Source organism: Syngnathus floridae, chromosome 9, assembly GCF_059516105.1.
Source record: "Syngnathus floridae isolate MCC-2025c chromosome 9, RoL_Sflo_1.0, whole genome shotgun sequence".
NCBI lineage: Eukaryota > Metazoa > Chordata > Actinopteri > Syngnathiformes > Syngnathidae > Syngnathus > Syngnathus floridae.
Window position 1 is genome coordinate 7,194,728 of NC_142421.1, and position 121,896 is coordinate 7,316,623.

Sequence of the window (121,896 nt, forward strand, 5' to 3'; positions counted from 1 at the left end):
TAATACGTGCGGTAGGTAAAGAGTAACTTCCATATTTTAAAGACCAACTTTCTGTGTCACAACATTGCAGCGAGGGATTTTAGCATGGATTATGCAAATTTTGCGGTCACTGAATGGCTAAAATCTTCCCTTCAAAAGCAGTTACCATTTCCTGGATTTGCCCATTTTTACAATTGTGCCCCAGCCCCTCTTTCCAGCATTACACTCACTGGCCATCCTCCGGCTTTTACCTGGCCTTCTGAGACTCCAAGATTTTTTTCTTCTATTTCAGCTTCACCCTGACCCAACAAGACAATTTAATGTTGCTGTGGCTATATCGGAGGTGGACGTTGGTGAAGTGCTGTCCCAGGAGTACACTAACATTGCACCCTTCCCTTCATGCAGACTCTCTCCAACTGATCTACAGCAATGGAGACAGAGAATTATTGAAAATGGAATGTTGGTGGGGCATTGTGTGAACTGATCATTAAAAAATCTGGAATACGTTTGCTTGCCAAACATTTGACTTCCTGACAGGCCAGGTGAGTGCCATTTTTCTTTATTGGTTCACACTTGTGAGTTCTGATCGTCCTGGCTCTCAAAATGTTAAACCGGATGCCCCGTCTCATCATTTCTCACCAGAGGGCGTTAAGTCAGACGCTGACCTCATTCTGCCTCCTGTCTGTTTTGTGGCCTCCATTACCTGGAAAACAAGTCAGTGGTCAAGAGAGCTCAGGAGGAGCAGTCTGACCCTGGTGATGGCATTGTGATTGTTTGTGTGCCTGACTCGAGAGAGAAGAAAACAATGGGGCCACTTTCTAGGGCCCCAGATATTTTGGGGGCCCCTGTGATGCCACCCACTAGCTCCAGTCAACATAGTAAAAATCATTCCCTCCCATTGTCACCCCCTGAAATTATGTTGGCCCAGATTTTGGTGCGACACCTTCCCTGGCCAAAACCTTCAACCACAACACTTCTTAAATAATATCCAGACAGTTACCAGCAACTAAAGCTGTTGACTGTTTAACTTTGAGGATTGAACACATCTCTATGAAGCAACAAAAAGTTTTATATTTACTCTATGATGCCACTGACTGTATTATTTCTATAAAAGCTCGAGTGTGAAATCCACAAACCAACTTCTTGAATTGAAAGTTTGTAGAAAAGCTTTTAGCAGGACTGATTTATCCTGTTCACACAATTGGGTCTATTTGTGGTTACCGCATTAAAGTCTCTATTTCCCCCCATCTATTGTATTGTGGGATTTATGCTAACCCATATTTTCATTTTAGAATAGTTACAGCTTTAAAGCTTCTTCGGAGCTGCAGTTTTCTCAAAATACAAACACCTTGCTAGAACTTTGTTTTGTATTCACTGGATTCGGTGTGAATTTCAGAATAAATCGATAAGCTTTGCATTTATTCTGAAAAAAAAAAGATTCCCTCCCGCATCCATTTAAATACTCTAAATATATATAACTTTTTTGAGCTTCTCAAATGTGAAATCTGCACTATTGCACTGTCGTGCCAACATAATCTTTATCGCGTTGTCATGGAAACTGGGAATTAAAAATAAGTAAAAAGTATTACTTTGTCCTAGTGGAGATGTGCCGTGTTGGCATGAAAAAAGATATGTGCACATCCTGGGGATATATACTGCTTTTTAGGATGTATGATATGCAGGGACTTGCCATTGTTTTGTTTTGTGTTTTTGTCATTCCAGAATTCGTCTTCGTTTGATTGTTATGCAGCAACAATAGTTATGTGTAGTGTTTCCTCTCTTTTATTTAAAAATCATTTTTCAGCAGTTTTTAATATGTACCTTTCTTTTTAACATGTTCTTTAACATCTGCTTTAAAGCAGAGTTGTAATTGCAATGAATGGCTGCACTGCATGTCAATACAGTCAAATACAAAAGAATGATGCTTTAATAATAAATAAGCAGCAGAGCTGAAAGGGGTCACTCATAGTTTTGGTTCTTTGTAGCGTAGGGAAACTTAAAATAGCTTCTTGACATTCAGCTTCTGCATGAGTAAGACACAGCCCGCTGTTGCTGTGTTGCATAGAGATCATGATGGTTAAGTCACAAATAGTAATGAGTATAAGCGAAACTATAAGTAGATTTTTTTAATCATAGATAGATAGATAGATAGATAGATAGATAGATAGATAGATAGATAGATAGATAGATAGATAGATAGATAGATAGATAGATAGATAGATAGATAGACATTTGAGACGTTCTTTCAAAATCGAGATTCGAAAGGAAGGTAAACAAGATTTGTTTTTCATCAGAACTTTAAAGCCAAATAACTAAATCCAAGCATACTTCTAAGGAGAAATAATGAACCAATTCTCCATGGAGATATACTTGATGTCCTTTCAATCATTTTGGTCGTAAACACCTTTATTTTGGGGTTGAAATCACAATAATAAGTGACACAGCAGGTGCTCTCGAGTGCAGTTAAAAACAGAATATCATTGCTTAAGGCAAGGTGACGGGTCTAATAATCTGCCATCCTTTATGTTTAATATTTAAATCCCAAGGGTGAAGTGAAAAGGGCGGGGCGTCCTTGTTTCTAGCGTCCTCCATATTCTAGTATGAATCCAATGCATTGTAATCATGCAGCCCGTGTTTTCCATGTGAGTGTGATTGATTGGGGTTCAAAGAAATTGAAATTTAGATGACAATGATATACGATTTTAGCATTGCAGTATGCATCATTTCAGTTGTTATTTGTGTGTTTATTTGCCATATTTCACATCATTGAGACCGTTGTCTTATTTACTTAATCAATGAAGGGAATCTCAGCAATTCTCCCTAATATCTAAATTCGGTCAGCTTATTGTGAGGAATTGTAGTTGAAAACTCCTTGATATGTTGAACAGATGGTATGTTCGTATTTTCTGTCAAAAATGCAGCATCTCTCCTTTAAATTTGGAGGGAGTTTTCGAGGGAGTGGGGCTGCGGCACGGAAAGCTCTGTCACTAAATGCTTGCAGTTTGCAGTTTGGGATGAAGAGCGAGCCAGAAGAGAAGTTAAAGACTGAGCGGCACTTGATTGCGAGCCAGTGACCTGCATGGGGGCGGGGATAATGCGCTGCCAGGGCTTTGAATGGGTGAGAGCGCTGGCAGCAGAATTCTGGACAGACTGGAGTCTGGCCAGGGCCTTGACAGGCACCCTGGTCAGTTGCAGTTGTCCAGACGGCAAGTTATTAGGGCATGGATGACATGTCTCAGTGACAGTCAGTCAGTGATTGACATCGTCTGGAAATTATTTTAAGGGGCGAAGCTTGACTTGGTTTTAAATGATACTGTGGAGTGAGGAATGACCACCAGTTTGTTAAGAAATATATCGCCAATCTTCTAGAACAGCACCTTGTAGGCTAAAACACAGGAACTCTGCCTTGGTGCCCAATGATCCAATAACTTTTTAGTTAATCAATGTTTTCCCTACAATGGTAGTAATTTCTTTCTGTCACACCTTTCAGGACAGAATTTCATACATGAATTGTCTCTCTTTCAGTATAGTTTTAGTACCTAAGGGATGGTGTAGTGCAAAAACAACAACATTCGTATCGATTTATATCATCAGTTATATATGTGCAGTGTCTGCACTGTGATTGTCATTCTCCAATTATGTTGTTTGGAATGCACGCTCACTGCTTTATGTTTAGTGAACACAAACGTGAGCTTGAGTTCATTATTCAGCCGCTGAGCACTTGTGCAACAACTCATTATATTTATATTCAAGAGGGATCCTGGTATTTCTCAGCGGGCTCTATGCAGCTGACTTTGTGTGCATAACTGCGGGCTTGATTAACAAGATGATGAGTCAGCATATTCTAGTACAAAGAGCCTCAAGCCCACAGACTTTTTAACCTGCGGCAATGTCTTGCAAAGGACTACAAATAACTACTTATCATTGGATAAGGACTTAAGAATTTCCCAGTTATAATACATACAATTTGACTAAAATGAATCATTAAGTAAATTTGCATAAAATCAAGGTTAGCTAACATTCTGTGTGTCAGTTTTATGCTTGTGTTGCACTGTTTTTTTTTTTCTTGATTTAAGACTTTGGACTGACTGTCTTCAGCGAATATTGTTGCACGCACTGCATAATTGAAAACAAAACGGTCACAACGGTGAAAGTTATGTCTTGAAGTGGTAATGTAGGAAAATGTAACACCTGGATGACTATGATTGCAAATACTGCTCAAAAAATAAGATGAAATGATTGAAGTGAAGATGTATGGCATGACAATATACAATTGTGAGAGCACATTTTTTAGATAACAAAGTCATAGGATTTGGCGATACGATGCAAATATTTTCCACTGCTATACAGATAAATGCTTGCTTTTGTGGGTTATTCATTTTCATAAGGAAAAAAACAGCAAAGGTCAATATTTCTACACCTAATGAAGAGGCCTTAAGCTGCAGGAAATATTGCCAACGTTACAAGCCAAAGGGCAACTCATTAATCTAACCACAGTGGGGGATGCAAACTGAATTCACCAGTTTAAATGTCTTTGACCAGGATAAGCATTGGAGATAAAATATATCAAATGCTAAGGTCACATGTTTTATATTCATGAATTTTGATGAGAAGGGCTTCCCCAAAAATGATTTTTAAATTATTGTTAGTGTTCAGTCATCAAACATAAATCATACAGACTCATAAAATACAAAAATAACAATTTATCTAAATGAAGAATTTGAATACAAACTCACTGGATAAAAATTCACATTTTTTAAATTTTTAACTCTGTCCATGTGGAGTAATTTAGTCTAGACATGTGAAATGAGCAGGTTGCACCTCAACAATCCCTCGACACTAGATTGTCCTGTAGTAAGGCCCTTAACCCTCTACTCATACGTACTGTTGCTCAGCAACACTTGGTAGAAAAGTGATTGCAGTGGCGCGGTGGGGGATGTGCATGTAACTTTTCATTTAAAGTAATATAGGTCATTGTAGAAAACCCTCATACACCAGCTGTCAAAGCAGCCTCAGAAAAACTGAATGTGAACTTCATATGAGCACGTTAGAAGCTTGCTCTGTGACAGCAAGAGTTGGATTTCAAACTTACATGACCTATAAATAATTTATATTAATCTCTTTAGGTCAACTGCATATATTTCTAAAAATAACCAGGCATCTTGGATGGGATGTCTGTTCACTAATAATCAGTAGTAGAAGATCCTTATAGGATTACAAATATTAAATGTAGATCTACACAAATACTGGCTTTGCACAGATATGCAGTGACAGCATTTCCCAAGCTCCCTAATTAGTACGTTACAGTTGCGTTTGTCAAACGTTCCTGCTAATTAAACAAAAAATATATATACATGGTTGTTCTTTAATGAGCTTTGTGGTTTTTGATGAGTTGACTAAAAACAGTGTTCCTCAGAATTCAGTGACACAAAATTGGAATGTTGTCAAAGTGTTGTTTAAAGTTTTGAAGCAGTACCAGTATTTGTTGAGTTTATGAATGTAGTACCATTGGTAGGCCTGCAACGACAATTACTACAAAGGTGTACAGCTTCGTTTTATCAGTATATTATTTTGGATTACAGTACATGCCAGCAGGATAATTGTGTTGTGGTATTTTGATATCATGTGTTTGTTTGCTTGTTTGTTTGTTTGTTTGTTTGTTTGTTTGTTTGTTTGTTTGTTTGTTTGCTTGTTTGTTTGTTTGTTTAAATTCTGGAAAACTATATTGTACTGAAAGATTTGTGACATAACATGTAAGGTAGACCAGCAATTTTACATAAAAATCTTTGTTTTGCTGCAGGGGTCATTTTTCTTCCTGCCTTCAGAAACCTGCCAAACAGCTGAGCAATAAAATGTATATCCTTTTTATTTTTTGTTAGCTTTGCTTAGACTTTACTCTTCCACATTTCATTAATCTATTTATTTAATCCTAGACATTGTTTCATTACTGCCAATCGAATACTATAAAAGTGTGATTATACTAACTAGTTGAATCTTTCGGACAGAACAATACATTTGTATAGTACACCCAATGCATGTACCATGCATGAAATGTAATGTGTTTACTTCCAAGAGTGTATCATATAGAAAGCAATAAGGCCAATCAACTGATTAAATCAAATCATAACCATATCAGCAACAATCATCTGGTTTATTTTTATGGTCCACGATTTGTATTTGTTTTGAACACCAATCCCTCCATATATGCCAAAAACAAATTTTCATTTACTTAGATGTTGCATAAGATAATGGCTTGGCTTGCCTGCTGAATAATTGGTTAAGCATTATTGAATAATCAATCAGGCAGGCTGTATCTCCGCCCTGTTGCGCCCCATAGGGTCTCTCCCCTACAAGCAGGCACGCCTCCAGTCCTCAGCGTCTGATCACATCTCCTAGCAACAGTTTGATCCTGAGCTCTCCTAAATGGCTCAGCTGTCCAATTCCCTGGGGAGTGACACATCTCAGCTCTGAATAAGAAACTCCACAAAATGATGCTGCAGGTTGGCCGGGGAGGTCGAAGATCTTTTTGGACCTAATGGTGAGCATGCTTCCCACCTGTAAAGATTTCATCTAAATGACAATAAGCAGACGAGTGCTCTGCATATACTAGCAGATGGCCCTACAAGTCAGATTACCCAGACATGCTAAATCCTAGGCCTAGCATTTGTAAAATAAGAGGCCAGACAGACATTTTGGCTGGGTTTATTGCTAATCTGTTGTTTAAAGAACACCTTATTTTTATTACCAAGAGCCTTCTCCAGATTAGTTCAATAGAAGTAGCTCCCAAACGCTCAGTTCCTTTCAAATCAAACTGATACAAACATTGTTGGAATGTGTCTCCTCCACCATCAGTAACAGTTTTAACGTGTTTCGATCATGATGCAGATAGCCGTAGAATGGTAAAATGTTCAAAATTGACAGAGCACTAACCATATCAGGAAAATGAGAGTATCCGCTTATTTATTTCTACTGTTAATTGCCCCCTTTTTCCTTTCAAATGTCAATAAACAGCACAAGAAGATGTTTGAGTTGTGATAAAAATGTAACTGCTGTGAATTATTTTAGACATAGGCCAAAGGAACACCAACAGAATTGCTCAGACTCTCATTTCCGGTTACCTCACTATTTCGTGCAGCAAAAGCCCAAATGAAATTATTAGTGTATCCCAGCTATACCCAGTAGACTGACTGCATGGCAAATTATGGCTTACAGTGCTGGACACCTGGATAGACAGCTGAAAAACATTATTCAGCTAGATAGATGTTATAGAAATGTGGGCTAATGTTTTAAACGTATAATTTTCCATTAACCCAGAAGAGTTTATATAAATATGAAAACAAAATGAAGATTACAGATTTTCTTTAGTTTTTTTGTTGTTGTTTTTTAATAATAGTAGCAATTTTACTGGTTTTGATTTCTGGACAGTTTGCTCTTACCCAACTGAGCCATATCATAATTTCAGTTGCATTATGCAATTAAATGTTATGTATGATGATGAACTGTGCCACTTCTGAACATTCCCTACCCAATGGTAGTACAAAGTTGGCAAAAACACTGAAGATTGTACTGTGACTGTAATTGATGCAATAATGTGCCCAGAGTCGTTTGAAAGTCACAAAGCAATTTTCTGGTGTACAACCTTAAAAACTAGATCATGATTATGTGAGTGTACAGCCTCAAAGACTGCTTATTTTTCATGCTGGGATTTAAAAGTTGTATGCGTTTGAAAAAAACAGATGTATAATATATTTAACCCAAAGGAAAAAAACAAAACTCTAAATTGTAATGACTCTTTGCCCAGAGTCCCAAATTCACCCGAAAGCACAGTAGGTGACAACAAGGGGACTACTGAAAATATAATGTCGCGAACAAAAATGAACTGCTGTTAAAGACAAAGTCAATGTGGTGAATTCAGAGCTTCGGGTGAAATTATGTCGCTCGGGGTCTAAGCTTAAATCAGTCAAATGTTCAAAAAGTCTTTTGGACAGCCTTGGAAACCTGCAGCTCTTTGAATTTTTTCATGCAGTTGAGAAAGGTTTGAAAAAGAAACAAACAAGAAAGTACAGCTGGAAGTCAAAGACCTAATCATGTTATTGTGACTCATAGAACGAAATTCCACACAAGCATAGTTTGATTTTTGCACTTTTGTTTCACTCCATGGACTAAACACATTTTATTATTTAGACATTTGCCGCTCCAGCTTTAAAAAGCTATCCTAATTATTTGGAATGATGGGAATTATTCACCTTTGTAGGCGCAAGAACCTCTCTGATTTGAATGCCACATATTTGCTGGTCAAGTCACATTATGGAATGTCAGTCCTGACCTTTGCCAGTCACACTTTTCAATTGATTTTCAAACTTAAAACAACAAATGTATCTTTGCCAGTGACAGAAAGCAAAGTTCACTGAAGTTGAATAGTGTCGCCTGCAATCATTTTTGTCACAGCTTGTTGTAACTGTTCTCTCTTGTTCCATTACTCTCTGCCATATTTCAAACTGATCCACTGTCAAAATGTCTTTTTTTTTTATAGATGCTTTTCGGAAGAGCAATGGCACTATTTACTCACTGTGAAATGTTGTTTCCTGTGACTAATGTGTCACTCACCTTTAATGTGACTCAGCAGTAGAATGTATTGACAATAACTTTGGTGTCACTGTGTGATCTTCAGTGTGACACAGGCTGCAGCCTCATGATGCTTAGCTCACCAAATGTATTGTTCTAGTTTGTCCATATTAGCGATACTCAGAGTATTTATTTTAATAACTGTTCTAATAAATTGAGACTTGTGTACTTATGCACTCATCTTAAATCTAGATTTACAAAAATGTTCAAATTCAAATTTGAGGTTTTACACAAATCACTTAAATATCAATTTGAATCGATTGCCGTCTTTTGTCAAAGCCTAACAACAAGACAACAAGTGATTTGTTATCTGTCTAATTAAATGTGATAATGTGTCTTCCTTACGGTGTCATCGGTCAGGAGAGGATTTACGCTGCCTCCCTTGATCAGTTGCTCTCTGTGCACCTATGTGTTAGGCATCCTGGGATGCTGGAGTCCTAATGAAAGCATCAAACTGAGAGGAGACAATTACTTGACTCTCACATTCCTGACCTTGCTTCTGACCCCCATGGCCCTTATTACTAGAGCTATTCCTCTATGTGGACCAGTTTAATCTCGATCAATACCAATATCTTTAAGACATCATGGTATTGACCTTCGGTCTCTTTGTTTAGATACTATCCAACAGTATGATTTCATGGATTGACATCTTACATAATTAATGCATTTAGGGCTATTGATTGTGGTTATTAGAGTCCCAGTCGAATTTATCTTTGATTACCATTTTCTTTGATTCTTTGTCCTTATTTTGCTAGATATTGAAAAAAAAAATCATTTTTGTTCTGGTCACAGTCTCTCTTTTCTGGCATTCATCGATTACTCATACTGCTTGTCAGTTTGATGTCACTGTGCATGGGGTTATAAAAGTGACTTCTTTGCGTCCCAGCTCACGCTCGTTTGTTGGAGTCGTTGGATTGCTGCCATGGTCAGCTTGTGGATATGTGCAGTAGATTTGCTCCTGCTATATTCTGTTGTATGATTTGTAAATATTGTTTTTAAAGCCACTTTTGTTTGCCTCAACGGGATTTCTTGAATTAATATTGTTAAAAAAATATAATGGTTTTAAAAACCCATCATACGTTTTAGGATTCAATTAATCTACAAATGTACTAAATTTAATATTAAATTCATCATTTACTCCCGTTAACAGGGAAAAGAGTACTGGTGCAAATAATTAATAAGCACCTGAGGGGCCCTTGGATTTAATTTGCTCCATCAGATATTAAAATTTCACTTATGCTATATGTAATCTTAAAAATATGTATATATATCTTAAAAAAAATCTTAAATCTTAAAAAAAAAATGCACCCAATGGATGCAGCTCGGACACATCATCAATTATACTGTAAACCGAGGGTCTCAGAGCCTCATCTGTGCAATGCAGTGGTGGATTGATCAGACCCTAACATATGTCCAAGCAGCTTGCTCCATCGTGCTCTTCAGCACAACCACCTGCTGGCATTTTTCTGTTGCTTCACTGATGTTTTGGGCAGCTTTGTTCTCAAGCAAACATCTTAAGTCATTGAGAATAATGCTGGGTGACATCATGAGCACGGTTGGCCTAAAACGTAGTTTTTTCTCTCTGCAATAAATTATTCACAATTTTTTTTCATGATTTGTCATGGTATCCATTGTTGGCCTTTGGCAGAAGGGGCTAATGAGTAGTGGAGGCTCAAAGGGCTACGAGGGTTCAGCCCCTGGTCGACCATAAATGCCATTACATTCCATCTCGGCATGTCATGTTTTGGTTTCCTTTTCGTTTTAGAGTTCAAGAATGCTCAAATCCTATCATTTCGTCTCGATTGTGAAACTTTGTTTTTTATTCTAATAAAAAGTTATGTATGCTATTCACAATGATCGTTTGATCCTCCAAAATTTGAAATCTGTGAAACTAAAATTTAACTGTTCTCATTCCTTTTGACTAGTTTGTAAATTTAAATTACAAATGAAGCGGAGAACTATATTTAACACGAGCAAAGCCAACCCGAGACAAAAATTACCCGTTGGCACAGGTTGCGCTCCTGCGTGATGACTACAGGTGTTTAATTGAGTACACAGAATCATACTGCCTAGTCTGGTGAAATAGTCTAATCAACCTGGCCTTTTCACAAACACACTCATTTTTGGGTAGAGTGCTGAAAAAGTGGGGCAGAAAAACACGTTGAAATCTTGGAAAATTGCATTAAAACTTTCTGAGTTCTTGCATTGCCAAGAACTAAAATCCAAACATGTGAGTAAGGCTTTCACAGCCTTATTATATCGTGTTATAGTTTAACAAAAATCGATCAATTCCTTTGATTAAAAAATAGCGTGCTCCTTACACGTGGCACACATGATTCACAGCCTTTTTGACAATGCTCTTTATTTTATTCTTCACTTTTCTGCAGTTCCACTGTCAGCATTTTTTAAGGAGTCATTGACACTTTTTGTTATATGTTGAGCGCATATGAAAATGGCCTGAGGGGTAAAACACTGTGTAGTCTGCGTTAACTCATCTTCCAGCCAGAGACTGCGGTTCAGGCACAGATGGTGCAGAGAAGGAATATTTTATCTGGCATTGTCACTCTTTGCAGAAATGTTAGATCAGCTGAAGCTGCTAAGACACGCTTGGTGGTCAGCGGCACTATATTGAATGCACTCGGATAACAACTCCGCATGAAAAGCTGAAGAAACCACCCTATGAATCCTCAGAAAGGCACTATTCCTGTTATTCATGTATTTTCGTGTTGGTCTTACAAAAAAAATAGAGCCTTTATATAACAGTTGCCTTGTTTTGAATTAGGGTTACGGTTAGGGATCTTTTTCACTGTGATCCACTTGATAGCTTTGATCCAAGATTACTGCTCAATTTTTGTTTAGTGCTTCTACAAACAAGTGTGTGGCAAACACTCGATAGAGCATCATTATTAATTTAATGACCCCATTTGCAGCAAGCATTGCACTGATACCAGTCAGCTGAAAAATGGTGATCTGAAATAAATGAGGGCCAATGGTGATCATATCAGGACAACCCTATAGTTTGTTCACTTCAGAGATTAGGCTGAAATGACAAAATAATAACATTTCAACTTGTGAACTTTGACCTTGGGTGAACTCTTGAAGTTAAGGTCAGTTGACATGAAAAAATCATTCACTGAATGATCTATTTACTTGCTATACAGTATTTGATTTTTCATTTGTTTGATTTTGCTGTGATCTCAAACTGAAACACAGACCCTAACATGTTTAATCTATGCAAAGCTCTCATATTAAACAAACAATATGGCCAACACTGTGTCCTATTGGTCTGATTTGCTTGGTTGTGCGAATGAGAGCGAGAATAGCAAGTGTTGCAAACAAGAACCCACTTGCACTTAAGAAAGATAATGACAACAGTCAGAGAAGGCCTGCAAAATCACAGTGAATCAGTCTAAGGTGTGGTTGATAATCTTCCACTTCAGGAAATCAGTTTTTCTGTAACCCCACTCAAATAAATTGCACCAATGCTCAAATAAAGCTCTTGCTTTTATGGGCCAACAATGCAGAGATGTTAAATTGTGACTAAGCATCAAAACTCTAATTTTGGGGAAATTCCACCAAATAACAGAAATTCTAAGATTAAACGCACACACACACACACACACACACACACACACACACACACGCACACACACACACGCACACGAACACACACACACGATCAAAAATGCAGCAAATGATTCCTCTATCAATGGATATTGCCATTGTGTTTTTGAATTAGCCTCAACATTGACAGAAAAGAAAATCCACATGCCTGCCAATTTGAAATGAGGATTGATTTTTAACATTAGGTGATACTGGTTGCGTTTAGATACTCGTATGTCAAGATATAGTACCTGTGTCTGACCTCTAGTTCCACTGGAGGAAGATTGTTTTTGTTCTGAGGCTGGTTGTGAGACAGTTCCTCCAGCAATCTTGCCTGTGGTCTTATCCCAGTTGCAGATGCCTGGATGCTGTCCAAGAGGCACCAAATTGATTTCTGAGTCACCTCTACTGGCTGCTCTTAAACTCAAGGAGCAGCCACTCTAATTTGAGGCTGCCGTGGATGGCCATCTCTAGAAGTGAGCCTGGGCGTGCATGATAGTTTATTTGACGCCAAATAACCCTTAGGTGTGAATAAGAGTGTCAATATTTGGATGAATAATTGCAAGAGGTGTCATCTACACATGATTAATTCAAAGCTGTGTCATTGTCCCCCAGGTATTCCTTGGCGCCACTTCTTTCCTAGAATCGGAGAAAAGAAGCAACATGAAGACTTCAACATTTTCCTTGACTTCCATCTATGTGAGCTGCTTGCTCCACATGAGCTTCTGCCTAACCACTTGCAAAAAAAATGTTGCACTTGAGTGGCACCAGGACCAAATCATCATTCAAATGAACTGGACTCTCATGGAGAATATGTGTGGTAGTATTAAAGAATGTTGGGGTTCTGGTAGAGATGATTTGAATGCACCAGTTAACCTCCCGCAGATTTGCCCACTTCAGTTGCAGCTAGGGGACAAACTGTTGCTCGTCCCCGATGAGACACTGATGTCATACGGTGTCAGGCTTCTCAACGTGTCTAAGGACAATTTTGAGAGTTGTTCCACGAGCGGGCTCGCAAGGGACCAGTTGATTTTCCCTCAACACATAAATAGAAGTGAAGAAGTGGATAGCAAGTGGCTCGAGCCGGGTCACCGCTACTTCATTGGTCTGCATGACGATGATACCCAGCTGTGTAAGCACGGTTTGAGGCTCAACGTACTGGTCAAGACGCAACTTTGCCAAGCCTCCCCTCTGCTTCCTCTTTGTTCTGGAAAGGGTATTTGTCAAACGGACAATTTGGAAGACACATACTCATGCCGATGTCATCGCCACTACTCCGGGAGGTTTTGTGAAAAATTTGACCCTTGTTTGGATAATCCTTGTAAAAACAAAGGAGTGTGTTTGAGCAACGGCTCTGCAGAACTGAACCACAGAACGTACAAATGTCTGTGTCCTCCGCATTTTACAGGTAAAGCAGCTGGCTTTGAAAAAACATTTAATTCATTAACAGCTTTAATTAAACCTACGTAAATTGGCAATCATTACTATACAATTTATGTCCATTTCATTCTGCCTGCATTTATCCAACTGATGCTTTTTGATCACCTTGTTGTTTTGTTTTATTCTGTTGGCTTTCAAATTTATGCAACAACATTAAACAGTGAATGTGGGAATGAAACAGGTTTTGAGGATAATCTCACCAAATTGGATGAAAAGTCAGCAACTGGCTGCTAACAAAAATAAAAGGCCTTGGCTCAAGCAAAGTTTTCTTATGGGGTGGTGAAAATGTCTATTTAGAGAACAGCTTCTGTTGCACCTAATTTGCTCTTTTCTTTTTCATCATCGACAAACTGCAACCGTTTGCCGTACAGCTCCAGTTGCAGCTACTGTATGTCATGATTTTGGTTTTAAATTCAGACTACAGATATCTACATATGAATATGTTTCAAAAAATCTTGCTTGACGAGCAGAATTAGAACAGAATAATAGGGGAAGCAGTAGCACAACGCGTATGAACTTTTGGAGTTAAGAGTAGCAGGTTCAAGACCCAATGCACTTGATAGATGAACTGCAGAGAAGGCTTTGAGCAAGAATCTGAACTTCCAAATACTCAGGGTCATGACACGGTTGTGCAGCCCCCTCATTCTGATGTCTCTTCTCAGTGCAAGAGAATTTACCTTCAGGGATCAATAAAATATAATAACAATAGAAAAATCAACTTAAATATGCACAAGGAAGTTAGTGAGACAATTTTTCACTTAAATTCTAGTGTATGCCTTCCTCCAGTCCACTGATTTATTTATCAGTTTAATCAGCGTTGAGCTCTTATCAGATCAATTGTCAAATGCAAAGCAAACAAAACTAATGATAAATAACTTGCTTTTAAAATAACATATTTGTATTTATTGCCAATGTGTACTCTTTGAGTCTGCATAATCACTAGCGCTGACATTTTGTATAAAGATTTGTATATGGAGGAATATATTAATATCTCCAGCTCCTGTTTTCTCGTCCTTTTAGGAACAACCTGCTCAGAAGTTATCGGCAAGGAAAACTGCGACAGAGTATGTACAAAAGGGACGTGCGTTCAAGTGTCGTCAAACTCCTATGCGTGCACCTGTGGTGCAGAATTGTCAGGTAGGCATTTTAGCAAATATTACACCATGTCACTCACCTCAAAAGCCTCTCTCTCTGGAAAAGGTCAAATCTGAAAACCTTCTGTCCAAGACCAGCGTTTCCTTCCAGGCTTTAAACTTGAACCTACTTAGTACTGTATTTGTCATCATAATTGCAGCAGCCACTTTAAATCAAACACTTCAGAAGTCAGCGTTACGACTGCTCATATATGGCTGTAAAAAAGCCATGAATAGCTGCTGGCTAACGGAGCGTGACGTAGTTTATAAAACACGGGTTTACAGCTACTAATTAAAATGTCATTTATATTACATTGTTCCTGCTGATGGTATTATATCACAAGTTTGATATTAATCTGAGTTTTTAAATATTGGCTGGCTCGTGTAAATTCAGTTATGATTTAACTCCCCAATATGATGAACCTATGCAAGGTCTTACATCAATGCGGCTTAACACTCCTTTAAAATTCTTTATGAGTTCTTCATTTTCTTGATTCAAATGAATGGGAGTGAAATGTAATGTAAATATGTCTATAATATTTTTACCAGGTAGTTAAGCGGGGCGGACGAACAGGGAGTTTTTTTTTACTGCAATTGAAACTGAGGCAGATGCCTACACATTTCGTACAGAGTCAAATGACATTTACTATCATAAAATAATTTAAACAATGATTATCATTCAGGGCCACCTCTTTGAAAAGAGGAATCAAAATATTGGAAATACTTCTATACGATGCAACTATTAAAATGCACTGAAGGTGAAAATTTTCTTAACACAAGGGTATTTTCTAAATGTTTAAATGTACATCCAACGGTTTAATGTTTTTGTACCACATGGTGTTATGTTATCACTCCTGACTGTAAGAAAAACATTTTTACGTCCAGCATGTTTGTTCGGCTAGGGGGAAAAAAAAATATCATTCTCCCCTTTTGAATTGCTGCTTATCGAGTAAATGGCGTGCATTTTATCACATGCGTAAACCTCCAAATAAATCAATGCTTGGGAAATTGTGACTACCCTGTAAATATTGGCAGATCAACTAAACATGATACAAAACCTTTGTGTACGTAGCATTGTATGTTTTCCTTTTAATATTCTCTGCTTTTGTGGGATAGCAAACTATTTAGGGGGGCGTACTTGCTAATGTCTCTAGCGTGTCGACTCCTCAGGGTGCTTTTCCATAGTCATGTGTCCCTGCTGTCCCATCAGCTTCTAGGGAGTACTTTGGAGCATTTGCTTCCTCCTCCTCCCCCTTTCTGCTGCAGTTTCTTCATTAATCAAGCAAGAAGCTGGATGTTGCCTTCTCCATTGGCGGTTGCCCTCGTAGGCCAAAGTCTATGTGCACAGAATAATGAGCCAAGCTCGTGGGATGTGTGAGATGAGATTTCTTTTTGTTTTGACTGTCCTCTGCTTTACATCTGGACTATCTGATTTAAATATTACCTATCATCCCTATTAGTCCATTTTTATTTTACTGAGATGTTGATTGTCTTTATCTCAGTTTCATTTTGTTGGCAGCAAAATATAATTAGTATCAAGTATGCAGTCATCACCCCTGTTAACCAATTTAATTATACTAAACAGAGATGCTTTTATAGTGAATTTCCACAGTTAAACACTGCATTCATGAGGGTATGTAATATGCCCTTTAAAAGGCAACAAACATAGTTGGTCATGTATTTCAATGAATGACCTCTCCCAAAATGAAATCCGAAGAAGAAAAAAAAATGACACCTTCGAGCAAGTACTATATACTAAAATTTATGTCAAGTTATTTATTGTAGAAGAGGCTATGTGTGAAGACTGTAAAGGAAACTCAGTTTATGGAGTGCAAAATGATCTGTGGCTCAAGCAAGACCTGAAGATAAATACAAGAAGATTGATTGCCACAGAGGTTACCATGAGTTGCCTCTGGGACAGGGGCACTTGTATGGCAGCGGATGGATTTTAGGAAATGTGCATGGAAAGATTCCCTGCAAAGATAAGTGTCTAGAAAGAGAAACATGAAAAGTCTCAGCATGGACATCAAAATTAAATTAGTCTCACCTTGAAACTAAGTTTGTCCTTTGTATGCCACTGTGCACACATGTCTATTTTCTATACTGCTTGTCCTCATTGGGGTAGTGGCTGACTTGGAGCCTATTCAATCTGACTTTTGGCACAATCATCATTTAGAATGATAAATAAAACATCACAATGTCTTAAAACTAAAACTATAAAATTTTAAGGAAAGAAAAATGCTTGTTGGTGTTTAGCGGTGCAGTGAATTACAACACAGGACGGCTCACGTTGACGCTGACCCAAATGCTCACTTGTTCACCTGACTTTATCGCATGCAGTCACAGATCAACAATCCCAGACAAATGCATTTGTCGTGCTTTTCACGTCATCATCATTTTCCATGTTTTTCTATCCAGCTTAAAAAAATAAAAATACAAAAACAGCACAAATAGCTGACGTGACAACATCGTAAACATCATGTGTTCTGTTTTGCAGACCTGCCTTGTGAAAGAAAATCTAGTTGTGATCCAAATCCATGCAGAAATGGAGGCACATGTGAAGAGACTCCCACAGGTCTGGTCTGCCATTGTCCTGAAAGCTTCAGGGGCCTCTACTGCGACTCTGCAGCCGCCGTTGATTGCTTGTCAAATGCTTGTCAGCAGAATCAAATTTGCAGTGCAGAGCATGTGAGGACCCAATTTCCTTTATTTGTTTTCTATAGCACATGAAAATGAATATAGTCTCTTGAAATAGGATCAAAAGGCTTTATTCTAAAGACATGAGCAGCAATTAATACTTGCTACTGAAGATGAACAAAGGGAAAGAATGGTTGCAGCAATTTGATTCAATGATAGCACATATTTCAAATGTGCTCTATTTATTTTATTTTTTTTCAATAGGAAATATAGACGTGCAAAGACAGAGGTGGTTTGGGGTTTCTGGCTCCTGTTCCTATTCCCAGTGATGCACTTTTTTTTCAGCACACTTACCTTTTGTTTGTTTTTTGCTTCTGTTTGAAAGTCGGTATGTGGCCTTGGTATTAATAAAGTTAGCAGCATTTGAGTTGGGGAGTGTTTGAATAGGCAAAAGAAGTTAAATTATTAGCTTCCACTTAATCCCATTTGAAAGAACAAAGACCAATTTTGGAATTCACTCTAAGAATAACAGTACAATTTCACCATTTGAGAAAAAGCTAGCTTTCAGTCATGTGTGAAATCCAGCCGTTTTCACATGACCTGGTTTGTTCTGGCCCTATGTGCAGGCCTCTGAATGTGTGTGTGCAGATGGTGAAGTGGTCCCAGCATGCACGAGAGGGCAGCGTAATGTGTGCAACCCATCACCGTGCCTCAATAATGCCACCTGTGTGTCCAGGGGACATGATTATGTGTGCAGGTAAAAAACATAAAACACACACAAGGATCTCAAGCTGACTGTTCTTTCTTTTTGACTGACTGGAAATATACACAGGCTAGATACAGTTTGATCACATTTCGTCACCACCCTTCAACGTGAACACACTTTTTCACTTGAATTGTCAAATTAGCCTCCTGTGGTGATATTCAAAATATGTTTTAAAATAAAGCTATAACACTTGCTTGCTAAAAAAAATGTCCTGCCTGTGTCCTTAAAGTCATTCTGATTTTATTTATCTGCCCTGTTATTTTCCATTATTTCCCCAAGTGAACTAAATATCACTAAGTGTGCCATTTCACAAGTTAATATCGTTCTTTTTAACGACAAACATGGCACTGTTGTTTATTTTGACATTCAACTGAGCATCAAATTGTTTAATCAATAGCTACAAAATGTGCATCCTCTGGCAATTTTGGAAGAACTAAAGCTGTAGCCAGGGGTGGATGGAGCAAAAAAAAAAATCTGCCCTGACATTTTTGGCATAGAGCAGCTCCTCATACTCTTACTATTTTCTAATAATGATTGGAAAAGGCTAATTACGTTATTACTCAGTTTTTATAACGTATACATTCTCTTATAAAAACTCGTACATTTTTGGGGAAGGACTGGAATGAATTACAGTTATGGCATTTTCATTCATTTCAGAGGGGAAAGATGGTGTGAGATACAAGTGTGTTGAATTAAGACTATGGGCACATAACACATTTACTCAAATCTCAAGACAACACTGAATAATCGTTTTCTGAATTCATATCAGGAAATGAGAAGGCCACACAAAATAGTGTTATAATTATTTTAAAGTGGATAAAGAATGTGTTCTAAAATTATCACTTTCTGAACAAAATTGAGTGTTTAACTTTTTTTAACAACTAATAAATGTAAAGCTCTTTCAATACTCAATCTTTTGAGAACAATATAATAGTAACTGACATAATGTGGTTTTGAAAAGTGTCTTTCACCTCGTAACACATTGTTCTTTAAGATTATAATGTTCTTGTAGATAAGATTCTTCTTCTGTATTACATTCGTCTTGTAGATTATATTATTTCATTCTCCTCACCAGTGCTTGGTAGATACTTATCGAACTGAAACCTTATTGTTCCACCGGCAGCATATTCAGTTTAGTGATTAATACTTCTTTGCAGTGCCATTGGATAATACTGTACATTTTCAAGCAAAATGGATAACTTTATGAGGAGGGAACACGTCTTGTAAAATTAGTAAAGTAGGAGCTGATTTTACTAAAAGGGAACGAACGCAAATGTAGAAAAAAATACAGTCATTATTTTAATCCGGGTCACTGATAGTGTCGTGGTGGATTCAAATGACTTCAGTGCACGCAGTTCATTCAGATTATGAGAGTATTTTTCTCTTGGTGTGTGTAGTGTTTACATGCCAGATTACATTACACATTAATTTTAATAACATGGAATTGAAGATATACACACAATGACCACTTCAGCACTTATATGATCTGAATCCATCTGGATTTCATACCATGAAGTTGTACGTACATATAGAAATGTGCAATATTATCTTTTTAGAGGCAGACTGACAAATTCTTTCATCTGTACAACAAAATAGAAAAAAAATATGAGTCCAGACATGGTGTAGAAATAAAGCATGTTAGCGCCTGAGGCTTAGGGTGAAATGATTTTCTGACACACGCTTCCTTTCAACAGATGTCTGCGGGGCTTTGCGGGGAAGAATTGTGGAGAAGTAATTGACTACTGCCGCCTGCTCAATATCAACTGTCTAAATGAGGGATTGTGTTTGAGTATAATTGCCGGATATCAGGTGAGTAATTCAATGTCTCGGTCATAATCAAATACTCTGAGGCCTCGGAAATATGTCTCATGTTGCACCTGGAAGGATCATGTGAGAATCTCTAATACGACATTGATTAGTTTGATTGTGACAGATGCTTCAAATTAGCTTTGCACATTCGTGACATTTCTCAGATGAATATGGGAAGTTAATAAAAACAGTCTTTAGTGTCTCTGGCTTTTAACACCCACACACAACATCCGTATGTCACATATTTGTTCAAAAGTCGTTCCATATCTGGCTCATACACTGTATGATTGCTCACAAAAAGATATCATTAATTGGAGCGAGCAAGCAGAATAGTACATGATACTCATAATTCTACAGCAATAAATCATTAAATGTGAATTCATTGCTTGACAGGAAACGTTCCGCTTTAATTTGCCTTTCTTTGCGCACTTGTCACAAACATCTGTATTTTCATGACACCCAAGACTCATTTGTGATGACCCCAAATCTTCTAATTATTATCGGTCTTGTTTCATTAGACATTAGAGAGAATGAACTACGACGTCCATGTTGATGTCTCGTTCGCACACACTGATCCCCAAAATTGATAATGTGAGGTGTGTTTAAAGTTAGTACATACAAAATGTAGTATCTTCAAGTTTTTCTATTTTGAATCACATTGATATAGTAAAATGTAACTTGCAAAAACTGCATTGTGATGTCATCGTTATGGTTGCTTATTGTTCAAAAATTCCCACCCCACCTCCAGACTCATAAGTGTCAAGTTCCTACTGGAGATGAAGTACTTTACTGTCACCAGTGTGCTCAAATCCAGTGTGGTAAAATGGAACGAGATTGATGAGTAGCACACCGTGTCAAATTGACCTACGCTGCGGTTTTGCTGCAGTGTATCTGTACCCCAGGATGGATGGGAGAGTTTTGTCAATACGTGAGCGATGCCTGCCTGATAAAACCCAACAGATGCTTGAATGGAGCCACATGTATTACAACGAGCCAGATGTCGTCTCCTCCACAGTACATGTGCAAATGCCCAGAAGGATTCACAGGTGAGATAACTTCCAAAGTCAAGAAAAGTGTGTTTTTATTTGGTATTTTGTTTTCAATATATATCTTTGTATATAAACTTTATAGAATCTTGATACAATTCTCACTGGAAGCCCAACAAGGGCAATGGTGTCTTACTATGACTTGTATAAAGCTAAAGGTTGAGATGAAACATGTGGAGGACACATCTACCTATTTAGGAAGTGTCTGTGACCTCTAGTAGTGTAAATATATCACATTGAGGTCAACATTGTTGTGGAGGTTTAGCTTCCTGCTGTCACGTTTGCAGCAAACGGTGATGAAGTACCTGAAATGATGGGCCGCTACCAGCTCAAGGTCTATTCTCTCAGTGACTTCTCACCTCTAACCTCACTAAGCAGGGGGAAAATACACCTAAAATAAAATAAAAAATGAACTTCAGAAATACCCCTTAATGTACCTGCCTGCTGTTTGAAGCATTGCTGTTAATATGTTTAATCTGCTTAATTGGCTAGCATCTTGAAAAAGATAATAAAATAAAGTAAATACCATAAAAATAAATATTATAGCCTAAATGGAAATGGCATGCTGTAGTTTCAAAATATCTTGTATTTGGTCATAGCTATGCTGTCATACCCCATTATGCAGAATCATGTATAAGGAGCAGTTCAAGACAAACTTTGCCAAGAAAAATGCTTTCAGATGAACTCATTTGTCATTTTACATAACTCCAAAAGCCCATTCTGATGTTTTTACATGATTCATTTCTACCCCCTGTGTCTCCACTGTGCTATTCAATATCCTGCCATCTTAGGTTTGGCTCTGCTTTTTTCACTTTATATGGTTATATTTGACCATCCTAGGCAGTAAGGGGCAATAAATTGTGTAGATTCCTATAGGAGTATTCATGCATTCATACTGCATTTGTATATTTGTATGTAGTGTATGTATACATATGTATATATATACTTTGTATATGTATGTATACTATGTAATACGATCCACTCAACCCCCAATTGGATTCCATTGTCAATTTTCAGTTCCCAATTTTGATTCATATAAAAAATAACAAAATGAATGAGTCATTATCTAACACACAGTAACTTTTCGTAATGTAACAAAAACTATAAATATATCATTTTAATCATTCAGTGATTTGATTCTTTTATTTTTTACATCGATGCATATTATACACACAAACACACATGGGATATGCATTTTATTCATATTGAATTTCCCTTATTCTCTCCTGCATAATACTGCAGTGCATTTCCCTGATCTAGCGTTAAGCCCTGACACACTCACCTGTCAGTCAGATTAGCCCTCACATAGCACTACATGAACAAGATTTTCCACTTCTTTTCCCTTGCTAAAATCTGCTCCCATTCCAGTCATAGAAAATTGTCTCTTGCACTACGGGAAGACTTAGTGCCGAATGAAATTCATTATTTTCTATCATCTTGTGATATTTTTTCCCCTCTTGAATTTTTGAGCCATGCGGCATAAAAAGACCAATTTAATTTCAAGCATTGCCATGAAAACCTCCACTGTACTCTATCATAGATCATAACTCTGAATACACTGCTCAAAACCAAATATGGAGGTTTTATTTAGCAAGGATTTATTTTTCACAGGAGAGCACTTGTAAGCATAAATGATGGCGGCACATAACCACCTTTCCTCTCTACTGTTGAGAGTTGTAATTTAATTTTAAGTTTATTTGGATGTAAATCAAAAACATTTAATGATTTTATGAAACTGTATACACAAAACAAGTAAAGGCTATGGCTATGTGGGGTAAACCCTATCGCATATTGCATAAGGTTTTGCGATAAACATTGTCTGATTAATTTAGTTTGCAGAAAAGATGAATACTAAACAAACATAACAATACAAGCTAAAAAAAAAAAAAAAAAAACACGCACACATTGCGCTAATGCAACATAAGAGGTGTCCTGACTGGTCCATCAACTCCTATTTTATATATTTTTCTGAGTAATCATTATTGGGAGCAGGCAAACTGAGATAGCCGCTGCTGTCCCAGCAAAATTTTAAAACCCACACTAGCACTGGGTGTTCATGCCAACTGGATGCCAACAAAGACAATATATAAAAATGCCAACATCATTATACAAGTGATGCATTTCCAGTCACGCTCTTCCCAGATGTGTAAGACGAAACCAAACCCGGCATAAATTGTATATAATAAACTGTAGCATCTACACTGCTGATGACATCAATCTTTGCTATTCTGCTGTTTCATGAAAGCACGTCTGCCGTGGCAGGAATTTTTTTGTCCCTTCTCTTATTGATGATAGGACATTTTGAATTAATAGCCTGCATTGGAAGCACACCATCTTCCTGCTGACAAAGCGTGAGAACACGTCTCTTTCTGACATAGCAGCGTAGCAAACAAATATCAATCAAGGCACCTGACCTCCCCCACTCCCATCATCTGTAGTTTCTCTCTCTATTCCCCCTTTCCCTTAAAATGTATTCAAACAAATTCAATAACATTTGCAAAGTAGTAATGACAAAACAAGGCAATTGTATTATTGTTTGAAAGTACATTAATATGAATGTGTCCAGTGCTACTGATAATATTAGAGTACCGATTTACTTGGCATAACCAAACAAATAATTTCTTTGGAACTTCCAATTCAGTCATTTCTGGGTAATTATGATTACATCCATTCATCCATTCATTTTCTGAACCTCTCAATCCTCACAAGGTATTTTTAATCACTTATGAACAGATCCGTTTTAGTTGCAAATTTGTAATCTTTTCTCTCTCAGGAACACACTGTGAGACGGAGATCAACAAGCGTCACTCCAATCCCTGCCGGCACAATGGCACATGCTTTGACTTGGTAGGACACTATGAATGCCAGTGTCCCACAGGTTTGTACTGTTGTGTTTACCCAAAAGACCTTTGTGCATAGATATCACTATTAGCTATCATGGCAAGCCATAATACAGACCTTTTACACTTGTGTGCAGTGAATATAGTCTCTGAGTCATAGCCAGGGACCCTCTGGCCTTTTCGGTGTTCGCATAGTGATTACCCTTTGCCAGTGGCATCCCTCAGCAGAAACACAATTTGCCCCAGGATATTAAGCTGGGGAAATTGACATGATTACATTTTGCATGTTTTAAAGATTTTTTGGAATCATATAAACAGTTAGTTCTTATTCCACCATCCCTGTGCATGATTATGCGGGATCATGAATTGATCTCTCTGACCCAGAAGACAGATCGTCAGTCTTTTTCAACCATTCACATTCATAGACTACTCGCAATTCAGTTAAGTTGACTTTGGCTTGGTTAAAACAAACTGTTTTGCCAACTGGTTTGCCACATATTCCATGTGTTTTATTTGGCGGGTTTTGATAAATGATCTCGTATGAAATGATTTATGTAAAATGCACAATGTTTTTTAAACGTAATTATCAACTAAGAACTGTTACACTCTTCAGTTTACTTTCTTATGTGATTTTGGACTATGACAGTAGAGAAACTAGGTTGAACTTTACTTAGAAAGGCCTGGAATTGCAGAGATTCAAAGGTGGAAGGTAGCATGGTCCCCATGTGAGCATTGATGGCTTCTGAAATTTTTTTCTCTTTCTGGGCTAAAAGGTGGCCTTGGCTGATAAAAAGGGGAGGCTAAAAGATATGATTTATGAATACATTTTATAATACACAAATACAATGCTGGTGGGAGAGCTCCGCAGATTTCTGATTGGGCTATATCCCCTGTAGCGCCATCCCTGGTGAGAAAGGAGCGCAAGCCCCTATTCTATTGGACTGGCTCCTTACAAAAATAATTAAAATGCCTTCATTTGTGCATTCGAGGCAGCAATAAAAATCCTGGAGTGCTCCAAATAACATGTCTGTTTAACAATTTTGGCCCATGATTGACAGCAGAAAGAAATCACAAAGCTCATTAACGGACTCCAATATTCAATTGGAATTGTGCTAATATATCTTGAAACTCCCATCAAAATAATTTTCCATTAATTGCTTATTTTGCCTCACCGGCTGAGACCTGAATTTACATTCACAAAATGCAAAGTGATGAAGCCCTCGTGAGGGCTCTGTGTTGTTGCCAGGGCACAGGACATGTCTGGCAGCTGCTTGGACCCCTTTAATGTGGCATTTTATTGCATGTAGAAAGACACTTTGAGTTGCGCAAAACACACACCTTTTCTCTTTTCCGCCAGAACCACCAGAAGCCCCCTTACTGCTACCTTTGTAGCCTGACTTAATCCTCAATCGGGAATTCCTAACTCTCTAAGTAAACTAGTGCAAGATGTGTTCACATGTCCATGGAAACAAATTTCCAGGGCAAACCCTCTCCAGCCTAAATCTCATCTGTTATCTATAAGTAAACGTAAGCCTCTTACACTCTCACACTTCATCTGCTGCATCTCCTCATGGTGAAGTTCCACAAAGCGAGTTTCAGTTATGAAGAAATAGACCTCTGGGTTTTGGACACTACTGCAGAGGAGAGTCTTACGACATGACTGGATTTACAAGTGGCTGGTTTTGAGGATGGATTGAAGCCAAAGTAATGCATTTTTTTCCTAAATGTATTTGAACCCTCAGTTTTGTCATTTGGTAATAAGACTGAAACTTTTAGATCCACTGCAGTTAAAGAAAGAGTTTCTGTTTCCCTCATTATGTCGACTCTCGCCATACATCATGTCTGCGAGTATCCCCAAAAACCTTGATGGTAGTAAATCAATGCACTCTCACGGTAGTTCCACAAAAGGTTATGCCCTATATCATGTTTGGATTGACATTGATGAATACTCAAGTGCTGTGCATGCAAAAACATACGCACTTGAAGATGACAAACTAGTCACCATTTCTGTGACTGGATATTGCATTAAATACAGTGTGTAGTAATTAATCTCCTCTTGCAGGTTTTCTTGGCAAGAACTGTGAAGTGGACGTAGACGCTTGTGCGCTCAACAGCACATGTCCACCAAAGACTCAGTGTTTGGATATTGCTGATGGTTTAAAATATACTTGCCGTGTGCCCTGCCCCACAAGCCTTCAGGTGGGTCAAAGTTCTTAGGTGGGCCTCATATGACATTTGGACATGAATGAATCTTTGGTGAGGATTTGCAACATTGTTTTCTTTAACGAATGAATGAATCCTTGGTGAGGATTTGTAACATTGTTATGTTTAAGAGTCTAACTAATGCATTAAAAAACATGAGAACAGCGCGGGCTACTTCTACGCATGACAGATTTGGAATTTGTATTCCACGGCATGTGTTGGATGGATTGTATGTAAACCTTCTAGCCCATATAAAAAGTAATACGCTATGGTGGGGAGCTCTTCTTTTTCCCTCTTTTTGTTAGAGAGCTCTCGGGAGCTTTTACCCTCCGTGGTCATTGATCTTGTCTTGTAAGACATGATTCAGTTGCAACATGAAATAGCAAGTGAATACACTATAAAGCACAGATCAGTATTCATGAGTATCGTGTCCCAGTAATGAGGCTCATTCTCAGCCTGCCAGGAGGAGGAAATTATTAGGAGCTGTATTGTGAAATAATGACAGGATACCTGACTTGAGCTGTGTAAGATATTATACAAGATAAAGTTACTTCATGTTTTCTGATGCCATATCTATCTACTCTTTTTGTTTAATTGTTTATCAGCAGCCATGTGCTAACGGAGGGCGCTGCGTGTTGAACAACGCCAACAGCTACACATGCATCTGCAGCCCCGGATGGTCAGGCCATAATTGTCGCACAAATGTCAATGATTGTGTTCAACATTGGTGTCAAAATGGTGCGACTTGTGTGGATGAAATTGATGGTTATAGGTGAGTGGTTGCATTCACCATTGCCTTGGTGCTGCCCCGGTACTGCAATATCAAAACTAAAACAACCTTTTCTGTCTCAGTAAAAGTGGTTAATCATATCCCGTACTGCACAATGGATTCTTCTCATCTGTTTCCAGCTGCCTTTGTCCTGTCGGTTTCTCTGGCTCCTTCTGTGAAAAGGACATTGATTACTGTGAGGACCATAGCTGCTCTGAACATGGGGTTTGCGTGGATCAGCAGTTAAAATTCACCTGCCGTTGTTCTCTCGGGTATGAAGGAGCTCTATGTGAAAAAGAAACTAATGAATGTGACACTATCCCCTGTGCAAACGGGGCCACGTGTGAGGATCTCTTCAGTGATTATCGATGCCACTGTTCCTCAGGGTTTGAGGGTAAGACATTTACTAATAATGATTGGTTGAATATTGTTGGAATTTTATTGGATATAAAACGCATCACTTCAGTGTGTTTAACTATAAAGTCTTTACTGTGTGTGATATGTGGAATTTTTTTTTAATGTGTCCCATTCATAATACTCAATATAAATATGCCAATCATCACAACACACATCTGTCACTTCACTCTTATATATGTTTAAAGTTTGGACATGTTTTTGCATACTTCAGAATGTCTGTGTCTGAGAGGGGAATTACAGGACTGTGCATGTACATGTAAAATTACACTATGCAAATGTCTCAATTGTGGGACTAATGAAGGTCATTATACAAATGTACTGGTTGGATTTCCATCAAGTTCACAATGCCATCAAGTCATTGAATTTATAGATTGCATTAAAATCTACATAATGTAATTTGTACTCCATCCATTCTCTACCACTTGGCTTGTTCAGGGTCACAGGACGCTAGAGCCACAGAAAACCCACACTACCGGCACAAAAGTCAAGGGAGTAAACTTTTACACCATTCGTGACTCCTCAATCTATACATAATGTAAACTCCCAGTTTTCACCTACTATTTGTCAATTGGATCAAAATTAGGCCCTCATCATTGAGCTTTCCTTTTCTTCATAGGATCTCCTCATGAATGTGGGAGGTGTGGAGTGAAGCGGAAGTATGCACTAGAAAGAGTGAATGGAGACGGTCACTAATCAAAGTTAGGGTCACAAACTATGCAATGAATATTGTGCTTTTGAACCTGACCTGATTTACACTCAGCAGCTGCCTCAGTTCAGTGAATAACATGCAGCACAATGAGGAACAGCCTGACGAGCCCCCACCTGACCATGCATGCGGCCATGATGGCCAAAATATAATTACCTTTGGTAGACAAGAAGAGCATAGCCTGAGGATGTGTCAATGACCTCCCCTTCTCAGGAGTCTGAAATATAAGCAGAGGCTAAAGTGAGAGAGTCTTTCAATTTGGCAGTAATAACTTTATTTAATTCCAATCCTAAATCTCACCTGGAGGTGAGTAGTTTTGAAATTACCCACTTTATGCAACGTCTGTGTATAAGATGTTGCATGCTGAATACATTACAAAACATATTTCCAGTCAGTGGGAGATGAGGTTATCAGCCACTTGGTTCACAGGATGGAGCAGATAATCAATCATTATGAAAAAAAATAACATCAGAACGCATGTGATGTTGATGTTATGGTTTAAATCTTATACTATATTACAGTTATACAACCTAATTTTGACTATAATTTCATGTGCTTACTATCATGGTTGCATTGAAGTATGTTGTTACCATTACCATGTGCAAATAAATGCCATTTTTGTCTTTATAATGGCAGAATTTTAATGGTTGGTAAATGTTTACAATATTGAATAGCAGCAATGTGAGTTGAATTCTTTCAAGATTGGATTTTAATTTCAATGTATCTATCTTTATCCCACAGGAAGGAGATGTGACGAGAATGTGAATGATTGCTGGTCACAGCCTTGTCTCAATGGTGGCTCATGTATGGATCTGATAAATGACTACATTTGTCATTGTCCTCTTGGTAAGTGCCAACTAGATGTGTATTGTTATTGATCGTGTTTACAAAAATACAATGGTGTTAATTGTGCCTCCACAGCATTGCCTGCCATAAATGAATGTTTTATGTTTGGGGGCTTTATTTCCCATCTGCACTCATTTCTTCAATGGTCATATAATCACTGTCAAATTGCAAGATGCATGTGTTTTGCAAAATTGTTTTATGTGGAAATTATGAGTTATGTACATAGGGAAATAACATGGACAACAAAATGAATATGAAATATGTTGCTGTGATTAAAATGCATTGGCCGATTACAAAGATCAAGGTCACTGTCACTGTTAACATGTGAATCACCTTCCTTCCTTCATAGCTTGAATGGTTAAATTAAGCTTGACAAAAAAATACATATCTAAAACCACCCAGAACCGCATGTTGGCTGTACAAAATTTGTTGGAAGAATTCATCCACATATAGTTTTTCTTTGACAATATGAAGTCAGAATTAGTAATTGTCCAAATTATTTAGTGTAAACCTTGTTTTTGTACTCATTTTTATGAGCCGAACTCAAAGCGCTAAACTTTTTTCTGTCCATACAAAATGCCCATTTCTTGCAAATGTTATTCACATATCAATCTAAAGGCAAGACAAGAAAGCTTTATTTATGTGACACATTTCATACACAAGGGGAACTCCATGTGCGTCAGTCACACAAAGCAAAGTAACAAAGAATTTACAAACAGAAGCGTTAAAAATAAATACATTGGAAAAAATGGTTTCTGAAATGATAATCAAAGGTACAGATGTATTATTGAGGCAAGAGAAATGCTGTCTAACATATTTTGGGGAAAAAAGTTTTAAGTTCAAGTTTTAAAAAAGAGTAAGTAAAGTAATTTTAAGAATATGTTTGCTTGAGACCATATTTGGAGATCAATCATGTGAATAATTCCTCTTCTGTAACATCAAATGTAAGCTTTCCTGCACCTGGTTTTTTTTCAATACTTATCAATCACACCTTGCTTTAAACATGATTACTGTGTAGGCTAATATCTTCCATAACAAGTGTTCTAGAAAGTGTCTGTAATCAGCCCATAGCAGAAGGCTGTTTTGCATTCTTCGGTAAGCAGCTAATTTGACGACTCCTTCTGGCAATAAAATATTTAATCACCACTTGATTGCACAAGTCACATTTCTGCTTCCAGCCCTGTTTGGCATTTTGAGTCCAATGTCACGTTCAGCTATAATCAGTAGAAGTCAAAATATCGCAACATAAACCACCGCCTGACATGTTAGACACATTTAATGTTTATATGTATGATTTCTTTATTAATGTGATGTTCTTACTGGGTTGTTGTCATTTGTTCCCGTAAATACATGTTACTGGACGGTAAATGCATAACCAGCTTGAACCCTACATGGTGCCTTTTACGTCGCGTTTATGACATTAGAGACAGAGCAAATCCATCACTGTGTATTATCTGCTCATACTAATTTCCTGCATTTTCCCAGAAATTAGATTTAGACAGAAAACAGACCACCAATGTGTGAGTAAAGCTTCCATTAGTGGTTTATTACATGGACAGATTTATAGACAGGTGTTTTTAATGCGCTTATCTTTTCTTAGAAACCCAATAAAGGACGAAGAGTGGTGTTGGATCCTGTCCGGCTTGTTTGTGACTTGTCAGACCGTGTGGTCATCGTTTCCTGAGTGGTTTCAGTACATGAATTAACAAGACTGATGCTTGAATTTCTTCCTTTTATTCTTTACTACTTTTACTGTCGAGCGAAATATTTAAATGCATGCTTAAAATAAACTCACAAATTCATATTACCACCACTATTTTAATTATGTGCTAGGTAGGGTAATAAGAAGATCCTCTCATTCTAAATTTTGTCTGTTGCCCATCCAAAAAAAAATTGTATTTCAAATTGCTAAAATTCTTGTTCATAAAATACACCCCAAACGTCCAAGATTGCGTAAAAGGATCTTGATTTATTGCTTTCACATTCAATATATTTGATGCTAACACACAGGGAGATAAACAAGTCCAAAATCTCTTTAAGTGGAGGCAATAAATAACAACAGTAGCCTCAGTGGTAACATGGAGACTGATATACAGCCATCAGTGTTAATCTTCCCCACCAGCAGATGTATAGTGAGCCCCGTGGATGGTATTAAAATAGCTATTAAAATATGCTGACTTGAAGCAAGAGAGACACTAAAAGTGGAATCTCAGTGCATGTTGACCTTTAATGGACACAACCCAATGACAGCATGTCGTTTTTGTCAGGTTTAAATTTTGAGAGAGAAATTGATCGAATTGGGTGCCTACAATCGAGTTGAACTGCTTGTCAGAATGAACAGCGTGTTCCATTTGATGATCGTGACACTGGAAATGTGACATTCCTTCATGCAACATTACCTGCTTAGTGAATTTCATGCACAATTGGTTATTAATCACGTGAGTAACACTGTTGGGGGCAATAGTTGGCCATTACCTCGTCCGTTAATATATAATGTCGGGAATAAGGCTGGATAGAAGGTCAAATTATTTTGTTACAGACACCTACACAAACATGCATAGTGATTATAATGTCAGAAAAGTGAACAATCTGTTCTTTGTATATAGAGATACCAATTTATTTGGTCAAATGATTATCTCAGATTTTGTTGTTTGGAATTTAAGAAGTGTAGTGACTTTGTCTGAAACGGATAGATATTTGCTTTGGTTTCTATCAGTAGCATGCAGATGTCCATTTGGTGCTATAGATGAATGTGATCTCGATCAGTTTGGGGAGTTGGGTCACTGTCAATGAGGCGCTCAATTAACATACTGCATACACAGCAGCGAGATTGCAAAGGAAGAATCAATAATGCATGAATGTGCTAAAAGGTGTCTTTACCTTATAAAACACAGAGCCACAAACACATTGATGTGTTGCACATTTTTTTTTCCCTGTGTGCTTTGAATTTTAATTGTCAGTGCTATTATCATTGCAGGGTTCAAGGGCAAAGACTGCTCCATAGATATTGACCTCTGCTCATTTGGGATGTGCAGTGAACATACAGTATTATGCACAGAAACAAAGGATGGGCAAAATGTGTCTTGCTTATGTGAAACAGGTATGTATAGACCTTGGATTGAAATAATGCACTTTGAATATTCGTGAAAAAATTTGTTATTAAGAAAATGGCAATTTTGGACTAAAAAAATGTATTTCATCGTTTCATCGTCATTGATATTTTTTTATGTTGTACGAACATTATATGCAAATTACCACTGTCATTGTTTTATGGCTAAGTTCTCATGCCACCTGCAAATTGATTTAGTTGTTGTCTGATGAAGGGGATCACTTGTGAACTTATTTTACTCTTTCTCAACACGTGCATGTTCAGTGATCCAGCTGTATAGTTAATCAGAATACTCTTCATTTTGATAAAGTCAGATTCTTCAGGCACAACATCTCCTGAGCAATGCGGTCGAACCTGACTGAACATCCAAGCAATGTGCAGGGTTCAGCATCAAGTTTTCATGATTTGTTGCGATTCAAAATTTTAATTGCCAATGAAATAGACTTGCAACGCTGCAGTTGTATAATTTCAGTGCCAATTAGCGCAAATTAATGCTTATAGTGTTTCTGTGTGGATGTGGTAAGACAGAAAACCATTAACATACAGTGCATACATCCCTATTTATTCAAAGCTAGGAATGAAGTATGTTGCCTATCAAAAGCTCGTATTTGAGCCTTTTCTATTTGGTAGAAGTTAATGCAACCAAATCAATAACTGAGCGACTTCATTACTTCTGTTTCACGTATGCTGGGCATATGTCAAAATGAAGGAGTGTGATTGATTTCCTATGTAAATGAAAGCAACTTGCCGTGAGCTGCTGTCCCACATTTCTTCTCAAGGGCACATTCTAAAATCTTGCCTTGCCTCAGATGTTTCAGGTGGGCGAGCTTGGCATCCGTATTATCTGCTGCTTGCCATCTTAATTTGTTGCAAAAAGTGTTGCTCATATCCTCCGCTATAGACTTATGGTTTTGACTCACGCGCTTAGACTAAATAATGTTAATGCGAGGGATGTTAAAAGATGAATGAAATGAATGTTGTAACGATGTCAGCATCAGCCTGAAACATTTGAGGCTCTTGAATAACATTGCCAAATGAGGAGGTTGAACATTGTGAACATATTGCGCCACAGTATATTTATTTTCTTTTCGCATAGCAATGATAAATCACACAGAGTAAAACCTTACTATAGAATTATGACTAAGACTACTGAGTAAATGCACACTGGCATGCGTTCTCTCTCCTGTGAAATTTGTTCGCACACACACACTTGCCAAACTCTGACATGCTTCTCTTCTCTTCTCTTTGGCTGCATATAGTACTTATGTGTGTGCGCTTCTAAGAGTTTATATACGTGCTGTCATGCATAATATTCGTGTAATATGTTCCCCTTCTGAATAGACCGACTTTGATCTTCAAATGACTGGATCAGCCTCATTTAGGACGAGAAGTAACTTGCACTTATTTGACATGATTTAATAAACCAGTGACCCGGATGCGTGCAGACGTGTGTGCACATGGCAATCTTTTGGAATCAAATTCATGACTTAAGAGTCAAACGAAAATTTTTTTTTTTTTAATATTATCAGTGAAATAGGATTCCAATAACCTTTTTTTGTTGTTGTTGTTGTTGTTGACACGTTGCAGGGTTTGGAGGGTCACTGTGTGAAGTCGATCTCAACGAGTGTGAGTCAAAGCCATGCCAAAATAATGGCGTTTGTGTGGATGGCGCCAACCAGTATCACTGCTTCTGCTTAGAGGGTAACATGCAAGTAGAAGAATATGATTGTAGACGAACCCAATGTACCACTGCAGACATCCTTGAACAGTTTATATAATCTACACTGCCTGCAGATGCACAATATAACAATATACTCACGTAAATACTGCGTACAGGAAGCTCATTTAACTCTGCATAAGTGTTTTAAAATGATTTCCATGAAAATAAACATACACAATATAAACCCCAAACTTACGGAAGGAAACCAGATCTTGATTTATTCCCAAAAACAATTGTATGAATTGTTTTCACTGACATGTTTTGCATTTTGTTCGGGTCTGGTATGCAATTGACTACCTGCAACGTTAACAAACATTTGGTTTACGATTCACTAATCATCTCATCATATTCACTCATTCATTTCAAAATTGCCACTTGCACCATTACGAATAGCGTTATAAATCTCAGGTATTTTCTCAATCATTTCCAGTCCAGATGGTCTAATCTTAGAGTCATAGTTCTGATTAAACCTCCATTGCAGGTTGAGCCTGTTATGCATTTTTAATGAAGTCAGGATAATTGTCAAATTTTATGACTCGGAGAGAGGTGAAAATTCGTTCCATGGTCAGTTTGAGAAACGATGAAATGATGAGTATTTGACCTGCACCAATAGTGCTGATGGCCCAGCATTCGTCATGGCCCTCCTGTAGTTGCTGTGTGTGACAGTGCTAATGATAGTCATTTGGTAGCGTGACCATGCACTCCCGTATATATATATATATGAGGGGGATAATATCTCAGAATTGGCAGCACTCTTTTTCACATCATGCCATTAGCCATTCAGTTAAAAATTTGAAATCTGCAGAAATATTAATCATGTAGATCCATGCATAAAATAACCATCACATATGTATTTGTGTCAGTCATAAAGTAGCAATAAATATCATACTATATATATATATATATATATATATATATATATATATATATATATATATATATGTGTGTGTGTGTGTGTGTGTGTGTGTGTGTGTGTGTGTGTGTGTACATGTATCCTAAAAGAGTGGTATTTAGTGACATTTACACACAATCTTTTATATGATTTTTTTTTTCTCTTTCTCTTCATTCCAGGGTTCAAGGGGTCGAACTGCGAAATCAATCATGATGAATGTGTCCATGAGTCTTGTGGCAATAATTCCACATGTATTGACTCGGTTGCAGACTATGAGTGCCTCTGTTCGTTAGGCTTTGCCGGTGAGTTATCTTTGTCATCTTTTCAATCATTTAGGAATTCAAGAATATGATGACTGCAAAACTCCCAATCATCAGGGTGGTTGCATTATAATGCACAGAAAAATCCTTACTATTTTGAATACTATAGCACTGATTGTTTCTTGTTCAATATTTACCCTACCATAATTTATTGATTATGATAGGTCTGGTTTGGATGAATACAATAAAGTACATACAACAAAGTATTTAATATTGTATCATGGTCCAAAAAAGATAGAGTAGGCATAATCTATCATCTTTAATTGTACTCATAGTGACATTTTTTAAGGTGACTTTATTGGCATTGTTTAGACTGAAATCGAATTCATTTTTAGGTAAAAATTGCTCAGTTGCTCTCTCAGAATGTATGGATGATGTTGACTACTGCAAAAACGGAGGAACCTGTTTCCACGACAGAACTGGGGAATTACAATGCATTTGCCCACCAGGTATTTAAAATAGTATACTCAAAGGTATTTTTTGTTAAATGAACTGAGCATAATTTTTACCATAATGCAATGCACACATATCATACATTCATGTATCTGCTCTTAGTATTGCATATCTAATCTTAGTATGCATAAAAAATAAAAATAAAAAATAAAACACTGTTGCTGCATTTTCCTCCTACCAGGACACCATGGCCGTGACTGCTCCTCATCTGTAAACCAATGTGTGTCCAATCCCTGTGACCCTTATGGAACTCTCCGCTGTGAAGGTCTTGCAAATACCTACACCTGTGTTTGTCAACATGGCTTCAGCGGACCACGCTGCGAAACAGCTATCAACCACTGTGTTGATGGCCTGTGTCAATACGGATCAACGTGCTTGGACCTTTGGAGAGGCTTCAAGTGTGATTGTTTACCAGGTAGCTCCAGTACCCAGTAGGAACTTGCTTTCAAATCAACCTTCACTGTGATCAGAGCAGACCTAAAGGGGTTCATTATTTCACCGGATGTGTAATTTTATTAATGAGCAACAGCACAAAACATATTTTTGACAAGTATATGTCATTTATTAGGAGTGCTTACTACACTTGCTTACTACACTATAAATGTAAAACGTACAATATCTCAAGGTACATAGTGAGTTATACATTTGTTTCTGAGAGAGTATACCGTCTTCTCAAATTGAGATTTCCAGACACTTTTTCCTCTCTCTGCAGGTTTGACCGGTCGTTATTGTGAGCTGAACATGAATGATTGTGAGGGACAGCCATGTGGTGCCTTGGGTATTTGTAAAGACAATCTCGGTGGCTACTCTTGTTTCTGTGCACCGGGGTTTATTGGTATGTAAAGCTATTCTTTGTCACTTTGTCTGACATTTCTTGATTGACTACAGCAATTTGTCCTCGTTGTTCCCTTTTATGTTTCATAGGCAATAACTGTGAGATAGAAGTAAATGAATGCGTCAGCCAGCCTTGTAGAAATGGTGGTTCCTGCATTGATGGTGTCACATCTTTCAGCTGCCTGTGCCCTCTTGGTTTCAGAGGTAGTGCACTTTGGAATTTTCTCTAGGCGGGGTGATGTGATCTTTGTGTGTGTCATTATTCTTATTATTATCGTGAGGATAAGAAATTTGTAAAATTGATTATTATTATTATTGCTATAACTAGTATCATTAATATTATGGTTGTAATAGAATTTATGAAAAGCATTTCTTTTACATTTTTGATTTACACTTGTTGACACTTTTACAAAGCTTTTGTAGCGTTTAAATATACATTACAGCAAAAAATACAAGTGCAATAATAGAATGCACTGGGTCTCCAGATGATAGTTTAAACATTGCTCTTTATTAACTTATTCACTAGCAACCGTTGTTTAAACACAACTCAACACAAAGTCGCATCTAATTTTTATTGATCTTTCAAGACCCACAAAATTTTGCGTTCAAAAGAAAGCATAGACATAGCTGTTACAACAGAAAAAGTTTGTTTCCAGCGTTCTCCATTCTTCAGGAATAAGTTTCAGCAAAAAGGAAGCAAAAAAAAAACGAAAGACCCTTGACACTATATGCCGATTCCCAGTCCTGATAAAAATGTGTGGGTTGTATCGGGAAGTGAATCGCAAGTGACTCACTGTAGTGACTCTGAAATAGACAAATAGAAAGTCACTTTTTTTCTATTTATAGCTATTGGACGTCTACTCTGAAAGAATTATGGGAAAAATCCATCTTATTTTCCAAATACCATGCTATTTTGTTTCATAAAAAGGGGCCATATGAGTGAATGTCAAGGTGGCTCGAAGGTCACGTCAGTCATGGTATGCACTCACAGTAAATTCGGCAATACCTGATTCCATTAGTATTCAATCTCAGTTTGACAAGTTGACCTACACAAACTGTTAAAAAGGTTCTCTATTAAATCACCTGTAAATTAACCAGTAAATCTAATTGCCGCCCGATGATGCCAACGTAGGAAAGTCACAGCGCACTAATTGTCCTTATGGTTTCACATTTCATGCAACTGAAGTCTGCAGTGAGATTTCCTGCTGGACCAAAATGAGTCGATCAACCATTTAAATGATGGCATACTCCCTGTCGCTAATGGGCCACATAATCTCTTAATGGGATGAAGAAGAGCTAGGTCACTTAGTGGGCTTTTGGACAAGAAGTGTTTTGACATGTAAACTATGAAGTTGTAATTCCTTATTGGTTGTTAAGACTGGCATGCCATCATTCTGTTCAATGTGACCTTAAGACTGTGCCACAGTCATAAAACTAAGTCAATGTTTGACGAGTCGTGAATAGGATAAGTGAACAAATATTTCTTGTATTGACCACAACTTTTTGCATGCATCACATCAGCAGACATGGATATGGAAGTTGATATTAAGAGAGCAGGAGGTTTATGGGGTTTTGTGTGTGCCCAAATTATTTTAAAACATTTAGTGATTTCGACATCCAATGACTTTGGCAAATGTCCCAAAAAATGTTTTTCATTTATTTCACAAAAATGTCTTGAGGAAATAATCAGTATAATCTATTACTTGAAACCAATTACTGTGAAGAGGGGATTCAAGGTTCAACCAGCCTTCACATTTAATATTCTACGCTGCATTCTAGAGCTTAGCTATGCTTAACGCCAACTTACATTCATCGGAGATAAAGGACAGTGAAAACGAGTGTGGAACTTAAAAAAAGACCCCGTTTCAATTCTCATAAATGTTATTTTTTCAGGCAGCTACTGTGAAGTCAATGTAGATGAGTGTGCATCGTCACCCTGCCTGAACAACGCCACTTGTGTTAACCGCATGCATGGTTATGGATGCGTGTGTGCATCTGGCTTTACAGGTTAGTCGTTACAGTTGTAGTTTTTTTTTTGACAGGGAATTTTTCTTCAAGATAAACACTTATTCTATACTTAACAAATGAAATTAATTTAGCACTTATCAATCTTGAAGCAGAATAAACATCAAGCAAGCAAGCAAAGTTGGTGAGTAATTATTTTCCAACATGTGGTGCTGTGATACCCTCTGCGAAAAAGAACAGAAATGAATAACGAATCACTGAAATAGTTTTTATTGTGAAAAATCAAACACAGCATCTGTATTTGAACTATTTTCCTCTAATAAATCCCACAGAGGACGATTTACTGTTCACTTTGAACAATGGAATATTGGGATCAAAGCCAAGTTGGGAATAATAGCTGCAACAAAATTTGTTGAGAAGAACTTTTCATTTAGAAATAGTTAAGTTATATATTGAAATCCTTGTCTTTACTGTGGGGGGTTTATTTGTTAGTTCATACCCTACCATGCTGGAGAATTTTGTAGAAACTCTGTGAGCTATTATTAATGTATTATTAATGGTTGACTTCCAACTTATTCAACATAAACACAGTGTTGTTTTTTTGTGGAAATCAATGTCAATCTTGTAAACAATACAAGCTTACATAATGAATAACAGCAATTAATCCTAAACTGCTGCATGTTGTGCTTTCTTGTTCTAGTTGGCTCGTATTCACTGACTTTATGGATTTGTCCATGTCTCTATCAAACAGTTTCTAGTTATAATGATTATAATAATTACATATACTATATAATCAATAGGTTTGATTTATTCAGCACCTGGCATTGCATTTTTCAAAGTTATGTACAGTATATACATGTGATTTTTTTATTATGTATTTTTTTGAAGGGACACTTTGTGAACTTCACATTGATGAGTGTATTTCATCACCCTGTAAGAATGGAGCCACATGCATTGACCAGCCCGGTAATTACTTCTGCCAGTGTCTGTCTCCTTTTAAAGGTAATGAACACTAGGGAAATGGGGACACCCCCCCCCACCCCTCAAAAAAAAAAAAAATCTAATTAAATTCACATACTATTGTTTTCACCTGTGTGACCTCGCTTCATATCATACACAATCCACAAAATGCATACATCTTTATTTCTTAACAGACGTCAAAGCATAAACACATGATTTATGGCGTCTTACATTTGCTCATCAACTAAATGTGATGTTCAAGTGTCATTGTATAGTGATATGATTGCATAAACAATCCTGGTGCTGTAGGCTAATGTATGATGATAAAAGTAGGTCAAGCATTAAATAGATTATAAAGAGCAATGAGGCTAAACTGTTACTACAAAATCAGTGATACTCAGCATTATTGCAACTGTTAGTTCTGTTTTATTTTGTTATTTGCGGTAGCAATAGTAAAAGATAAATCAATTTCTTAGTTTCCCCTATGTTGTTAATTACCTACCAAAGGTCAAACTGGCTGTTTTGGTCCTAAATATTAGATTAAATTAGACATATGGTGACAGCTATATTGACTGCTTGATGATTTTCATTTAAGAATCCATCCATCTCTTTTCTGAACCGCTTCTTGATCAAATTAGATTGTCACCACAATTGGTCCTACGCTTGGGTCATATTTAAATTACTTATCTTCATCAAGCAATTCACCGTTAGTTCCTTACGGTTAAGGTACTATAATTAAAGGAGGGCATTTCATTAATGCACATTAATATCCTGGAGTCTAATTCCAACCACATCTCTTCCATTACAGCCTCATAAATCTTTAATTGCTTCCATTTGACCATCAACTGAGCAAGGAAACACAAACAAAAAGCAACATTATTCAGAGATGTGGGTGAATTTAAATACTTAGAAAAAGTAGATTACTGCAGTTTTAGTGGAATGGTGACAGACCTTTGGTCATTGTCTGTCTTCAGCCATTTACTTTCTCTGAAGGCACTTGAGTTCAAGGGATCAGACAATATGGGTTGATTCCTTTCAATTCCCAGTCCTGCTATTTGATTCTATTTTCAAGAAGGTTGGATGCTCCTGTGTATTCACCCTAGGTCCGAATTGTGACTTGTTACCCTGTGAGGCCAGCAATCCCTGTGAGAATGGAGCCTTGTGTGTGGAAGAGTTGGATGAGGACCATTACCCTTTGGGCTTCCGGTGCCGCTGTCGCAGAGGATTCACGGGCCCTCGCTGTGAAATCAACATGGATGAGTGCAGCTCAAACCCCTGTGTCAATGGGTTTTGCTACGATGGTAAAAAAAAAAAAAAGTTAATTAACATATAATGTGTGACATTTTACAGTTGTGTCACTGAAGCTAGTAAGGATGTAATGGCAATGGGATGATGCCATCTGATAGAATAATCTAGGACAATCTGCAAGCCTTATTTGCCTCTCATAAAATGAAATCAGTGTTGCTTGAATTTGTATAATTGAGTATAAATGTTGAGCAATTTAGAGTATGTATTCAAAGATGTCACATTATCTATGACTTCATGCTTAGCCCTAGGATGTACATGTCAAATGTACATCACAACAATTTATTGCAGCAAGGAAGCAATTCTGGACCACATGAAGCAATTGTGGACTTATATTTGTACACTTCTACAGAGATCCAACTTGAGACTTTCTCAAATAATTGCATTTCCAATTCTGATTTTCTTAATGGATTTTCTATTTAATACAGTGCTTGAAGTGATTGAGTGAGGTTTAAGGATTATAGGAAATTATAAGGAAATTACACATTCATCAAGCTTTAAACAAGATCTAGTGGTCCCTGTTGAATTCCCACCTATTGTGATAAACGTGTTTAACAAGAAATTAGTGTGCTGTAATCATTTTATTATGGGCAGCAAGGTGGCATCACACAGTCAAGAGTTCTGGGTATGAAGCCTGTGATGCAATGACTCACTTCATTGTGTTACCGTCCGCATCAGCCAGATGTCTGGACTAATCTTGATTGCGGTCAGCTAGTTCACTGCAGGTCAGTTACGCTGAGCCTCGTGGACCCACTGGCCCGGCGCTCAACACCAGCCAACCCCATCCCTGGGGAGTGCAACGTAGAGCCATATTGGCTAAGATGAGTAATGCTGCTGCCACCCAAGACCAAAAGCATTTAATGAGAGTAATAGTGGCTACGCACACCAAGACAGAGTGACAGCATAGATTACGTGGTAAATCTTTGGGATAATGAAGAATCCTGGGACCCCGACTGGGGAAGTAATAAATTCACTCGTGAAAGAAGCTCAATTACCTCTGTCACTGGCTAACTGTGCATCAATGTTGGGCCGCAGAGACAGAGTGATGCATCCCTTGTCATTAGTGAGTAAAGAAGTGGAAACACATTCTAAACTATGGAATATTTCACAAAGTGGTGTAAGAAATTGGCACATTTTGTAATGTGAAAAAAAAGTGTTCTCCTCTTTTGCTTGGCTTCACCTGAACTGGGAACTCTGATAGTGAGAAAACAAATGACAAGCCTTCAGGACATTTATTGAACAAAAGGAGGTATAAGTGAAAAGAGGGATAAGGGTAAAAAAAGAAAGGCCAGTGGCCAGACAGATTAATTTAAAGATGCTTACCGTGTCGGAGGACCCTGTCAGACTGATACATTGATTGCTGATGTGTCATCGTAGATCCAGCAAGCTGCACTGGTAGGACAATCCATTCATTTTAACAGTCATTAAAAGAATGGCTCCGCACTGAGAAATTGTTGGTGATGTTAACAATTAGCTGCATAGAAATGGAGTGCTACCTACTGAGAGCGGTGACTAGTAATTGATGATGCAAGGAGATGTAAGTAAACTGCTGATTTTGTTTCAGTTGTAGATGGATTTTACTGCCTTTGCAGTCCTGGCTATGCCGGCCTGCAATGTGAGAAAGACATTGACGACTGCGTTAACAATCTGTGCAGTGGCAATTCAATATGTAAAGATCTCCATCTGGTAAGTCGACAGATTTTTTTTTTTTATATATGCCAGTTTAATGGAGTGATGCAATGGACTTTGAAAGGGCCTTAAAATGGAAATGTGTCCTATTAATCACTGCAGTTGGTAATCGCCATTACATATGGACTCAAGTAGTTCACGTAAGGTATCACTGATTGCCTGATGACCGTTATGCTTTTACTGAATAGTGGCATGTGTGCTGTAGTAAAATATACTCAGCTGTCTGATATCATTATTAGTTTCGTATCTGAAGGGAGAGAAAATGTAGTCCATGTGTCAGGACCATCAGCGTTTTTTAGTCAGTACTGGCAGACTGTCTTCGTCTTATTGCGGGATTTATTCACCATCTGAGTGAATCAATTTGCAACCTAAGAGCACCATAGGAATATGAGATGAGCGAAGCAACCATCATACATCATACATTTCCTTTACACGGCAAAATAACCTAACAAACTGTCACTAGCACCTACTTTTCATTCAATGGCTTTAGCTACAAATACAAAACTGGGCGCTGTTTGAAGCTTCGAAGCAACAAGTAATTAATAGATTGTTTGATTACATCTGCCATTTTGACAAAACAGGTTATGAGTGATAAATTAATTTCACTAAATTTCATGTAGATGAGTAACATCAAATAAAATAATAAAAAATATTAAAATATGCAATAAAATATGCAAAACAAAAAAAAACCCATCAAACCTCTGAAGCAATCGACATGTTATAGTCACCGAGTTGTATATCTTTTTTTGTTTTTTTTTGTTATTGTTGTTCTTTACACCGGCAGCTGAAAACTGGCAGTGCCTCTGCTGGTTGCAGAAAAGAAGTCTGCTGGAACAGAATCCAGCTCTTATCATCCGTACTATCAACTATTTTCTACACTGGAACATTTTATTGGATGGAATGTGTTATTTTTTTCTGGTCTATCCGTAAACTCATTATGAAAACTTTTTTCAACACAGTCTTGTTTACAGCCTAGCCATCGCTCTCTTTGAATCCAGTGTCCTATGGAGCTTATTTTGGAAAATTGCTGTCCCTGAAGGTGACTTAGCAGCAAAAATGAGATTATGTTCTATTGCCAGGGGTAAAGAATCCGAATATCCTCAAGGTATCTAATTTATCATGAGATGACTGTACCCAACATCCCCCTGCACCCACCGGGGATATCAGGAACATTTTAACTGCACACCACATAGCATATACGTACATTACTGATTAGCATACCTTCAACCTGCAGCATCCAGGACCTGTAGGCAAAACAGCAGCACTGACAAATGATGAAAAATTATTCATTGTGCAGATTGTGATGATGAAATAACAGACACATAGACAGAGACAATAAAATTAACAGAGGAAGAAACTAGATATATTTTTTTAATGTTCCCTGCAAAATATGTAGATCAAGCTGTGTGCTTGATGGAAGTTGCCATATCCCTTGAATGACACAAGCTGAAAACAAGCTTTCATTTCATCCACAGGGTGGGCGGGAAGAGAAATGCATATGCAGTGATGCCAAATGAATATGAATATAAATAATAATATGACAAGGGTGCCTCTTCTACTGTTCGCATATTCCCAAAAGGAATGCATTTTTGATGTGAGTGGGGGATTGTAGTATATACTGCATCCGAGAATGTTTTATGCCAGCAGTTGTATGTTAAAATGGAACAAAGTGTATTAAGCAATCCTAACAGATGTAAGCTGCTCTGTCAGCCCTTTTCCTCTGTAATCAAGTTTTGTTGTTGTCTTCATGCAGAGTTACGAATGTGTATGTCACTCTGGCTGGGAGGGCAAGTACTGCCAACAAGAAATTGTTCAATGTTTGTCACAGCCCTGCAAAAACAACGCTACCTGCACTGGAGTCAACGGCTACAAGTGGGTGCATGCATTAGCATCATAAAAAAAAAAAAAAAGCACACAGATAAAATAATGCCTTTTTATTGGCAAAGGACATAATGAACTGAACATGCAGGCAGGTACAACCAGTGAGTCGATAACTGACTCACAGCATGAATTATTTTTCTCCAAAGAATGTGTGACTCATTTGAGTCTAACTGCTCCAGCAGAAAAAAACAAAGGGATTGAAGAAAATGTGTTTTAGTACTCACTGCCACCAAGTGGAATGTTCCCCCGTTGCTTCAGTGGTGCCGACCCAAAGTGCACACATGCACTCCCGTTTTTGTCGCTGTCCTGAAATCTACTACAGTGATTAGAGCAGCCTGGCTCAGGTGCTAGAGTGGTTGTCTCACATTTGGAAGGTTGCAGGTTCGATCCCTAGTGACTTGCAGGAGCCCTTTGTGCACCTGCAAAGTAAAAAAGACGCTTTCAGAAATCTGTTTAAGATAGAAGATTAAGATGTCTGAATAAATTGAAACTACTTCACCCCAAATAGAGGCCTTTTTTTCCTCTCAAGAAACAAGAGATGGTGACTGTAATTAATTTGGTATAATTGATATCTTCATACACCACAATCACATAACACGAGATAAGCAAAAAGAATGAAAAATGAACTGACCCATTTTTGCTACGTCTCTCTAAGGTGTATATGCGCACCGGGCTGGACAGGTGCGGAGTGCTCTGAGGAAGTCAATGAGTGTGAATCTGGACCTTGTCTAAATGGAGCTCGGTGTCAGGAGGCACATGTAACTGGGGATTTCTCGTGCACCTGCCCCCCCTTTCTCAGCGGCCCATTGTGCAACCAGCCTTATGACCCATGTGATCCACTCCACAATCCCTGCCTACACAACTCCACCTGCCTAACACGCTCCGATGGAACGGCCGTCTGCACATGCCCAGCTGGTGAGTGCGTACATGGCCTTATCTGCGCACTGATTTTTTTTGGGGGGGAGTGGGACTAATCTAGTGTAACTACACTAATAGCTTATTCCATTTCAGCAGCCAGGGTACTTTTAAGTACAGGCAAGCTTCCAATTGAGCTGTATTTTAGGATGCAGAAAGTCAAGTTTTTTTTCTTTGCTCCCATCAAAAACACTGAAATCCATAATAACCCTGAAAACATCATTTTGATGCCGTTTGGTAAAAGATATATGCAGTAAAACACTGCATCAATTATGACCCCACGATCTAATTCAAATTCGGGGTTCATTTTGTTGTTATTTCAAACACGCATAAATGAAATTCTAGTACTAAGTTATGCACACTGTGAATATAAAAGACTGACTTGAATACTAATGATTTATGAATAGATGGCTAAATTGATATTTAGAGAAAGAAAGAACACTTCACGACGCCTTGGAAATCTGTAAAGTCACTGTCTCTGGATTATATTATGTCAAGCAATCTCCTGTATGTGTATGAAATTTGTGAAGTTGGATTCAATAGCTGCCTGTTTTGACTCACAAAATAAGTTTTCCCCACTGAAAAGTTTGTCGGAACAGCTGTAGAACAAAACTAAAGCTGCTGCCACAATTTCACCTCACCCCACCCAACCATATGGTCATAATTTGCATTCATTTGTATATTTTACCATATTTTAAAACATTTTTTCCCAAAAATGTTTGTGTGGTGGGCTGTTTGGTGAGTACAAATATTTGTTGTTGGTTTTTGTAGCCCAGATTTATTGCAATAAATTTGTAGACTGCGTGAAACAGCCAGTTTCAGCACCACCTGTCAGGCAGCAAGCAGTTGATGCTAATGAGATTGAGACACATTTTGGTTAAACTCCTATTTTAAATTATTCTCAATTTAAGAATGTCGATTTTAAATTAAATCAGATTTAATAACCAAGTATGTTGAGGGTTACCTCTCGAGAGGTTTTAGATGCCACTTAAGGAATTGTTGAGCATTCAACTGCTTTAAAGCACCACTATTGCTGTTCTGTGCCTAATGGCGCTATCAGTGCAAAAAGGGAGCGATGTTTCCAGATATAAATAGAACCGTCGGCTTGGTTTATGAAGTTTCCTTGGAGAGGAATAAGAAATTAGGTAGTTGCTGCATACATTACACCAAGAACTTTACGTGGGCTTACTCATTTTCACTTCACAAAAGTATGATGACTCACTCCTTTATTTTTCAACATACAATTGGCCCACGTAGCTCCTACTTGTTGCATATTTTTCCCCCCATAATCCAAAGTAGACAAATAATATTCTGATTCAATGGTATCACAATACTTTGGTGCTACGTTTTTAAATCATTGTGTGATTCAATGCTCTTAAAATGGCCCTTTAACATTCAACAATTGTATGTTGTCATCAACCTAACCATCCATCTACAGTTTTAAACATAACCTCCTAACAACTCTGAACTTCTATACTACAATATATCATTTCACAATCAATATGTATCTATATAAATAATTTAAATAAAACACATATTCACTTGTGAAACTGATGCTTGTCTGTGTAAGCTTACCGTTCCAATTATATATATATATACTGCACTGAAAGTCCCAGAAAATCTAAGATGTTTCTCGTATGACTGAATCACCTCTGAGCCATTGGCCAGAAGTCACAAGTCACAGTGCCTGTTCAGCACAGATGTTCTCTTTTGCTGTTAATGAGGGAACGTCTTCAGAGAGGTGCAGACCCCAAGAGGAGAACAAACTGAAAAAGCTCCGTGAGGCCAAAGGTCAGGTTGAGGGTTAGTGGACAATGAATGCAATAAATGAAGTAACAGGAATAGCTTCTGACAGCACAGATTAGTACACCTTCACACTTAAACTATTAAGGCATTTCTGACCTTGCTTATTTTTGTGCATGTTTGACGTACCCTCGAGTCGAGAAATTACTGTCCATTTAATAAATAATGAGAAGAATCCCCCCTGTTGTTATCACCTAAAATGTGAAAGATCATCTTGCAGTTCCTAATAAAAGTACTTTGCGCATGCTGATCTCCTGCACGGACTCCAGCGAGTCTGTTATGCTTCTTGTAGAGCAGTGTTCACCCCCACAATGGCGCAAACACCAATGTCTAAATGTGTACAAAAATAGAAAAGGAAAGGCAACTTCAGCCATGCACACGGACTGCTAGTTTTGCACCAGGCACAAAAAAAGAGCCCATAGTGAGTGCCACCCATCGGTTTGGTACAGTTTCAGAATGCTAATAACGCTTCATCACTGAGGGCAAAGGGTGTTTTGTTCTTTCACAGTTTTTAGCTTTGAGACCTTTGTTTCATATCTAGACAACGGCTACATGGAAAAAGCAAATTCCTGGGATCAGTCATTCTACTCATAAAAATTCATCATCGTTAGTGGCGTGTATCATGTTGGAGTTTAACCTCTGAGCCCTTCACAGCAGGTTTCTAATAGAGCAGCAACTCCAGCCTTGTTTCACTGTGGTTTCACTGCATAGCAGGATACTTGTCCCCAGCAATCCCCTTTTTGCCTGCTCATTGTATGGTTTTCCACTTTCATGCATAAATTTGCTGTCAGGACTTTTGACTGCTGTTGAAAGAGCCTTCAGTCGATGTACAGCTCAGTGTGTTGAACCAATCGCAAGGCTTCAGGGGACCAGTGTGCGCCAAATCACCAACGTGCATGCAAACATCTCATAAAGCCTATGTTGGTGGAAGCTCAGGGCAGAAGCCTGAGTCATCTGCACTTGTATTCAGCCAGAAGACTTTCATTTGGAGAAAAACAGCTTGGCTTTTCAAGATTAAAGTTAATAGAGAAAAATAAAATTAGTAGGCCAAAGTGTTTTCAAAATGGCATTTTAAAATGTTGAAAACTCTAAACTGAATTAAAAGCTACACATGTGAAATAAATACATTACTGTTGAACAATAATTTTAAATACGTTCCTACGCGGTGACATAAACTGAATTTCGGTGTAAGTATACCTTAGGATACCTTTACGACGCTTACGACGCAAAACCGCTTAGGTCGATAAAAGGCTTTAAATGTATGAGATGTGTGTTGTAAATTCAAAACAGCGTAACTCCAGACGGTCGTAAACCGAGGACCCCCTGTATATTTAAGGATAAGCATTTTAAAAAACAGCTTAAAAATTATAATTTCAATTTGTAGAATGACTATTGTTCACAAAAATATGTAATATGTATTATTATTTATGATTAAACTTTGAAGCCCCACAGCTTTTCCCCATGATAAATTTTCTTACTGACAAAGGAAACACATGCAACCGCAGCCCGTTAAAAGCATGAAAATGGCTTTACCAAGTGAAGAGGCAACAATGAAAACTCTGCGGTAAGTCAGTTATTAAATGTAGTTCCGCTCAACAGAAGACTTGAAGGGAAAGAAAAACGTCAGGGGGCAATGTGAGCATTGTTCAAGTTCGAGTGTTGAAATCCGCACCGCTGTGACGACAGGGTTCATGACTTGGTTTGTGAATGTGGAAAGATAGACTTATTAATTGATATATACAGTGATGAATATTTGAATCAAGTCACGTAATGGACCATGTGTATTAGTAATGAACAGTTATATATTGCATGTCATGAACTTTTTTTGCTCAGCACCTTTTACACTCAACTGACAGCGAATCTGATAAGGAGACCATAAGGACAAATGTAGCAGTCCGGACCAAATTCACAGTCTTAAAATGAAGACATCAGTCATATTTCAATTGAAACGCCCATCAAACTTAGCTCACTGTCCACCTGGGATTACCCTCAATTTCTTTTTCCTGTGAGACATTCAATGACAGTGGCAGCCATCTCATAGCGGCGCTGCAACCATATGATGAAATGACTTTGCGAGCTTGTGCCCGTGCTATCTCTCAGTGCTCTGTCAAAGAGAAGCCTCCAGTCAGTGCTTAGTGGCACAAGATGCATTACATTGCGGTGACATTCCAAATAGCCCCCCGAGGTGTTCCACCATTGCTGTGACTGACAGGCCAGGTTGGGAAACCTTTGCCGTCCCATAATTCACTGGATGCTCCATGCTCCCTGTGCTCTCACATTCTTACGTCCCAAGATATACAAAGCTGTGACTTGTCACTGCATAGCATCACACTAGTGTATTTCAATATATTCACCGACTACGTCACTATATAAGGAATATATAGTCTGAGAGCCATTATATTTTTGGCTCGGGTCCACATTATATACACGTGTATTTATAGAGGTGTGTGTATGAATATATATTGCTCAGAAAATAATCTACTAATGTGTTGGCAATCATTTAATTGCAGCCACTCCTCCAAAATGAAAGAACGGTCGGTTACAGCATAACATAGAAGAACAGAAGCTTTTATTATATTTTTGTTCTTTTAAAAGGTTATTTTGGCAAATGTTGTGCATGGGGACCTGCACATTAGTCAGCAAGGTCAAAAAACATGTTTTAAGTGTTTCCTTTTCAGAGCTCAAATCAATGAGATAAAAGTGTACTCCAAATAAAGCTATTCAGACATCCATAAAGTCATTGGAATCCTTAAAATAACAAAAAAGACAATATGCACACCTATGTCTGAAAATCGCGGGGCACATAAAATGATGTGGCAGACCGCATCTGGCCCCCGGGCCTTGAGTTTGACATTAGAGGCTCCAAAGCCTCTTCGAAAGTCCTATCAAACGTCCATGTTGATCTGCTTAGCCACCCGGCCCTCAACCCCCTTATGAAGGAGGGCAAAAGAGCTCATGGGGTTTAGCTTCTCCTTCTTGAAGAACTTAACAAGAGGTCCCCATGCTTACTCCCCTTCTTCCTACACAGACATATGCAAAGAATGGCACACATAGACGCACACCTCCCAAACCCCAAACCACTAACCCTCAAACCAATCTGTCCATGGCACTGAAGTATTATTAGACTTACATGCTCTCTGAGGGGAAACAGTGAGTGCTGAGAGCTGGAAGATGAGAAATGCTACTGGGGCTACTAGTTCCATTAAAATGACGTTCACCAGGGCCTTGGTTATCATCGACCCTGACGTTTTCAGCAGTGTGGGCGGGCTTACTGATCCATGACCGTCTCTTCTGATTTTCAAGGATTTGAAGGAAGCCGTTGTGAAACTGACACCAATGAGTGCAGCTCTAATCCTTGCCAAGACCACGGCGACTGTATGGACCAGGTTAATGGCTACAGGTGACTGGTCTCAGTTCCTACATAAGCACTTTATTGAATATTTTAGGAGAACTTTACATTATTGTGTTTAGAGTGCACGGATGCTTCGTCAAATCTGTTTAGCCTAATTGACAAAACATCATCAACCATTAGTACTGCTTAGAATTCCATATCTCAACTATACATAATGCGTGCAATCACCAAAACGCATTCAATCACTTCTCGATTTATTAGAATAGAATCAAAAAACACCCCTGTATAGGTATTTAACAGCAGTATTTATTTTTTTCATTTTCCAGCTGTGTTTGCAAAAAGGGATTTTCCGGCCTTCACTGTGAGCAAGACATAAATATGTGCTCCTCGCGGCCTTGCCTCAACGGTGGCACCTGTCAAGACCTACTGAACAAGTGAGACTAAAAAGCAAGTTAGAATTGAGAATGGTATTTTATTTTCAAATGCGTGTTCCTCTTTATAGTTTGGCAAAATGCATATCCTCTGAGCTGCTCTCCAGAAGATGGAGGCTGGATTCAGCTGGAAAACATCATGTGTCTCAATTCATCATCCAGCCCAGCACTAGGGATGCTTCTCTCTGGTGTGCTTAATGGGAGCCCCTGGGCTTGTGGGCTTGCCTAGTCGGACAGATGGATAGAAAAGTCCCAGGGCCAATTTGAGTCCTAAATGGTTTGTCTCCAGTTTGGCTCCCGTCATGATTTGGCTCCCGTGTGACCCGGCCTTGTTCAATACGGTGCTGGCTATATTGCACAGTCCGGTGTATTTTAACCTTACTGCCCACTACAGCAACAAAACAACGCACTTGCCATTATCTTCATCCCCCTGACCTGACAAGTTGAACACTGAGATGATGTGTCTATCTCTTGAGTGTGCCCCAAAGTGTTTTTCCACATCTGCACACATTCACAGTCTCCTCTTATCATGCAGCATTCACTGGGAAATACTAAATCATTATCAACGGATGCGGTTTTGTTTTATAAGAAGCTCAAAAGCAGCGTTGGCGGGCAGGCGGCAAAGCAAGAGCGTGTTAATTATGATCAGAGTTTGGTCCCTGACCAGTCGAGCCTTTTAGGGCTTTCATAATTAGAAGATGCAGTGCTTTTGTACCACATGACAAAAAGAGTCTTGCATATCGCCAAAATTGGTTTTAATCTCGTTAATTTGATGATAACCAATGACACCTTACTTTTGTTTTGTTATCAACCATAAATAGGGAAGATGTTTCCTCAGAGACGTGAGGTCAGAAGATATTAGAGGCAATGACAGTTGGGGCGAGGGATTTGAATGGAGTAAAGTGCATTATCAGACTCATTAGGCTATTCCCTTCAGTAATAAGTCATCAACCATAATTCAAAGTGAGTTGCACCGTGGGAGATTTAATTGCTGCTATATTGTTCCTGTTGGAGAAAGATGTCGGTCAGACTCATGATGAAAAATTGCTCTTAATTTCAAAGATTCTCAAACTATTCAAACAGTTGTATCAATATTATGATGTCTCCTACTCAGTAATTATTGCAGCATAATTAGTATACATATATAGGAATAGGTTGCCGTCAATATATGGCTTACTACAATTTAGTAGCAACATTTACGGCTGAGTTTGTCTTATCTTTATAGCATTTCAAAACGAAAAAAAAAATGTAGAAATATCTTAAATTATCTGTTTAAATTCTTTTGAGGGTGTCGTGATGGTCAACACCTCCATTGTTGTGTAAAATGAACATGGAAACAAATAAATGTGAATTACAATGATACATTTGAAAATATCTTAGTTCAAATTATCCTCCAAATATGTGAAGTTTGCCGTAACAATAACACGATTCTGACAGCAGGTTCCTCTTTTTCATTCTTTCACTTTCATGATTGTGTGATATTTTTCTGTCCTACAGGTCCTGCAGTTGCCCTTCTGGATATTTCGGAACACTCTGTGACCTGAGTGGGAACGAGTGTCAAGTTTCACCTTGCCTACAGGGGGGCACCTGCATCAACAAGCCAGGGGGCTTTGAATGTGTCTGTCACCATGGATACTCAGGTACGTCTTCTTCCCCCTAGTGGCACAAAGATCAATAGAAGAGCCTAAAAAGCTTATCAGGGTTGATGCGGACCAGAGCACCGACACAGATGTGGTTTTGTGTGAAAACTGCTTCCCAACAAATTCTTTTAATTGGCGTCCCTGCCCATGCCAGATGCTGTGGTTGCCTTTTAGCAAAGCTAACTAGATGAACATTCACCTATTTGGTCTGAAGTGAAACTTATCACTGTCACTTAGTTGCTTTTATTTTATTACGTCAGCTTCCTTAGTCTCAGAATGAATTCTGTAGTTGCTTTACTTCAATCCATTCGTCTTATTTTCCAGCCAGGCAGATATTGAGCTATTTTAGCGCACGGCCAAGTGCACGCGCGTGCGTGTGATTTTGCACTAAAGCCGATTCCTGTCATCTTCTGGGAAGATTAATTTCATTTGTCTTCCACACTGTATCATCAATTTATCCTTCCTCAATTGAGAGGGGGGAGAAATCTCTAAGGTATTGTGACTCTGGAGAGCACAACCTGCCATGCATGGCCCAATTCCCACTGAAGCAGCTTTTATTATTAGGCCTGCACACACTATAGTACAAGTCATTACTTTTTCTGATACTCTAAGCTCATGTGAGGAAACAGGACTCCCCTAGAGAGCAAGCGGCCATAGGATGCAGTCTGACTTGGCTCAAACCTACTGGAATTCTTAAAAGTATTTGTGCTATAACTTTCCACCGCAGCACAAGAACTATCTGATATAACTTTTTGGAGAAGGCCTGTTTCAAATTGATTTGAATGTTATTCTGTTTTGAAAGTGTCAACTCCTTTTTGGATGAAATTGTTAACTTTGTGTGTGACATATTATTTGTTACTGGCATCAGCAAATCAATAGCCATTTTTCTCTTTTTGCATATTGAATGCCAGAATCAATTTAGGATCCACCAGTTGATGGTGCTTACTAATAAATCAGTATAGTCTATATTTGTTAGCTTGTATGGATGTGATTACACAATAATGACAGTTCGTTTCCACCTGCATTGGGTTCCGTATCGGATTTTATTAGTGTTGCTGGCCAGTCAGTGAGAATGCGCATCTTTATTTTAGACTTTGACATTCTGTCTGATCAGGTTGTTCATTATCTCAATTACCTTTTTTTCAACATTCTTTAAATAGGATTACAAAATATTGCTTTTCAACACGCTTTAAAGAACCCAGATACTGAGCGATGTTTATTTCAAGACATAACATTTTATAGGGTGAATCGCATAGTTATTAACTGGCTTCTTTAGCTTCTAACAACCTCCACCAAACAGAATGGAATGTAAATGTGCTGTATACGGGAAAGCTTCTACGGTATCTAATTTTGGAGTTGTTAATTACAATGTCTAACCAACAGCTTGTCACTGAAGACATTTGACTGCTGTTGAGGATAAGCGGTTCAGATAATGGATGATTACAATTCACCACAAAGTATACTGAACAATTAGAGAGAGAGCCCAGGAGCAAAGAAGAAGAAGAAGCATATTGTTGCATTACAGGTGCAACATTCTGAGGCATGCTTTCAGTAATTGCCTCAGTATATGCTCTCACCTAATCACATAATTATGCATGACTACAGTTTGTGCTGTTCTATACATTACTTTGCCTTTGTGCCATATTGACATGCACTATAAAAATGTTAATCTCACTCTAAGACAGCCCAGGCAGCTGCTTGAATCGCACTTGTCGGATCATTAATGAGGATGTTTTGCTTTTAAGTCTCCCGGCATGTATTGTTTAACTATACATGGAAGCCGTGTTCGGTCCTGAGGTCAGGAGTCATTATAGTGACGTGCATATGAATCACAGTTTCAGCTGTTGTCGTTTGTCGCCTTCTGTTTTTTCTTCTTCACTGGTCATTAAGGAGCATGTTCCCTTGAGTGATAGTACGGTGCAATCAGCACATTGTTGCCGTTTCCTCGGTCAGCACATTGTCGGATGATGATGATGTTGCAGTGAGGCTTCAGTGAATTTGCTCTGCTGGATGAACATGACAATAAAAATGTGTCATCAGTTCAGGCTTTTATACCAAGTGTCTGCAGTTTTCTATTGGGTTACAAATATGAACATTTTTTTAATCTTTTGTCTAAAATTGTATGTCGCTTATTGTATTTTTTTATTTCAATACAGAACAGACTCATACAGGTGTCGGCTGTTTACTCCATGTAAAAGCTTTTTGGACAATAAGCCAGATTCTGACTCTTACTTTGTCATTTCTTAATTCGAAAATATCTACAAGCTTTCTATAAAGGATTATGTTTCCTGTTTTCTCAGAGTAGTCTTTTGGCCAGAAAGCAAGATGTTTAGTCTGGTTTTATAAAAGCGATTAGTCAAATTCAGTCGGCAGGTTTTTGCTCAACGTGGCTTGGGCTATTCAATTTAAGTATTACAAAAAAATCCAATACTACTTGAATTCTTGCCACAGGCAGTTCTTCATTCGTCAGTTTTTGGGCAGCTACCATACTACATGTTAAATAACCAGCTCTCTGAATAAACCTGATTCATTAAGGGAATAAACAGGGATTATGTTTTTCAGGGACGAGACAATGAGACTGGAAGAATAACTTTACAGCAAAAGCTGCATTTCCTATATTTTAATTTGCTATCGAATACGTACAATACTCCATCAACGGTTTGGCTCATTTAATTAATGATTTTTTTTTTTTTACACAGCCATCCTCTTTATTTTGTTTGCATATTCTGCGATGGGAATTTTAAAGGTAAAAAAATTAAATTAAATGAAAGTCTAAAACCTCCAGTGTTGTGTAGAGTCTCTGCTTTATGCCTAATTCACTTGCTGATGTTTGTGTGGAAGCTGGCTGATTAAAGTTAATGCTGGCAAGAAACTAAAGGATGTTTCTCCGTATGATAACTAATGAGGTGTCAAACTGACTCATGAGAGTTAATGATTTTGCTTGCAGCAAAAAAAAAAAAAATTCTCATGAAGCATTAAAGTATTTTTTTACAGTAGTAGAATGTTAAGTGAGCACGAGAGAATTTGTGGTTAAGAGAAAAGGCTACAAGTGACCCCTGACATCATCTTATTATATGTACCTAGCCATTAAATTCAGTTTAGATCAGTTCAGTGCAGTTACCCCCCAAAAAACATTTCATTAATAAACCATCTATCCCTGGGCATATTTGAAAGAAAAGAAGACATTTTTTTTACCACAGGAAAGGGCAGTTACCACAGGATTTTTAATGAAAGAAAAAAAGAGAGAGACATCAATAGTTAAACGAAAAAGGCCCAATATGCAATGTGACCCGCGTCTTTTAGATCTATTGAAAATAATGAATGAGCCTGACAAAGCAGTTTACTGCATCAATGGGATATACAGCTCAACAGATAATCATTACATAGCTTGACAAGGGTATTTTGTATACAACCCATCAGCAGCATTAAAGGAGAAAGCTGCAGTGTTGTTATCCCCACCCCCCACTCCCTGCCAAAAAAGAAAATTGGTTGCAATTTCATATGGATGTTATACGTAGTTATATTCCCAACGGGGTTGATCCATAAATAAATACCCCCTTGAATCTCATACCACTCGATCTCTAAGAATGAGGGAGGATGGATTTTTTTGTCTATGCCGATGTTTGACCTTACCATCCCGATGTAGCAGCAGGAGTCGAGGTGCATCCGATCAGACCAAGCAATCTTCTTTCAATTTTCTATTGTCAAATGTTCTTCTTTCACTCTTGCATTGTTATATGTGCGTGAGTTTGGACACTGTCCTTTCCTACTATGAACACAGAGCGGCAGGAGGTCATGTGTCCTGCTGCTTTTTTTTTTTTTTACTTGGTTCAAATTATTGTTCCTTCACACATGTTCTAGATAGATTTCCTTGTCCAGTCCGGTCATTTTCATCTGACCTTCACCATCGATTTTGCCAAGAGGACTTTCATTCCCTGAATCTTTTTTTTTTTTTTTTTCAACTTTAATAAACCCCACACATACTTCTGAGTGAAATTTGTCACTGGCTATCAATTAACAACGTACACTGACATTGTATGATTATGAGTATGAAGAGTTTAACTTCCACTTGTAACCTAAATTCTCAAAACCCAAAACGTGTGTATTTGTTTTCTTCAATCACTAAATGACTACCCCTCCTGTTAAGTTGTACTGTTTAAAGAAGTGTGCTTCATTTCCTAGGGGCATGGTGTGAAGTTAACATTGACGACTGCATTTCAAAGCTGTGCCAAAATGGTGGGAGATGTATTGATGAAGCCGATCGATATCACTGTGTGTGCCCCGACGGCTTCTTTGGCCCCGACTGTGAGACCAACATTGATGAATGCTTGTCGGCACCTTGTTTTCAAGGGAGGTAAGTATTTATCACACTCCCATTTAAATGGGAAATGCTGTAGATAAGGAGGAACTATGATGGAATTACTTTGAATTAAAGCCCCTCCACTCTGTCATGATGAATTTCAGGTTGTCAAATTGTATGTTTCTCAACATGTGTTTTGTGCAACAATAGAGCTGCTCTAAAAGAAGCGTTCTATTTAATGTCAACTCTCATCAGTTTTTGCTACTTAAATCAATCCCGCTCCCCCACTGTTCCGGCCCACCTTAGCTGTCATGATGGAATTGCTTCCTACACGTGTCTTTGTGAGGCGGGATGGAGCGGCAGCAGATGTGAAACAAACATTGATGTGAGTAGAGTTTAATGATTAAACCTGCTGAATGTTCTGGAAGAAGAACTTTGTAGTCTTTGCATAGTCTCTGGTGTCACTAACTTTATCGACTCTCCTACAAGATAATAGGACTGAAGCACCACGATCATGCAAACATTGCGCAAATACCTGATTAGAGTAAATGGCTGAGCCGAATGCTTAATTGATCCAAACACAACACAGCTTCAGCTGTGCTTCGAAGATAAGGCATTAGGTTTCTTAAAAGGTGTCTTTGAACATTTAGTTTAAGCTGTTCTGATTGCCTGTTGGTGGTCTATAATAGCGGTGGACCAGCCCGGACACCTTTCGTGTTGCGTTAACTGGGGCATTAGTGATAGGATTGTTGTTCACAATTGTGTGTAGTGTTGCCAAATTGTATTTAAAACAGAGTCTATCATTTGTACTGAACATCGATATAGGAAGCACTTGGGAGTGAACATATACAGAGGTATTGCTTACTGCCTTTGCTTGAGATAATGTTCTGTAATGTTGTACTTTTGTGACCCATAACAAATTACATTTGATGTATATTTATTCACAGGACTGTACTACCAATCCCTGTTTGAATGGAGGGTCGTGTGTTGATCTGATTGATAAACATTCATGCATTTGTCAGGATGGTTACACAGGAAAAGCCTGTGAGTTTGACATGGACGCATGCAAAGAATTTGCAAAATTGTGTTCTCAAGGAGCTTCGTGCATTGATGGTAAAGAACTCAACTTTACTTGCAGGTGAGTTAATAGAGCTGATATGTTTTAACTCGTATATTTATGACCAGATGACCAACATATTTAACGCAATAATGGCCATTAGCAAAGATGAAGAATTGTAATAGCTGTCTTTATTCTTTATTCGGATTTATTGGACTTAGAGCTGTCCTTGCACAGTTCAGCCTGTCGCCAATTAGAAATACATTTTGAGTAGCGCCGCAGTGTGTGTGTTCATCATGCAAGCCCCCCCATACACAATTCTTCGGGTAGGCTGCAATTAAGCTACTCGTAGCTATTTAATTGCAGGCTTTCTGTCCTTGAAGTGATGACGCGCATCTAAATACGTGTTGTACATATGTGGTAAGAGTGTGCAGAAGGACTCTGCATGTCCCTCGATGTCCCACAGTCAATTGCTTTGTCTGACCTTGTGCTGCTATGCTGTGTCACACTTTAATGTATCCAGGACAACCTGGACTTAAAAAAAGGCCACTGCTCTCATACAATATTGATTTAGTGGACTGTATTTTTATATTCGCTTCAAGGTGAGTTTATTGGAGTACACGTATGTTACAGTTACAGTTAAGGCTTGTGAGGATTGGAATTTACAAATAAATGTGTAGTCACACACAACCAATCTATAGGCACATACTCATGAATCTAATCATACCCAATATAAGAGCTGAATGTGTAAATTTGAGAAAGAAAAAAAAAGTTCAGGAGTATTCCCTGAATAATAATTCACAGAATAAAAAAGCTGACAAAAAAGGTTTTGGGGTCGAAACCATAAAGAATGCATTTACAAAGTACACTATAGCCGATGCAGCCACATTTTTCGTTTCCAGATTTGCTTTCAAAGTAACAGAAAATTAAATTCTCTTATGCAATATGTTTTAGCTGCGCAAGATGATTGAAGTGATGCACATTCTGGTGTGCACCTGCCCAACAAATGGCCTCTGTTGTGCATCTATGCTCGACTCGGAGGTTACGCATGAAAAACTTGCTCATTAACTGTGGCTGCTGTTATACATGATGAATTGAAAAATATCTTACACAGCTCACTACACAACACAAGCACACAAATAATTCAAAGTCAACTGCGAAAAAAAAATGTTATAGAGAGTGCTGTTTGTTATTGTTGTCTTGGGGTCATACAGTGGGTTCTCACTAAAGCCATACTGTTTTTTTTATGTATCGTCAAGTTCTTGTCCATTAGAAAAATACTGCAACTCCAGATAATTAACCAAGTGGACAAATGGATGACAAGATGAATAGAAATACAAAAGAAACCTGTAAGGTATCCCCGTACCAATTAAAAACAAATCTTAATAATAAGGCTAGATGAATTAAAAAAAAAAGCCAACAGCCAACAATCTCACCATTAAATAATAAAGCATCTCTTGTTTACAGCCACCTCTGTAGAAGGAACTGACTGCCTCCCACGTTTCAGAGCATGATCTGTTTTCTTAGCTGTCCAGCAGGTTTCACAGGGGATTTATGTGAAGTGGAAGTTGACGAATGTGGCTCATCTCCCTGCCACAACGATGCCATTTGCCAAGATCTTATTAATAGCTACGTCTGCCACTGCCGGCCAGGTAAGTCGCTCATACGTTGTGGAGGTTGCTCTGCTGACATCAAGCCGACAAGCCCACGCTGTCTGTTACATGAACTCTTTGTTACATTGCCTCTCTCTGTCCCACTTTGCTGAAGTGCACTTTGCCGTATGTAAAGTGTTTTAAATTCTAAAGAGCATGCATATTACTGTAAGTCAACTGAATAAGGTAGTGTAAAAGGTTACAATCATTCCTGTAAAGTTTCTATTCTTCCGAACCCTCTAATAGTCAATCTGCCTTTCTCTGGGGAACGATCTAGTCATACAGTACGAAAATACAGTGATAAATAGACGATACTTCTACTCCTCATTAAAATGTACGCGGCACCCATACTCTTAGCGAAAGCCTTTTCTTGTCTGTGCATAAGTGTGAACCCAAAAAGAAGAAAATCAATGTGGGAGCATCTGATTGATATTCACTTCAGAGGGTGGAAGTGGGAGAGCCAGGGCTCACCAGCGCACTCTGTGGGCTTTTGTTCCTGGCAGGTTGGACAGGCCTTCACTGTGAGGATGACATTAATGAGTGCCTTCCACAGCCCTGCAACCAGGGGATATGCGTTCAGGGTGATCCGGGCTACGGCTACACCTGTTTCTGTCGGCCTGGATTTGTGGTGAGACTCCCCACCTGTTTCTGCCTCTTCATTATTATATTTTTTTAGAATTAACCTTTATCCCCCTGCACCCTCAACTCCCTCGACAATCATCATTATTATGAAGCTATAATACTACTTCATTGTGCTGATAAAATACCCATGCCGCCCTGAATTGGAAACAACTGGAGCGCAAGCTCTCACACGGGTGAACAAGACTAATTTGGATCAGGACCAAATTAAGTCATGACAAATTGGTCATCAAGATTTTTTAGATAAGGAATCATGTTTGGTAACTCAAATTTAAATAAATCTTATTTTTAGTGTGATATTCTCATAATAATGTTGAAAAATGAATTGAATAAAAAGAAATGAGGCAAGCAGGAACGGTTGGCCATGTCAAAAGGACCCGGGTCTTTCTGTACGGAGTTTGCATATTCTGCTTGTGCCGCCTTTGATTTTTCTGCTTGTGCTCTGCCTTCCTCTCACATTCCGAATACATGCATGTTAATCTCCAAATTACATAGCAAAGGGCTAGAATGTGAATTTCTGAGATTGCCACTGAATGCTCTATGAAGGGTTAAAACCAATTTGGCCCAAAAGACTTTATTCTTTGTCGTATGCCCCCTCCTCACTTCAAAAGGTCATTAGAAATTGGTGAAGTCGTTTTTGTTTAACTATGCTTGATACAAATAAACTCCTCTGGCAAACTAACCTCATTAAAGCACTATTCATGCATAAGACTACATTTGCATAAATTCCCATATTTAAATATTACTTCTTTACTGTGAACTTTCTTTTTCATACTGTTAACATTATATACAGTTAGTGTTTCATTTCACACTCTCACGTCTACAGGCTGTTTATTCTGTGTACACAGGGGAGGAACTGTGAGCACAACTATGATGATTGCCTCTTAAATCCATGTCCAGAAGCATATTCCTGTGTAGATGGCATCAACAAGGTCACCTGCCTCCCTCCTGCAACGGATGCAGTTCCCTTGGAGACCGCACTCAAGAACATCACTCGCGGCTTTACACCACATGTGCAAATACCAACACTCAGCCTCTCGTCGACAGCTGAGCAATCCACAGGTACAAACCCACACTTTGTGTGTCCTATAGATGCGCGCCTGCTGCAGTGTCCTTATGGTGCCTTGAGACGATTTTATTCCTGGTACATAAGCATGCAAGATTGCATCAGTATTTTTGCTCACTTTTTTCAAGATTCATGTTGTGCTTGGCTTGATATCTTGTGTATTTGTGTGCGTGTGTCTGCTGCTGCTGCAGAGAACAAACATAGAAAATGAAGACACAGGTGGTCAGCAAATTGTCAGCCACTACACAGAGAAAGAATTCTAAACAAATCAATTCTTCCCACATCCTTTTCATTGACTATTCTTGGTCGTTTTAAAATGAGTAGAGACTCTGTGTTGAGTCATTTCAAACATAAATGTCATTCCTATTTCTGGATTTTAGAAATTCATAGAGCCTATATAACTTGAGTCTAGACACATTTTAGGTACAATAAAATTGATGTTACTTCGCAAATGGCTTCACTCCAATTAATACGTGTTGATTTACTTTATGTTGTTGCTGTCTCAATAAGGTTGCAGGGTGTTATGAGGCTATAATTTGATTATGTGGTTGTAAATGATTATAATTATAATCAATCAAGATTCGTGATTTTGGTAAATAATAACATCAAGTTATGTGCTTTTACATCTACCATCAAATGAGTATAGTGGAGTGTCGATAATGCAAAGAAGTATCTTGTGTTCAGTGTCTAAGTGTTAAAAAAAATAAGGAAACACCACTTAGGCACCCTTAGACACCCGTGTCTTACCATAATTGATCCTGACCAGATTAATATTGAATAGGGCAAACATATGGCAAAAATATTGATTTCACACCAAAGATAAAGGTCCAATCATTTCAACTCACTGATGAAAGGTACAGATCGCATGTACCATACGTTATTGCTATTGAATTGTGCTGTGTGAGAGGGGTGGCAGATTGTTTCTTCTTGACAGATGAGGTCTGCCTTAGCTTTGAAACTGTTCACAAAGCAGCAGAGCAGTTAAGCAGACCTATTGAACACAGATGAGCTTGAACCAATTCAGTGTGACACACTGAAATTCACTTTAGGCCAAACATAATGGAGTATTCCCAGCTACACCTGATGCATTCTACAGAGGCTTACATGTGTTGAGTCGAGGAAGGCGAGCTTTTAGAAACCATCTCATTTATGGACAACTGAGTAAGTTTTAAGGTACATGGAAACCTGCAAGTTTATCTGACCAGGTCAAATCTGAAAGAAAGCGGTGCCCTTGGTGTTGCTCGAAATACACGTAGATGGTGCTTTTTTTTAAACCCTTGCCTGCTTTATAATGTGTCAATAAAAATTAAAACACAGGCTTTGAGGTACAGTGACTTAGATTCACACTGTCGAACACAGCAAACCTTGTTTCACAGACCAATATGTTCTTTTTCTTTTTCTACCATCACTGTGCACACAATGCCGTGCTCGGCATTTTGAGAGATGATGGCGATCCCAGAGGCCAGTGTTGGTGGAGAAAAGCTGACTGCCGTCAAGGAACGCTGACTTTGTTCTATCTTGTTGTACACCCGTGCAAAATGAAAGTTCCAAGATCCAACACAAGATATCTATATAAGGTTTTTGAAGACAATAGTTCTCACTTTGAATGATCGATTTATTGATTGATCATAGATGTTTTAATTCAACAACATATTTATTATTGACTTTGTATTTCCGGCACTGTAGAACTTTACTTTCAAATTGAAGTCTGTCATTAACTCACAGTGTTGAAATTAGCCACAACTACTACTACTACTACTTAAATTTCAGACAAATCCAATATAGGTCCACACCACTGTACACTACAAGCAAAATAATCAGCAACAGTATCACGTGTATTAAATAAAATCCTCCCTGATTGCATCAATCAGCCTTTCAATATTTTTTTTCCGTCCACTTATTTCAAATACTTGCCCGTTTTAAAATGTGTAAATTGTAGACAAATGCATTTTGTTTTCATTTTCACTTGAGTCACAGTTACACACACGTTTGAAATCCTCATGAATGAATGAAGGACAGCCTGAAGGAAGTTGTATGAGTTATGATTGAGTCATAGTCATTACTCAAATTCATTCAACAAAAATATAAATAGACGGGTGTGTAGTCCAAAGATAGAATTACAAAGCAAAAACAACAGTTAGACTGAGAATGCAGTTTTCTGCCAAATAACATCATCTGATGCTTCCTCTGTCACCTATCTTCTGTACAAGAGATTTTTTTTCAGCAAATATTGAATGTAAAGAATGACCTTTTACCTTCCCTTGAGGCACAGAAATTGCAAGAATGGTCCTTTGCAGTATTTTATCTCTATCCTGTGACAAGTTCAATCAGTCAGTCTATTACATTAACCAATAAATCAGGGATGAAACTAAACTTAAACCCTATTTTTTTTAAATAAATGGGACATAAAGTCTATATCAATTAAAAGTCATCAGGTAATGGCCAACCTTACAATAAATGTTCTCAAGCTCACATTTTACCCAAACTTTACTGAATGGTTTTCTTTTTTTTTACAGTGGGATCACGCAACCATCAATTCTTTAACCTCCTTAATGGACGTGTATCAAGACAAGGTGTAATTTGGCTGGCTCTCAATGACTCATATTCCCACTAAGAACACATTTTGTTCTTGGAAAATAAGAAAAGGCCTTTGAACAGTCTACAGTCAAGATAAACTCCATGGTCAGCATAAAAGAATTCTGACTTCATGTTCTCCCACGTACATGCATAAGTTTTCCATTTACATCATCTTCCCCCCAAATTCTTAAAACATGCATGTTAGGTAGGCTCAAAATTGTCCATAGGTTAGAATGGGAGTATGAAACCTTTGTTTTTATGTGCCCTGTGATTGTCTGGCGACCAGTCCATATAATACTCCTGCTTCTTGCCAAAAGTCATTTGGCATAAGATCCAGCAAAGCTGCAACTCTAATGAGTAGCAGTGTGGAAAATGGATGTATGCTCTTCATTAGACACATCTGCACTAGATAATCACATCTAATAAAAGTAGGAGACGCATTATTGCAGAGGTTAATGCCCAAACTTATATCTAAAATTTGTTGAAAATTATATCTTAACCATTTTTAAAATGTGAGAGACCTCACGTGATAGGTAAAGAAGAGTCTGACACTAAATCTCCATCAACAATCAAGAGTCTTGTCCCACAACGAGACATCAGTTGTATTACAGTGGCTGCTACAAAATGCTAAAACAGAGAAGTACTGGACTAGAAATTAGACCAGATATTATCTTATCTGGTAAATCCAGTGCAGTGGCAATATCTTGTGAACAAAAATATTTTCACTTCGAATATGGTGAATGACTTTAAACAAAAACCCAACTCCAGTCCAGTTTGCTAACTGATTGATTCTGTTCCAAATCGAAATCAGTAACGTGGTCAACGTTGATGTGAACCACACCCAAGAGGATTTTGTATTGTGAATATCGAATGCTTAACATTTACAATTGTTGGTAATCACACATGTTAATCGGACACTTGCCTACTTTGCTCGGAAGGTATAAATCAGGGTCAAAAACAGCTAGTTTATCTTTGTGTGTGTACTAGGCTTCAGCAGATCCGTTTCAAGATTGCCTGTTAGGCCTTCGGGGGTATTTTTTTATGGTATCTTAGGATGGAAATAACATGCTTTGATGTAATAACCCAGAAGTGACTTGAAGTGTTGTGCCCATTTGTATTTAATCTTGAGTTACTTGGAGCATTGTGTGCTTGTCAATTACAGAAATGTACAACTCTCTCCAGTAGTTAGTATATTAGTTTGGTCTTTTTTTTCTATTCACATGAAAACTCACAGATAATGTTAATCAAAACTGAGTATTCTGAATGATGAATATGCAAGTGTTCATTATCCTGTGATTGGTGAATGTATGTATAAATGTAAGTAAGTGTAAAACATATTTTTTTAAAACAAAAAAGAGACCTTTGAAGGTGAAGCTGGAGCTAGCTGTTAATGAGGTCCTCCTTGCAGCAGTCTTGTACCGCATCAAAGACTACTTCACACTAAACAAGCTTTAAAATGAATGAAAAGCTTTGTCTCTGAGGGGTAATTTTACATCATCAGCACTGGCAACTTGTATTGCCAGGAGTGAACAACACAGCGCTGCACCGTTGCATTGTTGGTTTATCCTCATTAATTCACAGATCACAGTAGCTGTGCTCCTCATGATTCTCTTTTTTGTCAGCCGTTTTTCCTCAGGGTATTGGTCCTATAGCTTCCGAGTCCAAATGGGGTATTTAGGTAAACTTGCTCGGTAAATGCCCTGAGGAGCACGCTGTCAGATCAAAAGTGCTTGTTGCCAGCCTATTAGGGCTTGATGTGTAACAAATATTGATAGCGGTCTCACTTGTGCTCGCTCGATTAATCATGGCAACAACTTAAAAGGAGCCATGCTGATTTCTCTAGTGTAATGAATGTTTTTTTTTCCTCCTGCTCCCCAGATAAGAACAGACAGAGCATGAGACAGGTGCATCCACAAATGTTTTTCAATTTAACACACTCCCCACTTTGACTTCTCAGTAACAGATTGCACCGTTTCTTTTAAATCAGAATGATATTGGGCATGAGTACTCCTAACGGAAGTCCCAGCCTATCGTTTAAGTTAGTCTGCGTCGCTACGCTCAATAGGCCGGCAGGCAGAAAAACTTTAACAGGAGTGCCCCATAATGGCCTATTCTCACGGATGATACAAGACAAGTTATTCCACTATAAAACTCAGCGTGTAATAAACGTGCATGACTACATCCAGCTTCTCTCTCCTGATATTGCACCATTTATATGCTTCACAGCTTTCCCGGTGAATAAGATGGCTTTCAGTTTGCCTCCACAGTGAGCAGAAAGGGGGGGAAAAAGCTTGCAGAATGTTGAATTCTTTGGAGTTCTTTTCAAATAAAAGCAATCTATGGTACTCTCGCTTCCTTGCTTGAGTTTTGAGCGATTTCTCTTATGTGTCTTTCAGCTGTATTCTATTTCTGTCACCAAGGTTATTTGATGGATACAGGTTACATTTACATTTTCTACTGAAACAAAGCTGTAGCAAGAGACTCAGAGGAATACAAACAGGATGTTCTGAAACTTCTCAGATAGGCACGGAAGCTATTCCATGATGTTCCATAAGATCAGCCAGAGGAGCATCTGTGGGGGAAGATCAATCCCTGCAGAATATACCATAAAGACACACAAACCTTTTTCTTCCTTTCATCGTTTCTATTTGTATCTCCTTAGATTCAAACTATGTCCAGTATTTTGGAAATTCTTACCTGGAATTTGAAGGGATTGACCTCAGCACAATCAACAACTTAACTGTGAGATTTCAGACTCAAGATGACCATGGAACGATCGTTTATGTGGGCCGAGGAACACATAACATAGAAATGTTCATGGAACTGTTTGTCCTAAATGGAACTCTGCAGGTAAAACTTGAAACACAAACACATTTAATACATTATTTGCCACAAAATGCAAATGTTGTTGATTTTATGTCAATGGGTGATTTTCTGACATCTTCAATTACATTTCAAAAACAATTTTCTATCAGTACATCTTTTCCTGCAATGAAGAGGATGACATTGCAAGGATTAACACAGAAATTCACGTTGATGACGGCAAAGTGCACATTGTCAACATCAGGTATGCTCTTCACGGATTATCACGTTTCTTAATATCTTGTGTTTAGGAGTGGTAATTTCAATTTACAGTTCTGACTCGAGTTTGTAAATAAACACATCTGCCTTTGACAATAATATTTCATTTAATGAGGAAGAAGCAGCCTATTCGTATCATAAGCCTATTAGCTTTACATAACATGCAAAATATGTTCAATTAACACCTCAGGTGGTATTAACTTTCCATCCTTAAATATCCACTTGTGTCAAGTGTTGGAGCATTTGTTCAAATTAATGACTGTAAGTAAAACCAAGGGGACATAAGAGAAGGCATTTAAATTTTATTACAATTAAGCCTACATTTCAAAGAAGTAGGTCACATGCTACAATGCTGCTATTAAAAAGCATTATCAATCAATGGGAATGCTTTATTGGCTGTTCTTATGTCTTAATTTACAATATTTTCATTATGAAAAGACTATCAATCAGGAACCAAGCGGAAAATCAATGTTTAAATGATTTAAAGTAAGGCTGCAAACCCTCTAAGATATTGTTCTTGTCTTGGTCCAAGCTTACCATCACTTCTCAATAATATAGACATTTCCACAACTGAAATGACTGTTTGGCAATACCTCACCAGTAAAAATCTTTCATTTTTAAATATTGTTTATTTGGTTATAGTGTAATTTTTTTTCCTTAAAGGACCAAAACCATTCCAGATTTGATTTTATTTGTCCTCGAGCAAGGCATGTAACCCACAACTGTGTTGCTGCTTTTAACTGTGGTAAAATCGGGATGGAAAAATAATGAGGAAAACACAGCTTAATCCAAAATAACACAGCTGGCTCACCATTCCTTCTTTCCCATAACAAAATAGAAAAAGTGGGTATTTTTTTTCCTGCACTGCTCTTCCAGAACAATATTAAACATTTCCTTACACTGCAGTTATTCTTTGTGAAAATGCACAATTCAAGTGCACTACAATGATAAGATGATACTAAGCACAATTAAATGTGATAGCACATGAATACAAAATCTATATGCCACTGTTCACTGATTCCAGGGCTGCCATGCAATGACAAAAAATAACAATTACTTTCCATACATTGTGAGATGACTCCAATTGTAATGATATTTTCAAAAAGATTGAGAAATGAGTAATTAATCATTAAAGTTGTTATAATTAATTAAGCCCTCAAAGAAAGAAATATGTAAATAGTAGTTATCAAAAAAAACTGAGGTGTTGAAATGATCTTGGAGTACACGGGCAAGGTTGCACCTGCTCCCTCCTGGCCTGAAGAAACAAGTCTGGCCTAAATTGGTAAAAGCATACAAACCGGCCTATCAGGTTAGAGGGCTGCAAGGCTCCACCCCCTGTTTTTTTTTCTCCCCTGCATGAAAAATACAACAGTGGTAAGAATCCATCATAATGTTCCGTCCTGAACCCTTGGAGACATTTTGAGAACGAGAGCTGTCATAACTAGAGGGTCAGGAGCGTGGAAAAATGGTTGCCGGTGTCACAAAGCAAATACTTTGTAATTGTCTGATAGCGGACTCCGTCCATCTTTGTCTGATTTGACCCAAAGCTACAACACCATGGTCATCCTCGCCGCCGAACTCATTATAGACTTTTAATATATCTTCCCGTCAAAGACACTTTTCAATATGTTAAATAGAAACCCGATGGGGCTGGTTTCTCAAGGACAATGTGACACTAGCTGCCCTCTGGCTGCTGGCCAGGCCGTTCTGGCAGACTGCTTCTAAATTAACCACCATTCCATGCAAGCAAGCAAGCTCTGAGTCTTGAGGATGGAGTTACATCGCTTGGAGTTGGCTCCCTGACTGTTTAGCCAACATATGCAAGTTTTCAAAGTGATTGCTAAACTTTGGACATAGCAACCAAGATTGCTGTGTGGACCTCTTTAGTTCCACTCTGGTAACAAGGGCTATTGGGGGGCGTCTGTGGCCTGAGTACCCTCAAGCTGTTGATGGTTAGTGCTGAATTGGCACTGATGTAATTATCTGGTCCCCTCTGTAGTTTCAAGTGGACTTTTTTTTTTTTTTTGACACCAACAATTAGCTGATGGGCACTTCTAATATAGTGAGATTGTACCCAAGGGGGAACCTAAGAAATTATTTTCCGATTAATGTTGTTGAAGATATCATTGCTACTCAATGACAATCTCGTTTGTCACATTTTGTCTTTTATTAGAATTATTTAGCACCCAAAATGTTGTTCATATTTGGTAAATATTAAGTCTACACACCCCAATTAAATGACATTTTTTGTGTTGTAAAAACATAATGAATAAATAAATAACGAGACAAAGACTTGTCCCACCCATTTTGGTTGTCAACGTGACCACCTCCGTAATTGCTCTTATGTGTCTCACTTCTTATTAGACAGCACCTGGCTCCTTGTGAAGCGGAATTAACTATTTCCGGTCATGAGAAAATCAAAATTGCAACAAGTAATTTCAGGTTGGAACATAAGATACCAAGAACAAATCACATCTTCATAGGGGGTCTGCCACATCACTACAGGGCCAATCAGGTAAACCTATGACAAAATCATATCACTGAAGAAAATCTTAAGACTGAAATTTCAACTTGTACTCCCACACTCTCATTTAGAATTACTTGTAATTACTGCTCTGTGAAAGCAAAAAAAAAATTCACAAAATGTTGCACACTATATATAATATATATAATGTCCCATGCATAGTGTAGTCACTTCTGAAGGACCAAAGATGCAAGGCATCATCATACGTAGTTTATGTTGTGGTTAAAAACTCTAAAATACATTTTTATTCCCCATTCTTAGACTGCAAGGCCTTTTTCCAACTACACCGGATGCATTGAAATTATTGAATTTAATAAAGTCAGTTTGTCCATATCCAATGCGATCACCAGCTTCAATTTAGGGACATGCAGGTAAAGTATTTTTGAACACCGGTCATGTTTGCTAAAATAGAGAAAATTACTTCTTTTCAATGTTTGATCATCGTGCTATTTTTTTTGAGTGGAAATTGATGTTTTTTCATTTGACTGACCAACAGTGTCAACACAACCACAGCTCCCGCTCAAGCGCCAAAACGCTCCCAGCATGAAGTTTGTGGTGATGGTGTTTGCCTCAATGGGGTGACGTGTCATAAGCTGCAACAACCTGGCAAAGATTCACCTTCCTGCCTCTGTCCGCTTCATTTTACTGGAACGTTTTGTGAGAAAGGTGTAATGTAAATTTTGTTTCTTGAGTTGAGAATGTTTCCCATTCTGCACACTTCGTAAAAAGAAACTTGTAAACTTGCGACTATTATGACCTCAATATTAGTATCTTCAAGATACAGACAGCTAGTAATGTTGGTTAATATATGCTGAGCCTCTTTGGGTAATAGGTTTCACATCGAGGCAGAAAAGAGTCGGCTGCATTAGGAATTTTGAGTGATGTGAATTATTCAGACATGATTAATGAAATGAAAGAGCCATATAATCAGCTTGAACCATTTCTGAATGAGAATGCGACCTTGCGGCATTTGCTCATCCTTCAGCCCAAACTCTCAGCTGTCCATTTCACAAATAATTCTTTAAAAGACACGCTTAACTATATATGGTTCAACAGATTAGAAAAACAAAACAAACTCACTACAAGAGATTGATTCTGCAATACAAGAAACAATTTATAGCACATACAATGTGAACTTGATAATATGAACAACAAATATACTTTTGTGCCAATATTTCTGTACAAAGTTGTTTCTACCATTTGCTCACATGGCCAAAAAGGAATTTCTTGCTTACCCAACAAAATCTCAGACCCGTGAAGTCTCTTTTTAAAGACCAGCAGTGGGCCTTCAGATTAATTCCTGCTGACATTGTAAGAACTATCCCTTTCTCAAAATCATTCAGTGCAGTTTCTCAGGTTTTACGCAATCCAATCTCATATGAGCACTCATCCATTGCTGCGCTTTGCAGTCCCCACTCGCAATGGCCTGGAGAAGAAGTCCATGGGCTGTTTACATGCTGACAAAGCCTTTGCACGTGTGTCACCGTGGCAGCTTTGCTCGCTGACAACCTTGTCCTCACATCCTGTTAAATTAAGTGATAGCCACAAGAGAAAAAGAAACAAAGTCCTCTCTGCTCTTCGTTGTTTATCCAGACGTCATCTTGGCATGGAACTAATGACATTGACTTGTTTGTCTCGTTTGTTGAAATGCTGACTTGCATCCTGTAACCTTTGTATAGTTACATCCAGGGGACACATGCGTAGGCTGCTTACATTATGTTCATTTAAACTGATCTCGTTTGTTTGTTTGTTTGTTTGTTTGTTTGTTTGTTTGTTTGTTTGTTTGTTTGTTTGTTTGTTTGTTTGTGAGTTTGACCACGGTGTTAAAAGCTGAAAAGCACCACTTGAAATGCAAACCTGCTCCAAGTTGACAACACCCAATGTACATGTTTATAATATTAATTTGCATTGTCCCGTATTTTGGAAAGATGTTTCACATGGTGTTGAAAATAATCTGACACAAAATCTACTCTGAGAAAAAGTGTCCGGTCCTACACTGGTGGCTGTGCTGCTTCACTGATTCTGCAAAATGTCCAAACCAGGATAATAGCTGAGGTCAAAGTTCATTTTATTCTGAGATTTTTATTGCGTTACCTTTGTCAGCATATTTCACCAAAGCTCAGCAAAACTATTCTGAACAATTGCTTTCGCCTTGGATTTTACACTTACTCCAAAATAAGTATCAGCTTCAAATACTACTATCTCTCAAATTCCTGGATAAACTTCTTAGAGTTTAGAATTCTTTTGCTGTTGCCTCCTGCTGAGGCTCCTTACTAGAATGTTTTTCAAACCTAAAATGTGTACTACTTTTTCAAGGTCAAAGGTTTTTGGGACGATGACACAAAAATGAAAAGACTGAAAATTTCCTAGTACAGTTTGAAAATAGGTTACATTAATGCATGACACAGAATGGCTGAAGGTACCGTATTTTTTGAAATGACCTCCTGATAAGGTAGAACTTTTTGAAAGACATAAATGGGACAAACCTGCCATCAGCTTTCTTTAAAATGATTCACTCAGCCACCATCCTACATCACACCTTCAGGAATTCAAGAAATAAGGACATAAGGTAATGAGCCATAGAAGGAGGTCATAATCAATACCGACTGAATAATTTCCCGCCTCGATGGTTTTTGTCTTTTATGACTACATCTTTCCCTCAAAGCCATTTTGTCCCCAACTAATCCTGTGATCACACAGCTTTCAATTGACAACTTACAGAGTTGACGCAATGTCTTTGGGAAGATCTAGGACCAGCTAACTAGTCTTTGAAGAACCAATTCATCATAGCTTGAAAGTTTGACTGGCGTGACCGGCTTTTTGAATAGTTGATATCGTACTCTTACTCATCTACAAGGCAGTGGCCTGAGATTAGAGTCCTGACATGCAGTGGTCACATGAGACAGCCAGACATTGAGATCACAAATGTCATGAGGCTTGTTATGTGCACATAAAATCCCCTACAAAAAAGTCTGCCTGACAGTTGCTTTGGATTGTCACCTCATGTATTAAAAAGGAGAAAATGTCATAAAAATTATTTGTTTTCCAGATTGTGTGATAAGCACCTGACAGTGTAATACTGCTAACTAATGTTGTACCATCATCACCGAAGTAGTCGTTGCCCTATTTTTTAACATCAAGTGCCACTGCACATAATTTATACCATACGCTGTCATGTGAAGAAAAAAAAGAATACAAAAAGCATTTCATGTCGGACACTGAGGTTACAACTCCCTGAGCTGAGGCTGGCCATTTTTCAATCTCTTTGTTCAGCAAGCTTTCAAGCACTCCGGCAGGTGTACAATGTCACCACTGTCTCATGGAGTTGATGACCTGAGTGGGCACCTCCTTCAGTTCCCCTTCAAGTCATACTCTTTGTCATCCAGAGGGAAATAACAACCCCCACGTAGACCTGACAGAGCATTGCTGACTGCTAATAGGCAAATTGCAAAGGCAGAAAACTGACAACCATGCTGGACGTAGCTAAAACGACACCTGCTGGCAACAGCACTCCTAAATGAGATGAGTATTTAAACAAATGTGCTGTTTGTTATCTTGTTTGCGGTCTGAACTGTATGTACTGGATATATTGGGGAAGCTAAGCAACCACTGAGCAGGTGCATGTCAGCATAGACGGGCTAACTCTCCAGGTCAAAACTTAGCGGTCTACCTGCACCTCAAGGAGAAGGAGCACATTTTTAAAGATGGAGGTTGAGAAACCTTCTCTAAATAGAAGAGGAGGCTTATTACACCATCCAGGATCTCCCATCAACAAAACAGTCCCTTCATACGAACCATCCATCCATCCGTCCATCTTTTTCCGCTTATCCGGGGTCGGGTCGTAGGGGCAGCCCAGACTTCCCTCTCCCGTGTTCCCAGGCCAGCTGAGAGACATAGTCTCTCCAGCGCGTCCTGGGTCGTCCACGGGGTCTCCTACCTTTCATACTTACCAAAGAGTCTAGATTTTTTTGCCTAAATTATATAACAGCCACTTTTGGCATCTCTAGAGCAGTGGTTCTTAACCTGGGTTCGATCGAACCCTAGGGGTTCGGTGAGTCGGTCTCAGGGGTTCAGCAGAGCCTCGACCGCGGAGGTCCGTGTTGGATTTGTTTTTTGAACAAGGTGATGATCATGTGCAGCTCATTTTGTGCACCAGTAAAATACATTTATGTCTTGAATTTGAAAAACGTATAATTACATTTTACTCTAAAAAGGGCTTCGATGAATGCGCACATGAAACTGGTGGGGTTCGGTACCTCCAACAAAGTTAGGAACCACTCCTCGAGAGATTTGTTTCCTCAGATGTTTCCTCTTATATAAAAGATTTATGATTTTACTTTCTTGTTTTTGCTTTCCCAGATTCCAAAGTGTACATCCCATCTTTTGATGGCACATCTTACTTGGAGCTGCAACCTCTCACATCCATCCTTCAGTCCTCGGACACCAGCAATAATGTACCGCCCCCCGTCAAGGACAGCAGCGTTATTCTCCATTTGACTGTGAAAACTCGATCTACACAAGGCACCATCCTCTACAGTGAGTACAGTCTCATTTTTATGTATAAGGGAACTTGAGCAATGCGGCAAGCACAGATAAAGCAGAATAATATGCATTTCTGTACAATCCAATTATGGTGATTGTGTTTAATGTTGCTTTTTCCTTGCAGATGTCCTTGCGAGTGCAAATTACCTAGCAGTTCTCATAATTGTGATATTAATGTCTAATGTGGTGCTGCTTTCATCGGAATTCAAATCTGTACTCCATTAAAAAAAATCAACCTTCTCAACAAACTTTTTCTAATTTATATAACTATAAATCTTCAGCCTCTTAGTGGTAAAAGCTAAATTGGCAATGTTGTAATGCAACAAGCATCGATAAGAATACTGATGATGAGGCATCAGTTACTCGTGAATCAAGTAAGGTGTAGAAAATCATGGATGGATAGGCTTTTCTACATATTTTTACAGTTATTAACTTAGTATAAAATTAATCCAAACAATATCTTGATTTTGATTAATACTTTTAGGAGCTGTGTGTTTCATTTAAACCAGCCATCTCTGGGTATTTCATATCCTGTTGTGTAGTATTTCCTACACTTCCTATTCACACATGTGTCTTTAGTATTTAGAAGGACTTGTTGGAGTTCTCAATTGTGCACTTTGTAGCATTTTCCCGCTTGTAGCTGAATTTCCAGCTAAGTGCAATATGGGGTCAATGAGGCACATCTCCCACGGTATTTAATGATGGGTGATGGTTCTGCAATTCAGCATTGAGCAGGCCATTAATCCCCAACTACCAAATCCAAATCTTGCGTGGAATATCCACTATTTTTCTATGTTGACAATCCCAGAAACTGTCAGCCCTATCTAACGCAAGAAGGCAAGCAGCCAGGATTGGTCTTATAATAACAGATATTCATGTTGTGTGATTGAGTTCACGCTGTTGGTGTTTTAACATGCAGGAAATCATCATTGTTATTTTTAGAAAATTGTACTTTGATGGTCCAAAAGAAAGACTTTTTTTCTGAAAATGATCAGATGTAACATTTCAACCCTGACTGCAATACCACTTATGATTCCTGGTGTGCACCACCATTAGAAGAACACCTTCCTTTCCAGAAAGCCATTTTATAACATGATCTTTCCAGACCATTGATGGTTGTAAAAGAGTCGTTTGTGCGCATTGTCTGCCAACCGTGTTCTCTATCCGAACCTTTTTTTTGTCTATTTGTTGAGGAGGTCAAGGAGCACATCTAGAAACACCTCCCTGGCTGTGCTGATTAAAGATGATCACTCACCACTTGTTACTGTGGTTGCTCTCACAAGCATCTGTTTATTTGGGAAATTTAATGCATTCAAATAGAACAGTTTGACCCAATTTCCAACAAATTAGGCTGTTGTTTTATTTTGGCAAAACAACCCAAAGTTGGGTCAAACTGACCCAACTTCCTGAGTGTAGTAAAAGCAAAACTAGTGGAGGGAAATACGTCACAATCTATGTGCTCACAAACAGAAAAAGATTAGTGATGAATTATTGTTTTATCAATCTTATAATTTAATATGAATATGATTCTCTTATGTGATTTTTAAGGGGCAACTTCACAATTGCGTGACTTCTCTGTCACAATAGCCAAAATTGTGACCACAGCGCACATGGTGGGACTTGTGTTTCCAAGGCTACAGAACAAACCAAGTAAATAAAAAAGCAATCCGCAAATGAAGGCAGGAGTTGATTGCTGCAGGAGCGAGGGCAGCAAGGGTTGAGCTGACCCCCACATTAACTGTGAAGCTCTACATTGTCCTGCCAGCTCTTTTGTTCTCTAGACCTGCTCACCCATGAATATGCTCTGTCTCTTGTAGCTGAGGGACATTTTGATATGTTGGCAAGACACCACTGTGTATAGCCTCATAACAATAGAGCATTGTTTGGGGGTCACTCAATTACAGGTCTTTTTTTTCAGAGAGGAGAAAGCCTGGGCCATGTTAATTGAGTCTGATTTACAGTATATCTATTTGATTATTGTGTCAAATTATTCAGTTACCACTAGACCTTTTACGGCAATATGACAATGTACGGAAAACAATTAAAAGACTGAGGTATGTGTTATTATGTAATGTAGTTTTCTAACTGTATTCCAAAAAATGTATGTGGTCTTGGAACATTTTCAAAATTATTTTTGCAGTGTTGAAAATATTATGACCGAATGAGTGCAGCCACCCTGATCCCGCAAGGCTATCTTTGCCCTGTGTGACTCCACAGTGAGGCGCTTGCAAGTCCAGTGGAACTCTAACCTCGATGGATTGCGTGGTGATTACCCATGATTTATTCTGCCCCAGACGGGCACAGACATCACAACATTCATCTCAGAGCTGTAACCTAGATTAACCTCTTATCCGTGGCATCACCGTCCAGTTCGTGGCCTCTCATTTACATTTCCCGAGTCATTATGCATGGCAATACAGGCACAGGGCATCCACTGTAACATCATCAAAATATGTATTTTCTGATGCTGCTAAAAGGAAGAAGCAGCAATTAGCTGCCCCAAAACTGATTTCAAAATGTCCTTTTTAAAATTAAAAGGTCACATTGTAAACAAGACAATAACACTGCATGAATGAGAAATGCATTTTTACCTTTGCGAGGGAGATATTTTCAGTCCTCTTTGTGGCATACACTCTTACCCCAAATATAATGAACTGTAATTAATGAGGGATGCTGAGTTCATTAGTTTTTCCTTAAATCTTTATAATTTAGGAGCTGTTATTTAATCAGCCCTAAATTGTAACCTAACACCATGGTATTATTTTTAAATATGTGATTGAAACTGCTGCTTGCTCAAGATTAACAGTGTACATGAATATGAAGAGTGTGTTTTGATGAATTGGATTGAATTTTCCTCTATCGAATTTGTTGGAAATTATTCTGCTGGGTACTTACTTGCAAAGGTTTCAAGGTACACTTATTGAGGCCAGTAAGCGTATATTCATATTTTGATTTTGGAGCTTCAAAAGGTGAAAGAAAAAAGTAACATTACTGGAGAGAATTACATCACCTCAGGTCCAGAAGGAGGAGAACTTCACTCCGATCAGCTATGATCACTGTGAATTACATCATGTCAAATGAGCCTAATTTTTTCACCTTCACCCTGTCAAGACTCAGCGCCTCTTTTATTAGCAGCCATCAGTCATCTGGCTTTGATTTTAAGCAAGCTCTCGTCTCGGTCTTCACAGATTTTCTCAGATTAGTCAGAAAACTGACTACACTGATGACATGTCATCCTTTCATTTTTACGCTCACAACAATAGGTTTGAAGATTGAAGTGAATGCTGTAATTGCCCATTATATTTAGTTCTGTTTGAACAACCTAATATTTTTCTACGCTGTTTATCTTTGGCTGTACACACAAGCCAAGAAATAGGTTACGATTCTTGTCAAGGAAGGAAATGGATGTTCAGAAAGCATACATGGAGGGCACGGTGCCTTTTATCTGGTAATGCTTCCTGGCGTATGGCACAGTATCACTCACATCAGAGGATAGCAACTGGGGGAAAAAAAACTCCTGAGATCAAACAGACAAAGTTAATCAGAAGAGAACCAAGAGACATGCATTGAGATGCAAAGAATCCCTCTGCCAGACCTGTTTTTTTTTACTCATCTCCAGTTTTTTTCTTTATACCTTCTCCCTGAAGCAAACATGTATATCTCCCCCAGGACTTCAATTGTCAGCTCTGGCACAGAAAGCCGAGGCGGTGGGGTAAGGAAGAGAGAGGGCAAGGATGGAAGAGTGAGGAAGGGGAAAAATGCATGACAGAATCCGCCGAAAGGACGAAAGCTTCGTTAGGCTGGGTGCAGAGTAACAGGACCACGGGGATGTCCTCAATGTTGAAAAATGGAAACTAAAAAGATGGGCCAGTGTTGACATGGTAAATAATACTTGTCGGCAGGTGAATAATGGCAGGAGCTGAGAAGCTGCTTCCAGTGGAGACTCGAGTTCTTTCTCTTCCAAGTGTGTTTTTTGGTTCTTTGGAGGATCATTGACCTACATGATTGTGTCAATTATGAAATTATGTACTTGGCTGGGGGTAACCATATTTTGGTTCTCAAAAAGAGGATAGAATTTGTTGGGCATAGACTACAGTATGACCGTATTACAGTGATACTTACTTAGTTGGTCTGGCTTCGGGACACACGATCATTCTGTAAACAAATTGTGACCTAAATAAAGGAAAATATTCTACATTTCAATATATTTCTTGAAAACATGCTGCAGATTTGACAAAATGTCGTTGTATGCTAACTAGCTTTATTTTTAATGAAAAACAAAGAAAAGAGTGTGATGATTAGAAAGAAAAATATTCCCTAAGCACTCAACTGGGTGCATTTTAAATAAAAAAGGGAACGCAAACTCAATAACATAAACATAGACTATAATTATCTTAAGATAACATATCCAACCAGATATCTTTGTGAAGTGTTTTACTTATAATTGATAGGGTGCATCTAGCAAACATAAATTGTAGATGAGAAAGGTCATGTTTACCTTAATATTTTACTAAGCATAATGTGTAGTTAAATTATGGTTTTAACAAGCACTTCCGATTGCTTTGAACTCTCCCTTGTCGTGCTATTTTATCAGAGAAGAGGAGTCGTACAGAAGACGGTGGATTATCTGAACACGATTTCCCTTCTGCGGTCCGTTCAGATAATATGTCACAGTTAAGAGCCTCACAGTCTCAGCTTATGATGAGAAAGACCTCCAAGTCAGCTTATAACAAGCATTATCAAACTCCAGTATTAAGCTAAGCATGGCCTATCTGTGAGAAAGAGACGGGGGATTTTCAGGATGCCGGTCTTATCCTGGAGGAATTGTTGAGCGCTGTCATATCAGTGGCTTTGCAGCCTCGAAACAACAAGCTCAGCTTTTGCACCAATTCCTGTCATCTGTTTCCATTCTTTCTTGCTGCCATCACTTCATCACGAATGGCAGGAGTATTACAAAGACATACTGTACTGTGTCTCTACGGCCTGCCCGATTCTACAAAGCACTTTGGCTCAGTCATCACTGTCATGATGAAATCAAAATGGTCAACACTGTTTATGTTTGCCTCATGACCTTTTGTGCAGTGTTCCTCGATGGAATTGGAGGTCTCGTCACAGCATTCTTATGTCTTCTTAGGGAGTTATGCAGGATTAGAGAGCTTCGTCTTTCCTTCACCTTGCTGTAGATCCTAGGAGCATGTGTTTGGGGATGAACTCTCCAGTTGCCCGTCGGCTCCGGCACTGTATTGCTTAGCTGAAGACTCTCCCACTGGGGTATGATGTAAATGAGGCCGGAAATTGAGTGTGTGTGCATGTGCACATGCTGTGAGATACAACTGATGCAGCTTGGTCACAGATGAATGTGCAAGACGGAGTCTGATGTTGAAAGCATTTAGAAGTATGCTGTGAAAACTCTAGTATCCAGTCGTAGATACTAGGGAAAAATAAACTAAAAGAAATTTAAAACTGGTATGTTTCTGAACGTATCTCAAAAAGTGCCCATTTTTTTCTAACCTTAAGTTATAGCAGGCAAATATAACACTGGACATTTACTGACAAGAAAATAAAATTCATTTCTTTCTTTTTCAGCCCAGGAGCAGAAATTTGGTGGCAATTTCCTTCACGTTTTCCTTCAAGATGGAAATCCTGTTGCTGAACTTAGATGTGGCAGTAAACAAGTTCTCAATGTGACCGCCAGCGAGACTATCAACAATAACAGATGGATGTCAATGGCAGTTAGGTAAGTATCACTCCTTTCCCTAATTACAGTACTAAGGGAAGTGTTTACTTCTCATTTAATGATTGTAGGACATCATGGGTTCAAATGCAATTTTTTCAAGCTTCACTATCCATATGCATTTGCATGTCTAATCCAGATCGAAGTGATCACGCTGTTTTAGTCTGAGATGAGAGAGACTTTGCCATGGTACTCTGCCCCCGTATAAGCCTTAAACGTGGAACGTTTGTATTCATACGCAAATTAAGACATGGCGTCATGCGGTTATGTTTGAGCAGCTACGACCTGCTTTTCTAACATGAGAATTGGTGTTAATCTGCTTTTTACACAATTCGGTTCATTCCCCTCTGACAGTAAATGACTAATTGCTCACTTTGCTTCTATTTTAAAGGTTTCCTTCCATGAATTATTTTGCTTTGTTTTCTCACACATGCCAAAACATGTTTGTAACGTGGTTGAAGTTTGACAAACTTTGCATCAACTGATAATCTCAGAGAAGTTGAGGAACAAATTGCTTCAGTTTATTTTTTCAAGACACTCCTAAGCATTTCAGAAACAGAACCAATTCACTTTAACTATCCTCAATTTCTTTGCATCCCCATTGCGTGCATAGCAACACAGATTTATTCGTATCTTACTTCAGTTCACTCCATTCCTATTTTGTTTTTATTTATTTATGTGCACCCTTCCCAAGCCTGATATTGAATGCATTCCTAATAAAGTGCTATTTACCCACATCATCACCGGCCTTGTTGAATTATTTGGACTCATCACCCCTTACATGATAAAAAAAAAATCACAGCTTGTCTAGCCTCTTTGTCAGAAAAACAAGAACACATTGTTTGACCAGCCACGACCTGTCTGTGGGTCAGAAATGGAGCCATTCCGTAAAAGAATGATGGAATAAATCAACCTTTTCTCTCATTTGAATGGGAATGTGCTGGATGAACATCCCAGCAAGCGCTGCAAAGAAGAAGGCTCTTCCCTTTCTTTGCTGTTTATCCATGCTGGGCTGTTATGCGCTGCAGTTTTTATAATGACATAATTGCTCCCACAAGTAGTTGGAAGGATGAGTGCAAATCAACACATTAAACAACGTGGAGGGTCTATTTAAGTGACATTAAAAGCCCTCTGGTGGGTAATCTACACAGCTGCTGCACCTGCTCTCAGGTTTGCAGTGAGCCATCTAGTCTATTGACAGAATTTTGGTGCAAAAACGCATTTTTGAAACTTCCTCTTTTTCTTTGTTCTCATCAAAATCTCACTGCTTCTTCTGTCAAAGACTCAACAGCGTGAAGTGGCTTTTTCGCTAAAATGGTTATACATGGAGGAACGTTTTTTTTTTCTTAGTGTTGTATGTTTAAAATGACAATATGACTACTTCTGCTTATGAGCTCTAACGAAAACAAATTCTGCAAGAAATTGTGCTAAATGTTTAATATAACAACATATACATAATGAGCAGATAATCAGGAGATAGAATTACACACATTATTGCTGAGCCTCTCTCTGGGATTGCTTTGTTTTGTTCTTCCTGCACTTTTGTTTTGAAGAGCTCTAATAGAACGTTACAGGAGCCAAGACTAAAGGCCACCACTGCACTGTTATGTTATTGCACATCCTGGAGTGTGCACAAGGGATCCAGTGTAATTTTTCATTGAAGCACATTTTTGTTGTTGGCATCGCTATAGATAATGGTACACTTTCCCTCACTTTTTGTGGTAGCTTTAACTTGTTATAAATTAGCTACATTATAAACATATTTACTCATCATGTTGTACATTATTTGTTTGGAAAAATGCAGGCAAGTCTTTTTGCTTCTCGATAAGCAGGCAGCACACATTTGTCTCATCTGATGTAATAATAATCAATATGGGTCAGGTGAAGGCAGGAGTTTTAAATTCCTGCCAAGCAGTTCTAAGGTTCTGCTTTCGAATCTCAGGTCTGGCTTCCCAGCTCCTGTTCTCCCACACCACACAATTGCCGTCGCTGCAGAGCGACTAACCTGACACAAGCAATGCATCTTTGATGTAGGAGCATAATATGCATCATATGGTATTGACCTTTCCAGTCCCCTCATGACCTTGAATGAAATAAGCCTTATAGAAAATGAATGGCTTGATGGATCGTACCACATATGCAACCCTGAAACCAAAGTGTCACACCCCCCCATACAAACAAATCCCACAATGAACCCGGTTTAGAGGAAAGTCAAAACTAAAGTAATCACTACTGTAATTAGTGTCCCAGTGAATAATGGGCAGATCATTCTTTTTGCAATGCAGCGTTTTAATTAGAAAAAGACAACTGATTACCTATTCTAGCTGCAACAATTGGCACAAGCCATCTTTTGGATTCTCCAAATGGCTTTTAATACCCTTCTTGATTACTGAAGGAGTAGATTGATTTTTTTTTTTTTGAAAGCGGCGCAATGCTGTGCAGTCATGCTCATTATTTTACATACTCTGGCAGAATTTGTGAAATAATGCTTACCAATGCTACACATGTTAAAATTTCTGCCAGATTATGAGGATTTTTTAACACAACTCTATGTTGGTTACACATTGTGATCAAATATTTTGGATTAAATTGCTTCAGTTGGTCAGTCAGGATTTGACCATATGACTAATAGGCAAACTAACTAAACCTCATAATGTAATGTTCAATTAGCGCAACGACAGCCCCCTTTTTAAAAATTAAAAAAACGTTTCTTTTCAGTGTTATGTTTTCTTAGCGTGTGAAAATAAAGGCTGTAAGTGTGACATTGGACAGAAATGTGCAAGTCTCACACTCAATGCGTGAGTGTTGACAGCTCTGGTGTTGCCTTAAATCTGAACTGTGTTGGTCTTCGTTTTGGACAGTAAAACAGGTTGCATTCTGTGCATCGGTGAAGTGAGAAATCAGTCATATTGGGCCACGGAGAGAGATCATCATGGCTCATTTCTCTTGTAACACATCTGAAAGATGTTTTATAAGGTTGTGGCAACTTTCTGTAACACCTCCAAACGCCATTGTGGATCTTGCGTTGTGTACAGGTCCTTGCTTGTTTGTCATTTCCTTTGGCTTTTCTGTGGGAGAGCTTTGTGATGCCACCAAAAAAATGTGCCCAATCATGTTAAGGAGACCATTATGATAAGCTGTAAATGGAACTTTGATGGCGAGTGGAACTCAAGGATGGATGCCAATAGCTGAGCTCATCGATTGATTAGAGGATGAAGAGTTTTTTTCTGAGAAAATGTGTCCTCATTCTGCAGTCACCCCTATTTAGGATTCACTGAGGGAGCAACAGAAGCTAACTCAAGTCAAAAGCAGTCATTTAAAAGCTCTGCTGTGACACAGAGTAACTGAAAATAAAACATGATCATTAATAGGAGTCAAATCTGCTGAAGTGATGGAACAGGTGGCGGCTGTCTTGCTTGTACATTTAATGCATTTGACCTATTTACACTCACTGCTCGCAGGTATGAAACGCCACGTTGCTCTTCCCACAGACAAAGTGAGGCGCTAGGTGAGCTGCAAATTATGTATTCACGACTAACAGGTTCCACATTATGGTGTGCTTCTTGTAAGTTTATGAAAAATGATTATAATAATAAGCCTTCAACAGGCGCTGAGAAGTGTTGCAAAGGCTTCGCGTGCAGCGTTTTACTGCCATCTGTCGCCAAATCCTTCAGATGTTTTATGCAATGGTAATATTTTAATGATCTAGTGTAACCATTAATTATCCGTCGGGCACCGTGAAGGAGACATGTTCAAAAAGGACGACTTTAATCAATACTTTTTGTTTCAAGATGCAGTGCTGAAACTACTGAAATGCAAAGTGTCTCAGTTGTATTAAATTAGTCACGTAGCAGAAAGGCCAAATGAGGATATCTGAGATGACAAAAAAACAACAAGCTATGATTAGAGAATTACCCAGATGAAGTAATGCATAAGTAATGGTTGAGTGAAAATAATCACCGCCATATTGTGGTTGTGTGTACTTAGAGAAAATGAAATATTCATACATATTTGTTTGTTTTCCTCATGTGGCGCTACGGTCGGTCCTGCGAGACGAGGCACTGAATGGTGCACAAGGGAGGAAATTACACGGTGCCTTTTTCTCTTTTGTTTCAGTAATCACGCTTTTGTCTGTGGGTGCTTTTATTTCGACGCTCATAGTTCACAGCATTAGGAACAGCTGCGTGATACAATGACATCCAGTAAAAAAGTTCTGCCTTTTTTAAATTAATATTTGTTAATAATTGTTAATATTGTTGCGATGACAACTTAGTCTCTCGTGACGCAGTTACATGGATGATGTTGGTGTTGAGGATGGGGTTGATGAGCACCTGAGGGGGGACTCTTCCCCTCCTTTACATGCCTACTAGATGATGTAAAGAAGTCCTCTTCATGAATAGTCATTTGTGCCTTCGAGCAGGACCACTAAAGATGAGCTTGGTGGAGCATCACGAGTGAAGTCGTTTTATCATGTTTGCTTTGTGAACATGCTCTGTGAGTTTCACGGGGAACATCTTTGCAGTATTTGCCGAGGCATTACAAAAAGATGTTACGAAGAGAAATCATCAGACGACATTTCCTATGTACCTAATGGATTTCCAAAAGTTGCTTTTTCCATGTGTAAAATGAACTTTGCGTTTGGAAGTGGAAGTGCTTTTAAATCCTTGAAATTATTACTATTGCTTTCATTACAGCTTTGGAAAACTTCAACTTATGTGTTTTACATTAATGTAGTCAATTTAAGCAATCACAAAGCATGGATATGTTTGTTTTGGGCAAAATATATTTTTTCACGTTGTTTTAACAGATGTTAAAGTGTTGAAAAAGAATAAATGGTTTTTAAATGGTTGTAATTTGATTCGGGTAAAGGTATTGACCATAAATTTTCTCAGCATCATGATATATCAATACAGTGGGTTATATATTTTCATTTATTTATTTATTTATTCATTCTTTTTTTTTGTTATATGTTTTTGTTTAATTTATTTTTGTTTTAATTAAACTCGATATTTGAAAACCACATGTATAATCATTGACCTCAAACTACACAGCGAAAATAGTGAAGGATTGTTACAATTTAATGAAATCATCAAAGAGTGTGATTGGTACCCTCCTTCCAGAGACAGTTCTTTGATGCATGCCTCTAACTTTGAAAATTAAAAACTTAGAATTCCGCACTAAAACTCCAGAGCTGACCTATCTAGCCTGTGTGCATGAACCAATGAAGACAGCCAGGATGAATATCAAAACATCATCTAACACAACCTGAACAGCCTAGTTACGATCGATACAATGCCCCAAGAAGACATTCCTGGGTGATTGTGAGGAGTGCATTAAGTGGGAAATAAAAGTTTGCTGTGTGAGCCACTTAACCAACAATACTTGTAAAAATACATCTTAAAGTGGTTCAAATGTATTCATTCAGTAAACAAATATGCTCTTGCATGTGAAAGGATAATCACTAACTAGAACATATTTTACTGTGTTGCCATACTTCAATTTGATGGTTTTGCCTAATAGCTGTGCCATTGCTCAACGTATTCCCATTTAACCACTATTCCAGCCTACTGCCAGTCTGTATTGTAAATGCATTTGTATCCCTTTATTATGTCATATAAAATAAGCATTTAGTCTGTTTGTACATGGCGTACAACTGAAAAGTAACGACATCAGAGGTGTCCTGGCTGTTCCACCATCATAATAGATTATCAACATTGGTGATGAAGGGTTGCCATGGCAATAACATTCATGCAGCTGCATCATCTCATTTATTTATTTTCTGTTTATTAATTTACTGAATCTCTTAATTACGCAGCAAATTTCAATCAAAGATTTGTCAGTCCGGGAATGTATTTTTGATGCTGATTTTAAAAATGCCATTACTGTTTTTCTAGCAGGCTTTTGAGATATTTTTATCTTGTGCAATATAGATTTTAACATGCGTTGTAATTCATGTATATAATGCTTCTGGCAAGAATTCCACCTGTTTCTGAACCTAATATATATATATATATATATATACACGACTGTGTGTGTATAGAAAGACCAATGTCATATATTTATGTTAATTGAGAAAGTAAGAATAAATTCTGCAAACAAGACTAATGATGCATTATTCCTAACATAAGGGTCTCTAAAATGTGTGTGGCATAGCTTGTAGAAGCTCATATATAATGCACACCCCTTATTGCATATTATGTACAAATGATGAAGTGGAGCGCGCAGTCACTTGACTTTGCCAAGCTGCCTTATGACACAAGTAGACCAGCTACTTAACATTGTGACTGCAACATTAATGACTGGTACAAATGTATATTTCCCTTGAGATGCCAAGAGAGGGTCAAATTATAAAATTGTCCTCAGACTCATTAGCTTTATAATGTATATCTGCTTTGTGCCCCCATTTTTTATCTTTAATTAATCCGGAATGACATAATGAGCACTGTAGTTTTATGTTATTTCATGGTGATAAAATTTTTTGTATTGTACATGATGAGCTTGTAATACATTTTCATATCTAAATTTTAACACTAGATTATATTTAAAATATTAAAAAAAAACACCGAAGGTGTGGTCTGATTGGGTTTGCCCATCCTTGACTTTAGGTTACAGCTTGGGCTCCAAATACACCATTGCTTCCTATACCCAATCTAGCAGTGCATAAAGTTTGTCGTAAACTAGTGCGTAATGTATACATAGCGAGTTTATGATGTGGTCTCAATGGTAATATTAGTGGCTGCATTACAGCATCTGCTCAGTCTTTCCCTGCACAATATTTTCATGCTTTGCTGGATTTATTGTGCGATATCGTTGGTAGAGTGTTGTTTGATGAGCCTCTCCCTCGCTCACACTTTCACTCTCTCTCCTCTTAACAGATACAATCTGCCCACCGGCAAACAAGCAAGGTCATGTATGATTGAAATAGCAGTAAATAATAGCCCAGCTCATCGTCTCCAGGACTCTGTGTCACTGCCCATGTCAGAGGTAACATGACCCTCCCGTACCTTTCACCCCTTGTCCCACCACAAAGGTGTTTTTATTTTTTTGGCCTTGTTAATGTATATCTTTAAAAATGTTCCTCAAAGTTCCAAAGTATCCCCACATCACACAAGCTGTCAGAGTATCCCTGAAGAGAGAATGTATCAAAGGAAAAGTCATACACATAAATCTCACACTTAGTTCACACAAAGTTCGCATGATATCCGTGTATGCTTTTCTCAGAAATTTAATAAAAGGCAGTTCATGGATTAAGTCATTTGAAAGCCAGAAGTGAATGAAATATTCAGCACTGTACACGCAGCTGTTATACCTGTATAGCATGCAGTGACAATTACAACCAAATTTATAATTAAGGAAATACATTTTTATGCAAAATTGCAGGAACCTTTTTCTCCAAAAGCTCTAGGAAACGGAGCTCTATTTAATGCTTAAAACAGCTGAGAAAGGCATCATTAAAACAAAAAAGCTTGGACCATTCTATGATGTCCCCAGTTAATGCGCTACTACATAATATTGTGTGGCTGTGACAAATTTTTTGACAAGCAGTGAAAGAAGCACTAGGCGGATTTTTACCTGCTCATCTAGCTGGCCTGCCTCATTAGTTTGATTAACAGCGCTCATATTCAATTTTAGATGCATAATTTTCTTTATCCTTTTCAAAGGCACATAAAGGAGCTCGACCTTCCTGCAGGCTCAATATGCCATACCGCCCTTAATGTGATTTATGGCAGAGGTCCCCAACCACCGGGCCGCGGACCGGTACTGGTCCGTGGGTCACTTGGTACCGGGCTGCCAAGCCGCGCAGGAAAAAAAAATATATATATTTTTTTTTTATCGACAATCAATTAATTCAGGTCAGGAAAGGGAAAAAAGCCCAATGAGGAGACGGAAGAAGAGGCTACAACTTCTAAGAAAAGGAAAGCTGCATTCAAAAGAAGATTTCTGGAGTCCTACTTAAAATATGGATTTATCACCACTGGTGATTCTGACACGCTAAGCCCACTCTGCAAAATATGTGGCGACAAGCTAGCTCACGAGGCAATGAAGCCTTCAAAACTGCTTCGGCACATGGAGACCAAGCATCCTGCAGTGACGAACCTTAACCACTTCGGGTGTCATTGTCTCTGATTACGCCTACCTGGGGTTGGCTTGTTTCTGGTAGTGGTTAGTGCTCTGGCCTCTGATCCCAGTGATGTGAGTTCAAATCTCAGTGAGGACTTGAACGTTTTATCCTGGAAAAATTTGCAACATAGTTGCTCGTGTGCTACCCCATGAAATCATTTTGGCATTGAACTATTCTTATTCATACTGTAAGAATTTTATCCTGGAAAAAAAAAATTGCACTATTCGCTTGTTAACTGCTCGATAAAACCATATATCCTGCAAGCTGTACAGGCCAGGATTACATAGTGTAGTGGTTAGTCCTCTGGCCTCTGAACCCAGAGACCTGAGTTCAAATCTCAGAGGGACTTCAAGTGTTTTATCCTTGGTTCGATCCCAGGTGTGAGAATATACCTGAATATGCTTTCATAGTGCAATTAACCCTTTATTTCATCATTATTTAAAAATCATGGTCAAAGCTTAAATGAAAGTGAAAAGTGCCACACCCGCCCTCACCCTCACTTTCTGATTGGCTGTTTGATCTGTGACGTCACTTGGACACTCCATTAGGTACACCGCTATTTTCAAGTGTACCTAATAACAGGGCACATTATTAGGGAAATATCTTGGTCAAAGGTTACAGGTGTCCAGCTCTAGTCCTTGGGGCCGCATTCCAACATGTTTTCCAAGATTCCCTCGTTAAGTGCACCTGCGTGCAAAGTTTTAGCTCCTGCAGACATGAAAATGACCAAAATCTTTTCACGCAGGTGTGTTTAACGAGGGTAACTTGGAAAACATATTGGAACGCGGCCCCTCGAGGACTGGAGGTCGACACCCCTGGTTTAAGTGAAAAGTGGAATACGATTCGCATGTTAGCTGCTTAATAAAACCATATATCCTGCATGTCATAGATGCCACATTTCTATAGTGTAGTGGTTAGTGCTCTGCACTCTGAATCCAGCAACCTGGGTTCAAATCTCAGGTGGCTTCAAACATTTTATCCTGGAAAGATTTGCAACATGAAAACATTTTGTCATTGAACTAGTCTGTTCGCTTGTTAGCTGCTCGATAAAACCATATATCTTGCATGCCATACAAGCCAGGTTTCCATAGTGTAGTGGATAGTGCTCTGGACTCTGAACCCAGTGACCTGAGTTCAAATCTCAGAGGGACTTTTAACATTTTACCCTGGAAAAATTGGGATTTCCCAATATTCCCAACCCAAACCCCTAACTAGTGTTGGCTTGTGAGAGAATGATTTGTTCAAAAGACCGAATCTTTTCAGTGAACGAGAGTTATTTCTTTTTCAGTTCATATGACTTCAACCAGTAGGTGTCTGTCATGCCCATTGAAGCTGGTGCACCTAAAAATGGCGGTGTACCTAATGGAGTGTCCGAGTGATGTCACAGATCAACCAGCCAATCAGAAAGTGGGGGTGAGGGCGGGTGTGGCACTTTTCACTTAAACCAGGGGTGTCGACCTCCAGTCCTCGAGGGGCCGCGTTCCAATATGTTTTCCAAGTTACCCTCGTTAAACACACCTGCGTGAAAAGATTTTGGTCATTTTCACGTCTGCAGGAGCTAAAACTTTTCACGCAGGTGCACTTAACGAGGGAATCTTGGAAAACATGTTGGAATGCGGCCCCAAGGACTAGAGCTTGACACCTGTGACCTTTGACCAAGATATTTCCCTAATAATGTGCCCTATTAGGTACACTTGAAAATGGCGGTGTACCTAATGGAGTGTCCAAGTGACGTCACAGATCAAACAGCCAATCGGAAAGTGGGGAGGGCGGGTGTGGCACTTTTCACTTTCATTTAAGCTTTGACCATGATTTTTAAATAATGATAAAATAAAGGGTTAATTGCACTATGAAAGCACATTCAGGTATATTCTCACACCTGGGATCGAATCAAGGATAAAACACTTGAACTCCCTCTGAGGTTTGAACTCATGACTCTGGGTTCAGAGTCCAGAGGACTAACCACTACACTATGTAATTTTGGCTTGTACAACTTGCAGGATATATGGTTTTATTGAGCAGCTAACTAGAGAATAGTATATTGAATTTTTTTTCAACGATAAAATTCTTACAGTATGAAGAATAGTTCAATGCCAAAACGTTTTCATGGGGGAGCATCAAGCAACTCTGATGTAGATTTTTCCAGGATAAGATGTTCAAGTTCCCACTGAGATTTGAACTCACATCACTGGGATCAGAGTCTAGAGCGCAGACCACTACACTATTAAACCCTGGCTTGTATGGTTTGCAAGATATATGGTGTTATTGAGCAGCTAACATGCGAATCGTGTAATGCAAATTTTTCCAGGCTAAAAAGTGCGCATTCCCCTCTGAGATTAGAACTCGGGTCACTGAGTTCAGAGCCCTGAGACATAACCACTACACTATGGAAACCTGGCTTGTATGGCATGCAAGATATATGGTCTTATCGAGCAGCTAACATGCGAATAGTAAAAAATAGATTAATGCCAAAGTGGTTGTAAGGGGGAGCACCAAGCAACTATGGTGCAAATATTTCCAGGCTAAAAGATTCAAGTTGCGACTGAGATTTGAACTCACATTACTGGGATGAGAGTCCAGAACACTAACCACTACACTATGGCTCTCTTGCTGATAAGGCATGGATGGTATATGCTGTACTAGCAGTGACGTGTGGTGAGATGACTGAGGCCCAAATCCAAACCTAACCCCTAACCCTAACCCCTTACCCTAACCCTAACCGCCTAACCTTCACCCTAAACCCTAACCTTAAACCCTAACCCTAACCCCTAACCCCTTACCCTAACCCTAACCGCCTAACCTTCACCCTAAACCCTAACCCTAAACCCTAACCTTAAACCCTAACCCTAACCCAGATCTAACCCTAACCCCTAACCGCCTAACCCTAACCCTACCCCTAACCCTAACCCTAACCCCTAGCCCCAAATCTAACCCTAACCCTTAACCCTAACCCTAAACCTAACCCTACCCCCTAACCCTAACCCTAACCCCTAACCCCTAGCCCCAGCCCTAACACTAACTCTAACCCCTAACCCCTTACCCTAACCCTAACCGCCTAACCTTCACCCTAAACCCTAACCCTAAACCCTAACCTTAAACCCTAACCCTAACCCAAATCTAACCCTAACCCCTAACCGCCTAACACTAACCCCTAACCCTAACCCTAACCCCAGCCCCAGCCCTAACACTAACCCTAACCCTAACCCCTAACCCTAGCATAACCCAACCCCTAACCCCAACCCTAAACCCAAACTACAAATGCCTCTTCCCTCCGCACTGTGTTCTTCCTTTCTATACATTTCTACATCAGTCTGTTCATTCTTTATTTTTTTCTTCAATGCATTTTTGTATGTCAAGTTAAACCACTTGACCATTATTTTGTTCGAAAAAAATTGGAAATCACATTCCTTAACTCTATAATTATTTGAAGTTCATCATTAGGTGCCCACTGTTACTGTCTTTGGCAAGCTTTTCAATGATACTAGCCTTGTGAAAATGTTACTTTAAAAAATCCAAACTCCGACTAGAGTAATGGACCGTCTCTCAAAGCAGGCATAGATAGCATCTCGATGGCTATAAAGAGGAACGATGATGATACGGTGCGAGGAGCGAAACCAGACTGACAGAAGAGAAGGAGGGCAAAGCTGGATGGGAAAGATGACGTGGGAAGGGGGCACTTCTAACTCACCAGTTCTTCTGTCAAATCCTCATGTAATGTTAATGAATCACCAGTCAAGCAGGGGGTGCCCCCTTGTAAACCTGGTGAAATCTCATAGTGGAAACCCTGCAACTCTGCCCCCAGTTAAACAATATTTGAAGGCAATGTCTCTGCCAGCAACCCCACATAAAGTACAGGCAACAACTGCTGCCAAGGACAACGGCTGCAGTACAGTTCTTGTTCTAAAGACAGCCTGCAATACTATGAGTCTTCTTTCAAGCTCATGAATACAACATAAGTACATGCTTCAAATGGACTCAGCTCATAAAAAGGGTAAACACACTTGAACCGTGTGTGATGTTATTACATTCCAGTTTCTTCTCAACATGCAACTCTAGTGGCTCGTAAAGCATGGTCCCTTTGCTCTCTCTAAATGCATCTAGTCCAAACACTCTCAGGGACTGATTTACGGAGGGTTCGCTTAGACGAATAGGTGGAGACTTGATTTCTAATGCAACAATTGTTTTTCTCCCAACCAGGACTGCTTCTGTCAGTTGTGTTAAGGTGCCAGAGTATTCTTTGTTTGTTGATCATTTTGCTCAATCAAAGTAAATCATTAAACCTGTGATGAATTGAGATGGATTATTTTATGTCTTTATATGCTGCATCTGAAAGGCTAGTGCAAACAGCACCGCTGTACGTAATGCAATGACGATGAGCGACAGGCATAATGAGAGGCAATCTTTTTTGCTTGCCATTCATTCATTTTCTATATCACTTATCCACTTATTGCTTATTTGGGCTGAGCAGCAAACAAAAACTATTTTTTCATCATCCATTCAGCAATATAATTTGGGAGTTTCTTGCTGATTTAGGGTTGACTTTGATCCAGTCACTTATTTCTTTTTTTTTTTTCTCTTATGTGGGTCATAATGGTGCACTGTGACAATTGTCTTGTGCTGGCTCTCTTATAGAAGTTTTGGAGGTGTGCTGTCCCGTTAACGGCGATGGACATTCCATACAAGTTAGATAAGGAGAACATGGATGGAACAGTTGCTTGCTTCACCAACAAATTATTTAGGCAGTAGATTTATTCTTTGGAACTAAATATATGCACTCTCCTGCAAAACTCTGTTGACTTTATAAGCTTTCAAGTGGCGCATTTGTTGTGTCGGTGACATCTGATGGCATTGAGCCAAAATTTCAAAAGATTATTTGGCCATGTGCCTCAATGCCGCCCTCCATTGCACCTCGCCGGAAACACCACCTTCAAGTCATGATGAATGATATTTTGGAGGGATGTCACAGTCATAAAAACTCCAATGTGACATATTCACACAGTTCAGCTTGGCAATATTCCATTCAGTGTAACATATCAATTTCTACAATGGTGTGTTTGTCTATAAAGATGTTTATTGTCCGTGAATGCCATTTTAGTTTTTTTTGCTGGGACAGAAAATACATTGCGATGACTTACTCTCAAAAACTCCGCCCGTACAATTTATTTTTATTGTTTGTGACATCCTGGCTCCCATTAAAATACAGCCATGCCAAATAAAACATCAACTTTCCTAATGCATGACATGAGAAATTGGCATTTCAAAGTGTAAGCCCCTAAAAATTTGCTTTAATAGCTGATATAAAATGAGGTTTTTCATTAGTATTTGTTCGTTTTGGATTAGCTTCTTAATAAACACCTTGCTATGTCAATATCTGTATATCCCAATCGCCTTTATTTTTATTCATATTTTTAATTAAAGGATGGATGGAGTGTCACTCACTTTAATTAGTAGAAATCACAATTAATTTTAGAGCGGTCGAGTGCCTTTTGAGTGTCATGCAGTGAAAACAGGCTCAAATTAACACAATGCTGGGAAAAGGAATGGAAGAGGGAAAATAAATTGTAAAAATAAAATACCTCATTCATTTAAAGTTCTAAACTCGGAGGTGTATGGATGATAAAAATGAGAAAGCTCTGTTTTCCATTGTGCAATCCTCCTGAATGAGGTCATCATATTTTCTTTCTTAAACTACTTGAAGTTTCTTTTTTCCACAGAAAAGTTTTTTCCATTAAAGAGAGATTTCTCTTACCTTGCTGACAGTTCCAGCTGTCATTCCAGCCTTTGTCAGAGCTGTCACCACTTCCTTGTGTGACACTAAAAACAATCAATTCTGGGAACCTTCAAAATAAAACTTCCTGACTCGTATAAGCCTCTCAACATTTTTGATACCCCAGAAACCGAATTCACTGCAACCTATCATCTCTATTCAGTACTGCAATTTGGAGATTTTTAATGATTTGATTTCTAGCCAGTCCCAAGAAGGAGTCATGCCACATCGCCTATGACAACAAAACGCCTTTAAATGCTTCATTTCCTTGTCTCTGACACATTTCAGCGAGTTAATTCTCTGGCGCTGACCTCTCTGGGAGCAATTTTTGGTCAGTTCTGTCTCGATTTTGAAAAGCACTGGCAGGGGAGCAAATGAGACAGCTCGTGTTTGGTGGCACGCACAGCAAATTCGCGACTGAAAATATCCATGAATGACATCAATTAGTCTAAAATGGCTTAACTATTGTCACCTTAGCATCAACTACCCAAAAGAAAATAAGTCATTTGACTACCTATTCTCACAAATATGACCATATGAGCTTCAAACTGAGCATCATTAGTATAAATCTTAAGAGGAGACTCATTTTCTGCTGTCCATCAAAACATACTTCATTGTTTCAGACCACACCTCCCCATTCGCTGTTTAGTGGAGATGAGTGACCACACACACAAGACACTGAATAGGAAGCCTGATGATTTAAGTTAATTTACAGATGCAGCCCTTAAGGAAAGTCATAAAACATAATAATGGTGATGTTATTCTAATAGCCATGTGGCATCCTCAAAAGACTTCTTCCCAGAAGTTCACAACTCACATTGTCCAACTGAAGAACAACATCTTTCAGCACAATAATTAATGTCACTATCTAGAAATCCAAAATTTTTCTGATAAATGAATTGTTTGCATGCATGTTTTATACACTTTTCCAGCAACAATATAAATATGGAATCCACCCATTCATTTGCAAGGATGACATATTAACCATAATGGACCATTACGAGAACATAAGAGGCATCAATCTACAATGTACGCAAATGAAGGCGTAATGAAAAGAAGACGATTTTGTATCAAGGGTTACACCAGTGAGCCGAATGTATAGGAAACAGAAAATTATCTTTTATTAGGATTGTTTCTGAAGCACCAGTCATTCTCAATTAGCAAACATGCTGTAATTTCATATAATTAGTTTCAATAAATGTACTGGTTTGCCATTAAAGAGAGCTTACAGAATATGTGTTGGTATCCCTCCTGTTCTATCAGCAGTGTGTGAAAATGATGGTAATCTTTTTTTACCATTACTGTTTCTACAGTTGCAGCGAAGCTACAAAATAAAAGAGGCCATATGTTCTGTATTGTATGATTTAGTGTGATTTAATAAACAATATTCAGGATGATCACTGTCGTAGTATCTTTTTTTTTTATTTTGCAGGAAATATTTGGGCCTATTTTTCTTGGGCTAGCTCCCTCCCGTTGGGAATTGCATGACGGGCTTGCAAAAGGAGGATTTATTGGATGTATTCGACAACTTCAGGTCAACTCAAAGGAAATTTTCTTGGTGGCTGAGGCCGTGAGAGGGCGGAACCTCAACAACTGTGATCCACCTGTTTGCCAACACCTTCCCTGTCGAAATGGCGGGACTTGTGTGAGGTAATTATTGCAGTGCAAGTGAAAGCTGATATGTAATCAATACAAAATTCAACTTTGATTAGTACCAAATTGTCCACTTTCATCAGCTCCATCTTATATCTGCCTATCTTATGGGGAGGAAAAATGTCCGATATAGATTTCTCAGCACATGCTCCCTCTCAGAGGTTTGTGAGAATCAGTCAAGTAGTTAAATTGCTTAATCCTGCTATTGAATAACAAAGTAGAATTGCTCCCAGCAAAGCATAGACCTTTTCCAAGGCCACATGAGCCTTATATCTTTCCTTTTCAATGAAACACATAATTGGAAAAAATCTCATGTAAAAAGGTGCTTCTTTGCCCTCAATTATTTTTGTGCTCATACTTTGCTATGCAGACTAAAATGAGAGGCTTAACATTTATGAGCACCTTCAACAATGACAAAAATATTTCAGCACCACAATACATTCATGATAGTCAAATGATTTTACTCAACCCTTCTAATAAAAGGGAACCTTTATCAATTAAAAGCGCACATTTACCACTTAAAACCTGGCAAGTGAAGCACAAGTTTCAAGATAATTTAATTGCCCCATGGCAAAAAATATATATCTATATCTATATATATATTTAAAATCTGTAAAACAGCAATTTGTCAGCGAGCTTATTGCACACAGAACAGAAAGGAAAAATTGTGAGTTATTTTTTAAGTATAATTTTTAAGTGTTTAAAACCTCTGATCCTCAATCCTATATTAATACTTTCAGATTTCCTTAGTCCTCCGTGAAGTCAAACAAATTCTACTTACAGAGAAAGAGAATGGATGGCTGGATGGACGGACGGGTGGGTGGTTGGGTGGGTGGTTGGGTCGGGTGAACAGACGGGTGGTCAGATAGCTGATATTCTGGATACAAAAAGGTGAAAGAGTGAAAGAAAGGTTCCATTTATTTTCTAGGTTGGTCTAAAATGTGATTCCATCTCTCTTTGTGTTTAGCCGTCTTAGCTCATCAGAACACTATCACACCTCACTTACCAGCAATTTTTGACCCTCTTTGTTAGTCTGCACAGATGACCGATGATGATCTTTCCCCTCGGCTAATCCAAAATATAGGTGCTGGAAATTACTTGCTCATTGTTATGACACTATCAATTAACACTTGCATTTGTTTAACAGGAAATGAAAGCAGGCACCCTGATGATTGCGATAGGAAAAAGCTTGGAGAATAGCAATTAGGATGCGATGGTGTTGTGGTTCTAGTGGTTTGTCATGTGTTAAAGAGCAACTCTTGCAATTACCCTAATGTGATGGATACACATGAATGCAGTCTCTTGTAGGACACGCCATACAGGGGTCAGTGAAAGTTTACAGAGCTCTCTCAGTTGCCTTTGGCTGCATTGCTTTGAGACAATTGGATGACGGGATAGTGGTTTCACCAGAGGTTGTTTTTTTCATATCAATGTCAAACTAGAGCATATTCTGTCATAGGTATCTATGAAGCATATCAAGCTTTTTAGTAACATCAGCGTGAAATGCCAAAAGGCTTTCTGATGTCTGACGTGTGACATTTATAAATCTCTTCTGTAAAAAAGAAAAAATATATCTACAATAATCATTTTATGCAAGCAAAATATAATGGATTATTTATTTATACATTTGCCATTTTCTTTTAAAGCAACAATGTGAGATTTGACTTGACCATGGCACATTGGCAACTCGCAACATCCAACTTTATTGGTCTAGAAGAGAGTACAGTCTGACTCCCACATGTCTCCTGTCAGTAAGTGTCCTGCTGGGGGGCCTGCTGTTGATGTTTCGTTTGTGTAGGCGTGCAGTGAGCATTTTGCAAGAGCAGGTGGCCTCATCTTTCACTGTTGCTATCTTTTGTTGGAGCACAATAGCATATAAAAATACCACATGATCTTTCATGGCAGCAGAGTGGATTTATGGTTAAAGCGACTGCATCAAGTAGTTCCCGGTTTTGAATCTCCATGATATATTGTTCTTCCCACACTTTATGAATATAGATATTAGTTTGTGATTATAGTGCCTTCTCAAGGAGTCAAAAAAAATACAATTGGTTCATGAAGCAAATTTGAAGCTTCATTTTACCATATCTAGTATTTTATCCATATTTAAAATGGCACTTTTGACATGCATCACGCCAGGAAGTATGTGGTCCTTAGTGACCCCGTAATAGCGCTGATGATTGTGCTCACTTGCATTGTTTAAATTGCTGTACAGTGTTTGCCGTGTGATTGATCAGCCTTAAAATATAAAAACACGCAGTATTCTCACATTTTTATCGCGGTGTAAGATTAAAAGCATTGCAAGCAGCAGTATTGCTTTGCCAGTGTTGATGGTGTGTTTTTATTATATCAATCTCAGAAACATAAAAAAACAACAAAACAATTCTCTGCTTGTTGCCTGGAAACTTCCGAAGGCTGAAGTTCAGCCAGCCCACATTAATTCACAGTCTTTTTAGTTTGATTTATTCATTTTAGTAATGAGCAGCTATTGCACAAACCACACACAGAGTACGATTTGTGAGGTACTTGTCCTTGGATTACCCAATTGATGTCACACTGTGGCTTAGTTACACTATGTGCTGTTGTTCCATGCTAAAGAAATGTGCAAAAGTTACTGAATATCCCCAACTTACCCATTTATATGTTCAATTGATTCATTAACTTATGTGTATTACAAGATAAGAAAGCAGATAGGAGGAAAAACATTGAATGTAATGCGTACCCTGCAAACTACACATAGTCACATGGCTGGGTAAATTGCTCCTTGCATAACTTAATTATATTTTTTGTAAATTCACTGAATAAGTAATTCATCCTTTGGAAATAGAGAGAGAAAGAGGGTGATTTTGTTGGATGTATAGATATGAAATATTATTGTGATTGAATGGGCCATTGTCATTGCTCTGTGAATTTCATCAAATAGTCTACAAACTTTTGTGGGGATAATGTCACTGATTTAAGTAAATTTAATAAAAGATTTACTTGCTCAGTTGCACCTCAGCCCATTTTTCTGCGTAAAGCACTCTGGAAAAAAAAAAGTTTCAACATTCCTAATTTAGATATGCACAAAGAGAGGTTGCAGAGAGGCAATATTGTCTGATCCAGAGAGAAAGTCTTTCTTTTCCTCCTTCCTTAAAGGAATTCCATGTGAGTGATGCTTTGCTTTGACATTGTGTTTCAAACAATCCCGACCGAGGTTCAGCAAACGTCACCCTTCGTCACCCTTCGGACGAGCCGTGACTGTCTGGACGAGGTCAGGAAATGTCATTGAGCCGTCTGCTCAAACAGAAGCCTGAGTACATCAGGTGAATGTCACATATAAATTCAAGTTCTGCTTTATTCCTTGACTAATATTAAAATTCAGCAAAGGAAGAGAGAGGTGATGTTGAAATGATTTACCCTACCACCTCCCGCCAGAGCCTTCAATTGTCACGGTATCCAGCTGTCTGCTTACAATAATGGAGGGCAAGTGTTTCATACCAAAGCAGCTCTTGTCTATGAATAATATCCACGAGAAACATGTATTCCATTTTATTTTTAATGAAGGATAATGTGGACTAACTGTTTCTTCCAAATGAATAGCATGACAGCTGAACATCATCATCGGCTTCCTGTCGATGAGTGTTTCCATATTAACATGCACTTTAAAAAGTGCATGTCATAAGTACATCCTTTATTGCGGAAGACATTTGCGAAATGCAGGCATTTAAAAATCTTATTGTTACCGTTCCCCTCTTATACTATATTGTATAGAGGTATAGTACATCAGGCAATTATATCTGGTTTGCATTTGTTTTATTTTAAAGCACATGCATGCAAACCCTCTGGATTTCTGTGTTAAATGTGATTAATTTGTATCAAAGTCATTACAAATGACAGTTTTTTTTTCAAATTAATTCCACAAAAACATCCTGTTTTATCCTCATTTCTATTACCTGTATTAACAAAACAAATCTTCTTACAATTTCATAAAAATCATGAAAAATTCATATATAAAATACACTGGATAAGTTCAAGGTTTGAGCAAAAGGTAGCGGTTTATAGTATACATGTATATCTCCCTGTGACCTGCAAGTGAACCACTATAACGATTTATTGCAAGTGTATAATTTCAACGTATTGTTGCCTGAACGTATTTGGATTAGTCTGCAAAAAATGACTACAATTTCATCATCAAAGTGGCTGCTAGGGGCTAATTTAAGCAACCGTTTGTCCCGACACAAATCAAGTTTGGTCCAAGCCAATTAAAAGTCTTTTGAGACTTGCTTGTTCCCCAGTTCAACATATTGCACTGACAAACACAATGAGACACAAACACAAAATGTCACACATGCAGAGCTCCGTTTTATGGCACTGTATTTGGACTTTATTGTGGCGGCACATTTCTTTTCCTTGTTTCACCTTAAAGTCACAGAGACAAGTGATGTTAATGCAGAAAAACTCATGAACGTCAAATGTCTTTCACATAAACGTACCTGTTCACTCCAAGACACAATTAATCCTTGCGACGAGTTACATCTGTAATATTTTGAAAATAATTTGAACAATAGGTAGCAGAAGTATGCGGCTGTGTATCACCGTGCCTTACAAACGGCATTAGCGGGCCGTTAATAATCCTTTCTTTGTAGTTGAGCTCTGTCGTGTCTACCAATGCACTACACAGGCGACAGAATGTGCTAAATATTTCATTTCTGGAAGCCACTTTTTCAAGGAGCAAAAACACACCCTGCAGAGCTGCTGCACCAAACACATGATTAATTTATGGGACTGAAACTCACTACTGCCTCCTCTATCTTTGACTATCGGTACATGTCTCTTCTGCCACCGTGTTGGTTTGTTGCATTGTCGAGCAAGGACCACTATATTCACTCAGGGAAGAATCATTTGCGGTTGTGCATTTTCTGACAGCCGAGACCGATTGTTTTCACTCATTGGCTTGGTTTGGTTGGTATGTGTAGAAAGATTATGCAAGAACTACACAATATATTTCCTTGAAGCATGCATGCAGTAGCTTGGACATGGGCACAGCGTGAAGCTATTATAGTTTAGTCTACATCTTAATACAAGTAAACAAATTCATTATTTCTCATAGCCTTAAGTGGAGTGTGCTCTTCTGTTCTACAGCATGTGTGTTTTGCTTTTATTCATCTAAGTGTGTATCTGGAGACACACGGTTTCTAATTTACAATTACAACCGTTTTAGTCTCACACACATCTCCACATGATGTTTCACCTCTCGGTTTAATGATGTGTCCCTGTGTGTCTGCGCCATTTAGTGATGCAGAGGACTGGTTCTGCGAGTGCCCACAGCTTTTCACCGGCCAGCTGTGCCAGTTTATGACCTGTGACCGCAACCCCTGCAGTCATGGAGCAACATGCATCCCAAAGTCGCCACTGGAGGCAGTGTGTCTTTGTCCTTTTGGTAGACAAGGACTACTTTGTGATGAAGGTAAGGCAAAATGAATTATTGTAAATCAAAACACTAAAATGCAGAAATCTAGGAGTTGGTACTTTGTGAAGAAACACAATGTTAATGAATGCTTTTCCTTTCCTCAACTGTGTAGAAGACAAACGTCCATTTCCAGACAGTTGTATTTGCTTTTTAGTCTCCAAAATACAGCTGTCGCGTGAACAAATGTCCAAAGTGTAACCCATTTTCAGTTTTCAGTTAAGAACGATGGTCCTGAAACCGACCCTTTTCACAGCGCTCACATCAGATCCTTGTAGATTTTGCAGCTTTATTAAGGGATTCATCTGCAAACAGTTGGTGAATGGGAGCCTTGAGCAGTTGGTAGAATGAGTGCCTGTTGTTAAGTAAAGGGATTAATGGAACTAAATAGTGCTGAGGATGTAGAAATGTGCTTTTCCTCCAGCGATAAAGTTGGATAATCAAAGCAAAACTCACGGCTGATTTGCTGAATATTTCAAAGGACTTTTAAATGATTCAGATTGTATTTACTTTAAACAACTTTTCTTAGCAGCTGTGCTCAATAAAAGTGGAACGTCAGATTATTTTAAACTATCTATTTACTTAAGAGCTGTTTATTTTCTGATTCCCTTAAAAAAAAGTCAGCCAATGAAGCAAGCTCAAAAGCAAAGGTTTTGCATGACTAAACTAAAGAACAGTAGGGTGCTTGGCATATCATAGACATGCTCCAGCACCCGCATGCCAGACACGGCAATTCAACCATCCAGCGCAGCGCCAAGCATGCGCCTGACATTTGAATTCTGCCAACATCCGATAAGATCAGCACAATCACAGCTGACCACTCCCAAGGGGTTTGCTACATGTACATGAACAAGGCCACCCAATCCTTTCCTCATACCTAATATGGACTAGGCTTTAATATTTGAGCCCAGTAGTTCTTCTGTTGTGCTTTTGATTGCAAGTGATTCTCAAACCATCAGGCATTACCAATGACACCAAAAATATGTTCCATTTAGACATCGTTTCATGATCACTTTTTGTCATTGCCAAGAACCCCCCACGAATCTAAAGAGCCATTTTTTTTCTCCTGCAGATCAGTTTCAAAGGTTCTTTGATTGGCACGTAAACTGCTGTCACACTTCAACTAGTAAATTAAACATGCCAAGTGTTCACACACATATCTTTATATACAGTTACATGCAACAAAGAATAACCTTTGCAATTGCTCAGTACCTGTTAAGATTGCAGAGTATCCAACCCAACACATCATTAGCAACAGTCAAAGATCAGGAGAACATGTTACTTTCCAGCATTCCAATAATCACATGGCATTTTTCAAACACTCAGGGATGATTGCTTTTTGTCATAGCAAAAACTGCTATGGTTTTGAAGGACGTTCAAGGGTGAGGTAGAGGAGTTAAAAAGGTAAAAAAAAACACAGAAAACGAGAACACAAAATGGTCTTCCTTTAGTACAATTTTTCCAGGTCTCCACTAAAGTGCACCTAAATTGATACGGTCGCTCTCTGAACAAGCGGGAAACAAACTGTAACGAAAAGACCAGGAAGTGCAACGGATGTTGAAGTGCCTTTGTAGAGTTCATGAAACATTCATGTTTATTTGAGGTGGCTTTTCTTGGAATTACTAATGGTCTACCTTCGCAGACAAGTTACTCATCCATCCTCGTAGTGTTATGTCGAGATTGAACATGGGGGATATTATATTATTTAAGTATTACGGTACTAGCAGTATGTTTTAAAACGTATAGATAGTCAGAAGGCTTAACAATATTTCAAGTGTGTGGTCGTACTTCTTAAAATGCTAAACTTCCATTCACAAAGTTCAGGTAATTCAGCATGTTATCAATTCTCATGATGCCATATATCTGTATCATTGCTAATATAAGGCTTATTTCAAGGTATCGGTACTCAAAACAGAGATCGGTACCAATGTTGGCCACCCTCTTGTGGTTGTTTTATGATCAAGAACTAGAAATTAGAATAAGACAAAAAATTCCAGTAATTTAATGCAATTTGAAGCAAAATCACAATAGCGGTGTGTATAGGTCTGTCTTTAAAATTATTTGTCATTGTTTTGGTGGACAATTGCTTTGTATCAAAAGTACAAGTGGTATTGGAACGAGGTAAAATCGTATTAATATTGGTGTGAAAAAAAAATGGTATTGAGCATCATAGTAGCAATGATAGAAATTGATATGAAACAAATATCCACATGTGATCTGAAAAAACGGCACCATTAGCATCTAACTTCTTGTTAAGTGAACAAAATATAAAGCAGCTCTGTGTCATTTGCCTACTTTTATTGAGAAGCGATTCAGCGAAACAATAAGCAAATAGGGCTCATAGCGGGGCTGATACTGAAGCTTTATAAATAATTTATGTGCACAAGGGAGACAATTGCAGAGCAGAGTTTTGAACCTGTTTTGCCACATGAACAGTGAATTCCAGTCCACAATGTGTGTATGGGGGGAGGGGGGGGAGGTCAGATATATCATGGAATTTAACATTGAGTCTGCAGTGCAAAATCAAATGCAATTTCATGTCAAGTAGAGAGCATTGATGCAACCAACACACACACGCTCTCTGTAACTAAACATGAATTGAATGTTACTGCGCTGCCATTATGTGCAGCGAGAGGATGAAGCAGTCGACGGCTGCTTGCCAGAATTCCGCCTAAATAGCTACTAATAGAAATAGAATGGGACTGGAGAGGTGATAGTGTTTGAAAACAGGTCATCATCTAATAGCGTTCTGAAAGGATTTAACTCGCTGCATGGAGATGCTGTGTAGCAATAGTGCCATCTTTTGGCAAGTTGTGATGGGGTGCACACTGTTTCCTTCCAATGTGTCTTGTCTGTCTGTCTGTCTGTCTGTCTGTCTGTCTGTCTGTCTGTCTGTCTGTCTGTCTGTCTTGCAGCAGTCAATATCACACGAAGCAGATTCAGTGGTACTGATGAGTACGGCTACACATCTTTTGCGGCCTACACCAACATTCCAAGTCTCAGCTTTTTCTATGAGTTCCAGCTGAAGCTCACGCTGGCCAATAACACCTCTGCTTTGAAAGACAACCTGATCCTGTTCGCTGGGCGGAAAGGACAAGGTCAGAAACCTGCACAATTTCGGGGATTTTGTTTTTATGTTTCAGCAAGAACTTGGACTCTAATTCCAGTGCAGTTTTTAAGTGAGACACCAAAACCTTTTAGGTCTACATATCAGCAAAAACTAAAGTGGTTGCTGCTGCTTTTTCCTATCCATCTTTTCCAGCGGCAATGTTATAAATAGAAAATTCCTAAGAGAACTTTTTTTTGCATAGTCTATACAGTTTAAAAGTCAGACAAAAGAAATTGCTCCAAAACAGCAAAGTGAGGCATGTAGTTACATAACCAAAGACACTTTTCACACACTTGTCACACTCGCATTGAACTGCGGTTAGGAGCAGAACAAAAAAATAATAATCTTACAGTACGACTCTTTTGTACACTGCTCTAATTGCCAAGCCACAAGAATGATATATGCATACAAAACCTAAAAAGTTGTCAAATGTAAATGGCCGCAAGTTTGTTCAAATGATATCTGACAACAAATGGTAGGGTAGAATGACTTCTTGTATGCATTTTTTTAATCCATTCTTTAATTAGTGTGAATTAGATGTGCTAATGTGATTGTTGCAAAAATAAGTTCTAGTAAATCCGCTGTAGCCTTCTCGAGAGAGTTCAATTTATAAACAAGCAAGACAAAAGAAATCACAAGAACGATATGAATAATGAAATACCTGCCAGGAAAGAGAGCAGCAGAGTCAAAAATAGTGCAAATTTAAATGCAAAATAAGAGAAAAGCTGAAAAATGAACATCTGAAACAATAATTGCTTTAATGAAGTGTCATCTTTGATCACTTGGTGAAAACAATGATGCACAATTATTTTATGAATACATGGGATCAAGTTACACAAAACTGCAGTGGTTGCGGTGATCAACAATGTCGTCGACAATGTTCCTTCCAGCAACCACATGTATAATTGAGTTTGGATCTGAGTCATTGATTGTTATTGTTTTGTGGGTTACAGTTCAGCGAGAGTTCATGTTATTTATTATATATTTATCAACTACTATATCCGCAGCGCTGCTCATTAACGCTTTCTATTTCCAGGCACTGATGGTGACGACTTCCTCGTTTTGGGCGTGCGGAAGGGGAGAATTGTGCATAAATTCAATCTTGGCTCAGGTATAGCAACCATCGTCTCAGATCGACTGAACCTCCACATGGACATCCACACCATCACATTTGGAAGGACCAACAAAACCGGATGGCTGAAGGTGATTGGAGTTGTTATTTGACTTCAACTTGTCCTTTCTCTTTATGTCAGAAATGTAGGCCATGCTACAATCTCATGTCAGGCTTATGCTTATTATTTTTGGTTCAAAAATCTGAATTAAAAAGACAAATGTGATGGTGCAGTGTGACAAGTCAGAGAGAATCCCCGTGGAAAGGAAGTCCTTTTGTATTTAAGTACTTCCGAATTACATGTGGACCTCAGTGAAGCTAATTAATTGGAGGTCACCCAATTGAGATATTTTGAAAATTAACACTGCCAACATATCAACAACGTCTTTCTTAGGTTGATGGACAAAGGAACAGAACGGGCTCGTCTCCAGGACCTCTGTGGGGCCTCGATGCTGTCAAGCAACTCTTTGTAGGGGGATATAATGAGTACACCCCTGACCTGCTGCCACTTGGCTCCAGGTTCCATCAAGGCTTTCAGGGTAAGACGGCCACTTTCAGCAGTGTGCACAAGGAGCACTGGAGCTTGGCCTTCATCCCAGGATCATTGTGCCGTAGTAAAAAGAGGAGAGGCGTCTAATGAAAGCGTGGACTGGAAAAGATCACATAGACTAGTATCAACACACTTAATTGCTGCTGCAGAAAGAAAAAAAAATGTGAGAGGCAGGGTTAATCTCTCAAATTTACATTTGCACCAACCGACCACTCGAGCTTTGGAATGTGGAAAGAAGTCAATTGGAGAAAGGCAAATTACATCGATTTTATTTGCTACTTTTAATTGGTTAGATGACAATATTACTGGTTACCATTACCTTATGCAGAAGTGTGAACTTTAAAAAAAACAGCAATGTCAAAAGAAAATAATATCAAGGATTAGATCCCAAATAGGCCAATGCAAGCATCCACGTTTTCACCAAATCAACCTGTTTTTATAGCCAAAGATTAAAATATAGTTTAAAAATGTCCTGTCACGGATCGCAATATCCTACTAGTTAGTAGTTTTGCCCAAATGGTCTAAAGCACTCCTTAATGGGTGTGATATAGACTGCTCAATGATTACACCAGAAAATTCATACCATGACGAAATGTAGAACCTAATAAACAAATATGCGAGTCACATTTGACTCTTTGTGTATGCCCACTTGGAAATGTCTACTCACCTTTGTCTAGTTAAAATACATTCTAACATGAATTACTGAGATTGGAATTGGCATGATGTTACTGAAACATTATTATTACCGAGATTGGAATTGGCATATCGTTACTGAAACATTATTACTGAAGTAAATGCAGGGTTTATTTTCTGTGGCTGCTCCTGTCCAAATGTTGACAATAATATTGGGGAAAAACAATTTAACCACATTCAGTATTCAGGCCTGTTATTTGCACCAGAGCCATTTGAACTGTACAGCAGCTTTTTGTGTCCAAGGACTGGGGTGCTTTTGTGTCTTATTTATGAATGTGGCATTCATTTCAATGCAGCCTTTCAAATAAAAGCTTTAGAAAAAATCAAATCAGCGACAGTGAACACAGTTCACATATTCCACCTGACCCAGCGACATCCACGTATTGGTAAACCTGACACCGGTGGCGCCATGGCCCCAGTGCTGAGGATGTAATGAGAACTCTTGGGCGTCTAATCAGATCTGTGTGACCTTCCTGCAGCCCTAATCATGATGGCTGGCAGTGAACACACTGATAATTCACTTCACTCCCAGTTATCAACAGATCCACACTCCCCCTGTGGAAAGGTGGCAGAGGAGACGCGGTGACTCCTGAAATGAATCAGTCTGTCAATTTGAGCCGCTGATCAAATAACAAGTAACTGGCAATAGTGTTTGTCGAGGCTCGACACCATTCAATGCAAACATTTCTATTGAGGGCATTTAAGTGTGTGTGTGTGTGTGTGTGTGTGTGTGTGTGTGTGTGTGTGTGTGTGTGTGTGTGTGTACATTTCAGTACATTTACTATGCTTCACTTAAGTCTACATAGATGGCATTAGCGTGTGAATATTCATAAAGGAACATGACATTTCCAGTGCATCCTATTAGTGCCAGTGGTTGATGCAAAAGAGAAAGTTGGGCAACTTCCCCCATGCTCTGCACTTAAAGGCCAAAATAAATATGGGCCGAATGAGACGGAATTATGGAGGCAAAAGACAAACAAGGCGAGGGAGATGCTCGACGACAGCCGGTGACATAGTTGTTTGATTATTGTGTGAATACTGAGAGACAAGCATTCATGCTGTTGTTTTGCGAGGGTAAATGTTTTGACAGTCTGTGATAGCATCACAATTTCTCAATGGATTCAAAGAAGGTCAATGTGAATGGAATTTTTGACTTTTAATTTAATACTGGAATAGTCATTTGTATGTTTGTGCTAATAAGTGACTGACTGGCAACCGGTCAACCCTGCTAAAATTCATCCCTGCTTACGAGCAACCCTATGAGAACAGAAAGAATGAAAAATGATTGTGGCATCATTCCGAAGATAATAGCATTTACTAGCCGATGTCTAGGGATTGCTCGATAACACTGTGATACACGTGTCCTCAATTCATTACAGTCTTTGGTATTTTACTAGCACCAATCAGCACGGAATAAATTGCACTTTATTTGGGTTTAACAAAGAATGCTGAATGTTTGAACCGTGCGTGATAGCATCAACATTCCCCAAAAGACTATAAACCAATTAAAAAAAACAATAGCCTTATGGGTTGTACTGAATAAGCTATTAATCCGCTGACACATCTACGTGTCTGTTTTGTTTTCTACAAGCTCACCGAAAAGTTTTGGGACAGAAAAGCAATGATGCTTTTCGTTGCAGCACTTAGTGCTGCCGCCAAGGTCATCCTTGTGCGGCTTTTAAAATGTAACTGGGGATTATTTTGATATGTCTATCTATCTGTTTTTTTCAAGGGTGCATTTTTGATGTCTATTTTCGAACAAGAAGAAACGGAACAGTCCAAATTCTGGGACAACCAACCTTTGGGCGAAGCGTGGGTCAATGTGGAGTCAACTTGTGTGTTCATGTTCACTGCAGGAATGGAGGAACATGTGTGGACTCTGGTTCATCCGTGTAGTAAGGCCGCACATCTAACAGGCTTCTGTAAGTATGGTGAAAGGGAGATCATTAGCTATGATGTTGCATTTTGCTCCTGCAGTTGCCAGTGCCCTTTCGGATGGAAGGGAGCACTCTGTTCAGAAACAGTGTCGGTGTGCGATGCGGCGCACACTCCCCCGCCTTTGTGCACGCACGGCTCCACCTGCATCCCTCTTCCAAATGGATATACCTGTCAGTGCCCCCTGGGAACAGCAGGACTCCACTGCGAGAAAGGTCACACCATCAAACCCAATCTTCATCATTACACGTGTTTTTTTACCCTGTTCATTTTGTCAACAAGGAAGCACTTTCGCTGTTCAATTATTTAACTGCTCTATTGTCCCCGTTTCAGCTGTGAGCATCAGTGATCCATTCTTCAGTGGAAAACATTCCTGGATGTCATTCCCCCCGCTGAAAATGAGACATAGGACTGTTTTACAAATGCAGTTCCAAGCGTTATCACCGGATGGCATCCTTTTCTACATTGCACAGCATCTCGGGGATAGACCTGGTAATAATAATTTGACCTCTCTTGTCGACATCCCATCATATACTAACTAAAGTGACACATCAATTTTGCAACAAGACAGAAATAAGCAATATGAAATACATGTAAATATTAAACATCACATCATAGTACATATAGATGGCGTTGGATGACTAAGCCCATAAGTTTAAATGACATTAACACAATGGCTGCCAATGCTTGACTTGTTTAATGGTCTATGCAACTCTAATGTACCATATTTGACGGTCTTTCCTTTTGCTGTACATTGGATTTACAACTGTTTTTTTTTTTCGTTGACTATTATTCACTATGGGTTGTTTGCGTAGATGTCGCTGGACATCAATTCTGTCAGACTTGCCAATTTACTGAGCAGTTGCAATGGAAGACATCCATCCTAACTGTTGATTGTTGGTATTGTTTATAGTACCATTTAGTTGCCCGTTTTTCCCCAAGCAACTCATATTTATTTCCTTTCTGCAGGGGACTTCTTCTGCCTCTCTTTGATTTCTAGCTTTGTCCAGTTGCGGTACAACCTTGGAGACGGTCCCCACATCCTGCAGACTCTTACTAGAGTAAACCTGCATTCTAAGAGCTGGCACACGGTGAAGGCAGGCCGCATCGGTCAGCAGGGCTTTCTAATTTTGGATGGCAAGGAGGTCAGACACAATGTAACCCAGGGCATGAGCACACTGGATGTTGCCACTGACATCTTTGTCGGAGGCGTCTCATCTCTGAGTTCCGTGTCCACGGACGCGGTCGAAGGAGAGCCAACGGGCTTCACTGGCAGCATCAGAGAAGTGGTTCTAAACGGACTTGAGTTGGAGTTGACGGAAAAAGGGGCTCATGGTGGAGCAAATGTCGGGGATTGGGATGGGAGCGCCTGTGGGTATAAGGTGTGCCACAATGGGGGCCAATGCAGGGTAACAGGAAGTGACTCCTTCACGTGTGACTGCCCGGCATCATGGACCGGCCCAACTTGTAATCGGTCTCTAAGCTGCGTTAATAATATTTGTAAACATGGTTCCATATGCTCTCCTGTTGGTCCGACATCATACACCTGCATTTGCCCCCTCGGGTGGGGAGGAAAGTATTGCACCAGAGAGGTAGCAACGGATACTTTAAAGTTTGTGGGACACTCGTATGTGAAATACATTGATATGAAATACAACAGAAGGGATTTAAGATCCACTCAAGTTTCTTTTATCTTCCTCACCAACACAAGTGACGGTTTAATCATGTGGATGGGCAAGGGGGGACATGATGATGATGACTTCCTAGCAGTGGGACTGGAGAGGGGAGGCCTGAAAGTTGTACTTAATCTCGGGGAGAGAATTTCCCTCCCGGTGACTTTGAAAAGTCAGACACTTTGCTGCAATAAATGGCACCATGTGTCCATTTTAGTTCACAATTGTGTTATTCAAGTGCATTTGAACAACAAGAGAGTCATCCTGGAGGATGTGGATCCAATTGGGAGATACATAGCTTTGAATTACTGGGGGCAGCTCTACTTTGGGGGATTTGAAATGAACACAAATGTATCCGTCGTGACATCTGGGCTGTTTTCAGGGGGTTTTGAGGGAAATCTCAGAAATGTTTATTTGTTTAATGAACCTCTTCTGTTTTCAAAAAGCAACGAGGGCTTTAGTGTTAGTAATGGAAATGAATAAATAAGGGGGAATTTTTCTTGAGAGTTCAACACTCTAGATTTTGACTAATTTGGAGTTTTCTAGAAGATAGGCTTGAAAAGCTCAGAGCGTTTGAAGGAGCGTGTGCGTTTTGTGCTCTTATAAGATATTACATCAAAGAAAAGGGAAGGACGGTAAAGAGGAAAACGTGTTCTAAAAATATTCATCCTGGCTGCTCGGAGCAAAATGGTTAATGGAGTATCAGGCAATTACATACACAAATTTGTGCTAATCAGGTGCTGAAATTAAGTACATGTCAGATAATGCAAACTGGTTCACGAAAATCCTTGTCCACCAACAAACATACACAACAGCTGTGTGTATGTATGTATGTATGTATGTATATATATATATATATATATATATATACATATACACACATATCTATATATATATATATATATATATATATTATATATATATATATATATATATATATATATATATATACACATATATATATATACACACATATATATATATATATATAAAAAAAATGACCATGTATTGTATGGCTTTTTTTTTTTAATGACCATGTAAGGCTTTTAGTAAAAAAAATGTTTTAAAAAAGTATAGGTAAGGCTTTTATTAGTAAAAAAAAAAAAAAAAGGCCATGTATTAAAATAGTAAGGCTTTCTTTAGGAAAGCTGCTGAGATTATCTTTATACTTGTATAACACTGCAAAGTGCTCCTATTTTTTCTGCTTAATGAATAAAGTTGTGTGATGGTGACAGTTTCATTTTGGATTAAATTTACATTATTTCATATAGTGCAAGTGGTGTTGATTTTTAGATAGAAAGGCAATCAACATGACAGAAGAGATGGTGTTGGACTTTGGATTTTCCATACCACTTCTATCAAAACAAAAAACAACCAGCCATTAATTGTTTCATTTCACACAAGGATCTTTGTTAAGATAAGATAAATCATACTGGTAAAACTGTATTTGTAGTCACTTTCATGTACATTTAAATAGAGTATAGCAGTGTTGTTTCGGTGACTGTATCTTTAATATACTGTACTTACTGTACACAGAAATTTGTTTTTATAACAATAAAAAAATGAATTAGCTTTATTACCAACTGTACATACACACGTGCAAAGGCACACTTCATTTCTATGGTATATTACAAGCCAAAAATGTACAATGCTTTTCCAGTAGAAAGTAAGACTATAAAATATTTAAAGCAATTAAAACGGGACCAACGTGTGAACACAAGATGTTGCTCAACAGGTGCCTCCAAAAAGTTTTTGTGGCAAATTAGTTTTTAGCTTTTGTTCAGCTTAGTATCAGGAAGTTAGAAAAAGGGATGCAACGGGTCAGTGGAAATAATATATCTAATTATAAAAAAGTAATCATCTAAAAATTTTAAATTGAAAATGGCCCTTTTTATGAAATGGGGGTAAAATGTATCTACACCCACAAGTCTTTCTTAGTCACACCACGATAGGAAGGCTTACTCTGAAACGCAAATGGATTTAATTTTTTTTGCCATTGTAAAAAAAGAATAACTGTGTGCAGCAAAACCTTCTATAATAACAATTTTGGAAAAAAAAACATGTTGAGAGGAGCCAGATGAGATGGCTCGGGCATCCTTGGGATCCCCAAGGATGGGCTAGTTGAAGTGGCTGGGGAGAGGGAAGTCTGGGAGTCCCTCCTAAAGCTGTGCCCCCAGCGACCCGACCCCGGATAAGCAGAAGAAGATGGATGGATAGATGGATGGATGGATGGATGGACAAATTAAAAAAAACATTTTTTTTGTTTTGATGCAGTGTTGTCGTGGGTGTAGCAAATTGAAAAAAGCAAGTTCAAGTTCATAACCCTACTAAAACAACAGAAAACCCCCACTAAAAACAGCTTAGCTGGTCATAACAGAAGTCGTGGTTGGGGGGGGGCTGCGCATGAATAACAAGAGGAAACAATCGCAACAGCCCCAACAATCTGATGTGGTTTGAATCGTAGAATGAGTTTCATACAGCACCAAACACATACTACTAGGACTTGTTTTCTGTAAAAAAAAAAAAAAAAAGAATTAAAAAACATAATTACATGTAACTGTCCTTTGAGCTCCTGTGGCCATTGTCATAATCATAGTCATAGTCCGAGTCCCGCCGGTGTCGGTGGCGTTCTTTGTGGCGGCTGCTGTAGTCGTCGCTGTGGTATCGCTCTTTCCGCCTCTCGCCGTAGCGGTCCTCAGAGTGTCTGTGGTGCCTAATCCTGTCTCTGTGTTTGTCATCATATTCGTGCTCGTGCTTCCTGCTCCGCCCCCTGTCATGGTGCCTGCTCTTCTTCCCGTGGTCTCTTCGGTGGCCGTGCTTCTTGTGATGTTCCCTCTCCTCGCTGTGTCGCTGCTTCTCCTCCCATGGGTGACAGTAAGTGTAGATTTCCTCTTGGGCTTCTCCTTCCTCTTTGGCCTGCGATGGAAGTTGATCAGCTGGTTGAGGGAGACTCTCAGGGTGGTTGGATGGTGAGGCGCTCTCCTGGGCCAGGGGTGTGGCATGGTTCTGATCCTGAACATGTGGGTTTTGGAAAGTGTTTGTAACAGATGGATCGTGGTTGCTGCCAGGTACCTGAGGTTGCTGCTCCTCCTGGTGGACAAGAGCAACACTGTTGCATGCTGGGAGGGCTGGTGCCGCCATTTTGTCTTGAGTTACTGTGCCGCTCAGCTGGACTTCAGCAGGATCTTCGTGGTCATCTGGGACCGATTGACTGCCGGATTGGTTTTGGTCTTTCAGTTTCTGTTTGGCCTGAGAGATCTGTAAAAAGCCTTGATGAAATGTTGTCACTGGGCTGGTTTTACTAATGCTCAACATGGGAGCTTGCTTGGCATCAACGGGTGCAATGGGGCTTGTTTCACTGGCTTTGTTTTCTGTCACACTTGAATAGGTGGAAATCTTTTTCAATATCCCACTTAAAGGTTTGGAGGTATTTATGTGCTCTGGCACCGGCTGCGATCCCAACTTTGCTTTGTCTGAACTGAGAAGAGCGATGTCATCCTTGGGGGTATCACCGCTGCCCACTTCATGCTCTTTTTGAAGCGTCGACAAGCTTTCCAAGAAAGCTTCTGTGGAAACATCTGGAGGCTTATCTCTCAAGGAGACGGGAGGACCTCCCGGTGCAGCCTCAGCATCTTTTCCCAGTGACGTTTTCACAGCCTCCGTCTGGCTGGTTGACTGAGATTCAGCTTGGACAGCTTTCACTTCTTTTTTCTTGATAACAAAGCGCTCTCGAGACGCGGCGGCAACGCCAGCAGCAGCTGGACCCTTGGAGTCCCCGCTGGATGGCACCCTTGGTTTTTGGGCGGGTTGGACCTTGTGAGTGTCACCCACAGGCTTTCCTCCAAAATCTGGCAGTGGCGGGAGTATTCCACCCCAGCCGAGTAACACACCGGGAAGAAAACGCAAAGGCTTAAGGGATTCCTGGCTGCTGTTGCCTGCCGCAGATGGTTCTTCAAAAGACTCTGCGATGGGCTCCTCTGCATCCTCTGTAGTCTCAAGTATTTTATCCTTCTCGCTTTTATTGGGAGTGGTCAAGGAGGCCAGGAAGAGCTTCTCATCTTCTTCTTCTGCAGGAGTTTCTTTGACAGATAATGGGACGGGCTTGACTTCAGGCGGTATCCTTGTTGCTTCGTTCATGTCAACAGGAATATAATCTCTCTTCGGCCTCTGACGAATTATCAATCCCAAGAGAAGATTTGCTCTGTTGTTTTCCAGACCTGCCAAATCACATGATAATTACATTTGTGTTATGGGACTTTGTTATTCACAGAGAGAAATCTGCTTGTCCTAATCACCTGGTCCATCAAAAGGCACAAGCTGATGTGGCACTTTTTCAGAAGCACCCAAAGGAATAAGATACATGTCCTTCACTTGTTTGCGGTTGTTTGACACCACGCCAAAGCGCTTTCTGCTGCTGAAGTAAGCATACAGGAGAGTGTAGGAGATTTCATCTTCTTCGGTTACAGGGGAGAAGCGAATCAGGCACACTTCCTTCAAGTATAAAAGAAAAACAAACAGCGTGTGTCAGTAAAGTAACAAAGAAAAACAAACAGCGTGTGTCAGTAAAGTAACAATCTATAGAGAAAAATTTGAACGTAACAAGATGTCAAAATACGACTTACTTTAGTTCCTGTAGCACGTATCTTCTCCAAGTAGTCCCACACGGTCTGCGGACTTATCCTTCCACCAACCTGAATACTGTCAGGAAGATCCTATTGGGGGTGTGGGGGTGGGGGGCATGGGGGTTGTGTTAACTAATCATAGGTTACATATGTAATATTTTTTTTTTACTTGGAACACCCAGTCTTTAGGGGTAAACATTTGCTGCCATCATACTAAACGTGTTAGGGTTTTTCAGATTATCCTTATCGTATGATTATGTTGGAATGCAACCGGTAATGAATAAGATCCTACACAAGGTCGTAAAACACCCCCTGATATGTTTTGACTAGAGCACAAGGGCTTCCTATTCAGCCTACTCTTCCCCCCACTCTGTTTCTCTTAATAAATGTGTCCTTGCAGTTGGGAGAGTTTAGACCTCCATTCGAACATCGCTGTACGCACAGCGACGAATGGACTCTCCACCTGCAGGATTCTAAAAGGACTTATTTGTCTCTCGTGTGGTTCTTGCAAAATAAGTTGGAGTGAGCAAATCTCTAACAAAACGTGCCTACTTTTTTTGACAAACGTGATCCAAGACAAACTGACCCTTTATATTTTCAACTTGATTTAGATCTGCCCTCTGTTGGTGCAATTACAAAAGTTGAACTTTCTTTGCTGATTTGGTTATGTGATTAATAAGATTACACTGTAGTATAGAAGGCATAACTGTGCATAAATGCATAACTGTTAGAACGTTCTTAAAAAAAAAGCTCTTAAGAAAAAAAATCACACGTCATCATATTCTGTTGGCCTAACTTGTGAACAGTGGGGTGCTGACAAAAAACTTCTACAGGCGATGTGGACCGAAGCCTAATCTTATGAAAATTTGAGTTATCTCAATGGCAGCAAAGAGGTCAAATCTTTATGGCAATGTTAATGAAGTAGATTTTAGTTTTTAAGTGGAATTCAAACACAAGTGTGTCTGTAGGGGGGTTGTTAAAAGTGTGGCGTACCTGAGTCAAGCTGTCCAGAATGCCTGACACAGGGAAAGCTTTAGTGACAAGTTTAGCCACAGAGTGCATCGTAAGGAAACCTCGCCACAAGGACTTCAGGCTGGAGAGGAACGATGAGTCATCATCTCGGACGGATGGAGGATCAGACCTGACGAGGAAAGAGAAGCACTTCAGCCGCTATTTTCGACACTAAGCTGCATAAAACCGGCTTCGGAAATGACTACTCGCCTTCGCTCGAAGCTGGTGTGAGCCTTCTGGAAGCTCTCCTCTAGGACTGTGAGATGCAAGTCGTCTTCAACAGCAGATGGTGCCTGCGCGCTACCCTCATCGCTCTTAGCAGACGGTCGCTTTGCCACTGATGTAGCGACTTTGACCACTTTGGTGGGCGCCTCTTTCACTGGGGGTGCCATACGACCTTAATTGGTAGGGCAAAAACTCAGTCACTGCTGCTCTTGATGAGTCACAGTTTGGGCTCGTGTTGCCAGTCACCTGTACAGATTTTGCAGTTGAGGTCAAACAAGTGAGACTTGTGCTTGCTGGTGGTGTCTCTCTCGGTCTCTGTGCTCTCTGTCGGTTTCTCCGGAACAATGGCAGCCTCTACTGGCACTTCTGCGACTTTGACTGGCGATTCAACCTGGGCAGAAATGCGAGGGAGTCGGCAATTGAGTGGCACATTAACTTGGGAATGTCACAAATCAAGCAATGGCCCCTCTCTTACCTCTATCTCCACAGGTTCAGGTACTTTCCCTGGTTCTTCACTCTCTATCTCAATCTCCCCTTTGTGTGTGATTTTGGTGATGGGGCGCCGCTCAACCTCTCTTTGCTCTCTTTCAATCATTTCAATTGTCTGTGGAGAAATAACCGGTTATCATTACGAACTGTGGATTTATCAACGAGTATCAAACAGCTTTACTGAGCGCCTCAATGGTCGTGAAATTTAGTTGAGGATGCGTGAATATTACTCACATGCCGGTTCTCTCTTTGCCGCCAGGCAGCCAGTTCCTTGGAAGCCAGCTCCTCTGGACTCATTCGGATCAGATTAGCAGGAGATATTTCTCCCTTCAGAACCTTCCTAAAGAGAACCTGAGTAGTAGGATAAAAGGAAATCACTTTTAAATTCTATTCAAACTGTCCTAATTTTGCATGCCGTCTTTGGTCTCATTTTGGAGACATTTCCAACGACACTTACATTATTTTTAGTATCTTTGAGGTTAAACATCAGGCTTCGATACTTGCTCTTGTATTTGTTTTCTGTATCTTTATACATATGGAAGATTTCCCTTTCAATCTTCTTGGCAACTTCAGACGCTTTCTCCACTGGGACATTCAAATCAGACTCCTTCAACCTAAAATGCAGAGTGCCACAAATTCAGCACCTTTACAGAAATTCTTTTCAAAGCTGTTCATTGAGCAGGCTGTGCATTATAAATGTACAAAACTTTCCTACCTCTGCATAAGAATGTCTTTCAGAGAATCACGCACACTGCGCCTGATCTCCTCAATAGATGCAGGCTTTTTTGAAGATGCACTTTTACTTTTTGCCTCAAGTTTGAGCTGAATGCCTGTGAGGACAAACAAGCACCAAGGACATTTGCATGAAAAACAAAAATGGAACTGAAACTCAAAGCTCCCCCCCCTCCTTGTTGAATTCAAAAACAATGAAAGTTCAAACACCGCCTAATATATTTTCTGTTGATGCACAATTTGGAAATTCAACTGCATGTACGTAAAAGAATTCACATATGGAAGCACTGTCTCAAATACCTGTTTTATGATGACTTTCTTTAACATCTGCAGATGATCTTCTAGCTTGTTCCTATTTAAAAAGAGAGCAACCACAAATTACCGAAGGAGCATTCATAGTACAGAAAAAAAAAACTTGTAAACAAACCAACATGATAGATATAAAAATAAAATATGAATGCTCGCCTTTAGAATGACAATAAAATGGAAGTAGTTGCCCTTGGCCAAATGTTGGGCTCCTAAATTAATGCTAGTTTATTAACAATTGTTTTTGCACTTCGCAGAGGTGTTGAATGGGAAGCCAGGCAAGGCACTGAATCAATCACAACTGGATTGTACCAGTTGCTATCGATTCAACACCCCGAGAATTAAATGAGATCAATGAATGACAATATTCACCCTAGGTATAAAAATATATTTCAACTATGTGTATCTTATATTTACAAATAAGTAAGAAGGATCAAAACATCTTTATGGGTCTGCACAGTTTTACACCACTTGAAATTACAATATTTAAACACAGGGCACCAGATGGTGTATTTTTGTTTCATGTCATTATTTTTTTGCAATGCAATTGGTGAGTGCATGTCTCATTTTTAAGAGTAGCTACAGATGTTTCCCAGTCCAGCGACCTATAGTAAGCATACACCCATGTGCAAGCCATCAGTGTTCAGGGAAAGTAAAGGCAAAAAAAAAAAAAAAAAAGACAACAAACCCTTGTGCAGTGGAAACACTGGCTATGATTAACAGACATCACTTAGCTGGAGAAAACACAGCGGAACATCTTTTGTAATTTAAGACATTTGTTCAACAATTACGGTAAGAAAAACCGCAAGACAACTCACCTTCTTTAAAGATCGGACCCCTCCTGCTGCGGGTTCCTCCGAGGCTCTGGGCTTGGGTTTGGGAGCCTGCTTTAAAGCTGCGGCTTCAGTCTTTATTTCAGGCGCGGGTGCAGTCGACTTTTTGCTCTCCTCCTCGCAGCACTTTAAGCACACGTACATCTGGTCCTCCTCCTCCATCTCACGTACTTTGAGCAGGTCAAGACCAACGCAGTCACCATGGAACCAGTCCTCACAGCGGCCGCAACCTACCATGAACCTGGAAGGGTGGGAAAAAACAATTTGCAGTTCATTTTCCTGTGCAGCCCATTGGAGATAAGCCAGAATTAACTACACTCTTTTGTGACTGCTGATTAAAAGTAAAATCACAAAGACATACATCTTTTTAATAACCTCATAAATGCAACCCTTTTCGCACTGCGCTTGGTTTCTAGGCCATTCACCTCTGGTAGGCCAGCATATGCAATTGTGTCCATATTTCGCACTGGTTGCTCAGCAACTACAAGAAGTAGCCCGGTGCCTTTTTGACATTGTAATTCTTTTTCTAACTTGTGTTAGGTTAAAGTTTTGAGAAACGTTTTTCGGAGACAAGACTTACATGTTGTTGTGGTGTTTCTTGCACTGACCACAGCAGTTGTTTCCATCCCACACAGACTCGTTGGCAGGTTGCTCCTGCTCCTGCTGTGCCACCTGTTGCTCAACACTTTCTTTCTTGACAGCCGGAGCGTTGTCGGGGATGAACAGCTGTGGCTCATCCACAGAGATGCTTCTAGCAGTTTTACTTTTTTGCTTTTGTAGAATCTTTTCAGGCTTCTTCAGTTTAGGCTTCTCCTGCCCAGCTTCTTCTGGTGTTTTGGAGGAATGACCCGAACGAGCGACATAGGAGGAGTTCGAAGCGTCTGCTTTCAAGGTGTTGAGAGTATGAGATGGTTTAGTTGGACTGTGTTGTTCAACCACACGAATGCCGCTAGATGGCGTCTTCTTTACTGGAGAACTGGGCTTCACTTTGGAATCTCCTGTTTGAATCTTTGGATGTTTAGAGATATGCTCAATTGGGGTGCTTCCAGCCCGCCTTTTTAAATGTTGACCGCTTCTTATCTCTTTGAGAGACTTTAACTTGTGAAGTACATCTCTTTGGACAACTTTGGAGGGTACTTTTTGGGAAACCGTAGCTCCTTTAGTCATGTTGCTTTGTCCACCTGTAATCAAACCTTTCTTATTGGAAATGAGATGTTGCTTGGATTGGAGCAGGTTTTTGGCTAAAAGTGGTTTCTTTTCTTTATTGTCCACTTTGTCACTTGAAGAGGTCCCGTTGCTTGGTGGCAATTTAAGACCACATTTTCTGTCATCGACAGGCTTCTGGTTTTTAGCACCAGTCTGATTGTCATCTTTAGTTTCTTGAGTGCACCTTTGTGTTTCTGTTCCGTTAGCCGCTTGGACGTCATTAGGGTTCACATACGGCCCCAAACCAAGTGGTGTATCATCAATACACATATTCTCAGTGACATCCCGGTCTGCGACTTTCTCAGGAACGGGATTCTGTGCCGAGGCGCCATCTTCTGACATCGTGGCAAAACCAACATTCGCACCGTAAGAAAAACTACTGTCAAAGTTGGCTTCTGTGTCTTGGAGATAGGATGGTCCAGGAAGTAGTTCAATCTTGAATCCTCCAATGGTGACAGTCAGCCGTTTCAACACAACAGAAGGTTTTAACCATAATCCACCTTCAATATCATTGATATTGATGCGTCCACCCAGAGTTAGTTCTTCCTTCAGCTGTACGCCTTTTATTCCTTTTTTTATCAGAAATGATTTCTGTAGCCTGTTGGAAGGTTTCCTTCTTGGTCGTCCTCTGGGTACGGTGGCTGTGGTAATATCAGGAGGCTCTGAACCATCCTTTGATTCTGTATAAAGAAGCCAAATGCACGATGTCACCATCTCGCTCACTGTCACTCATAAAATTAAGATTGGCTTTACCTAATTGTATATTACATGGACGTTTCCTGGGTCGGCCAACAGGTCTCTTGACCGAATTGGTTTCCGTTACCGCCAGGTCACCGCTGAGGCCTGTGGCTGTTGAACCACCACTGAGCTCTGCAATGAAAGAAAGAGGTTTGAGTAAATGGGTGGATAGCAGCAAAAAAAATGTACAAGCAGATGACTTCATCCTTCAGCAGAATCACACGTGGTCTTAGAATAACAAGAGTGCACAAGTACTTAAAATGTGTGATATAAAATGTTGTGTTACAAAAAGAAGGAAAATCACGTCATGGAATTAAATCATTTAAATATATATATATATATATATATATATATATATATATATATATATATTTTATGACTTCATTTGAACACTGTATACCATGTATTGATCATAAGCGTACCTGTTGAGCCTGAAATTTGGAAAGTTGGGTCCTCAGTATCAAGCAGGTTGAACTGAGAAGTTGCACATCCAAACATTGGATCTGTATCACTCAGCATGTTCTTAAGAGAATCTTCAAGGCAGAGTCCTGACCCAAACTCATTACTGGCTTCACATTCCAGATTTTGACCTATGGCAAGAGTGTCGTCCAACTGGTCACTGGGTATTAAAACGTTAAAAGTGTCCACAATATCCATGAATGCTGCTACCTTCCTGCATGGAAACAATACAACATTTAGATAGCTGCCATGTGGATATTCCAGCTTCACATGCACATCATCAAAGCATCATAAATGTAATTAAACAGGATTTAGTTAGCAACTGAACATAAATGCGAATGAAACAAGTGAGGGGGTTAAGTATGCTGCAATAATACTTTTAAACGTTGCCCCCCCCCCCATGCACGTCAATGTTAGCAGTGCTGATTAACTTGTCCAACGAGGTTGTCTCCTCACAAGGTGGAACGATTAATAAGTATCAGTGGGAAATTAGATTCTAATTAATTTCTAATTTTGAAATTCCGAGCAGTACCAAATGCAAATCGGCATTTCAAGTTTAAGCAAGCGTGTACACAAGTAGCAACAGATCAAATCGGATGCATTGAGCGGGTAAATACGAACAGGATGTATTTATTATACACGATTTAAGATTGAGTGCTATCATTATTTGGAAACGAATGCAAAGTGTTACTTATCTTGACTAATTTTCCAAAACAGACTAGACATAAGTTGCATGCTACTTAGCACGCGTTGCTAAAGCCGATCTGCAGCTAAGGATCATATCCATTAGCAAGCTAACGATGACCTGTGGAAGTTTGGTAATTCCTCAAATCTCTAGCTTTGTAGACATATGTTTATCCCCAGGATTGTACCCTAGCTGCGTGAATAATCGGCCTGATCGTTCTACAGAACAAATTGTAGCATGTACAATTGCTAAAACATCAAGAGCGAGGTACGATATGTCAGATATGCTAACTAGGTCGTGCTAGCAAAGGCCTAGGCTTGTTTGTAGCCTGACCACAGCTAACAGGCGTTGCGAGAACACGCCCACGAACATCAAGTTCAGCTTTGGATCTCTACAATTGAACATATGAGCGTTTATAAAGGGAGGCTTACCTCTGTCTGAGTGCAATGATGTGTCCAATTCGTGCAGGTTACATAGTAACGCGGATGCCCGCTTGCCTGCCTGGCTGCCTCCACTAACTTCCTCTACAGCTAAGCCGTCATTCGTCCCGCTGCCGAAAAGCTCCTGACGATCGCAAGAGCCGTCAGTCACGTGGTTTGTGTTTACAGCAGGTCACTTAGCAGCAGGGAGCGGGCAGACGGCTATTCCTTGATAATAATAATAAAATGAAATAAAAATTCTTACAACACTTTTGTTTTTGCACTGTTCTATTTTCAGCGGTATCACAATCCCAATAGTGTTTCTATACACTTGCATCAGCTAAGAAGTTGATGATCACTTCCTGACCCGAGAACCCTCCCCAAAATAATCATACAAGATATCAAAATCTTTATCTAATCAGAAAATGAAATACAATTGGGCCTGAGATCTCTTTTTTTCAAAGCTGATGTGTCTAAGAAAGCGGTGCACAAATCACGTCATAACAACACAATGTAGACATAAAAGAGCAATGTATAGAACCAAATACAATGACAATTAGAAAACGACTGATGATTATAGACTAAAATGTCCTTTAAAACGCACCCAGGTGCTAAATCTGAGATTTGTGAGGTGTTGGATCGTTACAAAATTGGAGCACATACAAAATGTAAATTCATCAACAATATCCATGCAAATGCTCTTAGGGAACAGGTTTGCACCGCTGTTTCCATGACAACAGAGAACAACAAATAGCAAAAATAGCCGTGTGAAAATTTAAATAAAATAAATACTGTTCTGTACTGTAAATGCATTATGTTTAGTAGAATACAACATAGGCTAGAACATAAC

At 39.0% G+C, this 121,896-nt stretch overlaps 2 protein-coding genes across 3 annotated transcripts; one reads left to right on the forward strand and one right to left on the reverse strand.

Moving 5' to 3' along the window:
- The first annotated feature begins 6,199 nt into the window (after positions 1–6,199).
- eys (EGF-like photoreceptor maintenance factor) lies at positions 6,200–110,127 on the forward strand. The gene is made up of 51 exons (XM_088385080.1): positions 6,200–6,517; positions 12,823–13,615; positions 14,668–14,784; positions 17,278–17,468; positions 18,044–18,174; positions 19,878–19,992; positions 20,879–21,038; positions 23,812–23,916; positions 25,941–26,077; positions 26,686–26,852; positions 26,990–27,243; positions 28,714–28,818; positions 31,796–31,918; positions 33,515–33,628; positions 34,719–34,841; positions 35,195–35,308; positions 35,494–35,727; positions 36,025–36,147; positions 36,237–36,350; positions 38,040–38,153; positions 39,000–39,113; positions 40,175–40,372; positions 41,941–42,062; positions 43,819–43,937; positions 44,602–44,861; positions 49,968–50,064; positions 50,343–50,450; positions 51,945–52,087; positions 56,270–56,441; positions 56,694–56,772; positions 57,335–57,525; positions 58,972–59,096; positions 59,600–59,724; positions 60,584–60,797; positions 66,041–66,228; positions 66,354–66,445; positions 68,824–68,974; positions 69,245–69,354; positions 69,480–69,649; positions 73,343–73,519; positions 79,112–79,262; positions 86,135–86,243; positions 94,581–94,798; positions 100,078–100,250; positions 103,166–103,348; positions 104,396–104,562; positions 104,865–105,009; positions 107,446–107,608; positions 107,691–107,863; positions 107,982–108,140; positions 108,618–110,127. Exons 1-51 carry the CDS (start codon positions 6,515–6,517, stop codon positions 109,802–109,804), a joined length of 9,120 nt encoding a protein of 3,039 aa, XP_088241206.1. The 5' UTR covers positions 6,200–6,514; the 3' UTR covers positions 109,805–110,127.
- A 517-nt stretch (positions 110,128–110,644) lies between these two features.
- On the reverse strand, positions 110,645–121,263 carry phf3 (PHD finger protein 3). Of its 2 annotated transcripts, none has more exons than XM_088384846.1 (16): positions 121,059–121,263; positions 119,906–120,152; positions 119,499–119,615; positions 118,120–119,425; positions 117,525–117,780; positions 116,701–116,752; positions 116,384–116,498; positions 116,126–116,282; positions 115,903–116,019; positions 115,655–115,783; positions 115,426–115,570; positions 115,165–115,351; positions 114,937–115,084; positions 113,944–114,033; positions 113,617–113,812; positions 110,645–113,538 (listed from the first exon to the last, which is right to left on the reverse strand). In XM_088384846.1, exons 2-16 carry the CDS (start codon positions 120,138–120,140, stop codon positions 111,869–111,871), a joined length of 4,920 nt encoding a protein of 1,639 aa, XP_088240972.1. In that variant the 5' UTR covers positions 120,141–120,152; positions 121,059–121,263; the 3' UTR covers positions 110,645–111,868. The 2 variants fall into 2 exon arrangements, with proteins under 2 accessions (XP_088240972.1, XP_088240971.1); XM_088384845.1 differs by having other exon boundaries at positions 119,906–120,156; positions 121,059–121,262.
- Positions 121,264–121,896: the final 633 nt, after the last annotated feature.

Bases quoted from the DNA above. Each gene is read 5' to 3' on its own strand.
- eys (XM_088385080.1), top strand. The intron at 19,993-20,878 runs GTGAGTAATTCA...GTTTTGCTGCAG, and splicing joins GTATAATTGCCGGATATCAG to TGTATCTGTACCCCAGGATG. The intron at 68,975-69,244 runs GTAAACCTATGA...CCCCATTCTTAG, and splicing joins ATCACTACAGGGCCAATCAG to ACTGCAAGGCCTTTTTCCAA.
- phf3 (XM_088384846.1), bottom strand. From the start codon at position 120,140: ATGGATATTGTGGACACTTTTAACGTTTTAATACCCAGTGACCAGTTG. The intron at 116,283-116,383 runs GTAGGAAAGTTT...TCTGCATTTTAG, and splicing joins AAAGACATTCTTATGCAGAG to GTTGAAGGAGTCTGATTTGA. The intron at 116,020-116,125 runs GTAAGTGTCGTT...CCTACTACTCAG, and splicing joins TCAAAGATACTAAAAATAAT to GTTCTCTTTAGGAAGGTTCT.